The 116,689-nt window shown below is 42.6% G+C and overlaps 3 protein-coding genes across 5 annotated transcripts; 2 read left to right on the top strand and 1 right to left on the bottom strand.

The window, feature by feature from the left end:
• Positions 1 to 14,752: 14,752 nt before the first annotated feature.
• On the top strand, positions 14,753 to 35,814 carry PANX3 (pannexin 3). The gene is made up of 5 exons (XM_060787759.2): positions 14,753 to 15,163; positions 24,117 to 24,259; positions 27,612 to 27,826; positions 33,373 to 34,025; positions 35,556 to 35,814. Exons 1-5 carry the CDS (start codon positions 14,983 to 14,985, stop codon positions 35,588 to 35,590), a joined length of 1,227 nt encoding a protein of 408 aa, XP_060643742.2. The 5' UTR covers positions 14,753 to 14,982; the 3' UTR covers positions 35,591 to 35,814.
• A 3,510-nt stretch (positions 35,815 to 39,324) lies between these two features.
• Positions 39,325 to 80,370, bottom strand: SIAE (sialic acid acetylesterase). Of its 2 annotated transcripts, none has more exons than XM_060787565.2 (10): positions 80,131 to 80,370; positions 76,392 to 76,553; positions 71,429 to 71,601; positions 67,329 to 67,467; positions 60,916 to 60,949; positions 51,727 to 51,836; positions 49,312 to 49,445; positions 48,825 to 48,979; positions 47,382 to 47,577; positions 39,325 to 45,141 (listed from the first exon to the last, which is right to left on the bottom strand). In XM_060787565.2, the coding sequence occupies exons 1-10, from the start codon at positions 80,183 to 80,185 to the stop codon at positions 44,905 to 44,907; spliced, it is 1,395 nt and encodes a 464-aa protein (XP_060643548.2). In that variant the 5' UTR covers positions 80,186 to 80,370; the 3' UTR covers positions 39,325 to 44,904. The 2 variants fall into 2 exon arrangements, with proteins under 2 accessions (XP_060643548.2, XP_060643547.2); XM_060787564.2 differs by lacking the exon at positions 60,916 to 60,949 and adding an exon at positions 61,629 to 61,812 and having other exon boundaries at positions 39,326 to 45,141.
• A 3,740-nt stretch (positions 80,371 to 84,110) lies between these two features.
• Positions 84,111 to 99,468, top strand: SPA17 (sperm autoantigenic protein 17). Of its 2 annotated transcripts, none has more exons than XM_060787223.2 (5): positions 84,111 to 84,237; positions 85,949 to 86,128; positions 91,326 to 91,396; positions 94,681 to 94,746; positions 99,020 to 99,468. In XM_060787223.2, exons 2-5 carry the CDS (start codon positions 85,975 to 85,977, stop codon positions 99,284 to 99,286), a joined length of 558 nt encoding a protein of 185 aa, XP_060643206.2. In that variant the 5' UTR covers positions 84,111 to 84,237; positions 85,949 to 85,974; the 3' UTR covers positions 99,287 to 99,468. The 2 variants fall into 2 exon arrangements, with proteins under 2 accessions (XP_060643206.2, XP_060643205.2); XM_060787222.2 differs by having other exon boundaries at positions 84,113 to 84,237; positions 85,944 to 86,128.
• Positions 99,469 to 116,689: the final 17,221 nt, after the last annotated feature.

Here is a 116,689-nt window from a genome sequence, read left to right as displayed (position 1 = left end):
TATATGGTTGGGGGTCACCACAACATGAGGAACTGTATTAAGGGGTTACAACTTTAGGAACATTGGGAAACACTGCCTTAAAGGCACCAAGATGTCTTTTTGTAAATTAAGCAGAGTCAGACCCAGATAATGGAGCACTACCAAGAAATGCCAAGCTATAGGAAGACAATGACGAACCCTTTTCTTTAGTATTTCTTTCCTGATTCATGGGGTCATAGAATCAAAGAGTTGGAAGAGACCTCATGGGCCATCCAGTCCAACCCCCTGCCAAGAAGCAGGAATATGCATTCAAAGCACCCCTGACAGATGGCCATCCGGCCTCTGTTTAAAAGCTTCACTTTTAAAAGGGTCACTTTAAGTCAGGAGTCAACTTGAAGGTGTTGGCATCTACACACCTAAACATAGCCAATATCACGATGCAAATCATGGACACTGATGGTTATAATGGGATGTGAGACACACGTGAGGCCATTGCATAGATTGAATACATATAATACAAATGGGATGTTTGCCTTCAATGAACCTGGTGTTTGGGCCTCATGGGATTGTATGCTTTGCCATTTGAAATCCTCAGATTATTCCCTACGAGGGACCATTGTGGGTTAAATAGAATAGTAATAATTCTTCCTGTTCTATGGCACCCTTTTTCCTGGTATAAACACCTCCGAAAATGGGCTTTGCCTTAGAATCCCAGTCTGTCTCTTGAGATCAAGCCCTAAAGAGGTTTCTAACCTGTCCTTGAAGGAGTTCTACTTTCTAATACTATTAATATTTTATTCTGTGTTAATGGTTTCATATTTTGAGATTTTCTATTGGATTTCATTCAATTTCCACTGAGAGGGAGGCCTCCTCAGTGGGCTGGATAAATGCCCGTGGCGGGCCACATGTGACCCGTGGGCTGTAGTTTGAGGACCCCTGTTTTATGGGTCAAGATCTGGGGCCTGAGGCCCGGGAGTTGGGGTCAGGTCCAGGTTTGGGGCCAGGGCCAGTTAGGGATTAGGGTTAAAGACACTGAAGGGAGAATATTGAAAGCTGTCTGTGGTGCAGCTGGCTGGGAGTCAGCTGCATTAAGATCACTACTGATCAAAAGGTCATGAATTCGAAGCCAGCCCGGGTCAAAGTGAGCTTCTGACCAATTTGTGTAGCTTGCTGTCGACCTTTGCAGCCCAAAAGACGGTTGCATTTGTCGAGTAGTAAATTAAGGTACCGCTTATGCGAGTGGTGCAGTGGGTTAAAGCACTGAGCTGCTGAGCTTGTTGATCGAAAGGTCGCAGGTTCGATTCCGGGGAGCGGCGTGAGCTTCTGCTGTCAGCCCTAGCTTCTGCCAACCTAGCAGTTCGAAAACATGCAAATGTGAGTAGATCAATAGGTACCGCTCCGGCGGGAAGGTAACGGCGCTCCATGCAGTCATGCCGGCCACATGACCTTGGAGGTGTCTACAGACAACGCTGACTCTTCGGCTTAGAAATGGAGATGAGCACCACACCCCAGAGTCAGACATGACTGGACTTCATGCCAGGGGACTACCTTTACCTTAGGAGCCCCCGGTGGTGCAGTGGGTTAAAGCCCTGTGCCAGCAGGACTGAAGACCAACAGGTCGCAGGTTCAAATCCCGGGAGAGGCGGATGAGCTCCCTCTGTCGGCTCCAGCTCCTCATGCGGTTCAATACCATATCTTGATTTGCTGTGTCTACGTGGAATGAAAGGAATGGAAAGAAAAAGTTGTGTTTTTTTTTACAGAAAACATATTTTATTGTAATGCTAGTGGATTGACTAAATTTTTGGTTTGTCCGTTTTCTGCATAAACAGATCTGACTGTTTAGTGACTCTTGAGTATGCAATGTATAAGTACCCATGAAAGAGGCAATTGTTTTCTAAATACAAACCGCACACTTGCAAAGATTACCCTGGTGTGGACAGGTTTTGTGGGGGAGGTATAGTTTTTTTTTTGTTTTCTTTTTGGTTGACCGTTTAAGGCTATTTGACCTAAGAAGAAATGAGCAGTGCTTACTAGAAAATAAAACCGATAATCTGGAAAGATAGTTACAAATCAAGTAAAAATATAAATTTGTTTTAGTACAAGGATATAAGCATATTAATGCTATTAGAATAAAAATATAATTAAGAAATAATATGAGCCAAAGCCACTAAGAATTAATTTTTTTGAAAAGACTAATCATTTTAATTCATTAAATATTGTTGTATTCATTGCAGTTGATACACAAATATATATACACATATACACACACAAAACACATATACATAGACTGGGCCACAGCAATGCGTGGCAGGGGATGGCTAGTCACTCATTAAACACTGAAAAACAGCAAAAGAGACTTTAGAAGCCAAGAAAAAATAAAAAATACATTACAATGCGTGCACAAAACCACATATATACACATATATATACACACAAAACACATATACACAGACTGGGCCACAGCAACGCGTGGCAGGGGACGGCTAGTCTATATAAATAAAAATGTAATGTTTGTTTGTGGGATTAACAGAACTCAAAAACCACTGGACGAATTGCCACCAAATTTGGACACAAAACACCTATCAGACCAACGAGTGACCATCACTCAAAAACACAGGGGAAGAGATTTAAAAAGCCAAAAAATAAAATAAATACATTACAATGCATACGCAAAACCACATCTATACGCATACATATATGCACAAAATACATTTACCCAGACTGGGCCACAGCAATGTGTGGCAGGGAACAGCTAGTACTACATAAATGCCTTACTGTACCAGATGTTTTAGCAACTGTTTATTTTTTGAGCTATTTATGCTGTTTTAGCCTTGCTTCTGGTTTTTATTTTGTTTTTATTATCACTATTCATTTGGCTTTTTTTATTGCTGCTTTTAAAATTTGTATGTCATCCAAAGAACTCTGGTTACTGGGCTTTTAAAAAGTTATTTTAAAATTGATTCATTTCTTTTAAAATAAATAGCAGGCAAACTAGAACAGATCAGCCGTTCAGTAGGTACAGAATACTTGGAATGTGTTTTGGATAGAAAATCCAAGAGGTGTGCTTTTAATACTTGAACAGGAGATCAACAGCAACTACCAGGTTGTATTTCAAAGGAATGAATTGGCAAAAACACCCCTGAGTAATTTAAATTTATTGTCTCACCATCAGTTGATAGATGACTTGATTGCACATAAGCAGTTGGACCATGAAGTTAGATTAATTCGTTTAAGGATATATTGTAAGGTTTTGGGGCATCCATAGTTTTTTAGTACGGACACTTAACTTACTTACTTAGGCGATCCCTCGTTGGACGAGTAAGATGGTCTTCTATTATTCCATTATGCGTTTCCTTGTGGGTTCGTAGGTGGCTGTGGAGCCCTATTCTTGACCCGCATCTTCTCCCACAGTGAGGGCATTGGTTTCCAGGTGGAAGGCGGTCCCAGTCGGGGTTGGCTTGACGCACCTTCCTCCTGGCACATTTCTCTCTTTCACCCTCCACTTGTGCCTCCTCGAATTCTGCAGCACTGCTGGTCACAGCTGACCTCCAGCTGGAGCGGTCAAGGGCCAGGGCTTCCCAGTTCTCAGTGTCTATGCCAGATTTTAAGGTTGGCTTTGTGGCCATCTTTAAATCTCTTTTCCTGTCCACCAACGTTCCGTTTTCCGTTCTTAAGTTCAGAGTAGAGCAACTGCTTTGGGAGGCGGTGGTCAGGCATCCGGACAACGTGGCTGGTCCAGCGGAGTTGATGGCAGAGGACCATCGCTTCAATGCCGGTGGTCTTTGCTTCTTCCAGCACGCTGACGTTTGTCCGCTTGTCTTCCCAAGAGATTTGCAGGATTTTCCGGAGGCAGCGCTGATGGAATCATTCCAGGAGTTGCATGTGATGTCTGTAGACAGTCCATGTTTCACAGGCATATAGCAGGGTTGGGAGGACAATAGCTTTATAGACAAGCACCTTGGTACCCCTACGGATGTCCCGGTCCTCAAACACTCTCTGCTTCATTTGGGAAAATGCTGCACTCGCAGAGCTCGGGCGGTGTTTCGGTGTCGATGTTGACTATGGTGGAGAGGTGGCTGCCTGGAGAGGGCAAGAGCCGACACTTAACAAAACCTGAAAGTACACATAGCATAAATACCTTAAAGCAGAGTTTCTAAATCTGGGGGTCGAAACCCCTGGGCAGGGGTCGGCAAAGACCATCAGAAAACATATATTTCTGGTGACCTTAGGAACCCCTTTGGCAAAGAAGACTTAAGATCTCTCTGCCTGTCCTTCTCTTTCTTTTTGGAAACAGACAGCTAATCCTCCCACCAAAAGCTCTTCTCCGCTGTAATTGGGTGGCCTCTCAGCCAAGAGGAAAACTGTTTCTGAGAACTCCCAAGTGGAGAGGGGAGAGCAGGTGTGCTCAGCACATGGCGCGCATGCGCGGGTGAGGTAGAGCATGCAAGGCTAGAGGGAGGTTCGTGCCAGCAAGTCCCTTCAAGGAATGGGGGTTCTGTGTGGGAAGTTCGGCCCAATTCTATTTTTGGTGGGGTTCAAGGGGTTCTTTGATTATAGGTGAACTATAAATCCTAGCAACTACAACTCCCAAATTTCAAGGTCTGATTTCCCCAAACTCCACCAGTGTTCACATTTGGTCATATTGAGGGTTCATGCCAAGTTTGGTCCAGACCCATCGTTGTTTGAGTCCACAGTGCTCTCTGGATGTACTTACTTACTTACTTTGCTTATATACCACTGTATCTCAAGCCCGAAGGCGACTCACAGCGGTTCACAAACAGTAAAAACAGTAGAAACAGCAGTGGTTCCATACAACATATAACAATTGACTTAACACATTATCCATAAATTACCAATAAGCAATTACAATGCACAATTATTACAAAAAACAACCGTACCCAATCTTCTCATCATCCAAGCGTAGTCCAGGTTCGTCGTCCATTGTTCCGTTCCTATGTTCCATTACCAGATTGCACTAAATTACTCAAACGCCTGCACAAACATCCACGTCTTTACCTTTTTGCGGAATACCATTAGAGATGGTGCTAGTCTAATGTCCGTAGGAAGGGCGTTCCACAGCCGAGGAGCCACCACCGAGAAGGCCCTATCTCTCGTCCCCGCCAGCCGAGCTTGAGAAGCAGGCGGGATCGAGAGCAGGGTCTCCCCGGAAGATCTCAAAGTCCTGGTGGGTTCATAGGCAGAGATGCGGTCAGATAGGTAGCTTGGGCCGGAACCGTTTAGGGCTTTAAAGGCCAACGCCAGCACTTTGAATTCAGCCCGGTAGCAGATCGGTAGCTAGTGGAGTTGGTGCAACAGGGGGGTTGTATGCTCCCTGTGCTCCGCTCCTGTTAAAATCATGGCTGCCGAGCGTTGGACTAGTTGGAGGTTCCGAGCTGTCTTCAGAGGCAACCCCACGTAGAGAGCGTTGCAGTAGTCTAAACGGGATGTAACCAGAGCGTGGACTACCGTGGCCAAGTCAGACTTCCCAAGGTATGGGCGCAGCTGGCGCACAAGCTTTAGCTGTGCAAATGCTCCCCTGGTCACCGCCGAAACCTGGGGTTCCAGGCTCAGCAATGAGTCCAGGGTCACACCCAAGCTGCGAACCTGCGTCTTCAGGGGGAGTGCGGCCCCATCCAACACAGGCTGTAACCCTATGCCCTGTTCGGCCTTGCGACTGACCAGGAGTACCTCTGTCTTGTCTGGATTCAATTTCAATTTGTTCGCCCTCATCCAGACCGTCACAGCGGCCAAGCACCAGTTCAGGACCTGGACAGCCTCCTTAGTAGCAGGTTGTAGGTGAACTACAACTCCAAAACTCCCACCAAACCCTTCCAGTATTTTCTGTTGGTCATGGGAGTTTTGTGTGCCAAGTTTGGTTCAATTCCATTATTGGTGGAGTTCAGAATACTCTGATTGTAGGAGAACTATAAATCCCAACAACTACAACTCCCAAATGAAAAAATCCCCACAAGTATTCAAATTTGGGCATGTCAGTATTTGTGATCCAGTGAATGAAAATACATCCTGCATATCATATATTTACATTACAATTCATAACAGTAGCAAAATTACAGTTATGAAGTGGCAATGAAAATAATTATATGGTTGGGGGTCACCACAACATGAGGAACTGTATTAAGGGGTTACAACTTTAGGAACATTGGGAAACACTGCCTTAAAGGCACCAAGATGTCTTTTTGTAAATTAAGCAGAGTCAGACCCAGATAATGGAGCACTACCAAGAAATGCCAAGCTATAGGAAGACAATGACGAACCCTTTTCTTTAGTATTTCTTTCCTGATTCATGGGGTCATAGAATCAAAGAGTTGGAAGAGACCTCATGGGCCATCCAGTCCAACCCCCTGCCAAGAAGCAGGAATATGCATTCAAAGCACCCCTGACAGATGGCCATCCGGCCTCTGTTTAAAAGCTTCACTTTTAAAAGGGTCACTTTAAGTCAGGAGTCAACTTGAAGGTGTTGGCATCTACACACCTAAACATAGCCAATATCACGATGCAAATCATGGACACTGATGGTTATAATGGGATGTGAGACACACGTGAGGCCATTGCATAGATTGAATACATATAATACAAATGGGATGTTTGCCTTCAATGAACCTGGTGTTTGGGCCTCATGGGATTGTATGCTTTGCCATTTGAAATCCTCAGATTATTCCCTACGAGGGACCATTGTGGGTTAAATAGAATAGTAATAATTCTTCCTGTTCTATGGCACCCTTTTTCCTGGTATAAACACCTCCGAAAATGGGCTTTGCCTTAGAATCCCAGTCTGTCTCTTGAGATCAAGCCCTAAAGAGGTTTCTAACCTGTCCTTGAAGGAGTTCTACTTTCTAATACTATTAATATTTTATTCTGTGTTAATGGTTTCATATTTTGAGATTTTCTATTGGATTTCATTCAATTTCCACTGAGAGGGAGGCCTCCTCGGTGGGCTGGATAAATGCCCGTGGCGGGCCACATGTGACCCGTGGGCTGTAGTTTGAGGACCCCTGTTTTATGGGTCAAGATCTGGGGCCTGAGGCCCGGGAGTTGGGGTCAGGTCCAGGTTTGGGGCCAGGGCCAGTTAGGGATTAGGGTTAAAGACACTGAAGGGAGAATATTGAAAGCTGTCTGTGGTGCAGCTGGCTGGGAGTCAGCTGCATTAAGATCACTACTGATCAAAAGGTCATGAATTCGAAGCCAGCCCGGGTCAAAGTGAGCTTCTGACCAATTTGTGTAGCTTGCTGTCGACCTTTGCAGCCCAAAAGACGGTTGCATTTGTCGAGTAGTAAATTAAGGTACCGCTTATGCGAATGGTGCAGTGGGTTAAAGCACTGAGCTGCTGAGCTTGTTGATCGAAAGGTCGCAGGTTCGATTCCGGGGAGCGGCGTGAGCTTCTGCTGTCAGCCCTAGCTTCTGCCAACCTAGCAGTTCGAAAACATGCAAATGTGAGTAGATCAATAGGTACCGCTCCGGCGGGAAGGTAACGGCGCTCCATGCAGTCATGCCGGCCACATGACCTTGGAGGTGTCTACAGACAACGCTGACTCTTCGGCTTAGAAATGGAGATGAGCACCACACCCCAGAGTCAGACATGACTGGACTTCATGCCAGGGGACTACCTTTACCTTAGGAGCCCCCGGTGGTGCAGTGGGTTAAAGCCCTGTGCCAGCAGGACTGAAGACCAACAGGTCGCAGGTTCAAATCCCGGGAGAGGCGGATGAGCTCCCTCTGTCGGCTCCAGCTCCTCATGCGGTTCAATACCATATCTTGATTTGCTGTGTCTACGTGGAATGAAAGGAATGGAAAGAAAAAGTTGTGTTTTTTTTTACAGAAAACATATTTTATTGTAATGCTAGTGGATTGACTAAATTTTTGGTTTGTCCGTTTTCTGCATAAACAGATCTGACTGTTTAGTGACTCTTGAGTATGCAATGTATAAGTACCCATGAAAGAGGCAATTGTTTTCTAAATACAAACCGCACACTTGCAAAGATTACCCTGGTGTGGACAGGTTTTGTGGGGGAGGTATAGTTTTTTTTTTGTTTTCTTTTTGGTTGACCGTTTAAGGCTATTTGACCTAAGAAGAAATGAGCAGTGCTTACTAGAAAATAAAACCGATAATCTGGAAAGATAGTTACAAATCAAGTAAAAATATAAATTTGTTTTAGTACAAGGATATAAGCATATTAATGCTATTAGAATAAAAATATAATTAAGAAATAATATGAGCCAAAGCCACTAAGAATTAATTTTTTTGAAAAGACTAATCATTTTAATTCATTAAATATTGTTGTATTCATTGCAGTTGATACACAAATATATATACACATATACACACACAAAACACATATACATAGACTGGGCCACAGCAATGCGTGGCAGGGGATGGCTAGTCACTCATTAAACACTGAAAAACAGCAAAAGAGACTTTAGAAGCCAAGAAAAAATAAAAAATACATTACAATGCGTGCACAAAACCACATATATACACATATATATACACACAAAACACATATACACAGACTGGGCCACAGCAACGCGTGGCAGGGGACGGCTAGTCTATATAAATAAAAATGTAATGTTTGTTTGTGGGATTAACAGAACTCAAAAACCACTGGACGAATTGCCACCAAATTTGGACACAAAACACCTATCAGACCAACGAGTGACCATCACTCAAAAACACAGGGGAAGAGATTTAAAAAGCCAAAAAATAAAATAAATACATTACAATGCATACGCAAAACCACATCTATACGCATACATATATGCACAAAATACATTTACCCAGACTGGGCCACAGCAATGTGTGGCAGGGAACAGCTAGTACTACATAAATGCCTTACTGTACCAGATGTTTTAGCAACTGTTTATTTTTTGAGCTATTTATGCTGTTTTAGCCTTGCTTCTGGTTTTTATTTTGTTTTTATTATCACTATTCATTTGGCTTTTTTTATTGCTGCTTTTAAAATTTGTATGTCATCCAAAGAACTCTGGTTACTGGGCTTTTAAAAAGTTATTTTAAAATTGATTCATTTCTTTTAAAATAAATAGCAGGCAAACTAGAACAGATCAGCCGTTCAGTAGGTACAGAATACTTGGAATGTGTTTTGGATAGAAAATCCAAGAGGTGTGCTTTTAATACTTGAACAGGAGATCAACAGCAACTACCAGGTTGTATTTCAAAGGAATGAATTGGCAAAAACACCCCTGAGTAATTTAAATTTATTGTCTCACCATCAGTTGATAGATGACTTGATTGCACATAAGCAGTTGGACCATGAAGTTAGATTAATTCGTTTAAGGATATATTGTAAGGTTTTGGGGCATCCATAGTTTTTTAGTACGGACACTTAACTTACTTACTTAGGCGATCCCTCGTTGGACGAGTAAGATGGTCTTCTATTATTCCATTATGCGTTTCCTTGTGGGTTCGTAGGTGGCTGTGGAGCCCTATTCTTGACCCGCATCTTCTCCCACAGTGAGGGCATTGGTTTCCAGGTGGAAGGCGGTCCCGGTCGGGGTTGGCTTGACGCACCTTCCTCCTGGCACATTTCTCTCTTTCACCCTCCACTTGTGCCTCCTCGAATTCTGCAGCACTGCTGGTCACAGCTGACCTCCAGCTGGAGCGGTCAAGGGCCAGGGCTTCCCAGTTCTCAGTGTCTATGCCAGATTTTAAGGTTGGCTTTGTGGCCATCTTTAAATCTCTTTTCCTGTCCACCAACGTTCCGTTTTCCGTTCTTAAGTTCAGAGTAGAGCAACTGCTTTGGGAGGCGGTGGTCAGGCATCCGGACAACGTGGCTGGTCCAGCGGAGTTGATGGCAGAGGACCATCGCTTCAATGTTGGTGGTCTTTGCTTCTTCCAGCACGCTGACGTTTGTCCGCTTGTCTTCCCAAGAGATTTGCAGGATTTTCCGGAGGCAGCGCTGATGGAATCATTCCAGGAGTTGCATGTGATGTCTGTAGACAGTCCATGTTTCACAGGCATATAGCAGGGTTGGGAGGACAATAGCTTTATAGACAAGCACCTTGGTACCCCTACGGATGTCCCGGTCCTCAAACACTCTCTGCTTCATTTGGGAAAATGCTGCACTCGCAGAGCTCGGGCGGTGTTTCGGTGTCGATGTTGACTATGGTGGAGAGGTGGCTGCCTGGAGAGGGCAAGAGCCGACACTTAACAAAACCTGAAAGTACACATAGCATAAATACCTTAAAGCAGAGTTTCTAAATCTGGGGGTCGAAACCCCTGGGCAGGGGTCGGCAAAGACCATCAGAAAACATATATTTCTGGTGACCTTAGGAACCCCTTTGGCAAAGAAGACTTAAGATCTCTCTGCCTGTCCTTCTCTTTCTTTTTGGAAACAGACAGCTAATCCTCCCACCAAAAGCTCTTCTCCGCTGTAATTGGGTGGCCTCTCAGCCAAGAGGAAAACTGTTTCTGAGAACTCCCAAGTGGAGAGGGGAGAGCAGGTGTGCTCAGCACATGGCGCGCATGCGCGGGTGAGGTAGAGCATGCAAGGCTAGAGGGAGGTTCGTGCCAGCAAGTCCCTTCAAGGAATGGGGGTTCTGTGTGGGAAGTTCGGCCCAATTCTATTTTTGGTGGGGTTCAAGGGGTTCTTTGATTATAGGTGAACTATAAATCCTAGCAACTACAACTCCCAAATTTCAAGGTCTGATTTCCCCAAACTCCACCAGTGTTCACATTTGGTCATATTGAGGGTTCATGCCAAGTTTGGTCCAGACCCATCGTTGTTTGAGTCCACAGTGCTCTCTGGATGTACTTACTTACTTACTTTGCTTATATACCACTGTATCTCAAGCCCGAAGGCGACTCACAGCGGTTCACAAACAGTAAAAACAGTAGAAACAGCAGTGGTTCCATACAACATATAACAATTGACTTAACACATTATCCATAAATTACCAATAAGCAATTACAATGCACAATTATTACAAAAAACAACCGTACCCAATCTTCTCATCATCCAAGCGTAGTCCAGGTTCGTCGTCCATTGTTCCGTTCCTATGTTCCATTACCAGATTGCACTAAATTACTCAAACGCCTGCACAAACATCCACGTCTTTACCTTTTTGCGGAATACCATTAGAGATGGTGCTAGTCTAATGTCCGTAGGAAGGGCGTTCCACAGCCGAGGAGCCACCACCGAGAAGGCCCTATCTCTCGTCCCCGCCAGCCGAGCTTGAGAAGCAGGCGGGATCGAGAGCAGGGTCTCCCCGGAAGATCTCAAAGTCCTGGTGGGTTCATAGGCAGAGATGCGGTCAGATAGGTAGCTTGGGCCGGAACCGTTTAGGGCTTTAAAGGCCAACGCCAGCACTTTGAATTCAGCCCGGTAGCAGATCGGTAGCTAGTGGAGTTGGTGCAACAGGGGGGTTGTATGCTCCCTGTGCTCCGCTCCTGTTAAAATCATGGCTGCCGAGCGTTGGACTAGTTGGAGGTTCCGAGCTGTCTTCAGAGGCAACCCCACGTAGAGAGCGTTGCAGTAGTCTAAACGGGATGTAACCAGAGCGTGGACTACCGTGGCCAAGTCAGACTTCCCAAGGTATGGGCGCAGCTGGCGCACAAGCTTTAGCTGTGCAAATGCTCCCCTGGTCACCGCCGAAACCTGGGGTTCCAGGCTCAGCAATGAGTCCAGGGTCACACCCAAGCTGCGAACCTGCGTCTTCAGGGGGAGTGCGGCCCCATCCAACACAGGCTGTAACCCTATGCCCTGTTCGGCCTTGCGACTGACCAGGAGTACCTCTGTCTTGTCTGGATTCAATTTCAATTTGTTCGCCCTCATCCAGACCGTCACAGCGGCCAAGCACCAGTTCAGGACCTGGACAGCCTCCTTAGTAGCAGGTTGTAGGTGAACTACAACTCCAAAACTCCCACCAAACCCTTCCAGTATTTTCTGTTGGTCATGGGAGTTTTGTGTGCCAAGTTTGGTTCAATTCCATTATTGGTGGAGTTCAGAATACTCTGATTGTAGGAGAACTATAAATCCCAACAACTACAACTCCCAAATGAAAAAATCCCCACAAGTATTCAAATTTGGGCATGTCAGTATTTGTGATCCAGTGAATGAAAATACATCCTGCATATCATATATTTACATTACAATTCATAACAGTAGCAAAATTACAGTTATGAAGTGGCAATGAAAATAATTATATGGTTGGGGGTCACCACAACATGAGGAACTGTATTAAGGGGTTACAACTTTAGGAACATTGGGAAACACTGCCTTAAAGGCACCAAGATGTCTTTTTGTAAATTAAGCAGAGTCAGACCCAGATAATGGAGCACTACCAAGAAATGCCAAGCTATAGGAAGACAATGACGAACCCTTTTCTTTAGTATTTCTTTCCTGATTCATGGGGTCATAGAATCAAAGAGTTGGAAGAGACCTCATGGGCCATCCAGTCCAACCCCCTGCCAAGAAGCAGGAATATGCATTCAAAGCACCCCTGACAGATGGCCATCCGGCCTCTGTTTAAAAGCTTCACTTTTAAAAGGGTCACTTTAAGTCAGGAGTCAACTTGAAGGTGTTGGCATCTACACACCTAAACATAGCCAATATCACGATGCAAATCATGGACACTGATGGTTATAATGGGATGTGAGACACACGTGAGGCCATTGCATAGATTGAATACATATAATACAAATGGGATGTTTGCCTTCAATGAACCTGGTGTTTGGGCCTCATGGGATTGTATGCTTTGCCATTTGAAATCCTCAGATTATTCCCTACGAGGGACCATTGTGGGTTAAATAGAATAGTAATAATTCTTCCTGTTCTATGGCACCCTTTTTCCTGGTATAAACACCTCCGAAAATGGGCTTTGCCTTAGAATCCCAGTCTGTCTCTTGAGATCAAGCCCTAAAGAGGTTTCTAACCTGTCCTTGAAGGAGTTCTACTTTCTAATACTATTAATATTTTATTCTGTGTTAATGGTTTCATATTTTGAGATTTTCTATTGGATTTCATTCAATTTCCACTGAGAGGGAGGCCTCCTCGGTGGGCTGGATAAATGCCCGTGGCGGGCCACATGTGACCCGTGGGCTGTAGTTTGAGGACCCCTGTTTTATGGGTCAAGATCTGGGGCCTGAGGCCCGGGAGTTGGGGTCAGGTCCAGGTTTGGGGCCAGGGCCAGTTAGGGATTAGGGTTAAAGACACTGAAGGGAGAATATTGAAAGCTGTCTGTGGTGCAGCTGGCTGGGAGTCAGCTGCATTAAGATCACTACTGATCAAAAGGTCATGAATTCGAAGCCAGCCCGGGTCAAAGTGAGCTTCTGACCAATTTGTGTAGCTTGCTGTCGACCTTTGCAGCCCAAAAGACGGTTGCATTTGTCGAGTAGTAAATTAAGGTACCGCTTATGCGAGTGGTGCAGTGGGTTAAAGCACTGAGCTGCTGAGCTTGTTGATCGAAAGGTCGCAGGTTCGATTCCGGGGAGCGGCGTGAGCTTCTGCTGTCAGCCCTAGCTTCTGCCAACCTAGCAGTTCGAAAACATGCAAATGTGAGTAGATCAATAGGTACCGCTCCGGCGGGAAGGTAACGGCGCTCCATGCAGTCATGCCGGCCACATGACCTTGGAGGTGTCTACAGACAACGCTGACTCTTCGGCTTAGAAATGGAGATGAGCACCACACCCCAGAGTCAGACATGACTGGACTTCATGCCAGGGGACTACCTTTACCTTAGGAGCCCCCGGTGGTGCAGTGGGTTAAAGCCCTGTGCCAGCAGGACTGAAGACCGACAGGTCGCAGGTTCAAATCCCGGGAGAGGCGGATGAGCTCCCTCTGTCGGCTCCAGCTCCTCATGCGGGGACATGAGAGAAGCCTCCCACAAATATCAAATCATCCAGGCGTCCCCTGGGCAACGTCCTTGCAGACGGCCAATTCTCTCACAACAGGAGCGGTTGCTCCTGACACAACAAAAAAAACCCAAAAAAACCTTTACCTTTATGCGAGGAGGCTAATTTACGATACCTTAAAAAATCTCCAGCAAGCGTGCAAAGAATGAGGAAGTGCTTCATCAGTGTCACAAATAGACGGTGAAGGGACAGCTCCCCTGGTGGCCAGAATACCCTCATGAAAAAGCTGGAATGTTAAATAGCCTCTGTGTGTCTATATATGTTGTGTGTCTATGGCATTGAATGCTTGCCATGTATATGTACATTGTAATCCGCCCTGCAGGGTGAGAAAGGCGGAATATAAATACTGTAAATAAATAAATATTTGACTTAAATCAGATTGTGATGGAGTCTCCTCTGGAGGTTCTCAAACAAAGACTAAACAGACATCTGTCAGGGGTGATTCAATGTATGGCAGGGGTGATTCAATATACTTGTATATTGTTGCATGGCAGGGGTTATTCAATATACTTGTGGACTTCTGACGTTTGCCAAGCACTAAACATCAAATCTGGGAAAGGTTCTGTTCATTTTGCCCCGTATTGTGGTCATATACCACAGGGCTCAAAATATCTTCCGAATGCAGGTGTTCAGAGCTTCCCACCACCCAGACTTCTCTGAAAATCAAAGCGTGGCCCAAACTTGCCATCTATCCATCCCCCAAACCCATTCTTGGATGTTCTCAAACGTGAAACCAAACCCACAATCCTGCCAAGGCCTGCTGAAAATAACTTCTGTTTATGAAAGGGGAAGGAAAAACCACAAAGACCCAGCCTTATGGAAAACTGCGGGACGTGGTGTCCCCAGCAATCAAAGGATGTTGCTCTTCATTTTGCGCTATTTCTGGGACGGGCTAGTGTATAGGCAAGCCCTGTAATTTTGTTTAGCAGGCAGCCAAGGCTCTTATTGACAACTGCCCAGGACTTAATTTTCTACACATAACACATTTCCATTCAACAGGCACAAAAGGGAAAGCGGTAAAGGGCTTGAGATGCCATTCGAGAGCTGCCCAGAGCAGTAGCAACAGCAGCTGCCTTGACCTTTCCTGTGTTGTGCACGGCTCCCCATCCGAAATAATCATGTCGATCGCCCACACAGCTGGCCAGTATATGCTCTCAGATGCTCTGCTTCCAGATCCAAACGGCTCCAGGGCTAAAGGGCTTCGCCTGGAATTACCTTGCGACCGCATGGTGAAGTTTGTGACGGTGGGATTGCCTCTCGTGTTGATGTCCTTGGCGTTTGCTCGGGAGTTTTCTGCAGGTAGGTTTTAAATGTGTCCGAGGTGCTTCAAAACTGCTGTTTTTGTATTATTTGTTGTGGGCAATTTTTTATCCGTAAAATAGATCCAGATTAAGTTACCGTATACAAGCCGAGTTTTTCAGTCCTTTTTATAGGCTTATACTCAAGTCAAGGTTTTTTATTTTATTTTACTATGTTGTTATTATTATTTTTACTACAATTATTTTACTCTATTATTATTATTATTATTATTATTATTATTATTATTATTTGCAACACAACAAGGTGAGTCCACAGCAAACAAGATCACTCTGCTGGCTGTTGTATTGGATCACACGTCAGACACTTCCCAATTGTCTAGGACTGTGTGATGTATCGGCAAATAATGCGTGCAGATCCCAGTAAGGTGGCCTTTTGCAGCTGGCAGATGGTAATTTTATCAGTGCTAATTGTGTCTAAGTGCAGGCCAAGGTCTTTAGGCACTGCACCCAGTGTGCCATGGAGTCCCCAGTGGCGCAGTGGGTTAAACCCCTGTGCCGGCAGGACTGAAGACCGACAGGTCGCAGGTTCGAATCCGGGGAGAGGCGGATGAGTTCCCTCTATCAGCTCCAGCTCCTCATGCGGGGACATGAAAGAAGCCTCCCACAAGGATGATAAAAACATCAAAATCATCCAGGTGTCCCCTGGGCAACATCCTTGCAGACGGCCAATTCTCTCACACCAGGAGTCACTCCTGACACGACCAAAAAAAAACCCAGTGTGCCAATCACCACTGGGACCACCTTTACTGATTTGTGCCAGAGTCGTCGTCGTCGTCTTCTTCTTCTTCTTCTTCTTCTTCTTCTTCTTCTTCTTATTATTATTATTATTATTATTATTATTATTATTATCTTACTCTATTTATTATTATTACATTTATTATTTTATGCTATTATTGTTATTGTATTACTCTATTATTATGTTATTATTACATTTCCATTATTTTACTCTCTTAATTGTTAAGCACATTTACATCGAAGAAGTTTAGAATAATAGTTAAATCTGAGCTGGACAGTCTTATCTTAAATTACAATTTTATGTAATTATTCAAATACATTTAGCCTACTGATGCCTTGATTAATGTAATTTTATTGGTATCTATTTTTATTTTGAAATTTACCAGTAGCTGCTGCATTTCCCACATTCAGTTTATACTCGAGTCAATATGTTGTCCCAGTTTTTTTGTAGTAAAATTAGGTGCCTCGGCTTATACAGTGTTCCCTCACTTATCGCGGGGGTTACGTTCCAGGACCACCCACGATACGTGGAAAACCGCGATGTAGGGACGCTATCTCTCTCTCTCTCTATATATATATATGAAATGCCTTGCCTGACTTTCATGGTTTTCATTCTTGGATTTTATGTTTCTATATTTTTATTTATTTATTTATTTACGACATGTATACGCCGCTCTTCTCACCCCGAAGGGGACTCAGAGTGGCTTACAAGCTATATATACATACAATATATTATTAGCATAGTACAATATCAGTATCATATATTGTACTATACCATTATATTATAATAGTAATATTAAATGTAATATAAAATATATAATAATAATATTATATTATTATTAGTAGTATTATATTGTATTACATTATAATATTATAAATATTATATGTATATACAATATATTATATTATATTATTAGTATGTGATGTATCGGCAAATAATGCATGCAGATCCCAGTAGGGTGGCCTTTTGCAGCTGACAGATGGTAATTTTGTCAATATTCATGCCTTGGGTTCATGTTTCCTGGTTTCTTGCATTTCATTTGAGAAATTTTGGCTTTGTTTTTATGGACTCTGCTAAACTATTACCCTGGACTACTTTGTTCCTGCTTATCTTCCTACCTAATTGGATTTCAAACCTTCCGTTCCTGGGCAAGGTGATTGAACGGAGAGTGGCGGGGCAGCTACAGCAATTCTTAGATGAGACTGCAGGTTTGGACCCCTTCCAATCAGGCTTTCATTCAGGTCATGGGACAGAGACTGTCTTGGTAGCTATTACTGATTAAATTCGTCGTCAGTTAGACCGAGGCGGATCAGCGCTATTGGTACTCTTGGACCTCACAGCTGCATTCGACACTGTGGACCATGACTTGCTGATTCATCAATTGGCTCTGTCTGGTGTACGAGGTTTAGCCCTCAAATGGTTCAATTCATTCCTCCGGGACCGGAGACAGAGGGTGGAGTGGTCAGGCCAAAGCTCTGAGAGCTCCTGCCTTTGCTGTGGAGTTCCTGAGGGTGCTCTCCTCTCGCCCCTGTTATTTAACATCTACGTCCGACCACTTGCTGGCCTGGTGCGGAGCTTTGGCATAGAGTGCTACCAGTATGCAGATGATACCCAGCTACTCTTGCGTCTCGAACCTGGGACAACCGTGATTCCTGAGAACTTTAAGCTGTGTTTGGAAGCAGTGATGAGTTGGCTACGAGCAAGCAGACTAAAAGTCAATCCTGCAAAAACAGATACTCTGGCCCGGCCAGCAGCCAGAATTAACCCAGTCTCTGCCTGATTTCGATGGGGAAGCTCTGGTTCCGTCTGCCACTGTTAAAAGCCTTGGGCTTGTGTTGGATTCATCGCTGACGATGGAGGCCCAGATCACTGCCATAAGTAAGCAGGCCTTTTTTCATCTTCGCCAGGCAAGGAAATTGGCATCCTACCTTTCGGTAGAAGCATTGGCAACGGTAATCCACGCAACAGTCACCACAAGGTTGGACTATTGCAATGCCTTATATGCTGGCCTTCCGAAGTCAACAACCCAGAACATTCGGATGGTCCAAAATGCGGCAGCCAGGCTGCTAGCGGGATCATCTATAAGATCCCATATTACACTGATTCTGCAACAACTGCATTGGCTACCAATAGAACATCGGATCTCTTACAAGATACTGATCCTGACATTTAGAGCTCAAAATGGCCAAGGACCTTTATATCTTAGGGACCGCCTCATTCCTTTTCCCCATCAGTGGTCACCTCGATCCACCCAGGAAAATCTCCTATACATACCGGGTCCTAGGGAGACACATTTGGAAGCTACAAGGCGTAGAGCTTTTTCGATCTATGCTCCAATTCTGTGGAACTCATTGCCTCCATATATTAGAGCAATGTCGGAGTTGCCACCTTTTGTAAAGGCACTCAAGACTTGGCTGTTTGGTTGTGCATTTAAGTAATCGGATCAAATTTTGCCACAGTCACTGCTGAATGTTTTTATGTTGAATGTTTTTATATTGAATGTTTTATATTGTGTATAAGCTATTTTAAATTGTAAGTCGCTCGGAGCACTTTGGTGGAGAGCGACTAATTAAGAAATAAAGTGATGATTATGATGATTTACCTATTTCTTTAAACTGCTTTTTTACCATACTGTTTTTTAATTATCTTCAATAAAAGGATTGTTTTCCATCCAACAGTGTGGTGTTTAAAGTCCGAGAGTATTTCTTGTCCTGGAATGTAACAGGCTATGCAACAACCTACATGTAACTTTGCAGAAGCCTGGTAGTAATTTAGCTGAGGTTGCATAGTTGGTTGCTATTCTCAGCTTGGCTCAGGATTTCTTTTTTCTTTTTTGGATAGGGAATGCCTATGTGAGGTTGGACAGACCTAGGGGGAATAAATAAAAATATCTTCCCTCTAGCCTATCCTGACTCATACAGAACCATTTGTGGGGTTTGAACATACCATCAAGATAGATGATTAGTAGTCCATTTATTTAGACAGCATTCACAGTATATAAACAGTATTTTAAAAGCAAACTGTGGAATGTTTCCTTGCTGGTATGCAAAGTATTTATAAATGAGACTTGTGTGTCCAAACAGACACCCCACTCCTGGCTTTTGGATACTCATTTGAGGCAAAAGTACACAAGCCATTTAATCAATGAATGGTGCAGTTTCCAACTCTATTTTTAATGCCTTTTGGAAACTATTACAAACCATTTTTTCATCTTTAAAGAAATATCTTTTGCGATCCTAGATTAGTTGTGCTTTTACCCAGACGTTATGTAACTTGATAAGAGTTCTAGGGATTTTCCTTTTTTGAAAAACATGAAAAATTTCTGGGTTCTCCCGGGCAACTCTAGGGTAGGTTTCCACCAGACATTGACCATAAAGTTGAATTAGAGGAGCAAATGATTCATAGGGATTTTTTTTTTTGTCGTGTCAGGAGCAACTTGAGAAATTGCAAGTCGCTTCTGGTATGAGAGAATTGGCCGTCTGCAAGGACGTTGCCCAGGGGACGCCCGGATGATTTGATGTTTTTATCATCCTTGTGGGAGGCTTCTCTCATGTCCCCGCATGAGGAGCTGGAGCTGGTAGAGGGAGCTCATCTGCCTCTCCCCGGATTTGAACCTGCAACCTGTCCTGCCAGCACAGGGGTTTAACCCACTGCGCTACCGGGGGCTCCATAGAGATAATCCAATTAGTGAATAAATTTAGGTGGTGACCAGGGGAGCATTGCACAGTTAAAGTTTGTGCGCCAGCTTCGCCCATACCTTTGGAAGTCTGATTTGGACACAATAGTCCATGCTCTGGTTACATCCCGTATAGACTACTGCAACACACTCTACGTGGAGTTTCCTTTGAAGACTGTCCAGAAGCTTCAAATGGTCCAACGAATGGCAGCCAGATTGCTAACAGGAGCAGCGCTCAGGGAGCATACAACTCCTCTGTTACGCCAGCTTCACTGGTTACCAGTTTGCTACTGGGCACAATTCAAAGTGCTGGCTTTAGCCTATAAAGCCCGACTTACCTATCGGAATGCATCTCCCTTTATGAACCTTGAGATCATCTGAGGGGGCCCTGCTCTCGTTATTTATTTATTTATTATTTATTTCAGTTACTTTTATTCCGCCCTTCTCAACCCCCAAGGGGGGACACAGGGCGGCTTACAAAAAAGGCACAATTCGATGCCTACATAGAGTACATATACATAGAAAAACAATCAACATTTATCACAATTAAACAGTCCATATATAACACAATCATTAAAATCATTAAAACGAATTATAAGCTCAGCATGCGTCTTCAGCGTTCCATAATTCCATTCCATTTGTCAATTCCAGTCTATCGCCACGTCCTTTTTCATCTGCCAGGTTGTCCAAATGCCTGATCCCACATCCCCACATCCATGTTTTCAATTTTTTCCTGAAGGAAAGGAGGGGTGACGCTGATCTAATTTCCCCCGGGAACGAGTTCCACAGGTGGGGGGCCACCACCGAGAAGGCCCTGCTCCTCATCCCCGCCAATCTCACTTGTGATAGAGGCGGGGTCGAGAGCAGGGCCTCCCCAGAAGATCTTAGATTCTGAGGTGGGACGTAGCAGGAGATCTGTTCGGACAGATACACTGGGCCGGAACCATATAGGGTTTTGTAGGTCAACACCAGCACTTTGAATTGTGCAGCCTTCCTCACAGGTACGTTTGGCAGAGATGAGAGACAGGGCCTTCTCGGTGGTGGCCTCTCGGCTGTGGAACGCCCACCCTATAGATATTAGATCGGCCACCTCACTTTTAATATTCCAGAAAAAAGTCAGGATATGCTTTTTAAAACAAGCATTTGCAAATGCAGAGTAATTGACACAAGACAATGGAACGACTAGACAAGGAGACCGGACAACGTTTTTAATAAGGAGACACTATGGATTTATATTTTATTGATTCTGTTTAGTTTTTATTATATGTAATGTTTTCATTGTATTTATGATATTGTATTATGATACCCTGTAAATTTTACGCCTTGAATTTTACGCCTTGAGTCACCTGCGGGCTGAGAAAGGTGGTATACAAATAAAGTAAATAAAGAAATAAAATAATCACATCCTCAAAAGTGAAACCTGCTTATGTGGAAGACAGACTGTAATCTGCTGCTTTCGGTGTAGTGGAGGACATTACCTGATTGCCACTATTGGGAGTAGATTTCAACCAAAGCTTAGAAAAGTTCAGTGTTTCAACTACTTATCCCAATATTCCCTACGCAGCATTGCTTGGTTTCAGATACCATCCAGGAAGTTTCTATATGTAGAAGGAAGAAGCGGGTATTTTCTTGTCTTTTGTGTCAGGTGGGAAAACATCTTCTGGTTCCTTTACTGCAGCATTTCTCAACCTGGGGTCAGGACCCCGGGGGGGGGGGGGTTGTGAGGGATTTCAGAGGGGTCACCAAAGACCATGAGAAAGCACATATATTTCTGATTGTTTTAGAAACCCCTTTGGCAGAGAAGGCTGAAGATCTCTCCACCTGTGCTTTTCCTTTTTGGACAAATGGCGGAAGCTTCCTCCAAAAGCCCTCCTCCATTGTGACTGGCTGGCCTCTCCGCTAAGGGGAGGGCTGCTTCTGAGACTCTAAGCGAGGAGGGGAGAGCAGGTGTGTTCAGCACATGGCAGCGTGGTGCGCATGCACAGTCGAGGGAGAGCGTGTGAGGCTGGAGGGAGGCTCACAACAGCAAGTCCCTTCAAGGCATGGGGGTTCTGTGTGGGAAGTTTGGCCCAATTCTGTCGTTTGTGATGTTTACAATGCTCTTTGATTGTTTATTTATTTATGTATTCATTTATGACATTTATATATACCCTTCTCACCCCGAAGGGAACTCAGATCGGCTTACAAGATATAGATACATACAATATATATTATTAGCATAGTACAATAGCAGTATTAAATATCACTATATTGTACTTTTTCATTATATTGTAATATTATTAGTATTATTACATGTAATATAAATATATAATTATAATATCATATTATTATAATATTGCATTAAAAGGTAAAGGTTTATTTATCATGTCAGGGGCAACCAGACAATTTACATTTCTAACAGAACAAAACAAACAAACAGACAGAAAATAAAGTTTGCAAGCTTGGTAGTTGATTACATGTCCTTTGGTAAAGGTTGTCCCCTGACATTAAGTCCAGTCATGCCTGACTGGGGTATGGTGCTCGTCTCCATTTCTAAGCCGAAGAGCCGGTGTTGTCCATAGACACCTCCAAGATCATGTGGCCGGCATGACTGCATGGAGTGCTGTTACCTTCCCGCCGGAGCGGTACCTACTGATCTACACACATTTGCATGTTTTCGAACTGTCAGGTTGGCAGAAGCTAGGACTGACAGCGGAAGCTCACGCCGCCCCCCAGAATCAAACCTGCGACCTTTAGGTCAACAAGCTCAGCAGCTCAGCACTTTAACCCACTGCGCTACATTATAATATTATAAATATTATATGTATATACAATATAGTATAGTATAGTATAGTATTATTAGCATAGTACAGAAGACAAGGTGGAACTACCCCTGGCCCTCTCTCTCTTCATCTGAACTATAAATCCCATCGATTACAACTCCCAAATATTAAGGTCTGTTTTCCCCAAACTCCACCAGTGTTCACATTTGGGCATATTGAGTATTCGTGCCAAGGTTGGTCCAGATCTATCATTAAGTCCACAGTGTTTTCTGGATATAGGTGAACTGGAAATCCAAAATTCAAGGTCAATGCCCACCAAACCCTTCCAGTATTTTCTGTTGGTCATGGGAGTTCCGGGTGCCAAGTTTGGTTCAATTCCATTGTTGGTGGAGTTCAGAATGCTCTTTGATTGTAGATTAACTATAAATCCCAACAACTACAATCCCAACCCAACCAGTATTCAAATTTGGGCGTATCGGGTATTTGTGCCAAATTTGGTCCAGTGAATGAAAATACATCCTGCATATCAGATATTTACATTACAATTTATAACAGTAGCAAAATTATTGTTATGAAGTAGCAATGGAAATAATGTTATGGTTGGGGGTCACCACAACACGAGGAACTGTATTAAGGAGTCGTGGCGTTAGGAAGGTTTGAGAAACACTACTGTCTTTTGAAAAGAGCTAATACTGTATTTTCCAACTGAATTAACTAATTCATTCAATGGGTTTGATTTAGCTGGGACTAACAACTGGATTTACATTTCTGCTGAAGCTCTGCACATGAATGGTTACCGTGTCTGGTGGCAAATGAGAGAGTGAGGGAACCTGATAATATACAAGTACTTTGAAGTTAGTTCTTGAGAGCAGGGTGCAACGCCTATCAAAATGGCTCTGCTCGTTGTGCAAAACTATCAATTAGTCCAGTGTTTCTCAACCTTTCTGATGCTGCGACCCCTTAATACAGTTCCTCATGTTGTAGTGACCCCCAACCATAACATTATTTCTGGTGCTACTTCATTAATGTAATTTCACTAATGTTATGAATCATAATGTAAATATCTGATATGCTGATATATTTTCATTCACTGGATGAAATCTTGCAGAAATACCCAATATGCCCAAGTTTCAATACTGGTGGGATTTAGGAGATTGATTTTATCATTTGGGAGTTGTAGTTGCTGGGATTTATAGTTAACCTACAATCAAAGAGCATTCTGAACTCCACCAACAATGGAATTGAACCAAATTTGGCACACAGAACTCCCATGACTAACAGAAAACACTGGAAGGATTTGGTGGGCATTGACCTTGAGTTTGGGAGTTGTAGTTCACCTACATCCAGAGAGCACTGTGGACTCAAACAATGATGGATTGGCACGAATACTCAATGTGCCCAAATGTGAACACTGGTAGAGTTTGGGGAAAATAGACTTTGATATTTGGGAGTTGTAGTTGCTGGGATTTATAGTTCACCTACAATCAAAGAGCATTCTGAACCCCACCAATGATAGAACTGGGCCAAACTTCCCACACAGAACCTACATGACCAACAAAAAAAATACTGTGTTGTCTGATGGTCTATGGCGACCCATCTGACACCCCTCGCGACCCCGCTGGGGGTCCCGACCCACAGGTTGAGAAACACTGAATTAGTCCATGCTGCAGAGCTGTGGCACTGAAGTACTACAGTCAATGGAACAGGCCGTACATGTTGGTACTTGAGGCCAGTGTTTCTTCCTTGTTCTCCTTCCCAGGCACTCAGATCAGCTGCTTCTCTCCTAGCAACTTTACAGGAAAGCAGGCTGCCTATGTGGATACCATGTGCTGGGATTCCTTACTTCACTATGATGCGGACCTAGTGGAAGATTTGAGACCCAAGCCCCTCTGGGTTCTGAAGGTACAGTATGTTTCAAAAGAAGGATGTGCACTTGGAGGATCATCATACTTGGATATGTGCACTTTAAACATAAGTCTGATGCCTTTTTGGCAAGTGCCCCAACATTTACTAAAACAGACATGGGTTGGAAAGATTAGAAAATAAGGATTATAAACATTTGTACAAATGAGGAGACATGGGGTGGTCTTACACAAAGCCCATGAGTCATAGAATCATAGAGTTGGAAGAGACCTCATGGGCCATCCAGTCCAACCCCCTGCCAAGAAGCAGGAAAATCACATTCAAAGCACCCCTGACAGATGACCATCCAGCATCTGTTTAAAAGCCTCCAAAGAAGTTGCCTCCACCACTGCTGAATGGCTCTCGCAGTCAGGAAGTTCTTCCTCATGTTCAGATGGAATCTCCTTTCTTGTAGTTTGAAGCCATTGTTCCACGTCCTAGTCTCCAGGGCAGCAGAAAACAAGCTTGCTCCCTCCTCCCTATGACTTCCCCTCACATAATTATATATGGCTCTCATAATGTCTCCTCTCAGCCTTCTCAGTCGTAAGGCCGAACAGGGCATAGGGTTACAGCCTGTGTTGGATGGGGTTACACTCCCCCTGAAGACGCAGGTTCGCAGTCTGGGTGTGATCCTGGACTCATGGCTGAGCCTGGAACCCCAGGTCTCGGCAGTGACCAGGGGAGCATTCGCACAATTAAAGCTTGTGCGCCAGCTGTGCCCGTACATTGGGAAGTCTGACTTGGCCACGGTAGTCCACGCTCTCGTTACATCCCGTATAGACTACTGCAACGCTCTCTACATGGGGTTGCCTCTGAAGACTGTTTGGAAGCTTCAACTGGTCCAAGATTGCTAACAGGAGCAGCTCTCAGGGAGCATACAACCCCCCCTGTTGCGCCAGCTCCACTGGCTGCCAGTTTGCTACTGGGTACAATTCAAAGTGCTGGTTTTAACCTTTAAAGCCCTAAACGGTTCTGGCCCAACTTACCTGTCCGAACGTATCTCCCTTTACGAACCATCTCCTTGAGATCATCCGGAGAGTCTCTGCTCTCGGTCCCGCCTTCGTCACAGGTACACTTGGCAGGGGCGAGAGACAGGGCCTTCTCACCAGTGCCCCCCCCCTCCCCGGCTATGGAACGCCCCCCTTAGAGAGATTAGATCTGCTCCTTCCCTCTTTAACGTTTCGGAAGCAAGTCAAAACATAGCTGTTTGAGCAAGCGTTCGCAAACACAGAGTAGCGGATATGGATAAATGATATAGGAAATTGACGATTGACGATGGAATCGGACAATGCTTGAAAATAAGGAGACGCCAATGATGTTGTTTTTTATTGCTGTTGTGGTTTATGTAATTGTAATGTTTTTAAATTGTATTGTGATACTGTGTATACTGTTTTGTTGGAAACCGCCTTGAGTCGCCGATAGGCTGAGAAAGGCGGTATACAAATACAGCAAATAAATAAATAAGTAATAAATTCTCTTCTTCAGGCTAAATATGCTCAACTCTTTAACCCACTCCTCATAGGGCTTGTTGTCTAGACACTTGATCATTTTAGTCACTCTCCTCTGGACACATTCCAGCTTGTCAACATCTCCTTTCAATTGCAGTGCCCAGAATTGGACACAGTATTCCAGATGTGGTCTCACTAAGGCAGAATAGAGGGGTAGCATGACTTCCCTGGATCTAGGCACTAGACTCCTATAGCAAAGGAATACTCCCAAGCAAAGCAATGGCCAATGTGGTCCCAATCTTCAAGAAGGGAAAAAAGGACGACCCAAACAACTACCGTCCGGTCAGCCTCACGTCGATACCGGGCAAGATTCTGGAAAAGATTGTTAAGGAAGCGGTCTGTAAACACTTAGAAACAAATGCAGTCATCGCTAATAGTCAACATGGATTTATCAAAAACAAGTCGTGCCAGACTAATCTGATCTCTTTCTTCGATAGAGCTACAAGCTGGGTAGATGCGGGGAATGCCGTGGATGTAGCGTACCTGGATTTCAGTAAGGCCTTCGACAAGGTCCCCCATGACCTTCTGGCAAGGAAACTAGTCCAATGTGGGCTAGGCAAAACTACGGTGAGGTGGATCTGTAATTGGTTAAGTGGACGAACACAGAGAGTGCTCACTAATGCTTCCTCTTCATCTTGGAAAGAAGTGACAAGTGGAGTGCCGCAGGGTTCCGTCCTGGGCCCGGTCCTGTTCAACATCTTTATTAATGACTTAGATGAAGGGCTAGAAGGCATGATCATCAAGTTTGCAGACGACACCAAATTGGGAGGGATAGCCAATAGTCCAGAGGACAGGTGCAGAATTCAAAACGATCTTGACAGATTAGAGAGATGGGCCAAAACTAACAAAATGAAGTTCAACAGTGACAAATGCAAGATACTCCACTTTGGCAGAAAAAATGAAATGCAAAGATACAGAATGGGGGACAATGCCTGGCTCGAGAGCAGTACGTGTGAAAAAGATCTTGGAGTCCTCGTGGACAACAAGTTAAACATGAGCCAACAATGTGATGTGGCGGCAAAAAAAGCCAATGGGATTTTGGCCTGCATCAATAGGAGCATAGTGTCTAGATCTAAGGAAGTAATGCTACCCCTCTATTCTGCTTTGGTTAGACCACATCTGGAATATTGTGTCCAATTCTGGGCACCACAATTCAAGAGAGATATTGACAAGCTGGAATGTGTCCGGAGGAGGGCGACTAAAATGATCAAGGGTCTGGAGAACAAGCCCTATGAGGAGCGGCTTAGGGAACTGGGCATGTTTAGCCTGAAGAAGAGAGGAGATATGATAGCCATGTATAAATATGTGAGAGGAAGCCACAGGGAGGAGGGAGCAAGCTTGTTTTCTGCTTCCTTGGAGACTAGGACGCGGAACAATGGCTTCAAACTACAAGAGAGGAGATTCCATCTGAACATGAGGAAGAACTTCCTGACTGTGAGAGCCGTTCAGCAGTGGAACTCTCTGCCCCGGAGTGTGGTGGAGGCTCCTTCTTTGGAGGCTTTTAAGCAGAGGCTGGATGGCCATTTGTCAGGGGTGATTTGAATGCAATATTCCTGCTTCTTGGCAGGGGGTTGGACTGGATGGCCCATGAGGTCTCTTCCAACTCTTTGATTCTATGATTCTTTGATTCTATGAAAGCAATGCATTGCCTTGTATATTCACTGACCACAACAAGTGGGTATTCATCCAACGACATTTCTTTATAAGGTTCGGTCTCTCTGTTGATTCTCCCCTCCTACTTTAAGGGCCACAAGCCAAACATGTTAGGACTAAGTTTTGTCTTCTTATTCCGTGATCATAATTGCCTCCACTGTCTGTATTTTGTGTTTTTTCTCTCTCAACAGATATTCCCATATTCTTTACTAGTGATTGCAGTTGCCATGTATATACCTTATCTGATCTGGAGATATGCTGCTGCCCCATCCCTGAACTGTGATTTGTTCTTCATCATTGATGAGCTGGATAAATCGTATAACCGTTCCATCCGGCTGGTGCAGCACATGGTGAAACTCCAGGACTCTGGGACTGACCCAGAAGAACTCTGGGAGGAGTATGACAAGTAAGCTCAAACTGGATGTGGGGCTGCATAATTCTGTGGAAGAGCAAATACTGAAGGTTTTGTTTAATAATAATAATAATAATAATAATAATAATAATAATAATTCCAGCATATAGATCTCATTTGCTGTGACATACTGTGCTTTTGTGTCAGTAAAATAATAATAATAATAATAATAATAATAATAATAATAATAATGTATTTATTTATTGTGTCATCAGCAACCATACCATTGTATTACATTTCTAAAAGAACAAAACAAACAAAGAGATAAAAAAACACAAATTTTGCAAACTTGGTAGTTGATTAAATGTCCTTTGACCAGTATCTGGCCACTTGGAGTGCTTCTGATGTTGCCGCAAGAAGGTCCTCCATTGTGCAAGTAGCAGGGCTCAGGTTGCATTGCAGCAGGTGGTCAGTGGTTTGCTCTTCTCCGCATTTGCATGTTGTGGGCTCAACTTTGTAGCCCCAATTCTTGAGGTTGGCTCTGCATCTTGTGGTGCCAGAGCGCAGTCTGTTCAGCGCCTTCCAAGTCGCCCAGTCTTCTGTGTGCCCAGGGGGGAGTCTCTCATCTGGTATCACCCACGGATTGAGGTGCTGGGTTTGAGCCTGCCACTTTTGGACTCTCGCTTGCTGAGGTGTTCCAACGAATCATGAAAACTACTTCATGATTTCAGTCGTTGACGTGCTGGCTGATACCCAAACAAGGGATGAGCTGGAGATGTCACTGCCTTGGTCCTTTCACTATTGGCTGGTACTTCCCGGCGGATGTCAGGTGGTGCAATATCGGCTAAGCAGTGTAATTTCTCCAGTGGTGTAGGGCACAGACATCTTGTGATAATTCGGCATGTCTCATTAAGAGCCACATCCACTGTTTTAGCGTGGTGAGATGTGTTCCACACTGGGAATGTGTACTCAGCAGCAGAGTAGCATAGCGCAAGGGCAGATGTCTTCATTGTGTCTGGTTGTGATCCCCAGGTTGTGCCAGTCAGCTTTCATATGATATTGTTTCTAGCACCCACTTTTTGCTTGATGTTCAGGCAGTGCTTCTTGTAGGTCAGAGCACGTTCCAGAGTGACTCCCAGGTATTTGGGTGCGCTGCAATGCTCCTGTGGTATTCCTTCTATAATAATAATAATAATAATAATAATAATAATAATAATAATAACAATCTGTCAACTGCAAAAGGCGACCTTACTTGGATCTGTGCGCATCATTCGAAAATACATCACACAGTCCTAGACGCTTGGAAAGTGTCCAACTTGTGATTTTTTTGATATAAAATCCATCATATACATCTCGTTTGCTGTGACAAACTGTGCTTTTGTATCAGAATAATAATAATAATAATAATAATAATAATGATTTAACGATCTAGTAAAGCTAGTAAATGTGGTCCCAGTGGTGATCGGCACACTGGGTGCAGTGCCTAAAGACCTTGGCCTGCACTTAAACACAATTGGTGCTGACAAAATTACCATCTGCCAGCTGCAAAAGGCCACCTTACTGGGATCTGCACTCATTAATCGCTGATACACCAAACAGTCCTAGACACTTGGGAAGTGTGCGATGTGTGATCCAATTCAACAGCCCGCAGAGTGTCTGCTGTGGACTCAACTTGTTTTGTTTCTAATAATAATAATAATAATAATAATAATAATAATAATAATAATAATAAAACAGCCAGCAGAGTGATCATGTATACTGTGGACTCACCTTGTTGTGTTTCAAAGAATAATAATAATAATAATAATAATAATAATAATAATAACAAAACTTTATTTATATTCCGCTCTATCTCCCCATAGGGACTTAGGGCGGTTTACAAGAAATTGGCAAACATTCGATGCCATAAGGTGCTGGACGAAGAACAAAATACGCAAAACCACCCAAGCCCCACAAACCAAATCGACACCCACATTAAAATAATAGAGACATTACGAAAATTGGAGGGTAACAACAAAATTACAAATTCACACCCAACTTAAGGAAAACAAACAAAGAACAAAACAAGACAAAAAAAAAAGTATGAAATTACGAGTTTAAAAGCCAGCAGAGCCAAAGTGACAGACCATTTCCATTCCAGGATGACCGTAGATGATATTCTCCACCTCATATTCTCTATACATTTGGGCACATAAGAAGATTTTTAGTTTATTCTTAAAGGAGGGTAGGGAGGGGCCATTTTGATATATTTAGGGAGGGAGTTCCAGAAGCGGGGAGCGACCACATAGAAAGCCCCCCCCCTCTCGTTCCCACCAGCCGTGCTTGAGACATGTGGGACTGAGAGTGGGGCCTCATCCACTGATCGGCTAAATACAAAGTGGAGGAGGTCCTGCTCTCAATCTCACCCTCATCTCAGGTGTAGCTGGTGGGGACGAGAGACGGGGCCTTCTCCGTGATCACTCCCCACCTCTGGAATGCCTTCCCCAAAGAAGTAAAAATGGCTCCCTCTTTCCTCTCCTTTAAAAGACTTCTAAAAAATATCTTTGCAACCTAGCATATGGAGAGGAGAAGGAGTAGAACATCTCAATATGTAAACCCGTCGGATACTGGAAATCCACCTTGGCGCTGTTGATGTCTGTACATAATTTTTTTACATAACATCTTCATCATCTTTTTATACTTTATACTTTTAAGGCACTTTAATTATTGATATCATGTGATGATGTAACTGTGGGTGATGCGGCTTATTTGTTTTAATTATTTATTTGTGTGTTAATTATTATATGTTCACAGTGATGTTTATTTTATATACTGCTTTATTATGTATTTGGTTGGTTTGCTTGTTACGGCATTGAATGTTTGCCACTTTTTTGTCTGGAAACTGCCCAGGGGAGATAGAGCAGGTTACAAATAAATTATTATTATTATTGTTATTATTATTATTATTTTATTGACACAAAAACACAGTATGTCATAGCAAACGGGATCTATATGCTGGATTTCGTATCACAAAATCACAAGTCGAACACTTCCCTGTGTGATTATGATGATGATGATGATGATGATGATGATGATTATTATTATTATTATTACTGAAAGACACATTACAACGCGTGCACATAACGACATTGTTCCCCTGACATTAAGTCCAGTTGTATTCGGCTCTGGGGGTTGGAGCTCATCTCAATTTCTAAGCCGAAGAGCCAGTGTTGTCCATAGACATCTCCATGGCTGGCGTGACTGCATGGAGCACCGTTTTATTTGTTATTTATTTATTTAGGGCTTTTATATCCCGTCCTTTCTCAACCTTCGCAGAGGGACTCAGGACGGCTAACAAAGTGGCACCCCATGGTGTCCACATCAAAACATGAATATGCAATTAACAGCAATATAATAATAACAACAATATAAAACAGTATAAAAACAATCATTTAATTAGTCACCGGTCACCAGTTTAAATCATCATCCAAGGGGCAGTCCATCAGTTCTATATAAGTCAACACGTCAATAAGTCAGCCTATTCTCCAAAGGCCTGATCCCATAGCCTGGATTTTACTTGTTTTCAGAAGGTCAAGAGCAGTGGTTCTCAATGTGGGAGTCGGGACCCCTGGGAGGGTCGCAAGGGGGTGCCAAAGACCAACAGAAAACACAATATTTTCTGTTGGTCATGAGGATTCTGTGTGGGAAGTTTGGCTCAATTCTATCACTGGTGGAGTTCAGAATGCTGTTTGATTGTAGGTGAACAATAAATCCCAGCAACTACAGCTCTCAAATGTCAAAGTCTGTTTTCCCCCAAACTCCAACAGTGTTCACATTTGGACATACTGAGTATTCATGCCAAGTTTGGTCCAGATCCATCATTGTTTGAGTCCACAGTGCTCTCTGGATGTAGGTGAACTACAACTCCCCAACTCAAGGTCAATGCCACCAAACCCTTCCAGTATTTTCTGTTGGTCATGGGAATTCTATGTGTCAAGTTTGGTTCAATTCCATCATTGGTAGAGTTTAGACTGCTCTTTGCTTGTAGGTGAACTATAAATCCCAGCAACTACAACTCCAAAATGACAAAATCAATCCCCCCTCCTATGCCACCAGTATTCAAATGTGGGCGTATCGGGTATTTGTGCCAAATTTGGTCCAGTGAATAAAGATAAATCCTGCATATCAGATATTTACATTGCGATTCATAACAGTAGCAAAATTTCAGTTATAAGTTAGCAGCGAAAATAATGTTATGGTTGGGGGTCACCACAACAGGAGAACCTGTACTAAGGCGTCTTGACATTGGAAAGGTTGAGAATTACTGGTCAAGAGGGATGCAGCAGATCCCACCGGAGAGCTACTTATTGATCTACTCACACTCATATGTGCATGTTTTCAAATTGCTAGGGGTTGACAGCAGGAGCTCATGCTGCTTCCCGGATTTGAATCTGTGACCTTTCGGTTAGCAAGTTTAGCAGCTCAGCGGTTTAACCCACTGTGCCACCGGGGGCTCCGGCATAACCACATGTGTATTTATGCATATCCACATAAATACATATATACACAAATATATACACACACATATACACATATATACACACAAAACATTTATTTATTTACTTTACTTGTATACCGCAGTTTCTCAGCCTAACCGGGGACTCAACGCGGTTTACAACAAGGGTAAAATCAGTCACAATATACAATTTAAAACACAAAAGCACAATATACAGTATTACACAACAATAACAACACAATGCTTCTCATCACTAGAGTCATGATCCCAATTCGTCGTCCATATTTCCATTCCTGTAATCGTCACATTCATTGCACTGATTAACCAAATGCCTGTTCGAACATCCAAGTTTTTAATCTTCTTCGGAACACCATTAGCGAGGGGGCTGATCTTACCTCCATGGGAAGGGTGTTCCACAGCCGAGGGGCCACCACAGAAAAGGCCCTGTCTCTCGTCCCCACCAGCCGCACCTGTGAAGCAGGCGGGATAGAGAGCAGGGCCTCCCCAGAAGATCTCAGGGTCCTAGCGGGCTGATAGGCAGAGATACGTTCAGATAGGTAACTTGGGCCAGAACCGTTTAGGGCTTTAAAGACCAACACCAGCACTTTGAATTGAGCCTGGTAGCAGATCGGCAGCCAGTGGAGCTGGCGCAGCAGAGGAGTGGTATGCTCCCTGCGCTCCGCTCCTGTTAGTATCATGGCTGCCGAACGTTGGACTAGTTGGAGCTTCCAAGCTATCTTCAAAGGCAACCCCACGTAGAGAGCGTTGCAGTAGTCTAAACGGGATGTAACCAGAGCGTGGACTACCGTGGCCAAGTCAGACTTCCCAAGGTACGGGAATATATATATACACAGACTGGGCCACAGCAACACGTGGCAGGGGATGATTAGTTAAATATAAAGAAGGCTTAGAGTTAGAATTCAATAACATCTAGAGAGCCATGTAATTTCCATCCTAACCATCCCAGGACACTGGGCTCTCCTCCAGTGAAGATGAGTTTAGCACTGGCGGTGAATAGTTGGATATGTCTAGTATTGGAAGCGGTCTTGTAGAAAGGTCAGAGTTCTATAATAACAGTTCTTATTTGTGTGTCTTTGTTATAAAGAGCTCGCCGGGAACGGTACTTCGAATTCCCTCTACTGGAGAGGTACTTGACTTGCAAGCAGCGCTCTCACTACCTCGTGGGCATCTACGTTTTGAGGAACCTTGTTCTCCTCTCCCTCATGGTCGCCACTTGTATCTACCTCGGTTACTGCCACGTGAGTGTCTTCTTCCAAGATGAATTTGGTTGTGCAATCAAGGCAGGACTCCTACGGAACGAACCGCATCTCCCAGATTCAGTTCCCTGCAAGCTCCTATTTTTCTCAGTCTTCCAAATGACCAGCATCTGCCTTGGGACCATGTATGTCCTCCTGGGCCCTGTTGTCATCTACCATTTGCTCCACCTCTTCCACTGGGATAAGCGACTTTTGTCCATCTATGAAATGCTCCCAGCTTTTGACCTCCTCAGTAGGAAGATGCTGACTTGCCCTATGAATGACCTGAATATCATCTTGTTGTTCCTGAGAGCCAACATCTCGGAAATCAAGTCCTTCAGCCGGCTGAGTGTCCTGTGCACACTGAGGGACGTTACAGCAGACAAGGAAAACATTGACACCGTGGTGGATTTCATGACCCTCCTGGCTGGATTGGAGATGTCCAAGCCAAAGCCTTTTGGCACAGAGGGAAATTCATTGCATCCCAACAGTGAGATTATCGGTAGGTGGTGTTAACAGAAAACGTTATTTGATAGTTACATTTGACCACAACTTTTGTCCAATAAGCTTTTAATTTTGGGAGGTTCAGGTTCTCCCCAATCCCATTTCAACACTCGAACCACAATGACTCAGAAATCAAAGTTTTCTATTTTTTTCTGGATTGTGGTTGCTGCTTGTATCATATTCCAGACACTTATGCTATAAAATGTGTTAGTTTAAGATGATATGAAGAGTTACTTGATGTAGGAACAAATCTGGTCTTTTATTTCCACTTTATTTATTTACTATTTATTTATTATTTTTTAATTTACAATATTTATATACCGCCCGTCTCAGCCCGCAGGCGACTCAGGGTGGTTTACAGTCAACATCAAAGTATAAGAATATAATAAAAACAATTAACATAATAATGTTCTGTCGCCACTGGGTCCGAACAAAATGTCTTTATTCTACAGGACGCACACTTTAAACCCAGTGGGAAGCCGGGGTGCCCGAAGAGAGATTGTTAGAGACTTCCAGAAGTAATGGGCTTTAGAGTCTTTAAAAGTACGGGACTACGGGACAAACTGATTTGCGACCTATAGGCTGGCTTCCTTGTGTGACTGCCTGAAAAATGGCCCTTTCCCTCCAAAAAACCCGGAGAGGGGTGGGACCAGGGATTCTAACTATTATTGACAGGTGGCTTGCCCTATGAATGTAGCCAAGCATGGGATTGCACACAACATTTAAACACAGCAAATAAATCTGGAGCTCCTGGAACAGCCGTTCCAGAACAAATAATATAAACATAAAAATGTACCCCTTCTCTGTAAAAAAGGAACATCACGGAGGAAAATGTTTTAAAAACAAGAGGTGACACGTAGAGGTCATACAAAGTTCAAGCTTACATAGGAAGTTGGGTTGTGGTTAAGCGCAAAGTCTGCGGGTGCAAGAAGGTACTTTCCATCAAAAGGTCAAGGGAGGGGGGCTGGAAAGAGAGTACTTTCCATGACCAAAAAACCCTTGAATTACTTGAGTATAAAGGTCAGCAAAAACAGGGGAGGGCACGGCAGTCTTTGGAAGCACTTACAAAAGTGCTGTCTGTTTGCCTCATGCTGATCAGCTTGAATAAATTGTGCCTTACCTGAACCTATTGGACTGTGGATTTCTTCGAAACCCATGATCCCTTACAGAACCACCACATCAGCCTGGGACTGGCTTTGGTTCTCTCCCATATAGAAGAGAGGTAGGGTGGGAGGTAGGCCGTGTACAGTTGGGGAAGGTAGTATAAATAAGACGTCTGTTTTGAGAGGGAAATTGAAACTGCAGTTAACAGATTGTGGGCACAGTGCTTGGCCACTAGGGGGTGAATGGGAGTTGGGGCTGATATATACAGGAGGTATACTGAGCAGGGAAACTTTAGAACTGTCTTTTTAGGATTTTGAAAAGAAGGAAGAAACCACTTTTCTCCAGTGTTTTATTGTTGTGAGTTTGATTTTTTAACTCAAAGATTTTCCAAAGTCTGACAAGTATTTTCCTTTCCTGTTTTTAGAAATGAAACCAGCTGTGGAATCAAAAGAAGACTGATCATGGACAATTTGATGGAATGGCAAACAGCAGAGGAAACATAGTTAGTGAATGGTGTTAAAACCTTGGAAAGTCACCAATAAAACCGTCATTTGTTGTTGTTTCCAGTCGTTGAAGTGCATTGAGTCCTCATGGTCTTTCTAGATTGTATCATGTGGCACAATGTGCACACGTTATCCTAAAATTAGTATGTCCCAAGTTCATTAGATTTACAGTGCATAATGAATGTGATTAAGTTGTGATGCCTTTAAGTTTTGATCAGATGGTTATACAATATAATGTACAATAATATGTACAATAGCTTATACAATATATTATAATTAGCATAGCACAATATTAGTATTATATATTAATATATTGTACTATACCAGTATACTGCAATATTAATAATATTACCTGTAATATAAAAATATAATTATTGTATTATTATATTGTACTATTAGTAGTATTATATTGTATTACAACATTATGATCAATATTATATGTACATATAATATATTATAATTAGCATAGCGGTATTCCCTGTAGTCACCTATGGATGTGAGAGCTGGACCTTAGGGAAGGCTGAGTGAAGGAAGATCGATGCTTTTGAGCTGTGGTGCTGGAGGAAAGTGCTGAGAGTGCCTTGGACTGCGAGAAGATCCAACCAGTCCATCCTCCAGGAAATAAAGCCCGACTGCTCATTGGAGGGAAAGATACTAGAGACAAAGTTGAAGTACTTTGGCTACATCATGAGGAGACAGCAAAGCCTAGAGAAGACAATTATGCTGGGGAAAGTGGAAGGCAAAAGGAAGAGGGGCCGACCAAGGGCAAGGTGGATGGATGGCATCCTTGAAGTGACTGGACTGACCTTGAAGGAGCTGGGGGTGGTGACGGCCGACAGGGAGCTCTGGCGTGGGCTGGTCCATGAGGTCACAAAGAGTCGGAGATGACTGAACGAATGAACAACAACAATTAGCATAGCACAATATTATTATTTATATTGTACTATGCCACTATACTGCAATATTATTAGTAATATTACAGGTGATAAAAATATAATTATTTATTATTATATTGTATTATTATTAGTATTATATTGTATTACAATATTATTATCAGTATTATATGTATATACAATATATTATAATCGGCATAGCACAATATTGGTATTATATATTAATATATTGTATTATACCAAGATCAAAGCCTTCCAAGTGAAGCAGCTTCGCACCTTCCTGCGCCTTTCCAGAACAACGCTGGCGGCAGCAGTAAGGGCTGAGCTAGGAATACTCCCAGTAAAAGCTCAAATCTTAACGAGACAGTTTAATTACTGGTCAAAAGTAAACTCTATGGATCCCAGTAGACTTCCTCGCCTATGTCTAGAGGATCAAGTCCAGCATGACCAGAAGTCATTGTGGATGGCCACTCTGAATAATGAGCTGGCTGGATTCGGTCTGCCTTTGCAATTTCTGGGTGTTTTGGGTCCAGGGGCAGGGCAAGTGCTCAAGCGGCGCATTAGGGATGTCTATGCACAGCTGGACCTAGAGAGCATAGGTAGGTCTTTAGCCACAAGGTTTTTAGCTTCCCACAAAAGGAATACTCATTTAGAGCACTACCTAACTATTCCACTTCCTCTACCCTTAAGAAGAATATATACTAGGGCTAGGTTTGAACAACTCGGTATTATGGAGCAAACCGGACGCTACTGTAACATCCCAAGAAGTGAGAGATTCTGCGTCTGGGGAGAACAAACAGTGGAAGACATTGAACATTTCTTAATTGACTGTCCAGCATATACTGAACTGCGAGACAGATATTTACATCCAATATTATCCAACTGGAGGTCCCCCAACAGAAATGATATTCTGACATCCCTCTTGCAAGGGCAGGAAAGATCCAGCATCATCAGAGTAAGCCTTTTTACTCTGAACGCTATTAAGAAAAAAGCAGATTTCCTGAAAGAAGAACCAGGAAAATAAGATTCTGACTATAAAGAGAAGGTCGGCTGCTGTCCTCACCTTGTTGCCTTGTTTTTTACTCGTGTTCTATTTTGAAATGGTCATATGACTGGTCAAATAAATACATATTATTATTATGTATTATACCACTATACTGCAATGTTATTGGTAATATTACATGTAATATAAATATATAATACTAATATTGTGCTATGCTAATTATAATATTTTATTATTTATTTATTTATTTAGAGCTTTTATATACCAGTCTTCTCAACCTCCAGAGAGGGACTCAGCCCAGTTTAAAACAAGATTCATAACACCTCAAATGTACCTTTTGAATATGCCCGAGGAAGAATTAGAAAGAAAATTTAGAAAAAATTTGTTTTACACAACAGTGGCAGCTAGAATAGTATATGCTAGATATTGGAAAACCCCAGAGATACCTCCTTTAGAAGAATGGGAAAAAATATATTATAGATAATGGACAAAATAACTGTATTATTAAGAGGAGAAATATTAGACAACTTCTTTAATGAATGGCAACCAATGATTCAACACCTTAATGTAAAGTTAAATTAAAAATGTATATAGAGGATCCTATAAGACTGTAGACAAGGAAGAAGTGGATGCAAAGTAAGAATCTATGATATCTTTTTATGTAATATTTAGATAGTAGACTGTGACCCCTTAATAGAAATATACTATGAGATAAAGGATTATAGAACATTAATAGATAGAATGTCGTGACCCACAGAACACAGAATGTCTTAAACAGCAGTTGAGGTGCAAAATAGTAGTATTTTAATGCAAAACAAACTAAATGAGGCACTTTAAAAGTCAGTGCAAACAGTTCAAAGGATGTTTTCAAACAGGAACACAAAATGCTAGATAAGCAGGCTTGAATTGCAGCCAAGAAATAACAAGAGATACGATGAACTAGGAGCAGAATACAAAACAAAACAGTCTTTAAGGGTTGCAAGGCATGGAGCAAAATCCGGTAGGCAAACTCGTAGTCAGTCAGTTCCAAGGGTCAAGAAGCCAGATGTACACTCACGAGCGAAGGTTCCAAGGTCCGGAGCACGGCAGGGAAAACAGGATACTGGGAATCCAAAACAAGATTAGGCAGAGAACAACACGAAACAACACTTTGTCGTCTGCAAAGGAATAGGTCCCAGAGTGCTCATTTTATTCACTACCAGAAGAATGAGATTCATTGCTTGCATCTGATTCTGCTCCCGCAGCTGAAGCATCTACACCACGCCAAGCCTGCCACCTTTGCTCTAGTGCCTGATCCTGCCAATCAGTACTCTCATTCCCATTATCCCTAAAACCTTCAAAATCATCACTTGATGTTGCTTGATTGCAAATGTCTCTAATGTTCTGAACCAGAGTCCAGTCTACAGCCTCCTCCAACTCATCCTCACTATCACTGGAGTTATCTGCTGTGTCTCTAAGCCTCTTAGACATAGTGTCACTCTCACTGCCAGAATCACTAGCCACTCTCTTCACTCCCCTGTAATCTGCTTCCATAGCCTCCTCTGGCCTGAATCCTGCAAAGTCTTCTTCATCACTGGGAGCCAGAAAGATGTCACGAATGCGTTTTAGCTGGTGCTGATTCTCCTCTGTTTCTGCATCACTCCATCTTCTTCTCCTACTACTAGTAGTAGGTATGGTGTCAGAATGCTGACTCACAACATAGAAAGTATTGCACTGTATGCAACAAACACTTGCAAATGTATGTTTACTTAAATAATATCTTTTTTTTAAAAAACAAGATTCATAAACAGTAGTTTAAAAAACATCATACCCTATAACATAATATCTTGTACTATACCACTATATTGCAATATTATAAGTAATATGTTTGTGACATAGTCCGGTTTCAGATGGTTTTGAAGTGAGACCTTTGCTGCAAGCATCAGCAAACACTCCATAAGGATTCATTTGAATGTTAGTCGACAGTCAGCTCTTATTTAATATAATTATCTATAAATGGTTTTAAATTATTTACCATACAACTGTTTCCAGGTACCGACAACTCATTGTATTCCTTTGTTTTAAAATCAACATTTATTTCTCATTCGTACCAGTAAACAAAGAAAATGGCTTTCAGGAAGAATGCAAACATGGAACCATGTAAATTGCAGACACAATCATTGAACATGATATGAAGAACAGCAGGCTACAAAGCACTTAAAACAGCAAATCATATACTAAATGCTAATTAAAATTCAAAACCTTCAAGCACGATTTAAAATTGGAGATCTCTACCAACAGAGCTTTCTTTAGTGGGGTTTTCTCATTTTTTTGTGCTGCTACCAAAAAAGGACAAGTTTATTGCACTACGATAGGTTGCCAGAAGGCTCTCTGAAGCCAGGCCAAGTCCAATAGGTTGCCTAATAAAACTTAGTCTAAAATCCGTTCCTGCTTTATATGCAACACCAACATGATTGAAATTGAAACAAGGAAGTAACCAAGGAGAGCTGGTGTGCTGCAGTGCTTTGTGTATTAGACTAGGACTCTGAAAATGAGTTTTCAAATCCAAGCTTGGCCATTGGGTTACTTTGGGCAAATCATACTCTTTCAGCCTGAAAATATGGCAAATCCCCTTATGAAAAATCTTGCCAGGAAAACTCTGATAGATTCGACTCATGGTTGTACATGATTTAAATGCACATGACTGAAACAGGTTTAGGCTAACGATCTTGGGAACAGAAAGGAAACCAAAATATATGTTATTCTTAGGGTCCAATGACTTTTCCTTCCTGAAAATCTGGCTCAGCAAGAAAACTCTCTTGTAGATTCACGCAAACCCCATGACCCTCTGGACAGCAGAAAGCTGTTCCTACGTTTCTACTCTGGTTAGCACAATAGGAGCAGTTCTTTTTTTTTTTTTTTACATAATTTTTATTGAGGTTTCATGTATATACAGAGGGTTATGTCAAAAGTAGGGGTGGGGGTGGGACGGGTTCAGAGGGAAAAGGTAGTGAGGAGGAAAAGACAAAAGGGGGGGGAGGGAATAGTGAGGGAAATGGGGCAGGGGGTGACGCGACTTCCCAAGAATCTTCCAGACATCTTCATCTCGTATCTTTCTGTTATCTTGCCAGTCGTGCTTCTTTTAGGGTTCGTATTTTATATGCTTGACAGATCTATTTGCCATGGGATCCCCCTTGTTTTAATAAAGTCTTTGAGTCCTATCCAGTTTGTCCTTTTGCTTGTGTCTTTCAATCTTTGTGAGAGGCAGTCCATTTGGGTAATGTCTAGCACCTTTAGAATCCAGTCTTCTAAGGTTGGAATTTCTTGCGATTTCCAGACTCTTGCGAGTACTAATCTTGCGGCAGTCCCCAGGAGGAAGAGTACCTTATCCTGATTTTTGTCAATTTTTATGTTTGTAATTCCCAATAAGTATGTTTCAGGCACCTGCGGAAAATTAGTTTTCAAGATTTTTTGAGAAGCTTGGTGTATTTCCTTCCAGAACTTTTTTATCTTTTTACATGCCCACCACTGATGAAAGTAGGTTCCAATTTCCTTTTCACACTTCCAACACTTATTTGTTATATTTTTATTGAATTTAGCCAATTTTTCTGGTGTATAGTGCCACCTATAAAACATCTTATACCAGTTCTCGCGCAGATCGCTGGCTTCAACATATTTTATTTTGTGATTCCAAATTTCCTCCCATTCACTTGTTAGTATAGTGTGACCCACATCTCTTGCCCATTTTATCTGGCAATTTTTAACTTGCTCCTCCTCTGTGTCCCAGGCCAATAGTTGTTGGTAAATTATCTTAATTAGTTTTTTCCGTTTATTTAGTACCTTCTCCCATACTCCCTGTGTCTGATTGAATCCTATTTTTGCATCTTCTTTATAGTCTTGGTATATTTGGTAGTAATTTAACCATGATATATTTTTATTCACCCTTTGGATTTCTTCTAGTGGTTTTAATATTAGGTTGCCCTCCGGGTTTTTTGTCAGTAACTGTTGATATGTCATCCAGTTCTCCACCCCTAGCTCCCTTTTGTGTTTGGCCTCGACCGGCGATAGCCATAGTGGTGTTCCATTGCAAAGTCTGGGTTTGTATTTTTCCCATGTTTTCAACAGTGCCGCTCTAATGTAGTGGTCACTGAAGCCTTTTTCCACTCGTCTCTTATTTTGCCACAAATATCCGTGCCAGCCGGCCCTGATATCGTGACCTTCTAGTGCCAGTAGCGGGGTATCTTCAAGCGTGGCCCATTCTTTTATAGCAACTAAATTACATGCTTCGTAATAGGTTTTAAAATTTGGGAGGCCCAGTCCCCCTCTTTTCCTTTCGTCTGTTAGTATCTTCATACTGATTCTTGCCTTTTTATTTTTCCAGATAAATTTAGAGAGATCTGAGTTCCATTTCTTGAATAGGAAGTCACTTCTAATTACTGGGAGGGTTTGGAACAGGAACAGTATTTGAGGGAGTATTATCATTTTTGTTAGCGCAATGCGTCCTAATAGGGATATATTTTTGTATTTCCAATTATCCATGTCTTTTTTTATTTTTTTCCACAGTAATTCGTAGTTGTTTTTTATAAGGGATACGTTACTCTTCGTAATATAAACCCCTAGGTATTTTATTTTATTTTCTATTTTAATCCCCGCGATTTCTTGTAGTGTAGTTTTGGCCTTTTGATCCATATTTTTGACTAAAAATTTTGTTTTTTGTCTGTTTAGTTTGAAACCAGCCAGAGTTCCAAAGTCTTCTATCTTTTGTAGCCAATTCTTAATGTTGCTTATTGGGTCCTCTATAATGCATACTACGTCATCTGCATATGCTCTCAATTTAAAATGATGTTTGTATATTTTCATGCCTTTCAAGTTTGGGTCTCTGTTGATGTTTCTAATCAGCACATCCATGATTAAAATAAAGAGGAGGGGGGATAAAGGACATCCCTGCCTGGTGCCTTGTGTAATATTTATCGGCTTTTTTATTTCTTGGTTGTTTATTATAAGAGTTGCTTCTTGGTGCAGTTCTAAGCACAAAAGGATGGCTGGACGTTACCTCTCAAGCAGGAGTTGCAGTGGCACAATGGGTTAAACCCTTGTGCCGGCTAAACTGCTGACCTGAAGGTCGGCGGTTCGAATCTGCAAGACGGGGTGAGCTCCCATCTGTCAGTCCCAGCTTCCCATGCACAGACATGAGAGAAGCCTTCCAGAGGATGGTAACACATCCGGGCATCCCCTGGGCAACGTCTCTGTTTGATTTTATTGTTGGTGGTGTTCAGAATGCTCTTTGGTTGTAGGTGAACTATAAATCCCAGCAACTGCAACTTCAAAAATGACAAAATCAACCCCCACCCCACCCCAACCCCACCAGTTATTTGCCAAATTTGGTCAAGTGAATGAAAATACATCCTGCATATCAGATATTTACATTTTGATTCATAACAGTAGCAAAATTACAGCTGTGAAGTAGCAATGAAAATAATTTTATGGTTGGGAGGGTCACCACAACAGGAGGAACTATATTAAGGGGTTGCGGCATTAGGAAGGTTGAGAATCACTGATCTAGTCCAACCCCCATCACAAAGGAATTGATAGCAAAAGGACCCTTGAAACCTGGCCATTCAACCTGTGTTTAAGAACCTCCTAAGAAGGAATTCACATCCTCTGAGACAGTACGTTCTACTCTTACCAACAAGAAGTTGATATTAAACACAATGTTCATGTGGAATCTCTTTTGTTGCTGTGTAAATCACCTCTCAATCTTCTCTTATTGAAGCTAAACATACTCAGCCCCCAAGTCATTCCTCATAGAGCTTCGTTTCCAGACCTTTGACCATCTTTGGTGCCTCCTCTGGAAACATTTCAGTTTGTCAATATCCTTGAACAGTGGTGCCCAGAACTGGACACAGTATTCCAGATGAGATTTGACCACAGCAAATTGTAGGATTGTTTGCCTTGCTTCAGAAAGAAAAAAGACAGTTCTCCAGAGTAGACAATGGGAAAACAGATGGCTAGATCACTGGAATATCCTGAGATGAAGAACCTATCAAACTACTGTCTAACTACATCTGTGGTTACGAAGTTATGGCCAAAGATATTCTTAATAATCTTATATTAATTTCCACTCAGTTGGCTGACAGTTATGGGAGTCAAATCCCTGCTTAGTCAAGGAACAGGGTACATACCAGTAAAATCACAACAGTAATCTTAAACCAGATACAGATATCTGCCCTTGTGCTGTGCTACTCTGCTGCTGAGTATGCATGCCCAGTGTGGAACACATCTCACCACACTAAAACAGTGGATGTGGCTCTTAATGAGACATGCCGCATTATCACAGGGTGTCTGCACCCTACACCACTGGAGAAATTACACTGCTTAGCCGGTATTGCACCACCTGACATCCGCCGGGAAGTAACAGCCAATAGTGAAAGGACCAAGGCAGAGACATCTCCAGCTCATCCCCTGTTTGGGTATCAGCCAGCACGTCAACGACTTAAATCTAGACATAGTTTTCTAAGATCTACAGAGACACTCGCTAGAACACCTCAGCAAGCGAGAGTCCAAAAGTGGCAGGCTCAAACCCAGCACCTCAACCAATGGCTGATACCAAATGAGAGACTCCCCCTGGGCACACAGAAGACTGGGCGACTTGGAAGGCACTGAACAGACTGCGCTCTGGCACCACGAGATGCAGAGCCAACCTTCAGAAATGGAGCTACAAAGTGGAATCCTCGACATGCGAGTGTGGAGAAGAGCAAACCACTGACCACCTGCTGCAATGCAACCTGAGCCCAGCCACATGCACAAGGGAGGACCTTCTTGCAGCAACACCAGAAGCACTCCAAGTGGCCAGATACTGGTCAAAGGACATTTAACCAACTATCAAACTCACAAGTTTTGTATTTTCTCTGTTTGTTTGCTTTGTTCTGTTAGAAATGTAATATAATGGTCTGGTAGCTCTGACACGACAAATAAATAAATAAATCTTAAACACATTTACTTGGCATTAAGTCCTATGGAAACCTGTGGACCATACCTCTGAGTAAATACACATATAGTCTGCAATGCAACTATACTTCCCTTGCAAAAGTAAGTAGTTATAGTTTGCTAAGTAGCTTGGTTGATTCTCAGTGTAGCTGCTAAAAATCTTCGTTACATTATCACAAAAGTTCAGAGCAAGTGCAAAGTGCAAGAAACTGCCTGAAAAATCGACTGATTCAATTTTTCCCTTTTCTGGTGCACAGCCAGTCTTCCCAATCTGAGGATTTTTGGCTCTGCAGTTACCGACCTGAGAAGTTTACTATATCCATTACAAAAATAATCTCCGACCTCTGTCTCTGTTCGGCCTTCCTTGGCACTCTCTGATCCAAGAGACCTCCTGGGATTTTGCCCTCTTTACCATACAATCCAGGCAGGGTTATTTTTGGCAAACGTAATAAATGGAGGGGCAGGCAAGTTCTGCAGGTTGTACAAGGGGCACAGCATGTATTCGCAAGGCCACTCCATCCATGCATAGCGCAGGCCAAGCACAGTTCGGGGGCAAGCTATATTGAGCAGAAACACTGAGAAGTACAAGGATGCCTTGATCGACACTGGGGTCCACTTGCACACGGGCTGTTCTGAGCAACACACCTGCCAAAGAGAGAAAAGTTAACATTTACTCCAACTCAGAGTCCTGGAAAGTAACATAAGGTAAAGGGAAATGTTTCCCCTGACATTAAGTCTAGTCATGAACTTGTTGACCGAAAGGTCGCAGGTTTGAAACCGGGGAGCAGCGTGAGCTATCACTGTCAGCCCCAGCTTCTACCAACCTAGCAGTTCAAAAACATGCCAAGAGCTGAACTTGCTGATGGAAAGGTTGGTGGTTGGAATCTAGGGAGTGGGATGAGCTCCCGCCATTAGCCCTAGCTCCGACCAAACTAGCAGTTCAAAAACATGCCAATGTGAGTAGATCAGTGGGTACCGCTCCAGCAGGAAGGTAATAGTGCTAGCCATGCTGGCTATTTGGTACCGCTCCAGCAGGAAGGTAATGGTGCTAGCCATGCTGGCTATTTGGTACCGCTCCAGCAGGAAGGTAATGGTGCTAGCCATGCTGGCTATTTGGCTTAGAAATGGTGATCCAATCAGTAACGATTGGACTATTTATTATTTATTTATTTATTTATTTATTTTATTTCGAGTACTTTTACCCCACCCTTCTCAACCCCCGAAGGAGGACTCAGGGCGGCTTACAGAAAAGGCATGATTCGATGCCTGTACAAAATTACACACAATATACAAATGCATAATTAAAACAGTTATCACAATTAAAACAATCAAACAACCAGTACATAACACATCATATAAACATCGTATAAAACATCATATATACTATTCTCGTGCTCAGCATTTTGTTTTCCAGAGTTCCGTAGGTCTAATCCATTAATCATTCCTAGTCATCGTCAAAAGTTCTTTCTTTATCTGCCCGCTTGTCCAAATGCCTGGTCCCAGATCCACGTTTTTAGTTTTTTCCTAAAGGATAGGAGCGTTGTTGCAGATCTTATTTATTTATTTATTTATTTATTTATTTATTTATGACATTTATATGCCATCCTTCTCACCCCAAAGGGGACTCAGAGTTGCTTACAAGATAGGTGTGTGTGTGTAGGTGTGTGTGTGTGTGTGTGTGTATGTATATATGTATATATGTATATATGTATATATGTATATATGTGTGTGTGTGTGTATATACACATACACACATACATATACATATATACATACATACAAACAATATATTATATTATTAGCATAGTACACATAGTACCCTAAAAGAATCCCATACCTTGTGTGACTCTGGAGCACAACAAACAACTCTGCATCTGTATGCTTGTCCATTGTGCCCTGCCTCATGTACAGAGGAGGAATTGTTGGAGGTCACAGACAATGCCGTTGCTGTTGCCCGTTTTTGGTCAAAAGATATTTAGCCACCTGCACGCCTTCTATTTTATCAGTTTTATACTAATTTATGCAATGCTTTTGATACGAAATAAATAGCATAGTACAATATCAGTATTATATATTACTATATTGTACTATACCATTATATTGTAATATTATTAGTAATATTACATGTAATATAAAATATATAATTATAATTTATTATTAGTAGTATTATATTGTATTACATTATAATATTATAAATATTCTATGTATATACAATGTAATGTAATATTTAATGTACAAGGTGGAACTGTCTCCTGCCCCCCCCCCCCCCCCCCGCTCTCACTCTGGCCTAGAGCAGCAGTTGGTACTGGGGGGAGGGGTCCCCAACTGATGACTTAATGTCAGGGGAAAATCTTTACCTTTACCATGTCCGACTCTGGGGGAGGGGAGGGTGCTCATCTCCATTCTAAGCCAAAGAGCCGGCGTTGTCTGTAGACACCTCCAAGCTCATGTGCCCATCGTGACTGCATGGCACACTGTTACTTTCCTATCGAAGCGGTACCTATTGATCTACTCACATTTGCATGTTTTTGAACTGCTAGGTTGGCTAGAGCTAGTGCTAACAGCGAGAGCTCATCCTACTCCCTGGATTCCAACCACCAACCTTTCGATCAGCAAGTTCAGTGGTTTAACCCACTGCACTACCAGGGAACATATTGATAGAGAACTCATGGCCCACCAACTAGATAAGATTCGACTGGAAGGGGCCCCATCAAGTCCAACCCTGCATCAAGTCAATGCAGGATCTCCAGCAAGAGCATCTCCAGCAGGTTGTCCAGCCCCTTCTTCATAGGGAACAAACAAAATGGCATTGCTTGACTTTTTTTTACTAACAGAGCTCATGCCCTTTTCAGGCAAAGGCATATCTCAACCATTGCCAAACCTACCTCAAATATCTCCTCACTCAACTGGCGAAGCTCAATGGGCTCATTGTAGGTGACTTTGAGGAGTCCAAGGTGTGCATCCACCTGCACCGTCTGAGGGTAAGGCCCTTGGAAAACCAGGCGTTTCTTATCATAAGCAACTGCCAGTGCACCAAGGAATAATCGATAGGCCACAGTCTGCTTATCTCTGGGGTGGATGCTGGGAAACAGAAGGGGAGGATTATCACTGGGCAATATGTAGACCACATATCTGGGGTTTTTTTCATAGGTATTTGGTGTAAAACAAGGAAATGATTGCAATTTCATCTTAAGAACAGGCAAGCATCCCAAGCTCTGAGGATCACCTGGGAAGGAATCCCATTGGAGCATTGCAGCGCACCCAAATACCTGGGAGTTACTCTGGACCGTGCTCTGACCTACAAGAAGCGCTACCTGAATATTATGCAAAAAGTGGGCGCTAGAAACAATATCATACGAAAGCTGACTGGCACAACCTGGGGATCACAACCAGACACAGTGAAGACATCTGCCCTTGCGCTATGCTACTCTGCTGCTGAGTACGCATGCCCAGTGTGGAACACATCTCATCACACTAAAACAGTGGATGTGGCTCTTAATGAGACATGCCAGATTATCATGGGGTGTCTGCACCCTACACCACTGGAGAAATTACACTGCTTAGCCGGTATTGCACCACCTGACATCCGCCGGGAAGTAGCAACCAATAGTGAAAGGACCAAGGCAGAGACATCTCCGGTCCACCCCCTGTTTGGGTATCAGCCAGCACATGCCGCATTATCACGGGATGTCTGCGCCCTACACCACTGGAGAAATTACACTGTTTAGCCAGTATTGCACTACCTGACATCCGCCGGGAAGTAGCAGCCAATAGTGAAAGGACCAAGGCAGAGACATCTCCAGCTCATCCCCTCTTTGGGTATCAGCCAGCATGTCAATGACTTCAATCTAGAAATAGTTTTCTAAGATCTACAGAGACACTCGCTGGAACACCTCAGCAAGCGAGAGTCCAAAAGTGGCAGGCTCAAACCAAGAACCTCAACCAATGGCTGATACAAAATGAGAGACTCCCCCCTGGGCACACAGAAAACTGGGAGACTTGGAAGGCGCTGAACAGACTGCGCTCTGGCACCACGAGATGTAGAGCCAACCTTAATAAATGGGGCTACAAAGTGGGATCCACGACATGCGAGTGTGGAGAAGAGCAAACCACAGACTACCTACTGCAATGCAACATGAGCCCTGCCACATGCACAATGGAGGACCTTCTTGCAACAACACCAGAAGCACTCCAAGTGGCAAGATACTGGTCAAAGTACATTTAATAGAATACCAAGTCTGCAAATCTTGTGGTTTGTTTGTCTGTTTTTTTAATCTGTTTTGGTTCACTCCTGACACGATAAATAAATAAATTGCAATTCTCCCTACCTGCCGTAGGGAGAATGATCATCACCAAGATCTATGGTCACCGCCATAAAAGTATTGGGCATTTTCTTATTAGGAGCATAGCCAAAGTCTGCAGTTTGATGCCACCGGATACGTGGGAAGTTGTCATCTGGTGCTACGCGGCGATCTGTGCATAACTGTAACACAAGATGGGGAACGCCAGTTGTAGATTTCGGATCAGGTAGACAAGCTCTATTGTGCCGTTCTTCTTGCTTGAATTGATCTCATAGGCCCCCATCTACATTGACCATTTAATGCAGTTTCAAACCGGTATTGACGAATGCGATGGACAGTGATAGGGATTCTTCTGACACACAAAGTATTTCTTATCTTTGCAGGGATTAAATATATTAATTTTTTCCATTTGTTGCAGAATCCACTTGCCTGGTTGTCTTTTCCCAATCGTCCCGTTATTAACAGGGTCCACTAACCCATCTAACACTCATTCCTTTGTGTGATAATCACTTACCTGGACAAAACCAAAGGGAAAATACAGCTGAGTTTGTCTTTGGGAACCTTCGTGGAAGGCTTTCCGCCAGTCTTCAATGAGGGCAGGGAATGTGCAGTTGTACAGATCTGTGTTCATTATTGTGTTAGCTTCACCTGGTATAGGCACAAAGAGACGAAAAACAGTAAAAATTATATAAATATTGGTATCTATGTGCCCCTGGTGGCTCAGTGGGTTAAAGCACTGAGCTGCTGAGCTTGTTGATCGAAAGGTCGCAGGTTCAATTCTGGGGAGCGGCGTGAGCTTCCGCTGTCAGCCCTAGCTTCTGCCAACCTAGCAGTTCGAAAACATGCAAATGTGAGTAGATCAATAGGTACCGCTCTGGCAGGAAGGTAACGGCGCTCCATGCAGTCATGCCAGCCACATGACCTTGGAGGTGTCTATGGACAACGCCGGCTCTTCGGCTTAGAAATGGAGATGAGCACCACACCCCAGAGTCAGACATGACTGGACTTAATGTCAGGGGACAACCTTTACCTTTACCTATGTGCTCATTGTGGGGTTTACTCACAGCTTGAAAAAGTTACTTTTTGGATGGCAGCTCCCAGCATTTATTTCTTTATCTATATAAATAAAAATGTAATGTTCGTTTGTGGGATTAACAAAACTAAAAAACCACTGGATGAACTGAAACCAAATTTGGACGCAAGACACCTCTCAGGCCAATGAGTGACTTTCACACATAAAAACACTGAAAAACACAGCAGAAGGGACTTAAAAAGCAAAAAAAAAAAAAACCCAACAAAAATACATTACAACCACATGCAAAACCACACACACACACACACACATATATATAGACAAACACACATATATACACACATATATGCATACACACACACACACACAAAACACATACACAGGAATAAGAGAAGGAGGGAAGGAGAGAAGGAAGGAAGGAAAGAAGGGTAGAGAAGGAGGGAAAGAAGGAGGGAAGGAAAGAAGGAAGAAAAAAAGGATAGAGAAGGAAGGAAGGAGAGAAGAAGGGAGGGAAAGAAGGAAGGAGAGAAGGAGGGAAGGAGAGAAGGAAGGAAAGGAAGAAGGGTAGAGAAGGAAGGAAGGAGAGAAGGAGGGAGAGAAAGAGGGAAAGAAGAAGGAAAAGAAGGAGGGAAGGAGAGAAAGAAGGAAAGAAAGAAGGGTAGAGGAGGAAGGAAGGAGAGGAGAGAATGAAATAAAAAAGTGAAAGAGGGAAGGAAGGAGAGAAGGAATGAAAGAGAGAAAGAGAAAGGGAAGGAAGGGAAGACACAAGGAAGGATGGAACAAAAGAGCAAAGGAAGCGACAAAAGAAACAGGTAGAGAATGAAGAAAGAACGGAAAGAAAAAGAGGGAAGGAAGGAAGGAAGGAAGGAGAGAAAGAAAGAAGGCGAAAAAGAAGGAGGGAAGGTTGGCCACAGCAACGTGTGGTGGGTTCAGCTAGTTTACCATATTTAAATACCGCCTTTCTTAGCCCGATGGCGATTCAAGGCTGTTTACAATCAGCAATCAATGCCCCAAGCAACATAAAATATAATTAAGAACATTAACATATAATATAAGCCATATAAAAACAGCAGAAACAATAAAAACACAAGTCCTCAGCATCTCATTACTAAAATCATTTTCCCGTCACATCGTCCAATTGTTCCAGGGATCTAAATTAGCCTGTTACACTGCATATGCAAATGCTTGCTGAAAGAGCCAGGTTTTAACTCTTTTTCAAAATGTTAGGAGGGAGGGGGCTGTTCTGATATCCCTAGGGAGGGCATTCCCTAGCCGAGGGGCCACGGCTGAGAAGGCCCTGTCTCTCGTTCCCACCAATCGCTGCGAAGGAGGCGGGACCGAGAGTAGGGCCTCCCCAGATGATCTTAAGCTCCTAGCTGGTTCATAGGGAGAGATACGTTTGGACAGGTAAGCTGGGCTGGAGCCGTTTAGGGCTTTAAGGGCTAAAGCCAGCACTTTGAATTGTGCCTGGTAGCAAACTGGCAGACAGTGGAGTTGGCACAGCAGAGGAGTTGTATGCTTCCTGAGCGCTGCTCCTGTTAGTAATCTAGCTGCTGCCCATTGGACCATTTGAAGCCTCTGAACAGTCTTCAAAGGCAGCCCCACGTAGAGTGCATTGCAGTAGTCTATACGGGATGTAACCAGAACGTGGGCTACCGTGGCTAAGTCAGACTTCCCAAGGTATGGGTGCAGTTGGTGCACAAATTTTGGTTGTGCTAATGCTCCCCTGGTCATAGCCGAAACCTGGGCTTCCAGGCTCAGCGATGAGTCCAGGATCACACCCAAGCTGCGAACCTGCGTCTTCAGGGTTTATGTTGGCTGGTGGATTCGGGGAGTTCTATTCCTAAGAAGTTGCATTCCAAACAAGTAATGTTGCCAAGTTCTGAATGAACTTACCTTGATACCAAATAACCCCTTTGAGGGTCAAGTTGACAAAAGGATGGATCATGGCATTCCAGAGCACAGAAGGACTTTTGGGGCCACCAATAGGATCCAAGGAAAGATTTCTGCAACATAGCACACGAGACACTTATGTCTGGCATGAATGAAAATCAATACATTTATAAGTTAAGTCAGGAATTTTCTAACAAAAAGGAGTTAATTAATTCATTATATATTTTTTGAACAAAAAAAAAACAACCTGAATATTTCTCCAGAAAAAAGTGGCTAATGAAACGATTAATTCAATTAGTTCTACGGCAAAAGAGTGAAGAAATTTTACATCAACCAGGGGATCATCACACACCACTGTTATACCACAATTGCACTGCGTTAGTATCATCATCATACAACAATGCTGCTCTCCCAATGCTATACTTTGGAAACTGATGCTTGATTAGCATACAATGGCCTGACTGTGCCTGGGGCAAACTTTGGTTGAGAGGTAATTAGATGTCCTTGTTTGTTTCCTCTTTGTTGTTGTGCTGTTGCAATTTTAGAGTTTTTTAATACTGGTAGCCAGATTTGCTCATTTTCATGGTTTCCTCCTTTCTGTTGAAATTGTCCACATGCTTGTAGATTTCAATGGCTTCTCTGTGTAGTCTGACATGGTGGTTGTGAGAGTGGTCCAGCATTTCTGTGTTCTCAAATAATATGCTGTGTCCAAGTTGGCTCATCAGGTGCTCTGCTATGGCTGACTTCTCTGGTTGGAGTAGTCTGCAGTGCCTTTTATGTTCCTTGATTCATGTTCGGGCATTGCTGCGTTTGGTGGTCCCTATGTAGACTTGTCCACGGCTGCATGGTATACGGTAGACTCCTGCAGAAGTGAGAGGATCCCTCTTGTCCTTTGCTGAACGTAGCATTTCTTGGATTTTCTTGGTGGGTCTGTAGATAGTTTGTATGTTGTGTTTCCTCATCAGCTTCCCTATGCAGTCAGTGGTTCCCTTGATGTATGGCAAGAACACTTTTCCTCTGGGTGGATCTTCATCTTTATTCTCGTGGCTTGTTCTTGGTCTTGCAGCTCTTCTGATCTCTGAGTTGGAGTATCCATTGGCCTGTAGAGCCCAGTTGAGATGGTTCAGTTCATCTTTTTTTTGTTTTGTTAAAACTGTTTATTTTAATTATGGTACAAAACAGAAAAGCAAATCATGGCAGATATAATCAGGTACCAATATTTTTTACGTGTACATGCCTATCTACCTTATTCAATTAATCAGTTAATTTTGACATTAAATACAAATTATTATCATTTACATATCTTAATACACATAGACTTGTTATTTCTACCTGTTTTCCACTGCTTACAGTCAGAGCTTTGTATTATTTTTTTTCATAACATTCAGGAAATCAGCACATGGCATTTTACACACATACCACAGACCTTACACTCATCCCAAAACCCCTATCCTAAACAAAATAAACCCTCATCCCCACACCCATGCACCGTTCACCATGGCTTCCCACACCGAAACACTATGAAGCCTTTAAGCCTATTTATTAGGCCTGGGTAACAACGGAAAAAATTGTTTCTAAAATCGATTCGTTTTTTGGGGGTTTTTGCGTTTCGATATTTAAAAGAATTCCGATTTTTTTTTAAAAAAAAAGTTCGATATTTACGAAATTTCGTAAATGGTAAAAAAATTACAAAACAATAACGAAACAATAACGAATCGATTCGTAATGGCGGATGCGACCGCGCAATATGCTAAAAAACCTCCAAATGGGACAGGGGGAACTTCTGAAGCTTCCCTCTCCCTCTGTTGTTGACTGTTGGTGTGATATTATAATTTTTTTTCACTAATTAAACAAAAAACAACTATAAAACTTGCTCCAAACATGCGGAAATAATAACGAAACGACCTCAAACCAATAACGAAACGAATACATAACAAAATACGAAGCATTTACGAAACGAATTGAAAAATTCGTTTCGTTTTTAAGCTGCTCCAGAATGGTTCGTTATCGCTTCGTTAACAAAAAAAATAACGAATTTTTAACGAATTACGAATTAACGAAACGAAACCGCCCAGCCCTACTATTTATCTATCCTTATTCATGGTTGTAGAGAAATGTTTATTATAGAGTGTTTATTAAACTGTATTTATGTATTACATTTATTGCCATGGCCTAGCTGTGAGGGATAGGTTGCCATGGTGACAAGACAAAGCCTCAGAGGAGGTGGGCGGAGCTTAAGGAGGAAAAGGTTTGAAAGTGGCAGTTAAGCTCCAGTCCGGTGGAAGAGACCCGGGGAAGAGGATAGCCAGTTAGGGCTCTGTTGTGAAGCTGTGAGAATTCAGTAGTTCCTAGAATTTGTGAATATTTCTTCAGCAAGAGAGCTGAAGGTGTTACCTTGTTAGATTGCTTAGGTTAAAGGAATCTAACAGAGGGGGTTTTCAGGATTGCCAGTAAGGAAAGACTGGTGATCAGTGGTTTGTTCCGAGTATAGGGCAAACAGTGTGGACATTCACAATAGGGAACTCTGAAGTAGTATAAGCACTTCACTAAGAAGAAGTTTGTAGAATTGTATCATCAGAAGCATGTATCTCAAACCAGCCATTTTGTAACATCAAGCCTTGTGCCAAGTTCAAATTCTCAAAACTGCAACAATTACGTTCTGTTAACAATAAAACTTGTTCTCTTTATATTTCAAACCTGCCTCCTCGATTGCTGTCATGCTTGGTGCATTCCACACTACCAAAGTCACCTCACAACACAACTAAAGATAAACAGAGACCTAAACCAGCGTCTCTAAACATATTGGTGGCAGCTTAATTGATATCTAAAAGAAGGTTCCTCACAGAATATTAGTGGCTATAAAGAAGATTAATACTTCCTCACATAATTTTGTTGACAAGCGGTGGGATTAGTGCTTCTTTACATAATTTGGTGGCATCTAGTGAGATTAGGGCTGCTTCTTTACATTTTTTGGTGGCAGACGACGGGATTCGTGTAACAACTAATCGAGTGCCTTAAGTTTAATTTTAAAATAAGTTGTGAGGTAAAAGTTGCTGAAAAATGGCTACCAGGCGACAGAGAAAGCTGGCTGAAGAAAGAGAGGGAGACCAAGGAGAAAGTTCGAGCTCTGGGTCAGAGACAGAGTTAGTGCCTATGTCAGAAATGGCTTATAAATACAAACTGGAGATGGAGGAAAAACGATTAGAGATGAGACGATTGGAGATGGAGGAAAAACAATTGGAGATGGAGAGAGAGGCTAAACAAAGAGAGTTTGAAGAAAGACAAAGAGTGAGAGAATTTGAACGGGAGTTAGAATTGAAGAGAATGGAGTTTGAGCTAGAGAAACAAAGATTGGCTTTGTCTCAAACATCCAGTGATGTTCAGGAAGGGAGATCTGGAGGGGATACCCCAGATTTGATGAAGAAATTCCCAAAATATACCAAGGAGGATTGTCCAGAGAAATTCCTAATATCTTTTGAAAGATGTTGTCGTGATTTTGGAGTGGCCAAGGAAAAATGGATGACATACCTTAGGCCACAGATAAGTGGGAAACTTTTGCAGATTTATGGACAGTTGCCTGAAGAATCTTATAGAGACTATGATCTGTTTAAGAAACAGATTCAACAAGAGTTTAGATTGACTCCGGAATATTATAGATTTAAGTTCAGATCCTTAAAGAAAGATAAAACTCAAAGTTTTGCTCAGGTGGCCTCTAGATTGTCTCAACTGTTCGATAGTTGGATAAAGACGTCTGAGGTAGAAGATTATCAACAGCTGAGGGAACTTTTGAAATTGGAACAATTTTTCCAATTAGTTCCTTATGAAATTCGTTGGGTGATTCAAGATCGCAAGCCATCCACGATTGTAGAGGCAGCGGGTATGGCAGATCAAATAACAACCTTGAAAGAAGGATTTAAAAGAGAAGATCTGCCAGGGGACAAAAGAACAAACAGGCAGCCATTTTATTCACAACAAAAGCGCCCACAGCAAGAAAAGGGTGCTGACATAGAAGACACCCCCTATAGGAGGCAGAGTGTAATAAGACCAACTGCTCCTGAGGTAAAACGACGGTGCTTTCAATGTGGAGAATGGAATCATTTAAAATATCAATGTCCCTTGTTAAGGAAAGAGAAAACAACCCTCTTTGTGAATAAAATGAAAGAAACACCAAGGGCAGAAGCAGATACTGTTTCAAAGGAGAGTTCAAGCTCAGAGCCTCAAGAGAAACAATGTCTGTTTATCCTGTCAGGCAGCCCATCTAAGGACTACTTAGAAACCATTTCTATTGATCACAAAGACAGGAAAGGACTCAGAGATACAGGTTCCGAAGTATGCATCGCGCACCCTAAAATAATACCTCAGAAATTTCAACAGCCAACCTCTGAAATAAAATTAAAAGGTTTAGGTCCCGCGATCCCGACACCCGTGGTGACCTTGCCAATAGAATATAAAGGATGGAAGGGTATGTGGGATTTTGCAGTCAGTCCTGACATACCATATCAATGTTTAATTGGAAATGATTTGGCTGAGGAGATTAAATTCTGTAAGATGGCGTGTGGGGAGAAAGAATGTAACAATGAAAGCCCTGAACAGAAAGCCCTGTGTTTTGCCATACAACAAGATGGGGACGAGAGTCCAGAAACCAGCGCTACAGTGGCTGAGCTTGTTAAGAAGACGGGAGGAGTTGAGGAGATTCGGCAGGAACAGAGAGCCGATGGATCTCTGAAGCCTCTATTTGCTTTAGCTCAAAACCCCACAGTATTGCCAGAAGAACAGCCCTCCGAGTTTATACTGAAGAATGGTGTCCTATATAGGGAATCCAAAAGTGTAAACTCGACAGAAAGATCAGTGACATGTAGTCAAATTGTAGTGCCTCAAGGTTTTAGAGAACAGCTGATGAGGGTGGCACACGAAAACCCTCAAGGTGGACATTTGGGCATAAGAAAAACCACGAAAAGGATCACTAAAAACTTTTATTGGCCTGGCATGTTCCAGAGGATCAAAGAGTTTTGCCAATCCTGTGACATCTGCCAGAGATTGAGCACTGGAAGGGATAAAGTTAAAGCTCCATTGATCCCTATGCCAATAATTGGGGAACCATTTTACAGAGTAGGCATTGACATTGTAGGTCCTCTCTGTAAACCAAGCAGACGTGGTTACCATTACATTTTAACCATGATTGACTACGCCACAAGATATCCAGAGGCTGTAGCTCTGACTAACATCGAAACAACTACAATTGCAAATGCCCTGCTGTCCATTTGGGGAAGAACTGGATATCCCAGAGAACTGGTCTCGGACTTGGGAACCCAGTTTACTTCCAAGCTTCTGTCGAAGTTGCTGGAGTTATGTGGAATTAGACACCTGACTTCCACAGCATATCATCCGCAGACAAATGGACTGGTTGAGAATATGAACAAGACTTTAGTCAAAATGATAAAGTCTTACAGTCAGGAAAGGCCTTATGACTGGGACGTCAAGTTACAACAACTGCTGTTCGCCTACAGGACCGTCCCTCATGACAGCACCGGCTACAGTCCATTTGAATTGCTGTATGGAAGGAAAGCTCGTGGTCCGTTAGATCTGTTGAGAGAATATTGGGAAGAAAGTCCGGCGAAGGATCCTGTTCCAGTGACGGAGTATTTAAGAGATCTTCAAGCAACAATGCAGCTGGCTAGAGACGTTGCTCAAGAACATTTGCTTGCGGCTCAGCAGAAACAGAAAGACTATTATGACTCTACTGCTAAGCCAAAGGTCTTCGACATCGGAGATGAAGTTTTATTTTTATCTCCCAACAAGGCCAACAAGCTTCAATTGGATTGGTCTGGACCATGGAAGGTCATCAGAAGACACAACCACATAAACTATGATATTTTTGATGAACAATCCAATGTAGAGAGAAGAGTCCATGTAAATATGTTGAAGCCTTATGTTGTAAGATCTGCAAATGTATGTTTTGTTGTTTCAGAAGAGGAATCCGGTCCCTTTTCTTTTTGGGAGGGTGATCGTGAACAGTTCAGGAATGTAGATCGGGTAGATATGAATGTAGAATTGTCCCTACCTCAGAAAAGAGAGGTTGTAGAGGTTTTAAATAAATATAGGGACATATTTTCGGACTTGCCAGGAAAGGTCCAAGGAGTCCAGCATCGAATAAACACCGGTGATGCTACTCCTATTGTATCTCCACCCTACAGGGTTACGGGGAGAATTAATGAATGTATTGAAAAAGAAATTAGGGAAATGTTGGACCTAGGGATTATTGCTCCATCGGTTAGCTCTTGGGCTTCACCTATAGTTTTAGTGCAGAAGCCTGACAAAACAATTAGGTTTTGTGTAGACTATAGGAGGTTAAATAAAGTGACCCAGACGGACACCTATCCTATGCCACGTTTAGACGATCTACTGGAAAGGATGGGGAAGGCCAACTTTATTAGTAGCATTGATTTGACCAAGGGGTTTTGGCAAGTGCCCATGGCACCACAAGACCGTCACAAGACCGCTTTCCGGACCCAAAATCGATTATTTGAATTTTATGTCCTTCCTTTTGGCCTAAAAAATAGCCCGGCCACATTTCAAAGATTAGTGGACAGTGTTTTGAGTGGACTGGGGTCTTTCTGTGTAGCCTATATTGATGATATAGGGATTTTTAGTAATTCATGGAGAGATCACCTTAATCATTTAGATCTGGTGCTAAACAGGTTGAGGGAAGCAGGGTTAACCGTTAAAGCTTCCAAGTGTAGGATAGGATATAAGGTTACCAAATATTTAGGACATTTAGTGGGAGGAGGTCATATTCGACCTGATCCTACTAAAGTGGCAGTTATACACCAGTGGCCAGTGCCCAAAACGAAAAAACAGGTTAGGGCATTCCTTGGATTGGCGGGTTACTATCGAAAATTTATCCCATCCTTTAGTAATCTGGCAGCCCCTCTTTCGGATCTTACAAAAAAGAAGAACCCGAACCAGGTAATTTGGACTCCAAATTGTCAGACTGCCATGGATCAATTGAAGAAATCCATTACTTCAGATTCTGTCCTAATGGCACCAGATTTTGACAAGCCCTTTATTTTGACGTGTGATGCTTCAGATACTGGGCTTGGAGCTGTCCTAAGCCAATTGGATGTAGAAGGAGAAGACAGACCCCTATTGTTCTTAAGTAAAAAATGGCATTCTAATGAGTATAGTATGTCAACAATTGAGAAAGAATGCTATGCCATTATCTGGTCAGTCAAGAAACTGAAACCGTATTTGTGGGGTAGGAAATTTACTTTGCAAACAGACCATGCTCCCTTACGATGGCTAGATAATGTAAAAGGTACCAATAACAAACTGTTAAGATGGAGTTTGGGTTTACAAGATTTCATATTTGACATAAAACATGTTTCAGGTAAACAAAATGTAGTTGCGGACGCCTTATCAAGGATTCCATAGGTTAAAGGTTTGTATATATGTATAGTTGAAATGTACCTAACTATGATGCGTTTCCCTTTCAGAATTGATATATGTATATTTATTGTTAAATGTTATGTAGGATTATTTTTGCTATTCTAGGATTAAGAAATGTGCAAAAATATTTTTCTGGGGGGGAAGGTGTAGAGAAATGTTTATTATAGAGTGTTTATTAAACTGTATTTATGTATTACATTTATTGCCATGGCCTAGCTGTGAGGGATAGGTTGCCATGGTGACAAGACAAAGCCTCAGAGGAGGTGGGCGGAGCTTAAGGAGGAAAAGGTTTGAAAGTGGCAGTTAAGCTCCAGTCCGGTGGAAGAGACCCGGGGAAGAGGATAGCCAGTTAGGGCTCTGTTGTGAAGCTGTGAGAATTCAGTAGTTCCTAGAATTTGTGAATATTTCTTCAGCAAGAGAGCTGAAGGTGTTACCTTGTTAGATTGCTTAGGTTAAAGGAATCTAACAGAGGGGGTTTTCAGGATTGCCAGTAAGGAAAGACTGGTGATCAGTGGTTTGTTCCGAGTATAGGGCAAACAGTGTGGACATTCACAATAGGGAACTCTGAAGTAGTATAAGCACTTCACTAAGAAGAAGTTTGTAGAATTGTATCATCAGAAGCATGTATCTCAAACCAGCCATTTTGTAACATCAAGCCTTGTGCCAAGTTCAAATTCTCAAAACTGCAACAATTACGTTCTGTTAACAATAAAACTTGTTCTCTTTATATTTCAAACCTGCCTCCTCGATTGCTGTCATGCTTGGTGCATTCCACACTACCAAAGTCACCTCACAACACAACTAAAGATAAACAGAGACCTAAACCAGCGTCTCTAAACATATTGGTGGCAGCTTAATTGATATCTAAAAGAAGGTTCCTCACAGAATATTAGTGGCTATAAAGAAGATTAATACTTCCTCACATAATTTTGTTGACAAGCGGTGGGATTAGTGCTTCTTTACATAATTTGGTGGCATCTAGTGAGATTAGGGCTGCTTCTTTAAACCTAAATTCCTAATGGAGCTCCTCTATATTACTGACTCTCTATTCAGGTATGCCATGGCCAACTTCCATTTTTCTAAAAAGTCCTCATTACTCTTATTCCTCCTGTTATAAGTTAGTCTGGCCATTAGCATATATTCTCGCATTCTTTCTCTCCAATCCTTTTTGGTTAGACCTTTTTCCCCTTTCCAATCTTTGGTTCAGTTCATCTTGAAGGAGGTGGGTTCCATACTTTGCACTTTAACAACACAACTGTTCAATGCTAAGGCTTCCTGCCAAAATGAAACTGTAAAGGAAAGTCTACTGAACAAGCCAGTACCTGCCGCATACCAGTACTGCCATCTGTTGAGGTGCTACAAAGGTGGAGGCATTACTTTTCATTCAACACTCATACAATGCTAAATGTGCATAGAAGCAATGCCCATTGTGTGCCTTACTGGTACTTTAGGGTGCAATGGTCCCATAAGTAAGCCCCAAATGCCAATCAAGTTGCAACTGTGAAGATGCCACTTTAAAACCCTGAATTACAAGGAATATCTGGGAACTCATTGTAAAGACTAATACATACACTTTGATGTTATTTCAATTGGGAGGATAAGTTCTCAGCTGGAGGAGGTGAACATAAAGTGGGTTTCAGAAGCAGCTAAATAAGAAAGTACTTAGGAGGGAAAACCTACAAACTTTTTCTAGATCACCAAATGGAGACAACAACACATCAGAAAAAGGAACTTTCTCCCTCTTACCTGCAAATGTAGACTTTAAAGCATCTAATGAAAGCTAAGGAAGAAAGTGCAAAATCAGAGTTATGGCTGAATGCAAAGGAGAAATGACATATATATATATATATATATATATATATATATATATATATATATATTGGATAATGAAATACGTGGAATTGTTAAAGGCTTGGAAGAGCAGTTATGAAAGAACTGGACAAAGCTCTCCATTTTATTTGTTGCTATTGTGTGCTGTTATGTTCCCCACTTCTAGACTAGGACGCGGAACAATGGCTTCAAACTACAAGAGAGGAGATTCCATCTGAACATGAGGAAGAACTTCCTGACTGTGCGAACCGTTCAGCAGTGGAACTCTCTGCCTCGGAGTGTGGTGGTGGCTCCTTCTTTGGAAGCTTTTAAACAGAGGCTGGATGGCCATCTGTCAGGGGTGATTTGAATACAATATTCCTGCTTCTTGGCAGGGGGTTGGACTGGATGGCCCATGAGGTCTCTTCCAACTCTTTGATTCTATGATTCTATTGCAAACACATGCAGCAACCTGTGTTGCAACCACATGACGGAAAAGAAGGGTAAAGCAACAGCGAAAGCAGAATGATGTGAGGATGGAAAGCATCCAGTCTGTTGAGGAAACATGTGTCCAATGCAGGGGAGTGAAGGATGCCATTGCCTATTATTATTATTATTATTATTATTATTATTATTATTATTAGTCTTACCTTTTGGTGTCTACTGAGAGTCCACATGCATGCAGTGCTCTATTGGAAGACCAGGCTTCAATTGGGGTCCCTCCCCAAGTGGAGTCTATCAATCCTATAGGATGCTGGAGCTCGCTATACAAATGACGGCCAAAAAGCCAGCACACGGCAGAGAAGTAGCGGAAGTCTCCATGGCCAAGGTTTCCTGTTAAATTGGGAATTTTTTAAATATAAAGTAAGAACATTTATAAGGCTGAGACATAGAGCAATCTAAGCACAGTGAGATAAAATTTTCTACTTCTGATTAATTTTCAACTGTTCTACAGATATCTAGAACAGAATCATAGGATCATAGTGTTAGAAGAGACCTCATGGGCCATCCAGTCCAACCCCCTGCCAAGAAGCAGGAATATTGCATTCAAAGCACCCCTGACAGATGTCCATCCAGCCTCTGTTTAAAAGCTTCCAAAGAAGGAGCCTCCACCACACTCCAGGGCAGAGAGTTCCACTGCTGAACAGCTCTCACAGTCAGGAAGTTCTTCCTCATGTTCAGATGGAATCTCCTCTCTTGTAGTTTGAAACCATTGCTCCATGTCCTAGTCTCCAGGGTGGCAGAAAAAAAGCTTGCTCCCTCCTCCTTGTGACTTCCTCTCATGTATTTATACATGGCTATCATATCTCCTCTCTGCCTTCTCTTCTTCAGGCTAAACATGCCCAGCTCTCTAAGCCGCTCCTCATAGGGCTTGTTCTCCAGACCCTTGATCATTTTAATTGCCCTCCTCTGGACACATTCCAGCTTGTCAATATCTCTCTTGAATTGTGGTGCCCAGAATTGGACACAATATTCCAGGTGTGGTCTAACCAAGGCAGAATAGAACATGGGGAGCATGACTTCCTTAGATCTAGACACTATGCTCCTATTGATGCAGGCCAAAATCCCATTGGCTTTTTAAGCTGCTGCATCACATTGTTGGCTCATGTTTAACTTGTTGTCCATGAGGATTCCAAGATCTTTTTCACATGTACTGCTCTCAAGCTATGCGCCCCCCATTCTGTATCTTTGCATTTCATTTTTTTTGCCTAAGTGGAGTATCTTGCATTTGTCACTGTTGAACTTCTTTCTGTTAGTTTTGGCCCATCTCTCTAATCTGTCAAGATCGTTTTGAATCCTACTCCTGTCCTCTGGAGTACTGGCAATCCCTCTCAATTTGGTGTTGGCTGCAAACTTGATGATCATGCCTTCTAGCCCTTCATCTAAGTCATTAATAAAGATGTTGAACAGGACCGGGCCCAGGACAGAACCCTGCGGCACTCCACTTGTCACTTCTTTCCAGGATGAAGAGGAAGCATTGGGGAGAATCACCGTCTGGGTTCGTCCATTTAACCAATTTCAGATCCACCTCACCGTAGTTTTGCCTAGCCCACATTGGACTAGTTTCCTTGCCAGAAGGTCATGGGAGACCTTGTCGAAGGCCTTACTGAAATCCAGGTACGCCAGAGTATTGCTATATGTCGGTAACATATGTCAGAAATATTAAAAATTAACTAGGTATTTTTAATTACAAAAATGTGTGTCAAGCACTGAAATGGTTATATGTATGCAATGACTCAGCAAAAACTACAGTTCTATATATTCAAGTGTGCCTGTAGCTTAGTAGGCCTCTGTGTTAGTTTGCCTCAGTGGGAGAAAAGTGTTGGAGTTCAGCCTGCGATTGTGTTTCAGGATCAGAGTGCTTCGGATGTGGGAAGTGATGCTAATGAATTTCAAGATGGCAATGGTTTGGTCAATGATACTGATGCAGAGAAGGACCAGGAGACCCCTGTGCAAAGTTTAGTTTCCCATGAGAATGTCTCTGAAGGGTGTGGGGATGATGGTGTACTCCCTGAAATGTTACTGGAGAGTTCCCAGGATTTGGGGCTTGAAAACAACTGGGCACCTGGCCCAGCTGCAAAACTTAATGAGCAAATAGATAGGAGGCAGGAGATTAGTCAAAACAGGCAGACCGAACAGTGGCTTCGGCGGTCTGCCAGAATCCAACAGAAAAAGATGGAGCCCCCGGTGGCGCAGTGGGTTAAAACCCAGTGCCGACAGGACTGAAGACCAACAGGTCGCAGGTTCGAATCCGGGAAGAGGCGGATGAGCTCCCTCTATCAGCTCCAGCTCCTCATGCAGGGACATGAGAGAAGCCTCCCACAAGGATGATAAAACATCAAATCATCTGGGCATCCCCTGGGCAATGTCCTTGCAGACGGCCAATTATCTCACACAGGAGCAGTCGCTCCTGACACGACCAAAAAAACCCCCCCAAAAACCAAGGAATCTCAATTAAAGTGAAACCAATTTCTGAGTGCTTGGGATAGCTTAGCAAGGGGATAAAAGTTTCAAGTATGGGAAATATAGTCAGATGAACCATTGTTTGGAATCAAGTGTAGTTCTCATCCTTGTTTTATGGAAGCCTTGCTTGGAAGATTCTTGTCTAAGTATTTCTTGTTTCATGGTTTGGATTCTTCGGTTGTATGAATGCATATCCATTCCTTGGATTAATGTTTCCTGGTTTTATGAATTATATTAGAGAAGGGTGGACTTTGTTTTTATGGACTTTGTTGAACTTTACTCTGGACTATTTTTTCTCCACTTATCTTCTTACCTAATTGGAATTTCCTATTTCTTTTGAGTGCTTTTTACTTGCTGCTTTTTAATTATCTTCAATAAAACGATTGGGTTGTTGTAGGTTTTTCCAGGCTATATGGCCATGTTCTGGAGGCAATTTTTCTCCTGACGTTTCGCCTGCATCTATGGCAAGCATCCTCAGAGGTAGTGAGGTCTGTTGGAAGTAGGAAAAATGGGTTTATATATCTGTGGAATGACCAGGGTGAGACAAAGGACTTTTGTCTGCTGGAGCTAATGTGAATGTTTCAGCTGATCACCTTGATTAGCATTCAATGGCTTGGAAGTGCCCGGGGAGAATCCTTTGTTGAGAGTGATTTTATGTGCTTGTTTGTTTCCCTCTGTTGTTTTGCTGTTGTGATTTTTGAGTCCAGGGAATGACCCTGGTCATTCCACAGATATATAAACCCATTTTTCCTACTTCCAACAGACCTCACTACCTCTGAGGATGCTTGCCATAGATGCAGGCAAAACGTCAGGAGAAAAATTGCCTCCAGAACATGGCCATATAGCCCGGAAAAACCTACAACAACCCAGTGATTCCGGCCATGAAAGCCTTCGACAATACAATAAAAGGATTGTTTTCCGATCAACGGTGTGGTGTTTACAGTAGGAGGGCTTTTCCTGTTCTGGAGTTCAATAAAAGGTCTCAGACTGTGAGAGAAGGCCTCAAAGTGTGAGGTAGGCCTTAGTCTGTGAGAGAAGCCTCTGTGTGAGGTAGGCCTTAGTCTGTGAGAAGGCCTGGTGTGAGAAGCTTTGGTGTAAGAAGACCCCAGTGTGTGAAGGCTGTTGTGTAAAGCTACTGTGTAAGTTTAGTGTGAGAGGAGGCTCTGTGAGAGTGAAGCTGTTTGTCTGCATAAGAGGCCCAGCGTTGAAGCAAAGAAGGAAGTATGAAGAACTTTATTTGTATTATAGAAACCTTGTTCTTGTAAACAGTGCAACCATATCATTTTACTACAAAGAAAAGCCTCCTATGGAAGAGATAACATTGGTCTGGGTGTTTTTTGTTCTTTCTATCACTTTTGGCTATTGAGGCATCAGTGGGTTAGTTTATATAAATAAAGATGTAATGTTTGTTTGTGGGATTAACATAATTCAAAAACCACTGGACAAATTGACACCAAATTTGGACACAATATACCTATCAGGCCAATGAATGACTATCTATCTATATATATATGCTCTGTGCATAATGAGTACCTTAAAAACAAAAGAACCAATAAACGAAATCACACCAATTTTGGCAACAAAACGTCTCACAACACAAGGAGTGACCATCACCCAAAAAATTATGATTTTGTCATTTGGGAGTTGTAGTTGCTGAGATGTATAGTTCACCTACAATCAAAGAGCATTCTGAACTCCATCAACGATAGAATTGAACCAAACTTGGCACACAGAACTCCCATGACCAACAGAAAATACATCAAGGGTTTTGGTAGGCATTGACCTTGAGTTTGGGAGTTATAGTTCACCTATATCCAGAGAGCACTGTGGACTCAAACAATGATGAATCTGGACCAAACTTGGCACAAATATTCCATGTGCCCAAATATGAACACAGATGGAGTTTGGGGGAACTAGACTTTGACATTTGGGAGTTGTAGTCACTGAGATTCACAGTTCACCTACAATCAAAGAGCGTTCTGAACCCCACGAATGACAGAATCGGGGCAAACTTCCCACACTGAACCCCCATAACCAACAGAAAATACTTAAGGCCATCCAATCCAACTCCCTTCATCAGGGCAAGAAAACGTAATCAAAGTCCTCCTGACAAAGAGCCATCCAGCGATAGATATAGATAGATAGATAGATAGATAGATAGATAGATAGATAGATAGAGATAGATAGATATGATTCACACACACAGAGATATAGTATCATAGATTTGAAAGGGATCCTTAAAGAAGGGCAATGATATGTTGCATGTTCCAGGGTGGGCAAACCAGACACTCTCCACATCAACACTGACTAAGAAACAGCAAGAAATACTGTTTACCCACAAGCATAAAGGAATTACATATATTAGAAACCAACACTTCCTTATGACTTTATTTTCCAGATCAACAGACTGGGCCACAGCAATGCGTGGCAGGAGACAGCTAGTAACTCATAAAAACACTGAAAAACACAGCAGAAGAGCCTTAAAATGCCAAAAAATGCCATATACACAGTATATACACACATATACCCATACAAAGCACATATACACAGACTGGACCACAGCAACGTGTGGCAGGGGACGGCTGGTCCCTGAATTGTTCATTTGTAGGATTAACATAACTATATAATATCCCAGAATACTTGTAGGTATCAGAACAAACACAAAACAATCTATGTGTAATATCGAAGTGTAATATCGAAAGAGCATATAGTGTGCAATTTACCAAAATCCCCAGTATATAATTTTTCTCACTGAATGTATCCCTGAAGCCTATATACAGTGGAACCCTTACTCAGACCTAGAACTATTAAGTTTGAGAGCGGTTACTCCTTTTGATTTTGCTTTGTGCCACTGAATTGAGCTATGCACTGGGGATTTTGGTAAATTGCATACTATATGCTCTCTTGATATTACACTTTGATATTACACATAGATTGTTTTAGGATTAACATAACCCAAAAACCACTGGATAAATTGACACCAAATTTGTGTACAATACACGTATCAGGCCAACAAGTGATCATCACTCATAAAAACGCTGAAAAACACAGCAGAAAAAACCAAAGAAAGCCAAAAAACAAAAAAATACATTACAATGCATGTGCAAAACCACACACACATATATGCACGCAAATAGACATATACACAAATATATATACACACAAAACACATATACACAGACTGGGCCACAGCAATGCATGGCAGGGGACGGCTAGTCAACAGATAAAATACTAACATTTCCCCAGTCCTATCCCGACTTTTTAGAAAACCAACATTTTGAATCCTTTACCCCCAAAAACCAAACCAAGGTGCCAATTTTTGAGATATATATTGAAACATCTTTGCAGATAGTGTATTAGATATGCTTCATGACAAACTCTCTTACCGGCTGTTGGGACAGACCATGGCAAGTCGATAGCTCCCAGTTCCTCGAGTTCTGCATCAGATTCGACAAGAGCGGCTGAAAAAACCCGAACGAGGGAATAGTTTTTGGCCTCCGCAAGTTCCTGTCTGGCATTGAATATCTAGGAAACGGGACAAGATGCCACTCAGATCAAAACTAGACTAAACTGGGGTTCACTTCAATGAGAGTTTAGTTCACAAATGCACAAAATAGTAATTGTGGTTTGAAACAAATCCTAGTTTCTTAAAACCAGTAATGAAATAACACATATCTTTAGGATGCATTTTACCTGCCAATTCCTAGTTTATATATAACAAGCAGCAATTTGTAAGAGGTTTACTAAAACAAGATTGCTTTCTATTTGAGGATTGGAAAGCTTTTCCTTCTAAACAGATTGAATGAGATGAAAAGTCTTGATTTTGGGATGTTGTTTTTTTTTTAATGAAATGTGTGCACCATGTAATTTATGAATCTGGACGTTAGTTTCTATAGGGAAATATATGGCTAGGTTAAGTAAAATAAATTGTTGAGATTAATTTCACAATTCAGCAGCAGATCAGTTGCACAACTTCAGCGCTTTCCAGTAGCTTCTTCCTGCACAGTATTCTCAGTCAACTGCTCCCACAGACTGCAGTCACTCTGGAACTCTTTTACAGACACTTGAGCACATGCCCGGCCATTGTCAGTTTTACTATTGTTTTCCCCTCCAATCTAGATGACACTACAAACTTACTACAACACACAGTTATATCTTGTTTTAGCAGACAGGTTCTTTTAATCAATTACATAGAGCCTTCGACGAACAGTATCGCAGCACAAGGAGAGAGTATACACTCTACATGACTTCCTTATATACAATTCTATACAATTACACATAGCAATATCTGATGGGTTCCCAACTCATTAACTTAACTCAGACTCAGGATTACATCATTCACAATCACCTGGACCAGGCCAGAACACATTCCCCAAATGATTCCCTATATACAGTTAATGCATGACTCAGTATTTCTAATAGAAGCCTATTAGCAGTGCATGACTCAGCTATATTACATTACAATACATTGTAAAACCTGACATAAATGCTTTCACTTGGTATTCAGATAGAATACAAACTTGTCAATAACTAAAGGTAAAGGTTTCCCCTTGACATTAAGTCTAGTCATGTCCAACTCTGGGGGCTGGCGCTTATCTCCATTTCTAGGCTGACGAACCGGCATTGTCATTAGACACCTCCAAGGTCATGTGGCCAGCATGACAGCATGGAGCGCCATTACCTTCCCACCAAAGCAGTACCTATTGATATACTCACATTTGCATGTTTTCCAACTACTAGATTAGCAGAAGCTGGGGCTAACAGTGAGAGCTCACCCCACTTCCTGGATTCGCACCACCAAGCTTTGAGTCAGCAAGTTCAGCAGCTTAGCTGTTTAGCCTGTTGTGCCACGAGGGGGTCAATAGCTACTTCTTCATTATTGATGTCTTAACACATACCTGTTGATAGACTATACAAGCTAGCTGGCATTCCCCCCTCCCCCTGATGTGCAATGGGAAATTGCTGCTAATTGCAAAATAAATAAGGTTGAACACTACGAAAGCCAACCACTACATGGATATTAGCCTCCTCCCAGTAGACTTAAATCAAGAAAAAGCTTCATGAGAACCACCACTCCTCTAAATGTTCCACCAGCAACAGCAAGACTATCTATCTGGGCAGCTAAATCAAGAAATCCCAAATGGATGTCACTCCACCACCCCCTCATGAGGCTCTTCTTCCAGGGGCAAACCAAGAATGGGCAACTTGGAAGTCCCTGAATAGACTCAGAAATGGTGTTGGCAGATCAAAAGACAACCTGGCAAAATGGCACTTAGAAGAACCCGCCACCTTGTGCGACTGTGGAGCAGAACAAACAACTCGGTATCTGTATGCTTGTCCACAATGCCCTGCCTCATGCACAGAGGAAGAATTGTTTAAAGCTACAGAACAGGGGTCCACAAACTTCTTAAACTGAGGGCCAGGTCACAGTCCCTCAAACTGGTAGAGGGAAACACTGCATATATCTTATTATATCTTATTTGTAGTGCAAAAAACACTTTAAAACAATACAATAATTAAAATGAAGAACAATTTTAACAAATATAAACGTATTAGTATTTCAATGGTAAGTGTGGGCCTGCTTTGCCTGATGAGATAGGGTTGTTGTAGTTGTTGTGTGCTTTCAAGTCGTTTCAGACTTAGGTTGACCCTGAGCGAGGGCCAGGTAAATCACCTTGGAGGGCTGTATCCGGCCCACGGGCCTTAGTTTGAGGACCCCTGCTATAGACAATGTGCTTGCTGTTGCCTGTTTTTGGTCCAAAATTATTTAGGTCCCATTATTTTATCATATAATCATACAGTTTGAAGAGACCTCATGGGCCATCCAGTCTAACCCCCTGCCAAGAAGCAAGAAAATTGCATTCAAAGCACCCCCGACAGATGGCCAACCAGCCACTGTTATAAACCTCCGAAGAAGGAGCCTCTATCAAACTCTGGGACAGAGAGTTCCACTGCCAAACAGCTCTCACAATGAGAAAGTTCAGATGGAATCTCCTTTCTTGTACTTTGAAACCGTTGTTCCGCATCCTAGTCTCCTATCAAGCAAAAAGTGGGTGCTAGAAACAATATCATACAAAAGCTGACTGGCACAACCTGGGGATCACAACCGGATACAGTGAGGACATCTGCCCTTGCGCTATGCTACTCTGCTGCTGAGTACGCATGCCCAGTGTGGAACACTTCTCACCACACTAAAACAGTGGATGTGGCTCTTAATGAGACATGCCGCATTATCACGGGGTGTCTGCGCCCTACACCACTGGAGAAATTACACTGCTTAGCCGGTATTGCACCACCTGACATCCTCCGGGAAGTTGCAGCCAATAGTGAAAGGACCAAGGCAGAGACATCTCCAGCTCATCCCTTGTTTGGGTATCAGCCAGAACGTCAACGACTTAAATCAAGAAATAGTTTTCTTAGATCTACAGAAACACTCGATGGAACACCTCAGCAAGCGAGAGTTCAAAAGTGGCAGGCTCAAACCCAGCACCTCAATCCGTGGGTGATACCAGATGAGAGACTCCCCCCTGGGCACACAGAAGACTGGGCGACTTGGAAGGTGCTGAACAGACTGCGCTCTGGCACCACGAGATGCAAAGCCAATCCTAAGAAATGTGGCTACAAAGTGGAATCCTCGACATGCGAGTGTGGAGAAGAGCAAACCACTGACCACCTGCTGCAATGCAACCTGAACCCTGCCACATGCACAATGGAGGACCTTCTTGCGGCAACACCAGAGGCACTCCAAGTGGCCAGATACTGGTCAAAGGACATTTAATCAGCTACCAAGTTTGCAAAATTTGTGGGTTTTTTAAATCTGTTTGTTTGTTTTGTTCTGTTAGAAATGTAATACAATGTTCTGGTTGCGGATTACACGATAAATAAATCCTAGTCTCCAGGGTGGCAGAAAACAAGCTTGCTCACTCCTCCTATAACTCCCCCTCACATATTTATACACGTCCCTCATGCCTCCTCTCAGCCTTCTCTTCTGAAGGCTAAACATGCCCAGCTGTCTAAGCCGCTCCTCATAGGGCTTGTTCTCCAGACCCTTGATCATTTTAGTCGCCCTCCTCTGGACACATTCCAGCTTGTCAACATCTCCCTTCAATTGTGATGCCCAGAATAGGACACAGTATTCCAGATGTGGTCTAACCAAGGCATAACAGAAGGGTAGCATGACTTCCCTGGCTCTAGACACTAGATTCCTATTGATCCAGGCCAAAATCCCATTGGCTTTTTTTGCCGCTACATCACATTCTTGACTCATGTTTAACTTGTTGTCCATGAGGACTCCAAGATCTTACTGTTACGATCTTACGTACTGTTTTATACTAATTTATGCAATGCTTTTGTCATGAAATAAATAGATTGATTCTGCAGTCCTAAATTCCACCTATACTTTACTGATGTGCTAAAACCTGGTGATGTTCCCTATTCTCAACTGAAGCACAGCATCTTCTTTGTACGCTGTATATGACTCACCCACCTGGGAAACAGTCATCTCCATGTTACTTTGTCCACTGCAGAGCCAGACATCTCCAAAATAGACATCGTTCAGCGTCACATTTGATACCTCCTGTTTGTAGGACTGGTTGGCCTCTATCTTGTAAGGACCGCCACTGGCCATGGGACTCAGGATAACTTTCCACTTGAAGTCAGCTGAGAAGCATTGAAAAGAAAAACTGTAAGATCTCAAGTTTTGCTATCAACTTGAAAGCAAGTTAAAGTGATAAGTCAGATCAAGGTCAAGCCAGGTTTTCTTTACTAAAGAATACTGGCCGTTATAAATATCCTGAAATGAACATATTTTGTAAACAGTTCAGATTGTCAGGAAATGCCATGAAGATGCATAACTCTACCAGGCGGTCATGGCTCAGTGACCAAGAAAGTACAGGGTTAGTCAAAATGCATAGGCCAATAAGCCATTGTATATTCTTTCATGCATCCGCCTGATCTCACATATGGTCAAGGTTGGAGCATAGCCAGCTAGGATAATGCTAATGCTAATGCTAATAATAATAACAATAATAATAATAACAACAACTATACAAATAAAAATGTAATGTTGTCTTGTGGGATCAACATAACTCAAAAACCACCGGGTGAATTGACACCAAATTTGGACACAATACACCTATCAGGCCAATGAGTGACCATCACTCATAAAACATTGCAAAATACAGCAGAAGAGACTTAAAAAGCCAAAAAACTCATCCGCAACACATGCACAAAAACACACACATATATACATATACACAAATATATACACACACAAAACATACAGAGAAAGGGGGAAGGAAGGAAGGAAGGAAGGAAGGAAGGAAGGAAGGAAGGAAGGAAGGAAAGAGAGTAGGAGGGAGAGAAAAGTAAAGGACGGAAGGAAAGAAGGAAATAAAAAAGTGACAGAGGGAAAGAAGGCGAGAAGAAATAAAAGAGAAAGAGGGAGGGAAGGAAGGAAGGAAAGAGACAAGGAAGGATGGAACCAAAGATCAAAGGAAGCGAGAAAAGAAACATGTAGAGAAGGAAAAAGAAGGGGGGGGGGGGGAAGAGGGAAGGAAGGAGAGAAAGAGGGAGGGAAGGTTGGCCACAGCAATGCATGGCAGGTACAGCTAGTTATTAATAATAACACTGTTCAACGGAGAAAAAGTTTCGGGCCTGAAAATAGTTGTTCTTTTGTGATTTTGGGGTGCTGAAAACGAAAATGACATTTAAAAATGTATATTGGCTCTAGTTTTTATGATATAAGCAATCACGTGATCATGTATGGTTGAAAAAATGCATGTTGCGACTTACACTATGGAAGATTCTAGAATATTCTAGAAAGTTTGATGACGCAGTATTAGTGCCGTGTGCAAAAGCCAGAAAGCCCTATATAAGGCCAGACTTTTGGACGGTGAGGGTCAGTCAGTTGAAGACTGAGACAGTATCGTTAAACATCGTTTTACATTGTTCTTTTTACTGTAGTTATGCATCGCATGTGTGTAAATAAAGCACTATGGAAAAAAGATATCAAGGCAAATGGACTCCGTCAATGCTGTCAGACTCCTGCTGGAGCATTGTAAGAGACAATCCTTTCCTTGAATACAAAAGAAAAGTCAAAGAGAAGCAAACAGGATATAAACTAAAGTCACGATTAAAGCGACATTTCAACTTTCAGACTTTTCAACTGCATTAGGCCTACTAATATAGTTTCTTGCTGCACAAACATAAACAATAGACTAATTAAATAAATATTTCTCATGTATAAACTATTGGCAATATAATTTGACTAAAATTTAGTAAATATTCACGGTTTATATACATGCAGTAAGGTTAGGCGCATTATCATAACATTAACGAATTACCTATTGTGGAGAAAATTGAAATAGCTGTTGCATAAAAACCAGAGCCAATTAACACATTGAATTATTATATTTGAATTCAGCATGTTAAATTTATTAAGAAACGGCACATTTCGTTTCAGAAACTGAGAAAAACTGAAAATTTGTAGAACAGTGTAATTTTTATTTCTCTCCAAGAGCTGTAAGCAGGTAACTTCTCAGATAGCCTAGCCCTTTAAGACCCCTGACATCTTCAAATAGGGCTGGACAGGAACCTGCTTGGAATTCTAGGGAACACTCACCAGCCAGTTTCCACAATAATGGAGGGAGGGACTAAATGAAAAGCTACCCCACTTAGAATGGGATAAAGATCCTTTCCCCATTAGAATGTAAACAATTCCAGCATGTTACCTGGAGTTCACACAAAGTTGAATGCATCCAGAAGCCATATTTTAATATGTGTATTTTCTAGCAATATGTTTTAATATATGTATTTGATTTATATGTTTTATATTGATGTATGTATGTATGTATTTACTATATTTGTATACCACCCTTTTCAGCCCTCAGGCGACTCAGGGCGGTTTACAGAGGCAACAATTCAATGCCCAACAATGCCATAAAACATTTAAAAACATTAATAAATAATATAAAAACCATAACAATTAAAAACTTTATCCAATCTCATTGTCCAGCCATTCCATATTCCTATTTGATTTAAACATATCAATCAAATGCATACATTAAAACACACTGCTATAAAAATATTGTTGTATTTTGACTCTAGGAGTCCCCAGTGGCACAATGGGTTAAACCCTTGTGCAGCAGCACTGCTGACCGAAAGGTTGGCAGTTTGAATCCAGCGAATGGGGTGAGCTCCCACCTGTCAGCTCCAGCTTCTCATGTGGGAACAAGGAAGGCTCCAGTCCTTCCTTGAGGGACGGTCCCAGAAGGTGTTACTGGGTGACACCTGTTAGGCCCCACAGCCATTGTCGTGTGGAGTCCCACAGGGTTCAATTCTGTCCCCAATGTTGTTTAACATCTACATGAAGCCGCTGGGAGAGATCATTTGGAGTTTTGGACTGAGGTGGTATCTCTACGCAGATGATGTCCAGATCTGTCACTCCTTCTCACCTGTCACCAAGGAGGCTGTCCAGACCTTGATTCGGTGTTTAGCTGCTGTGTCGGACTGGATAAGAGCTAACAAATTGAAACTCAATCCAGACAAGACAGAGGTCCTACTGGTCAGTCGTAAGGCCGAACAGGGCATAGGGTTACAGCCTGTGCTGGACGGGGTTCCACTCCCCCTGAAGACGCAGGTTCGCAGCTTGGGAGTGATCCTGGACTCATCGCTGAGCCTGGAACCCCAGGTCTCGGCGGTGGCCGGGAGAGCTTTTGCACAATTAAAACTTGTGCACCAGTTGCGCCCGTGCCTTGGGAAGTCTGATCTGGCCACAGTGGTCCACGCTCTTGTTACATCCCGAATAGACTACTGCAACACACTCTACGTGAGGTTGCCCTTGAAGACTGTTCGGAAACTTCAACTGGTCCAGTGAGCGGCAGCCAGACTACTCACTGGAGCGTCATACAGGGAGCACACCACCCCCCTGCTGTGTCAGCTCCACTGGCTGCCGGTTCAGTTCCGAGCACAATTCAAGGTGCTGGTTTTGACCTAAAAAACCCTTTACGGTTCTGATCCAGTGTATCTGTCCGAATGTATCTCCCTCTACATCCCACCCCGGAGTCTGAGATCATCTGGGGAGGCCCTGCTCTCGACCCCACCGCTATCACAAGTGAAGTTGGTGGGGACGAGGAGCAGGGCCTTCTCGGTGGTGGCCCTCACCTGTGGAACTCACTCCTGGGAGAAATTAGGGCATCAACATCCCTCCTCTCCTTCAGGAGGAAAGTAAAGACGTGGTTGTGGGATCAGGCCTTTGGGCGATCTGACAACTAGATAAGGACAATCAAACGACTAGGACTGACAGGACTGACAATGTGGAATTGGAATTTGGACTATGAGATTGCGAAAGCTGACCGTCTATGAGGAGTAATTGGGACTGTATTGTTTTATTGGTTTTATTGGTTTTAGGGTTGTAATGCAGGAATTGTTGTTTAACTGTTCAACTGTTTAACTGTTTAATTGATATTATTTTGTTTTACTACTGTTATGTGATGCTGGCATCGAATTGTGCCTTTGTAAGCCGCCCCGAGTCCCCTTCGGGGTGAGAAGGGCGGGGTAGAAGAAACCGAAATAAATAAATAAATAAATAAATAAATAAATAAATGAGAAAAGCCTCCCACAGGATGGTAAAACATCTAGGTGTCCCCTGGGCAACATCCTTGCAGACGGCCAATTCTCTCACACCAGAAGCAACTTGCAGTTTCTCAAGCCATTCCTGACATGAAAAAAAATTGAGTTGTGAGGAGAGGCAGGTAACAAAATAATAACTATTACACTATGTAACAAAAATTTGAAAAATATCTGTTCCTGGTCTGAAAGTGTTATTTCAAACCAGGAACAGTAACTTTTTGTTTCTGTGGCTGCCTCAAACTTACGTTGAATTGGTTGAGATCCGATGAGATAGTCATAAAAAACTAGAGCAAACCATTATGCACTATATCTGAGAAAAACAAAGTTTTTTTGCAGTTTAATAAACTTTTCCCATGTTTTTATGATGGAACCAATTAGGAAATAACATTCATAATCCAGGAACAAAAATCATGTTACATAGTAGTAGTAATATTTGTTACTTATTACTATTATGCTTCCTTTTTTTCTTAGTTCTTTGCACTCTGCTGGTTGATAATTAAGCAATTGGTCTTAACTTTGGTCCTTGATTGTTTTGGACCTTGGCTCCAAGAACTAAACAATGGCTAGTGATCAGAGATTCTGGAACAAGAGTTACTGAACTAATAATGTTATCAGTCTCTAAAGCAGGCATGGGCAAACTTCGGCCCTCCCGGTGTTTTGGACTTCAACTCCCACAATTCCTAACAGCCGGTAGGCTGTTAGGAATTGTGGGAGTTGAAGTCCAAAACACCGGGAGGGCCGAAGTTTGCCCATGCCTGCTTTAGAGAAATGTGCAATTGAAAGGGTGGAAAACAGAGTCATATCTTTTCTTTGATTACCGCGCACTTCTGCAATTTCTTTCATCGTAAAGTTCTGCTCCTGGGAAACAGTCACGGTAATGTCGGCCCCGGGAGTCCCATAGCCCCAGACGATTGCACAGCTGGGTTCCTTCTGCAGCACCATGTGATCCCCATAATAGTTTGCAAAGCGAAGCTGGGTACCTGGAAGGCATGAAAAGGTACAAAAGTCCCTATTAAGTCACATTTCTTCAAAATCCAATTTTCACAGGGACAGAAAGTGAGGTGAAATCTTCTGAACAGGGGCACAGACAGCAAAGGAAACCTCACAGGGTGTTAACCGTTCCTCACAGGGTGTTAACCGTTCCCTAGGTGTGAATGTTTCAACTGACCACCTTGATTAGCATTTGATGGCCTGGCAGTGCCTGAGGCAATCTTTTCTTGAGAGGTGATTAGATGTCCCAGATCGTTTACTCTCTGTTGTTTTGCTGTTGTAATTTTAGAGTTTTTTTTAATACTGGTATCCAAATGTTGTTCATTTTCATGGTTTCCTCCTTTCTGTTGAAATTGTCCACATGCTTGTGGATTTCAATGACTTCTCTGTGTAGTCTGACATGGTGGTTGTGAGAGTGGTCCAGCATTTCTGTGTTCTCAAATAATATGCTGTGTCCAGGTTGGTTCATCAGGTGCTCTGCTATGGCTGATTTCTCTGGTTGAAGTAGTCTGCAGTGCTTTTCATGTTCCTTGATTCGTGTTTGGGCAATGCTGCGTTTGGTGGTCCCTATGTAGACTTGTCCACAGCTGCTTGGTACACGGTAGACTCTTGCAGAGGTGAGAGGATCCCTCTTGTCCTTTGCTGAACGTAGCATTTGTTGGATTTTCTTGGTGGGTCTGTAGATAGTTTGTATGTTGTGTTTCCTCATCAGTTTCCCCATGCGGTCAGTGGTTCCCTTGATGTATGGCAAGAACACTTTTCCTCTGGGTGGATCTGGCTACCAGTATTAAAAAAAATACAACAGCAAAACAGTAGAGAGGAAAGAATCTAATCACCTCACAACAAAAGATTGCCCCAGGCACTGCCAGGCCATCAAATGCTAATCAAGGTGGTCAGTTGAAACATTCACGCCTAGCTCCAACAGATAAGAGTTCTTTGTCCCACCCTGGTCATTCCACAGATATATAAACCCATTTTCCTAGTTCCAACAGACCTCACTGCCTCTGAGGATGCTTGCCATAGCTGCAGGCGAAACGTCAGGAGAGAATGTCTCTAGAACATGGCCATATAGCTGGAAAAAACCTGCAACAACCCAGTGATTCCAGCCATGAAAGTCTTCGACAATACATTATAATTATATTTTATAATAATATAGATAGACTAGCCATCCCCTGCCATGCGTTGCTGTGGCCCAGTCTGGTGATCTGGAAAATTAATGAGAAAGTGTTGGTTTCTAATATGCGTAATTTCTTGATGCTTGTGGGTAAACAGTATTTCTTGTTCTTTCTTTGTCAGTGTTGATGTGGAGAGTGTCTGGTTTGCCCACCCTGGAACATGCAACATATCATTATCCTTCTTTAAGGGTCCCTTTCAAGTCTATGATACTATATCTGTGTGTGTGTGGATCATATATATCTATTTATATCTATATAGCTGGATGGCTCTTTGTCAGGAGGGGCTTTGATTACATTTTCTTGCCCTGGTGAAGGGAGTTGGACTGAATAGCCTTAAGTATTTTCTGTTGGTCGTGGGGGTTCTATGTGGGAAGTTTGCCCCAATTCTGTCGTTTGTGGGGTTCAAATGCTCTTTGATTATAGGTGAACTATAAATCCCAGTAACTACAACTCCCAAATGTCAAGGTCTATTTTCCCCAAACTCCATCTGTGTTTATATTTGGGCATATGGAATATTCGTGCCAAGTTTGGTCCAGATCCATCATTGTTTGAGTCCACAGTGCTCTCTGGATGTAGGTGAACTACAACTCCAAAACCCAAGGTCAATGCCTACCAAACCCTTCTAGTATTTTCTGTTGGTTGTGGGAGTCCTGTGTGCCAAGTTTGGTCCAATTCCATCGTTGGAGGAGTTCAGAATGCTCTTTGATTGTAGATGAACAATAAATCCCAGAAACTACAACTCCCAAATGACAAAATCATAATTTTTGAGTGATGGTCACCCTTGTGTAGTGAGATGTTTTGTTGCCAAATTTGGTGTGATTTCGTTCATCGATTCTTTTGTTTTTAAGGTACTCATTATGCATAGAGCATTTATATATAGATAGAAGATGGCTAGTATTACACTTAAAATGTACCTGCTCCAAATTACATACAAATTCAGCTGGAAAAACCTACAGAACTGATCTTGTTCATATCTTGGGGACGGCCTGTATAATGCAAAATATCATCAGACACATTGTCCTATATGCTCATGTATAAGTCTAGAGACATTTGAGTCAACTCAAAAATCTGGGTCGATTTCTCCAGGGGTCAATGTGAGCATTGCACCTTGCCTCTTACATAAAATAATGCAGCCTGGCAGCATTTTAACAGCCATGGCTCAAGGTTATGAAATCCTGGGAGTTGTAGTTTGGTGAGGCACTAGCCAACACCTTGCAAAAATGACAGCTTTAAGGATTTCATTGCCTGGAGCCAGAGGTGGCTCATCCATTACGCGAAGTAAGCGGTCGCAGAACACTTTTTTTTGCCAGGGGTGCAGAGGTGCCTCTGTAAATGCCCCTCGACCGCCACTTGAGGAGCGCCCCCTCAGCTCACAACAGCCCTAGCAGTCCGGGGGGAGCCTTGGCTTTCTTGCCTCACTGCCGGGCGATCCTCTTCCCAAAGAGGCCGGGCCCTTGAGCCTCGCCTAGCCCCTCTCGTTCCTGCTCCACCCGGCCACTGGGTGCGCGAGCAGAGCCGGTGCTCAATTGTTCTCCACGTTCGATCCCTTCCCCATGACCGGCTCCCTTTCCTGATCCCCCAGCGCTCCACCCACCTCCTCTCCTCTCCCCAATCCGTGGGTGGGCCAAGAAGCGGAGCCGCCGCGCCTGGCCCGCTTTGGGTCCGGAGGCGTGTCTGAAGACCCCAATGTGCGCACCAAAAGTTGCCTCTTCTCCTGATTTTCTCTTCAGCCATTGGGACCAAGAGAGAGAGAGAGAGAGAGAGAGAGCTCCTCCGGCTGGAGGTATCTCCCACCTCCGCTCCCTCCTTTGTTTTTGCGCCTACCTTCAGGAAAGGTGGGCATCTCCACCTCTCTCTCTCTCTCTCGGTCCCAATGGCTGAGGAGAAAGTCAGGAGAAGAGGTGACTTTTGGTGCACACGCCGGGGTCTTCAGGCACGCCTCCGGACCCAAAGCAGGCCAGGCAAGGGAGCAAGTGCGGCAAGTGTAGTTACTGGGATGTATAGTTCACCTAAAATCAAAGAGCATTCTGAACTCCACCAATGAAGGAATTGAACCAAATATGGCACACAGAACTCCCACAACGAACAGAATATATATATCAATGATTGGTTGGGGGGGGGGGGGGGTGCGCCAAAATACTGTTCGCTTACCATTGAAAATTACCTAGGGCCACCTCTGCCTGGAGCCATGGCAGCTTCCAATGGTCTCCAATGGCATTCACTCAATCAGTGGCACCCAAAGCTTGGTCTTCTAGATTTTGAAGACTTCAACTCCCAGAAGCCCCAGCCGGTTTGGTGAGCTACCGGGGATTCTGGGAGATGGAGTCCAACCTTCCTAGCATTGGGCTCTATGGGGGCGCCGGCCGCACATGCGCAGTCGCTCTGGCCTTACCTGCGCTCCAAGCGAAGAGCAGAACGGGGGCGAGGAAGAGCCGCGGGGACGCCATGGACCTCTCGAGCCAGCCAACGCTTGCTTCCAAGAGCCTGGGGCGCTCCTCCGAGGGCTGACGCGCGGCTGGGAGGGAGGAGTCGCCTTGTGTGACCTCACACTGGGCCAGAGCAAGCCCGGAGGGAAGGAAGCAGGCAGAAGGGCACGCTCCGGGCAAGGTCTGCTCTTTGGACTTCAGCTCCCAGGAGCCCTTTTCATTGGCCACAGCAGCGGAGGCTTCTGGGAAATGAAGTCCAGGGCGAGAGACTGGCAATCACTGCCTACAGCAGGTATGGGCAAACTGCAGCCCTCCCTCCAGGTGTTTTGGATTCCAACTCCCATCATTCCTAACATTCCTCAGCCGCTTAAGCGGCTGAGGGGGAAAAGGAAGGGGCCTGAGACTGTTAGGAATGATGGGAGTTGGAATCCAAAACATCTAGAGCCCCCAAGTTTACTCTTGCCTGCTCCAGAGCATGGATCCTCTTTGAATCCAGTTTCTGCCTCCTGCAGAATTCTGGGGTTTGTAGTTTAGGGCAGTTTAAAGGCACCTCACTAAACTACAAGCCCCAGAATTCTGCAAGAGGCCACAACTGGATCCATGCTCTAGTGATGAAGTCCAATTGTCTCACCCAATTTAAGTTAGTTTGTGGCAGGCGCAAAAACAAAGTGTCTGGAGCATAACAAATACTTTCAGAGTAAATACTGCACAATGAAACAAGAAATAACACTTTCAAATCTGGAATAGGGTGGGGGGGGGATCAATTTTTGTTACATAGTGATTATCTACTTTGAACTGGAGTCTATTTATTTATTTACTAGCCGTCCCTTGCCACACGTTGCTGTGGCCCAATCTGTGTATATGTGTTTTGTGCGTGGATATATGTGTTTCCATATGTGGTGGTCGTGTACCAAGGCCAAGATATATTACAGAAAAACACAGAAGACACTACAGGAAATACTAAATATTAGGCTTGGGCAATCCATGGTTCTAAATGGTTCTAAAGTACTTACAAAACTAAAGTTCTGGTGGCGAAAATTTCAGAACTCTAACAAAACTCTCAAAATTTCATAATGAATGGCAGTTCCTAATTGGTTCTGTTATTAAAATCACCAATAATGAAATAATAATTAAATTTTGAAAGTTTTGTTAGAGTTCTGAAATTTTCACCACCAGAACTTTAGTTTTGTAAGTACTTTAGAACCATTTAGAACCATGGATTGCCCAAGCCTACTAAATATAAGAATTCCATTTGAACCAGAAATATTCCTATTAGGAATAACAGACCAAGAAATAGAGAAGAATACAGATAAAATCCTCTTTCTGTTAAATACAGCAACGAGAATTTGTTATGCGAAACTATGGAAAAAAGAAGACATACCAGAAATTAGCGACTGGATAGAAAAAGTGATAGATATCAAAAACATGGACAGGTTAACATATTTAATAACAAAAAATAAAGGGACCCCAATAAAAGAGACCGACTGGACAAAGGTAACAAACTACCTAAAACAGAGAAATGGATACACAATAACATGAAGGGAAGAGAAAACAAGACTGAAGAATGAGAAGAAAGAAAGAAGAGGAAAAACCACCAGAAAGATACTCAGGAAGTCAACAAAGGAGCCATAACAATCTGCTCCTATTTTTAGCTCTATTTTTTTCTTTTTTGCTTTTCTTCTTGTATCTGCCTATTTGCCTTTTCCCTATTTTTTCTTTTCTTATTTGTTTTTGCACTATTCTTTGCACTATTTTTTCTCTGCACAAAATGGAAAAAAATCTGTTTTTCAATAAAGATGATTATTAAAAAAAGATATATGTGTTTATGTGTGTGTATTTGTGTATATATGTGTGTTTCTATGTATATATGTGGGGTTATATGTGTGTATATATATGTATGTGAATTTTATATATATGTGTGTGAATTTTAGTGGACATGCATATTGTGTATATTTTTGTGTAGGCATGTGTATTCATGTGTATATGTATGTGCATGTGTATGATATATGTATGCATATATTTGTGTGTATATGTGTGCACACATGTGTATATGTATGTGCATGTGTATATGTATGTGCATGTGTATATGTATATATGTATGTGTGCCCAGCGAAATCTTCTGCGTTTTAATGTCTGATTTTATATTGTTGTGTTGCTTATTACATTGTTTTGCATTTCGTGTATTTTATTTTTTGGTTTTATTATGTTCTTGTGTTATTTTGTTGTGTATTGTAGTGATGGACGTGGCCTCATGCAAATCTCCCTTGGGGGAGATGGAGCGGGGTATTAATTAATTATTATTATTATTATTATTTTATTATTATTATTATTATTATTATTATTATTATTATTATATGTATGTGTGTATATGTGTATATGTGTATATTTGTGTTTGTGCATATATATATACGTGTGTGTATGAATGTGTGCATGTGTATATGTATATGAGTGTATGTGTATATGTATATATGGTGTATTTTTTGGGTTTTTAAGTCTGTCCCGCTGGAGTTTTTGTGTGTGTGTATTTAGGGGGGATGGACACTCGTTGGTCTGTTAGGTGTCTTGTGTCCAAATTTCGTGTCAATTCGTCCAGTATTTTTTTAGTTATGTTAATCCCACAAACGAACGTTACATTTTTATTTATATAGATTATTTATTTCCAATATTTCTATCCTGTTCCTTCTCGACCCCCAAAGGGGGACTCAGGATGGCTTACATTTTGGCAGCAATTCGATGCCACTACATATAACACAGCAATATAATAACAATTAAAACAATATGTTTTGGCCTTCAACTCCCAAAAATCCTAAGGGCTGGTAAATTGGCTGGGATTTCTGGGAGTTGTAAGCTAAAACACCTGGGAACCCACAGGTTGAGAACCACTACCTGAACCTGAAGCATATATAATATTATAGATTAATATCACCATAGATAATTATAGAATCCTAGAGTTGGAAGAGACCTCATGGGCCATCCAATCCAACCCCATTCTGCCAAGAAGCAGGAATATTGCATTCAAAGCACCCCCGACAGATGACCATCCAGTCTCTGTTTAAAAGCCTACAAAGAACTAGCGCCCACCACACTCTGGGGCAGAGAGTTCCACTGCTGAACGGCTCTCACAGTCAGGAAGTTCAGATGGAATCTCCTTTCTTGTTGTTTGAAGCCATTGTTCCGCATCCTGTCTCGAGGTTGGCAGAAAACAAGCTTGCTCCTTCCTCCCTATAACTTCCCCTCACATATTTATACATGTCCCTCATGTCTCTTCTCAGCCTTCTCTTCTTTAGGCTAAACATGCCCAGTTCTTTAAGCTGCTCCTCATGGGGCTTGTTCTCCAGACCCTTGAGCATTTTACCCTCATCTGGACACATTCCATTATAGATTAATATCATCATAGATCATTATATCCGGTTCAAAGCAGATATTGTGGTATTTATATTATATTATATTTATTTTATTTATATTTATATATATTTAATATATTTATATTTATTTATATTAGCAATATAATACTAATAATATCATCATAGATAATTATAGAATCAAAGAGTTGGAAGAGACCTCATGGGCCATCCAGTCCAACCCCATTCTGCCAAGAAGCAAGAATATTGAATTCAAAGCACCCCTGACAGATGGCCATCCAGCCTCTGTTTAAAAGCTTCCAAAGAAGGAGCCTCTGCCACACAATATTATCATAGATGCGCCCCACTGGACTGGCTTAGTCTGTCAGTTTGTGCTTAGCACTGTGCAACGCCATAAAAAGCCAGCGATGACGTCATACGCCGGGTCTGACGTCACTGCTGGCCTTCTATGACGTCGTCTTTTCCTCCCTCCCACCCTCAGAGTCCCCGAAGGCCAAGGATTCAAGGCGGGCGGGGACAAAAAGCTAAGCGGCTTCCTGATTGGGCGGGCGTCATTGAATGGCGGGGGCTTCGGCCAATAGGTTGGCGAGGGGAAAGGCTTTAATTGGGAACGAAGAGTTTTGTCCCTTTCCCGTCGCCGTCGGCGTTGCCTAGACAACCGACAACAAAGGCCGGGCTCCCTCCCCGTCCCTTCCATTCCACGCTGAAGAGGTAAAGCGAGGCCGGGGTGATGCTTGTCGCCGGCGGGCCGGGTTGGGAAACCAAGGGTTGGTTCAGCATCCCTTTCCCACTGGAAGAGCTCAAGCCTGGCCTGCGCTCTGGTCGGGCATGGGCGCGTCCACACCGTGGAATTAACGCAGTTTGGTGCCACTTTGCAGAGAAGGCCTTGCTAAACTGAAGCTAGTCCCCTCTCAGCACTGAGCCATAACAGATCCAAGGCCCCTTCCACACAGCTATATACAATCCCACATTGTCTGCTTTGAACTGGGTTATATGGCAGTGTGGACTCAGATAACCCAGTTCAAAGCAGATATTGTGGGATTTATATTATATTATATTTTATTTATATTATATATAATATTTATATTTATTTATATTAGCAAAATAATACTAATAATAATAATATAATATATTTATATTACATGTAATATTACTTACTTACTTACTTACTTACTTAGGCGATCCCTCGTTGGACGAGTAAGATGGTCTTCCATGATGGGATTCCTTGTGGATTCGTAGGTGGCTGTGGAGCCCTATTCTTGTTCCGCATCTTCTCCCACAGTGAGGGCATCGGTTTCCAGGTGGAAGGCGGTCCTGGTCAGAGTTGGCTTGACGCGCCTTCCTCCTGGCACATTTCTCTCTTTCATCCTCCACTCGTGCCTCCTCGAATTCTGTAGCACTGCTGGTCACAGCTGACCTCCAGCTGGAGTGCTCAAGGGCCAGGGCTTCCCAGTTCTCAGTGTCTATGCCAGAGATTTTAAAGTTGGCTTTGAGACCATCTTTAAATCTCTTTTCCTGCCCACCAACATTCAGTTTTCCGTTCCTAAGTTCAGAGTAGAGCAACTGCTTTGGGAGACAGTGGTCAGGCATCCAGACAACGTGGCCGGTCCAGTGGAGTTGATGGCGGAGGACCATCGCTTCAATGCTGGTGGTCTTTGCTTCTTCCAGCACGCTGACGTTTGTCCGCTTGTCTTCCCAAGATATTTGCAGGATTTTCCGGAGGCATTGCTGATGGAATCGTTCCAGGAGTTGTATGTGACGTCTGTAGACAGTCCACGTTTCGCAGGCATAGAGCAGGGTTGGGAGTACAATAGCTTTATAGACAAGCACCTTGGTATCCCTACGGATGTCCCGGTCCTCAAACACTCTCTGCTTCATTCGGGAAAATGCTGCACTCGCAGAGCTCAGGCGGTGTTGTATTTCGGTGTCGATGTTGACTTTGGTGGAGAGGTGGCTGCCAAGGTGGCAGAAATGGTCAACATTTTCTAATGTTACACCATTAAGTTGTATCTCTGGCATTGGGGAGGGGTTGGCTGGTGACTGCTGGAACAGCACTTTGGTTTTCTCGATGTTCAGTGACAGGCCAAGCTTTGTGTAGGCTTCTGTGAAGGTGTTTAGAGTGGCTTGTAGATCTTCTTCTGAATGCACACAGACGACATTGTCATCAGCATACTGGAGTTCTATAACAGATGTTGTTGTAACCTTGGTTTTGGCTTTCAGTCAGTTTTCAGTTAAGGTCAGTAGTCACAGCCTAGTCTTGGCTCCAGGGGTACAGTTACCCAAGCACATATATTATATCAAGATTCTATGTCTTGATAATGGCGGAAAATAAATAAATAAAGAGATAAAGTGGTAAATAAATAACTAATACTCCCAATTTTCAAATTATGTCTCTTCCATTGGTCTTATAAATGAAGTGCAGGTGAGACGGAAACCTCCTGAGCGGCAATGGCGATTCCATTCTCCAATACCACGCAACGCATTCCTCCAGGGTTTGCGAATCTGCTCGAAGGCCTGGCCAGGGAAGTCTTGAGGAGCCAACCTGAAGATATACCAAGCTTTGCAGCCAAGTACTTTGAAACTCTTCTCATCGAAAGAGAAAGTGAGCCTCAACTGAGTTAGCTTCTCAAGCATTTCATGAAATTAATATATGTGAATCTTCAGCCAGACCTAAGAAAGACTCCTACAGTCTATATCTATGTACATTTACTCAGAAGTATGTCACTAGGATAGGCATGGGCAAACTTTAGCCCTGCAGGTATTTTGGACTATTGGTTGTTAAGAATTGTGGGAGTTGGAGTCAAAAACACCCGGAGGGCCAAAGTTTGCCCATGCCTGTACTGGGGCTTAGTCTGCCATGTAAAGTGTGCAAAAGACTGTGGTCTGAAAGGCACTTGATTATCCCAGCTATACAGTAAAAGACACAGTCTGCTGCCTGCTATAAAATCTGGTATCTTTAAAAGTCCCATTCTCATTTTGTTTACAAAAGTTTGGGACTCTCATAATTGTGGAGACTAGCCAAACAACATCAACTGGTGAGCAGTCAGTATTTGAAGATGATATAATTTGACCTGATGTCAATCATGGGATAATACTGGGTCAGTTTAATCTTATCATTTTTATTAGAAGTAAATCCCTTTGGAATGTATAGGCTTTCCTTCCAGGTACATAGCATCTTTTTATCTGTTTAGAGATTCAAGGACCACATTGCCTTAAACACAAGGACCATATTGCCTTAAACACACTTAGCCAGCATGTCAACGACTTAGGATGAGGTACCAAATATTCTTCTCATCACTTCTCATTGTATTGTCATAATAATACTGTTGCATAAGTCCGCACCTGTATGCTTGTCCACTATGCCCTGCCTCATGTACAGAGGAAGAATTGTCGGAGGCTACAGACAATGCCATTGCTGTTGCCTGTTTTTGGTCAAAAGATACTTAGCCGCCTGCGCTCCTATTTTATCAGTTTTATACTAATTTATGCAGTGCTTTTGGTACGAAATAAAATAAATGAATATTTATTTATTCATTTATCATGTAAGGAACAAGCCAAACAATTGTACTGCATTTTTAAACAAACAAACAAAGAAAGTTTGCAAGCTTGGTAGTTGATTAAATGCCCTTTGACCAGTAGCTGGCCACTTGGAGTGCCTCTGGTCTATAAGAAGGTCCTCCATTGTGCATGTGGCAGAACTCAGGTTGCATTGCAGCAGGTGGTCTGTGGTTTGCTCTTCTCCACACTCGCATGTGGTGGATTCCACTTTGTAGCCCCATTTCTTAAGGTCAGCTCTGCATCTCGTGGTGCTAGAGCGCAGTCTGTTCAGCGCCTACCAAGTCGCCCAGTTTTCTCTGTGCTCAGGGGGGAGTCTCTCATTTGGTATCAGCCATTGATTGAGGTTCTGGGTTTGAGCCTGCCATTTTTGGACTCTCGCTTGCTGAGGTGTTCCAGTGAGTGTCTCTGTAGAACTTAGAAAACTATTTCTTGATTTAAGTCGTTGATGTGCTGGCTGATACGCAAACAGGGGATGAGCTGGAGATGTCACTGCTTTGGTCCTTTCTGAATAAATAAATAAGCCAGGATGAGAATTGGTGACTGGCACAAGTCAACTAAGATAGTTTCATAGGTGAGAGGACAATTGAGCTCAGGTCCCCCAAGTCTTAGGCAAACAATCTACTGTATATACTCGAGTATAAGTCTAGTTTTTCAGCTCTTTTTTTTAGACTGAAAAAGCTCCCCTCAGCTTATACTTGAGCCAAGGTTATTTATTATTTTACTCTGTTATTAGTATTTTTATTATATTTATGTTATTACTCTATTATTATTTTATTACATTTATTATTTACTCTATTATTATTTTTATTACATTTATTATTTACTCTATTATTGTTGATATTATTACATTTACATTATTTTACCCTATTATTTTCATTACATTTATTATTTTACTCTGATTACATTTATTATTTTACTCTATTATTGTTATTAAATTTATTATTTTGCTCTCTTTATTATTATTGGAAAGATACGTAAGCACATGTACATTGAAGGAGGCTAGAATAATGGTTTCATCCGAGCTGGACAGTCTTCCATTACAGTTTTATGTAAATACTAGCTGTACCCACCACGCGTTGCTGTGGCCAACCTTCCCTCCCTCTTTCTCTCCTCCCTTCCCTCTTTCCTCCCTTTCCTCTTTTTCTTTCCCTATCTCTCATCTTTCTTCCATCTCTACCTGTTTCTTTTCTCCCTTTCTTTGCTCTTTGGTTACATCCATCCTTCCTTCCTTCCTTCCCTCCCTCCCTCCCTATCTTTCATTCCTTCTCTCCTTCCTTCTCTCTCTTTTTCCTTTCACTTTTTATTTCCTTCTCTTTTTCCTTGCTTCTCTATCTATCTATCTTTCTTTCTTTCCTTCTTTCCCTCCCTCCTTCTCTCCCTCCTTCCTTCCTTCTTTCCCTCCTACTCTCGTTACTTCTTGACTGTCCCTTGCATTTAATATTGTATTTATATCTTACATAGAAAGACAGGAAGGAAGGAGGGACAGGAAGGAAGGGAGGAAAAAGGAAGGGAGGGAGGGAAAGAAGGGAAGGAAGGAAAAGAAAGAAGGAGGGACAGGAAGGGAGGGAGGGAGGAAGGAGAAGGAAAGAAGGAGAAGGAAGGAAGGAGGAAGGAAGGAGGGAGGAAGGAAGGAGGGAAAGAAAGGAGGGCAGGAAGGAAATGAAGGGGAAGGAAATGAAGAAAGGGAAAGAAGGTGGAAAGGGAGGGAGGGAGGAAGGAAAAGAAGGAAAGGAAAAAAGGGAGGAGGGACAGGAAGGAAGGGAAGGAGGGAAAGAAGGAAAGGAAGGAGAAGGAAAGAAGAAAAGGAAAGAAAGGAAAGGGAGGGAAGAAGGGTAGGTAGAGAAGGAAGGTCCTTCATTCAAGCACCGTGGACCTTCCTCGCCTTTTCGTCCTCCTAAAATTAGGTGCCTCGGCTTATGTTCAGGTCGGCTTATACTCGAGTATATATGGTAATTATTACATCATTTTGGCTTTACTCAAACAGAAGTTATTTTCTTAATAGGCAGCTCAACATGGCTTCGCTGTTTTTTAGGTGGTTTGAAATGTATAGTAGAGGCTCCTAGAGAATGGTAGTATGCAATATGCAAATTATTGGGAAATGCAAGAGAGCATTTCTCTGTATAACATACAGTATAAACATTTTTTTCCCATTTTCCCAACTGAGTCAATCAGCTCTGCCTGCTGTAGGTGGAAATCTACTTCTTTTTGCTGGGAGTAAAATTGCTTCTGCCCCTCCTTGGTTTAACAGACCTTCAGATTTATTTTGGTTTTTGTTATGTGAAGATGTTGCTAAGCAGATTGACATCGAAGCGAATGATTTTAATTGCATAGGGCACAGTAGCAGCTCTTACATAACAGAGTTCTATGAATTCGGCACCAAAATAAATTCTTCTTGCCCTGAAATCCAAATTTTGAAGCCTGAGCATATATTATGCCATTTAAGAACAGTGTGCAGATTTTTTAAAAAAGCAGGGCAGGAATATTTCCAGTGCTAGGACGAATTGTTCCCCTGCATGTGTGCACACACATATACATAATTTTAAAAAGAGGCCAGCAAGTACTAGTGGGGCATAAGTCTGTGTGGAATAGAAAAAAAAAAGGTTTTTGTAGGCTATTGTAACATTTTAAGAACAGGAAACAGGTAAAGACGTGATCTTAAATGGGATTCCGTCTTCTCTTGACTTTTTTCACTACAGCAGTTAATCATTTTAAAGGCAGAACTGCTGACCGTGGTTCAAATCCAAGGAGAGCAGGTTGAGCTCCCTCTGTCAGCTCCAGCTCCCCGTGTGGGGGCATGAGAGAAGACCCCTACAAGGATGGTAAAACAGCAAACATCCAGGCGTCCCCCGAGGAACGTCCTTGCAGATGGCCAATTATCTCACACCAAAAGCGACTTGTAGTTTCTCAGGTTGCTCCTGGCACGAAAAAAATAAAAAAAATAAAATCATATTGCATCTTTATTAGGTTCTTGTAGTTTTTTCGGGCTATATGGCCATGTTCTAGAGGCATTTCTCTCCTCCAAGGAGAAATGCCTCTAAAACATGGCCATATAGCCTGAAAAAACCTACAAGAACCTAGTGATTCCAGCCATGAAAGCCTTCGACAATACATCTTTATTATCCTTTTGTTTTGGTGAAGAATTTTACTGAATTAGGATATCTCACAAACTTGGAGTCTGCCCATCCCTGCCTTTTGTTTCTTCTGCTAATTCCTTTGTAACTATGATGTTATTGTTTACTAGCCGTCCCCTGCCACGCGTTGCTGTGGCCCACATGGAGGTCCTGTGTGGGAGGTTTGGCCCAATTCTATCATTGGTGGGGTTCAGAATGTTATGTGATTGTAGGTGAACTATAAATCCCAGCAACTACAACTCCCAAATGTCAAGATTCTATTTTCCCCAAACTCCACCAGTGTTCACATTTGGGCATATTGAGTATTCGTGTAGTGTTTGATCCAGATTCATCATTGTTTGCGTCCACAGTGATCTCGGGATATAGGTGAACTACAACTCCAAAACCAAAGGGCACTGCCCACCAAACCCTTCCAGTATTTTCTGTTGTTCATGGGAGAACTGTGTGCCAAGTTTGGTTCCATACCATGGTTGGTGGGGTTCAGAATGCTCTTTGATTGTAGGTGAACTATAAATCCCAGCAACTACAACTCCCAAATGACAAAATTAATTTTTTTGAGTGAAGGACATGCATTGGGTTGTTAGGTGTCTTGTGTCCAAATTTGGTCTCATTTTGTCCAGTGGTTTTTGAGTTCTGTTAATTCCACAAACAAACATTACATTTTTATTTATATAGATTGTTTGCGTTTTCGGTTTGTGTTTTTGGTTTTTCTTTATTGTAATTGTCATTTGGGCTTGGCCTCATGTACGCCGCTCTGAGTCCCCATCGGGGAGATGGTGGCAGGGTATAAATAAAGATGATGATGATGATGATGATGATGATTATTATTATTATTATTGAAATGAGTATGTGATTTTTAATATGTCCTGGCTATTTAATGCCACAGAGAGTCTTGCCTTTGCTTCCTCCTTTCACTTGTAGGCTATTACTTGGGTTTGTTATCCTGCACAGGAAATGGAGGGCCCATGGCCCTTAAAGCTGGACTTTCACTGAGAAATGTTAGTTCCCTAAGTGTATTTTGTTGCAACTACCACTTTAAATAAACACATATTGATCAGGAAACTGGTTTTATTTTTATGTGTAGTTATTTTTTAAACATATTTTTTCCAGAAACTGGATATGACCCAAGTGAATGGGGAGCAAAGCTAGATGACAGATACTACAACAATCACGCTTTTAATGTAAGTATTACTCAGCTGGGGGCATTTACTTCCCTTTATTCTGCAGACTTGACAAACTGAACATGACATAGGACAGCAATGATCTTGAAAAAAGGTTTCTGGTAGCAATGAGAAAAATATCTGAGTGCATAGGGATTGTCATAGGATTGAGAATGTCCGTCTTCTCACTATAAGTTATTTTATTGTCGCTATACGGTCACTAGCAGCTTTGAATGGGAGGCAGATATAAATTGGAAAGGAAATAAGGTCTGCATGGAAAACAATTTCAGTGGCAACAATGCTGTGTTAGGAGAAGCAATAGTCAGGAGTGTAGCACTGAGAATCTTCCCTGTCATTTCTAATTACTGTATATACTCGAGTATAAGCCTAGTTTTTCGGTCCCTTTTTAGGCTGAAAAAGCTCCCCTTGGCTTATACTCGAGTCAAGGTTATTTATTATTTTACTCTGTTATTAGTATTATATTTATTTCATGTATTATTTTACTCTATTATTATTACATTTACAGTATGTTAGCCTATTATCATCATTATTATTTTACACTATTTATGATTATTATTGCATTTATTATTTTACTCTTATTATTACATTTATTATTTTACTCTATTATTTATTATTTATTTACAGCATTTATATTCCACCTTCTCACCCCGCAGGGGACTTAGGGCGGATTACAATGTACACATATATGGCAAACATTCAATGCCAATTAGACATACAACATATATAGACATACACAGAGGCTATTTAACTTTATCTGGCCACCAGGAGAGCTGTCGCTTTCATCGTCCATCTGCGATGCTGATGAAGTACTTCCGCATTCCCCGCATGCTTTGCTTGAGTGCTTTTTGCTGGAGTCATTTTATGGCCCCATAAATTAATTAAATTAGCCTCCCCACACATAGGTGGTACCTAATTTTCCTATTTGACAGATGCAACTGTCTTTCGGGTTGCAAAGGTCGACAACAAGCTACACAATTGGTCGGACACTCACTCCGACCCGGGCTGGCTTCGAATTCATGACCTTTTGGTCAGAGTGATCTTAATGCAGCTGACACTCAGCCAGCTGCACCACAATCCCGGTGCGATGGTCTAATATTACTGTTATTATTGCATTTCCATTATTTTACTTTACTATTATTGTTATTATTATTATTACATTTATTATATTACTCTCTTTATTATTGTTGGAAAGATACACAAGTATATTTACATTGAAGAAGGTTAGAATAATGATTTAACCAGAGTTGGGCAGTCTTATCTCAAATTACAATTTTATGTAAATATTCAAAAACATTTCACCTCCTGGTGCCTCAATTAATGTAATTTTATTGGTATCTATTTTTATTTTGAAATGTACTAGTAGTGGCTGCATTTCCCACCCTTGGCTTATACTCGAGTCAATATGTTTTTCCAGTTTTTTGTCATAAAATTAGGTGCCTCGGCTTATAGTCGGGTTGTCTTATACTCGAGTATATACGGTATATCACTCGTGTGGATTCTTCTGGCACTTTCCTTCTTTGTCAGATTATTTTTTGAAAATTCATTCAGGTGGAATTCAGCACGGGATATCATGTAGCTAGACTTAGTATCTCATCAGACGGCTGCTAGGCTCTGTTTCCATGTACTGTGGAAATGGAGCCCCACAGGAGTCCCACGGAGGACATCACATCATGCATGCACTTCCAGTGGGACTTTGTGGGGCTTCGTTTCTACAGTGGATGGAAGTGAAGCCTATCAGCCAATTCTGAAGTTGAGTATTACCAGAATGCAAGGCTTTAACAGGTAGGGAAAGGTAGGGAAATGTGCGGTAAACACATAGGATGGCTGGCTATCTCAGTAGACAGGGGAAGATGGGAGGGAACTGGGTAAGATGGTTCGTTCGGCTTTCCCTGTTCCCCCCGCTCCATCTGATGAAGTCCTTGGCCTCCTGTGCCCAATGAGTTCTTCTAAGGATGACTTTACATGCAAACTTAGTTCAGACGCTCCACCAAACAACTGTGGTTCTTAAATTTCCCAGGCAAGCTGTGATTTAGTGTTGTTTTTATTGTGTTGCCACTCCACACTTCTTTGTCTATGATACAATTCCTTCCTGAGGTGAAGTAACAGTTTATAAATACCGTCAATCACTTCCAACCATTGGTGGCTTTTGAACCTGATTGGTCAATGTGGGGCTTTGATTCATTGGGTAATCAGATTAAGGTTTTTCCTGACATTAGGTCTAGTTTTGTCTTACTCTGGGGGGTGGTGCTCACCTCCATTTCTAAGCTGAAGAGCTGGTGCTGTCCATAGACACCTCCAAGGTCTCCTGTGCTATTCTAATAATATAATATAATATATTGTATATAATATGATATATTATATCAGATTATATTATATTGTATATACATATAATATTTATAATATTATAATGTACTGCAATATGATAATAATATGATATTATAATTATATATTTACATTACTTGTAATATTACTAATAATATTACGATATAGTGTTATGGTGCAATATAGCAATGTTTAAGGCTGATATTGTCTTATGCTAATAATATAATATATTGTATGTAATATATACCTTGTTAGCTGCGCTGAGTCCCCTTCGGTGTGAGAAGGGTGACATATAAATGTCGTAAATAAATAAATAAATAAATATGTCCGGCATAACTACATGGAGAGCCGTTACCTTCCCACCGAAGTGGTACCTATTGATCTAATGACATTAGCATGTTTTCGAACTGCTAGGTTGGCAGAAGCTGGGGCTAAAAGCGGGAGCTCACCCTATTCCCCAGGTTCTAACTGCCAACCTTTCGGTCACCTAGTTCAGCATGTCAGCTGCACCACCATTGGGCCCTCAATCAGCTTAGATGTCTCCTATCAAATTAAATTTAGAGTTCCTGCTTTCTTTTTCAGGATGTACCATTTCAGTTTTAAGCTGAAAAATAATTGAAGCTACTTCATGAGTAATATGTGAGGCTCTTTTAAGAGACTGCTGTAACACCGTGAGGGTGACAAAGAGAAAAGCAAATTATGTGTTTGCTTTGCAGTGGTCAAAGCTATCAAAATGTGAGGATTTCCACCATTCCTATCTATATTATCTTGTGCTGATAGATTATAAATTTTACAATTCAACAACATATGGAGCACTACTTTTACCACATATTTGTGACTTCTGTTTAACGTTTCTCTGACTTTCACAGTGAATATCTTGATTGGAAAAAGATTTTAAATAAAGTATCATTTGTATTCCCTGCATCTAGTGTTCTTATAGCAGATGGCCTTTGTCTTTGCAGGAACTTGCACCACCAGGTGGTGGTGATAAACAGGAGGATCAAGAGGAAAAGACTGCGGCAGAGTCCGTAAGGAATCTTTCCAGATATATTTTTTCCTGACTGTGTCCTTGTTGGTTCTGATGGACATCTCAGCAGCATGATATTTCTGCAGAATGGGACTTGGGGCCATTATTGTGCAGTAGTTCCAGCCTTTTGGGAAATGTGGTGCTGGGAGATTCCTGGTCAATGTCCTGGCCATTGATCTGTGAGGTCCCTCAGAGTTCTATTTCATTCTCCGCACTGCTTAACATCTACACAAAACCACTGGGAGAGGTCACCTGGAGTTTGGGAGTGCAGTGTCACCATACATTGCATCCCATTGGTATTAATTTTAAGTGCTAAATTCAGAAATTCTTAGCAGGCAAAAATGTCCTTGTGAAAGATGATAGAGAGCTGTCCAAGTGACATTCACAAGATCCAGTATTAAAAATAGCCCCACTGGTTTCTTGTAGGAAATATGTATTTTTAAATGTGACAAAACAAGATGCAGCTTGTTTTTCCACCCACCCTGGATAGCATAAGCCAAACTCATTTACAAACTCATTTTCATCAAGGGCCACATTAGCCTTATGGTGGCCTTCAAAGGGCTTCTGAATACATGGACAGAGAATCCATAAATACAATGCATTAACTATTATTTTTTTTATATAGTGGTCGTTTAGTTTTTACCCAGTTTTCATCCCAATTTTTTAAACAATAGTTTTTTTATTATTATACCTTTAAAACATAGAATCAAAGAGTTGGAAGAGACCTCATGGACCATCCAGTCCAACCCCATTCTGCCAAGAAGCAGGAATATTGCATTCAAATCCCCCCTGACAGATGGCCATCCAGCCTCTGTTTAAAATCTTCCAAAGAAGGAGCCTCCACCACACTCCGGGGCAGAGAGTTCCACTGCTGAACGGCTCTCACAGTCAGGAAGTTCTTCCTCATGTTCAAATGGAATCTCCTCTCTTGTAGTTTGAAGCCATTGTTCCGTGTCCTAGTCTCCAGGGAAGCAGAAAACAAGCTTGCTCCCTCCTCCCTGTGGCTTCCTCTCACATATTTATACATGGCTATCATATCTCCTCTCAGCCTTCTCTTCTTCAGGCTAAACATGCCCAGCTCCTTAAGCCGCTCCTCATAGAGCTTGTTCTCCAGACCCTTGATCATTTTAGTCGCCCGCCTCTGGACACATTCCTACTTGTCAATATCTTTCTTCAATCGTGGTGTCCAGAATTGGACACAATATTCCAGGTGTGGTCTAACCAAAGCGGAATATTGTTGACACCCAAAAAGCAGATAAAAATGAAAGGGGTGGGGGTTTTGGAGCTCTGGTTAGTAGATTAGAGTTATATAAATATCTGCTGTTTTACTGAAGAAGAGGAAGGGGTTAGGGCAAATGAAAGAAATATGTGTGTGTGTGTACATATATGTTTGTTATAGTTGTTACATCAGGAATGGACAAACTTTCTAACTTGGGGGCCGCATGGTGGGCCAAAGTGGGGTGGGTGGGCCGGGAGGAAGGGGGTTCTCTCCAAGTCTCCTCCATGCCGTTTCCTCCCCTTCCTCTTCTCTTTCGGAGGCAAAAAGTGAAGAAAAGACAGGAAACGTTTTGGTCCCAAAAGGGTTGGCCTTGGTCAGGATGAAATGGTGGACAGGAGAGAAAAAGTTTATCCATTTGACTCCGTATTGCCCACTCCTGATATAGAATCCTAGAGTTGGAAGAGACCCCCAAGGGCCATCCAGTCCAACCCCCTGCCATGCAAGAAGGCACAATTAAAGCACTCCTGATAGACAGCCTCTGCAGAAAAGCCTCCAGAGAAGGAGACTCCACCACACTCCCAGGCAGCTCATGCCACTCTCTGACAGCTCTTACTCTCAGGAAGTTCTTCCTAATCTTTTCAGTTGAATCTCTTTCCCTGCCATTTGAAACCATTGCTTCCTTGTGCCCTGGTGTAGAGAAGAGCAGAAAGTCAACCCCCCCCCCCCCCCAAATGGGATACCCTATCTTCAAACATAGTTCTCACATTCCCTTTTTACCTTTTCTTCTCCCAGCTAAATATCCCCCAGGAGGAAAGGAGGAAGGAAAAAGAGAAGGAAGGAAAGACAAAAGGAAGGAAGGAAGGAAGGAAGGAAGGAAGGAAGGAAGGAAGGAAGGAAGGAAGAGAAGGATGGAAGCAAGGATGGAAGGGAATGGAGGGAGAAAAGAGAGAAGGAAGGAAAGACAAAAGGAAGGAAGGAAGGAAGGAAGGAAGGAAGGAAAGAAGGAAGGAAGGAAGGAAGGAGAAAGAGAGAGAGAGGGGGGGAGGAGGGAGGACAGATGGAAGGAAGGAAGAATGAAAGGGTGGAAAGGAAGGAGAGAGGGAGGGTGAAATAAGGAGTTAAGGAAGGGTAGAAGGAAAGAGAGAAGGAAAGAAGGATAGACTGTTGAGAGGAGGGCCTGAGAAAAGAGCCCAAGGGGCCACAACCGGCTCCCCAGGCCTTGGTTTGCCCATACCTGTGTTACATCCATGTCTTCCACAGAAGTATTATTATACAGGGTGAGGCAGCATAACTTCCTTTTTTAAAATGCGCACCATTCAGTCAGTTGAAGACGTAGCGGAACGCTAGTGGTCTCGTTCGAGAGGCGGGAGTATAAAGTTTTGTCCTGACACAGTTCAGTTGCCATCATGCGTTGGAACAGTGAGGAGCATGCTTTTACCGTTGAGACCTACTTTTCGAGCGGATTTGGAGTGGCCGGCCCGCTCTCCAGATTTGGCTCCTTGTGATTTTTTTCTGTGGGTTTTTTTTTTTGAAATCCCATGTTTATGGGAACCATCCAAGGACCCTACAAGATTTGAAGACCAACATCCAGGAAGAAATTGCCAACATAACGCCTGCTATGCTGGCAAGAGTCATGACAAACGCCAGAAATCGTTTTCCTCAGTGTATGGAGAATGGGGGGCGTCACCTACCTAATTTGATCTTCAAAACTACGTAAAACAAAACTTTAGGTGTGCGCCTACATTATATAAAAAAATTCTGATTCATACAATGGGTTTTATTAAGTTTTGAAAAAAGGAAGTTATGCTGCCTCACCCTGTACAAATCACCTAAAATTTTCAAAGTTCCAAATGTCTTCTGTAGCAAAGCTGATACATTCTTTTTGCCATCTGATGTCAAAACTTGTTGCTATCCCATCACCATGCAGCCTGGGGATAATAGGAATTGCAACCCAACAAGGCCTGAGGCTCTCAAGGAAAGACACCATATCCACAAGCCTTGTGTCTAAGTCCAGACCCCACTATCCCAACTAAACAGAACAAACGACGGCCTTCTAGATCAGTGTTTCTCAACCTGGGGGTCGGGACCCCTGAGGGGGTTGCGAGGGGGTGTCAGAGGGGTCGCCAAAGACCATAAGAAAACACAGTATTTTCTGATGGTCATGTGAATTCCATGTGGGAAGTTTGAGCCAATTCTATGGTTGGTGGAGTTCAGAATGTTCTTTGATTGTAATGAACTATAAATCTCAGCAACTACAACTCCCAAATGTCAAGATCTATTTTCCCCAGACTCCACCAGTGTTCACATTTGGGCATATTGAGTATTCGTGCCAAGTTTGGTCCAGATCCACCATTGCATGAGTCCACAGTGCTCTCTGGATATAGGTGAACTACAACTCCCAAACTCAAGGTCAATGCCCATCAAACCCTTCCAGTGTTTTCCATTGGTCATTGGAGCCAAGTTTGGATCAAATCCATCGCTGGTGGAGTTCAGAATTTTCTTTGATTATAAGTGAACTATAAATCCCAGCAACCACAACTCCCAAATTACAAAATCAATCCTCCCCCAACCCCACTAGCATTCACATTTGGGTGCATTGGGTATTTGTGCCCAGTTTGGTCCAGTGAATGAAAATGCATCCTGCATATCAGATATTTACATTATGATTTATAACAGTAGGAAAATGACTGTTATGAAGTAGCAACAAAAACAATATTATGGTTGGGGGTCACCACAACATGAGGGACTGTATTAAGGGGTCACAGCATTAGGAAGGTTGAGAACCACTGTTCTAGATGTTGCTGTATAATTCCTAGTTATAATGTCTATGGATGAGGAATACAGGAGTTGTAATCCAGCATCTGAACAGCCACATAAAATGACATGTTGGGCCAAATTTGGACCACAGCCTTGAGTTTGACATGTGTTATAAGCCAATTTCCAAAAGCCTTTGAGTAATGAAAATGTAAGTGTCCTTACTAAACATACACTTCAATACCATTAGCTGATGAAATGCAAAGCTTTGAATGTGCAACTTTGTTTTTTAATTGCACAGGAGGCGGGAACTAAGGCAAGCAGAATTAGTTTAACAGAAGAACAAGCTGCTGTCAAAATCCAGGCGACTTACAGAGGCTTCAAAACTCGGAAAGATGCAAAAATCCCAAAAGAAGATTTGAAAGAAGGAGTGGTAGAAGAACAGGAAGAAGGAAAAGAAGAAGGAAAAGACGAAGCAAAGGAGGAAGGAATGGAAACTGGGCAAGAAGCTGGAAAGGAAACTGGGGAGGAGAAAGAGGCCAGCGAACCTGATAATAAAGTGCAATAGTAATCAGATACAGCAATCCTGCCACCAGTCAAGTTTTAGAATTGGCTGAAGGCAAAAGCCTCATTGGTCTGCTTTAGAAGCGTGTGCTAAGTTTATGATATAAACCACAGACTTAAAGAATGCGTCATATCATTCTTGGTGTTCACCGGCAGATCAATAAACTGAATTGGATTAACATACAATTTTGGGTGACTAACTATACTGGAATTCATACATTTCCATCATTTTAAGTACAGTAGAATCTCACTTATCCAATATTCACTCATCTGACTTTCTGTATGATCCAACTCAGTCTGCCTCCCGCCCGGATTCACAACTGTTTATTTCTTTCAAATATTTATACCCCGCTCAGGGCGGCTTCCATAATAAAACCAGTAATTGCATACAATTAAAACATTAAATCCATTCAATTAAAATATGCTTAAATATAACAGCAATATGGCCTTATCTAGCTGAGATTCTGAGATCGGGGACTCCGTCAAGCTTGTCCATAGTCCATTGCCATAGTAATTTGTCCTCATTGCCATTATCCTTATCTTCATAGTCACCCGAAGCCTGGTCCCACATCCAAGTTTTCAGCTTTTTTCTGAAGGAAAGGAGGGATGAAGATGACCTAACTTCCCTGGGGAGCGAATTCCACAGGCGGGGGGCCACCACTGAGAAGGTCCTGCCCCTCAACCCCGCCAGGCATGTTTGCGACAGAGGCGGGGCCAAGAGCAGGGCCTCCCCAAAAGATCTTAGATTTCGAGGTGGAACGTAGAGGGAGATACATTCGGACAGATACACCATGTTACTGTGTATTGAATTACTTTTTCTGTCAATTTGTTGTAAAACATGTTTTGGTGCTTAATTTGTGAAATCATAGTAATTTGACATTAAATAGGCTTTTCCTTAATCCCTCCTCATTATCCAAACATTTTCACTTATACAACGTTCTACCGGTCCATTTATGTTGGATAAGTGAGACTCTACTGCAGGGGTCCCCAAACTATGGCCCGCGGGCCAGACCCGCCCCCCCCCCGAGGGCATTTATCCGGCCCGCGGGGTGTGGAGAAGCGGCAGGCAACGCAGCCCCAAAGCCACGTCGCCTGCCGCCTCCCCCGCCTTCTCCCGGCCTCAGGAATTCTGCTGCTGTCTTCTGGGATATTGGCTATCCCTCCCAATTTGGTGTTGTCTGCAAACTTGATAATCCTGCTTTCTAACTCTTCATCAAAGTCATTAATAAAGATGTTGAACAGAACTAGGCCCAGGACAGAAACCTGCTAATGGCACTCCACTTGTCACTTCTTTCCACAATGAAGAGGAAGCATTGGTGAGCATCCTCTGGGTGCGGTCACTTAACCAATGATAGATCCACCTAACCATTGTTTTTCCTAGCCTACATTTGACTAGTTTGTTTGCTAGAAGCTTGTGAGAGATCTTGTCGAAGGCCTTATGAAGTTCAGATTTGCATAAGAGTTTCCAAAATTTCACAACCAGCATGAACAGTGGCCAGGCTGGCATGGGGAAATGGTCCAGCGCCCTCTTTCTTGGTTTTTGTGCAAAGGAGGGAGCATGGAAATTAGGCAGGGAAGACCCTCATGTCATTTATCAAAGAACAAAAACTCTTGCTTTGTGCCCTCCCATCTTCCTCCCAAGGTACTGATCAGATTCAGGAATAGAGAAGCTTTTTCCTCTGAAAGTTTTGGATTCCTGGAAAAGGTCGGTCAAGAGTTGCAGTCAATGATGGGTGGAACCACAGCCAAAGTTGGTTAAGATCCACAGGATTGCATCGTTTTCCCTCTGCAACAACACAGTTCCCCTCAGTTTTTCTTCTTGTTATCACATCTCCCTCCTACAGTGTAGGTTTTGATTTCATGCTTTCAGAATGCTTTACTTTTGCCGTATAATTGTGTAAACCTTACACCCACTGATTATATTGTTGTGTATATAATTTTGTTGTCGTTGGTTTTATGTATCTCATTCTGTACTAAAGCCCTTTCATGCTTTTGTGTGAGGAATATCCTTCTAGATACAACTGTGATATTAGCTGTTGATAAAACTGCAACCAGCAGATGGTGCTTGTCATTGAGTTTAGTCTCCGCAAGCAGGAAGAAAGCACTTCGTTACCTCCAATATGGTATCCTGCCTTTCTCTAAGCTCCACATGGAACCTGAACAGATTGTGTAAGTTTAATTATAATAGCAATGCATCTGGTTGCATTAATGGTCTCAAACACCATTCGAAAGCATTCAGACTTGTTATTAATCCCCAAAAGTAGCATACAAGAGCTACAATTTTCTAGACCAAATTGTTTCTGGTGTTGTGTTACAATTCTTCAAGAGAAGAATAGAACTAAGCTTTCATCATGGGACGCACTCTGCAGAAAAGGAGAATTAGGGCAATTTACAGATAGGGCAATCCACAGATGTACAGATTTGCACAGAGTCTTGGCATCCGTTGGGGGCATTTCGGGAGGAAATTATCTCAGTGGAACTCATCACACTGGAGAATGAATCCACTTAAAATCGGAAAAGGAGACAATCCACCCAGGACAATATGTATGCTACATACCACCCAAGACAATACGTATCTTGTATACATAAGAGTCACCTTCGGGTTGAAAGAGGCGGTATATAAATATGGTAAATACATACATGCATGCATACATACATACATATTGGTAGATTGTCTCCATTTATAAGGTAATTTCCCCCTGAAATGCCCCCAAAGGATGTCAAGACTCTATGCAGATCTGCACATCTGTGAATGTCCCATTACATCAGTATTTCTCAACCTGTACCCCGGGGGGGGGGGGGGGGGGGTTGCACAGGGGCAGGCATATAGCCGGGGCGGGGGGGGGGGGCTTGAGGGGCTTCAGCCCCCCTCCCCCGAAATTCTCATGGTGGTCCGCGAGAAGGCCTTACTGGTACATTATTTAAACTGTTATGTTTATTCATATCATGATCTGATCACCATGCTCAATATACCCCACATGCATGGGGGGGGGGGGGGTATTGGGGTAATGATACAAAAGGTTTGCTAGGGTAGACCCTCTTTCACTCAGACTCAGACCCCCTCCGAATCAAACTCAGCCCCTCCCGAATCAAAATCCTGGCTACGGGCCTGCACTGGGGTGTCAGAGGAGTTGCCAAAACCATCGGAAAACACAGCATTTTCTGTTGGTCATGGGGGTTCTGTGTGGGAAGGTAAAGGTAAAGGTAGCCTCTGTTGGCGTGGAGCCCCTACACCCGGTACCAATTGCTTCTGCCTTCCGCGAGAGACCCTTACCAAGCAGAGCTTTGTAGACTTCCAGGGAAAATGGAGTTCAGGTTTCAGTGATGGTTGACTGAAGTCACTCAGGGAAGGAGCTGTACGGCTGTATGATCCTCGGCCAAGCTGTGGGCTGCATAACCCCGGCCAAGCTGTAGGCTGTATATCTCCCCGGCCAAGCCGTAGAAAACTAACCTTTCTACAGGAGCTCTTGGTATTATGTCCTGCATGGAAAGCTGCTCTGTGTGGACTGAACTCAAAAAGGCTCCTAATTCCCTCCAAAAACCCAAAGGGGGCGGGACAAGGGAACCTAACTATAATTGACAGGTGGCTTGCCCTATGATTGCAGCCAAAGAAGCCACCTATCTGCAGAGTCCCTGAAACTTAGGACTATAACAAACATTAAATACAAAGCAAACAAAATTGCACAGGCATATTGAGTATCCGTGCCAAATTTGGTCCAGATCCATCTTTGTTTGAATCCACAGTGCTCTCTGGATGTAGGTGAACTACAACTCCAAAACTCAAGGTCAACACCCACCAAAACCTTCCAGTATTTTCTGTTGGTCATGAGAGTTCTGTTTGCCAAGTTTGGTTCAATTCAATTGTTGGTGGATTTCAGAATGCTCTTTGATTTTGGGTTAACTATAAATCCCAGGAACTACCACTCCCAAATGACTAAATCAATCCTCCCTCAACCCCACCAGTATTCAAATTTGGGCATATCGGGTATTTGTGCCAAATTTGGGGCAGTGAATGAAAACACATCCTGTATATCGGATATTGATATTACAATTCATAACAGTAACAAAATGACAATTATGAAATAGCAACCAACATAATGTTATGGTTGGGGGTCACCACAACATGAAGGACTGTATTAAGGGGTCACGGCATTAGGAAGGTTGAGAAGCACTGCTATAGATGATTATAGCTATGACATTGAGCACTTGAGATGGGAAGCGTTGTTAATGGCTTCTCTGGTGTCAATGGAGTGTGTATTCTAGCCATATTTTTAAAAAACCTAGAAATGTTGCCTTTTTGTAATTTGCTTACGATTCTAGTCTTGTTCCTTAAACTTTCATGGTTGGGGCAGACTAGCAATCCAAAGCAGTACTAAAGATCCTCTTTGCATGAATGCTCTTCTTCCAAATACAATGTGAAATACACTTCATCTGCTCTTGTTGCCCTTTCTAGTCTTTGTGCTATCTTTCAATGGAGAAGCAAAAAGCCCTTGATACACTGTGAGCCCATTATTTTCACTTTCAAGTTTCCAACTTGTATAAGAAGGCTTACAGACATCCACAAATTCTTCATTCAGTCATTTGCAAATTGCAGGTTGTTACAGAATGCTTGTGAGCTGCACAAAATAACCTAAAGGTCCTGCTGCCAGACAAAAGCTATCTGCCAATGGAGGATATAGCCTAATACAAGGTTTAAATGAAAAGTAATGCCTCCACCTTCGTAACTCCTCAACAAATGGCAATACTGGTATGCTGCAGGTACTGGCTTGTTCAGTAGACTCTCCTCTACAGTTCCATTTTGATGGGAAGCCTTAACATTGAACGGTTGTGTTGTTAAAGTGTGAAGTATAGAACCCTGAGCAGACGGTTGGTCAACGCGACTTAAGCGAATTTTCAGAAACCTTGCTGTTGGAGTTATTCTATTCCTCTCTTAAATGAGACCTCCAGCACTACATCTTCTGTGTATCGTCGAAGGCTTTCATGGCCAGAATCACTGGGTTGTGAGTTTTTCAGGCTGTATGTCCACGCTCCTGAAGCATTCTCTCCTGACATTCCACCTGCATCTTTTGCAGACATCCTCAGTTGTCTGACTTCACAACCACTGAGGATTCCTGCCATAGATGCAGGCAAAACATCAGGAACATGTCCGTAAAAAAACCCAAAAAACTCATGACAATCCACTACATCTTCTTTTTGCTAATAAGGGTTGACATTCATAATTGCAGTTACAAATACATAACATAGAGTCACACATTGTAAATGACTCATATACATGATGTCTACATATTCAATACTGTAGGGAACGTGTAGAAATCATAAAAAGTCTCCTAATCTAGACCTACTGGATAGCAGCCACTCGAAGAGATAGGGGTCTGTATTTCTGTGTCAGTTTCTACCTGGTGTAAGAGAGAACTACGAGGATTGAATGAAAAGTAATGCCTCCATCTTCATAACTCCTCAACAGATGGCAGTACTGGTATACGGCAGGTACTGGCTTGTTCAGTAGACTCTCCTCTACAGTTCCATTTTGGCGGGAAGCCTTAGCATTGAACGGTTGTGTTTTTAAAGTGCATAGTATAGAACCCTGCACAGACAGTCGGTCAATGCGACTTAAGCAACGTGCAGTCATTGAATTCTTGACAGCAGAAGGTTTCACCCCAAAGGTGATTCATCAGAGAATGCAAGCCGTTTATAGTGATTGTCTTGATGTGAGTACTATGTGTCGTTGGGCAAGTAAGTTTAAAGATGCTGAAGTGGGAACATCTGACTTGCGTGACAAACAAAGAGTTGGACGTCCTATGACATCAACCACTGAGTTTCACATGCAAAAGGTTGACAGATTGACTGCGGTGAAGACAACAAGAACAGTGACTCACAAAGAAACACAGGTTGATGTGTCATAGATAAGCTTATCTAAGGGGTTTGGAGTTCTGACTGACTACCACCTTTGGGTGTTCTTTAGCTCTGGCAATGGTTAGTCCTCATGGCCTGGAACACCAGGCATGTTACATTGAGAATCACATATTCCCCTTGATTCATTTATTGTGTACCACTTTTCAGCCCAATCATACTTTTCAGGTTGAGTAAATAGAAAAATGTTTTGTTGCTTAGAAGCTCAGATGAAGCCGATATCACACCCTTCTGAATCTTGCCAATGAAATCCTTATGCTAGGACAGCATTGCTCAACCTGGGGGACCTCTGGGTAGATTATGGGGGGAGGGGGTTGTCGAAGGGGTCGCCAAAGACCATCCGAAAACACAGTACTTTCTGTTGGTCATGGGGGTTCTGTGTGGAAAGTTTGGCCCAATTCTATCATGGGTGGGGTTCATAATGCTCTTTGATTGTAGGTGAACTACAAATCCCAGCAACTACAAATGCCAAGGTATGTTTTCCCCAAACTCCACCAGTGTTCACATTTGGGCATATTGCATATTCGTGCCACGTTTGGTCCAGATCCATCATTGTTTGAGTCCACAGTTCTCTATGGGTGTAGGTGAACTACAACTCCCAAACTCAAGATCAGTGCTTGCCAAATCATTCCGGTATTTTCTGATGGCCATGGGAGTTCTGTGTGCCAAGTTTTCTTCAGTTCCATCATTGTTGGAGTTCAGAATGCTCTTTGATTGTAGGTGAACTATAAATCCCAGCAACTACAACTCCCAAAAGACAAAATCCACCCCCCCCCCCAACCCTACCAATATTCAAATTTGGGGGTATCAGGTATTTATCCCAAATTTGGTCCAGTGAATGAAAATACAACCTGCATATCAGATATTTACATTACAACTCATGACAATAGCAAAATTACAGTTGTGAAGTAGCAACGAACATAATTTTATGGTTGGTGGTCACCACAACATTGGGAACTGTATTAAGGGGTCACAGCATTAGGAAGGTTGAGAAACACTGTTCTAAGGAGACACCATAAATGATCAGGTTTGAAGCTATCTACAGAAACCTACTGTGTCAGCAACCCAAGATAGGGCAAACAACCATTCATAGTACTGTTTTAAGGATCACCCAGCCTGAGTTGTGCCCAAGAGTCTTCTTTCTGACCTCCTCCACTGTACCTTTTTTCGTCCTTATTTTCCCACATACTGTATAATGTTCATGATGCTTGTGATAATAGCAGATGCCACATGCCTCCCTAGCAAAGAGAGCTGTGACCGCCTCTTGGGATGTGGTAAAACTAAAATTAGAAGTATTATCTGGGGAGAGAGGCACATGTAGATCACTTTCCTCTCTCCTTAAGATACATCGCAGCAGGACAAGGGCCCTTTGAGGCCAGCGCATGAATGTTCTTACCCATAGAAGACGAAGAAAGGGAACAAGAAAGGTATGAATCAGAAATCTCAGCTGATCGTGTGTAATAATTGCAGAGACCTTGGGGATATATCTCATTATTGGTGGCAATTTATTAAGTTTTCATTAAACAAACGCCTTGATGAGCTAATATTCCACCCCGAGAGCACACGAAGGAGGCAAAGAGCTCTTTTGTTCTTCTGTCATTGTTTAAGATATAGCTGTTAAGAGAGGATGGAAAGGGAAGTCTTGCTCAAAGAAAAACTGACACCCCCTTGGCTCAGTTTTGGCAGGTTGTGTCCCAACGTAACTAAGGCAGACACAGAAGAAGCTGAAAACAACATTTGGCAGACTTCATATGGTTAGGGAAAGCTTGTTACTTCAAACTGGAAGGACATGTCACTCTTACAATTGAAAATGTTTATGCGTTTTTGTAATAACTGCTCATTTCTAGTCTGGGTCTCACATATCTTGAGCTGAAGTAACTGTTGGTGAAGTCAAGCATGTCCCCGTGCCCCCCCCCCCCATAAGGGATGGTAACTTTTGTTGGGTCTCGGAGTCGGCCCGCCCGATGAAAGGATTTCGCTTGGCATCTTTGATCACATCACACTGGGGTGCAAAGAACCCTAGGAAAGTCTCTTCCCCCCCGAAACTGTTTTCATTCAAGATTCTACCTAGCAAACATCCACCCCAGTCTCTTCATTGTGTCATATCTGATGGCGACAGGAAAGCCTGGATAAAGCAATCAACAGACTCATCAAAAGACAATAGTCTGGGCATCCTTTGCAGGCTGGATTTCTTGGACTCAGGACTCCCAAGGCATGAAATCAATTAATCCACTCACAAACCCATTGTTTCTTCTTCGTCCCGCCTCCCTTCTCCTGATTCGCCAGAGCGCAGAGGTGGTAGGAGCTCTCCGATTGGCTCCTGCATAGCGGAGGAGCTCTGTGATTGGTTCTGGTGCAGGGCGGGCGGCCGGGCCTCCTCCCAGCTGTTATCGCGTCAGCCAATCCCCTGCGAGCTGGGCGGAGGGCGGGAATTTTGAAACTTCTGAGCCTGTTTTTCCTATAAAAATGTCTCTGATCTCTGTAACCACATGCTTTGTAGGCGAATAATTGCTACATTGCGGGGTACAAATAAAGTTTAATAATAATAATAATAATAACCCCACAAACGACAGAATTGGGGCAAATTTCCCACACAGAATTCCACATGACCAACAGAAAATACTTAAGGCCATCCAGTCCAACTCTCTTCACCCGGGCAAGAAAACGTCATCAAAGCCCTCCTGACAAAAAGCCATCTAGTCATAAATATAGATAGATATATATGATTTACACACACAGAGAGATATAGTATCATAGATTTGAAAGGGACCCCTAAAGAAGGACAATAATATGTTCCATATTCCAGAGTAGGCAAACCAGACAATCTACACATCAACACTGACAAAGAAACAACAAGAAATTACATATATTAGAAACCCACACTTTCACATTACTTTATTTTCCAGATCACCAGACTGGTAAACAGCAACGTATGGCAGGGGATAGCTAGTAAATAAATAAATTATCCATTCGATGCAGGAAGGCATCCAGCTGAATCTATTCGTTAGGTGATAAGAATTGTGCATATCATGCAACCTGCTGTTTTCATTTGTGGTTGAGAATGATATATCTGCAATAGTGAAGTCAATATGGACTTTAGGAGGGTCTCCCCAGTAAGAGAGACCCCTAGGACCGCACCAAAGAGGGCCCATGACCTTGGCGAACCGTCAGAGAAGCCTGATTCCAGCAATTTTATTAATATTAATAATTGAAATGAGACTCCTGCCAAGGCGAAGAAGAGGCATCGAGGTTTAATGAGCGATTCAGCTGAAGCGGATGCAATTGCAGTGACCATTCACATGCAAGCATACCAGTACATTGATCAGAGGCATATTTATAGCAAAATACAGGTTTGAAAGTTTCAAAACTCCCCTCGCTTCGGCTCCTTAGCAAATCAGGGAGAGGGAGGTGGGACGGAAGAGGGACGATGTGTCCAGAGAGGATTATGACATTCCACTGTCCTGGATTTCCTGTGCCCGAGGGATCAGCCAGCCAAGGAAACTAGTTTTTTTTGTTCTTGTGATAGATCAGTGATTAGGGATAATCATTTGATTCAGGTTTTCCCCTTCCAGGATCAGATAAGGTAAAAGGTGAGGCTGAGAAGGATGTTTGTTGTGAAGGATAACTTGGCAGAGGAAATCACAGTCTGATGACCCCCTCCTAAAGTCAAAAAGTAACTCCAGGTCCCATTGTTCAGATATGAGTTCCAAGTAAATAGGTGTTTTTGTGATTCCTGATTGCCTTTTCAGCCCAGCGGGCCGCTTCCTGATCAGCCTCCCAAAGGGCAAAAGAGTTCATGGCTGGGTCAGACTTGTGAAGGAAATACATAGAAGGAAAGTATATAGAAACTGTAGGAAATTCATACCAATCACCCCTTCTCCATCCCACCCTCCAGAGAATCATAGAATCATAGAATCAAAGAGTTGGAAGAGACCTCATGGGCCATCCAGTCCAACCCCCTGCCAAGAAGCAGGAATATTGCATTCAAATCACCCCTGACAGATGGCCATCCAGCCTCTGCTTAAAAGCTTCCAAAGAAGGAGCCTCCACCACACTCCGGGGCAGAGAGTTCCACTGCTGAACGGCTCTCACAGTCAGGAAGTTCTTCCTCATGTTCAGATGGAATCTCCTCTCTTGTAGTTTGAAGCCATTGTTCCTCGTCCTAGTCTCCAAGGAAGCAGAAAACAAGCTTGCTCCCTCCTCCCTGTGGCTTCCTCTCACATATTTATACATGGCTATCATATCTCCTCTCAGCCTTCTCTTCTTCAGGCTAAACATGCCCAGTTCCCTAAGCCGCTCCTCATAGGGCTTGTTCTCCAGACCCTTGATCATTTTAGTCGCCCTCCTCTGGACACATTCCAGCTTGTCAATATCTCTCTTGAATTGTGGTGCCCAGAATTGGACACAATATTCCAGATGTGGTCTAACCAAAGCAGAATAGAGGGGTAGCATTACTTCCTTATATCTAGACACTATGCTCCTATTGATGCAGGCCAAAATCCCATTGGCTTTTTTTGCCATATTTAATAAAGAAATTATTTTCAAGCAAATTGAGTCCATAGTTCATTTTGAGGGAAGTTCATGAGCGGGAAAGATGTCCTTGTGAGTCCAAAACATTAGGCAGAGCTGCCACGCTGGGATCGAAGCTGGTCCTTGGGAAACTACAACTCTCATGAAGGGCAGAAGTCCCAAGAGCCAGCCATTCCCCAAAAGCCTCGTGGGGTCCTTGTTGTTGTCAGTGCCTTGGCAATGTGACCAAGACTTAACCCCTATTGTGTAGTCTGGTGCCCTTGCCCTTTGCAGAACTATAAGTCACTATCCCTTATTGGGGGGGGGGCAGGCTGCTCGGCTTCAATAGCAGTATGCAAGTAGATTTCAGCACTCAGTCTGGTTGGCCTTTGCATATAGAATAGGAGGCATTTTTGAAGCCGAGCAGCCCCCCCCCCCCCCCCAAATAACGGATAGTGACTTATAGTTCTGCAAAGGGCATGGGCACCAGACAAAATTTCTGGATTTGTTTTTCCCTTTAAAATGAAGCCAGGTCTAACTAATAGTTTAGCAACCAAATTGCAAGGGAATCTTTGGTTTTATTAGCAGGATTTTGTTTGCTTTGGGAAATTGCACTTGGGAATGGTATGCATGAATGTGACCAAAAGTAACCAAAAGAGTTTATCAAAAAGGAGGCAGGCTGATACAGCTTTTGTTATTAAAGTTCAACTAACAGACGTGGGAACAGGAGGCAAAAGCCTATACTGGTAGGAGGTTGGCACAAAGGGATGTTTAGCAGGTGGAGATCACAGTCTACGTATTGCATCAGATACTCTTCTCTAGTTCAAGGCATCTCCCCTTAGGCTGCATATAAAACAGGGCACAGATAACATATAAATGAAAGGAATAGGAATGGTGTGGCTCCCAGGATTTCACATCACTGGCTCTAGAGCTGCTGGAAGTTACAATCCCACAACACCTGGAGGAATGCCCACTCCCATCCCATATAGGAGCATTTCTCAACCTGGGGGTCGGGACACCTGGAGGGGTTGTGAGGGGGTGTCAGAAGGGTTGCCAGAGATCATCAGAAAACTCAAAGCTCTTGCAGCCAAAAAAACTTTCAAAACACCACAGGCTCACCAGATCTTTAGAACATGGCCATATAGCCCGAAAAAACCTACAACAACCCAGTGATTCCGACCATGAAAGCCTTCGACAATACATTAAACTCAATATTTTCTGTCGGTCATGGTGGTTCTGTGTGGGATGTTTGGACCATAATTCTATCATTGTGATGTGGCGGCAAAAAAAGCCAATGGGATTTTGGCCTGCATCAATAGGAGCATAGTGTCTAGATCTAAGGAAGTAATGCTACCCCTCTATTCTGCTTTGGTTAGACCACATCTGGAATATTGTGTCCAATTCTGGGCACCACAGTTCAAGAGAGATATTGACAAGCTGGAATGTGTCCAGAGAAGGGCGACTAAAATGATCAAGGGTCTGGAGAACAAGGCCTATGAGGAGCGGCTTAGGGAACTGGGCATGTTTAGCCTGAAGAAGAGAAGGCTGAGAGGAGATATGATAGCCATGTATAAATATGTGAGAGGAAGCCACAGGGAGGAGGGAGCAAGCTTGTTTTCTGCTTCCTTGGAGACTAGGACGCGGAACAATGGCTTCAAACTACAAGAGAGGAGATTCCATCTGAACACGAGGAAGAACTTCCTGACTGTGAGAGCCGTTCAGCAGTGGAACTCTCTGCCCCGGAGTGTGGTGGAGGCTCCTTCTTTGGAAGCTTTTAAGCAGAGGCTGGATGGCCATTTGTCAGGGGTGATTTGAATGCAATATTCCTGCTTCTTGGCAGGGGGTTGGACTGGATGGCCCATGAGGTCTCTTCCAACTCTTTGATTCTATGATTCTATGATTTATGGGGTTCAGAATGCTCTTTGATTGTAGGTAAACTATACATCCCAGCAACTACAACTTCCAAATGTCAAGGTCTATTTCCTCCAAATTCCACCGGTGTTCATATTTGGGCATATTGAGTATTCATGCCAAGTTTATTTATTTATTATTATTTATTTATTTTGTACATTTCTACCCTGCCCTTCTCCCCATAAGGGGACTCAGTTTGTTCCAGATCCATAATTGTTTGAGTCCACAGTGCTCTCTGAATGTAGGTGAACTACAACTCCAAAACTCAAGGTCAATGCCCACCAAACCCTTCCAGTATTTTCTGTTGGTTGTTGGAGTACTGTGTGTGAAGACTGGTTCAGTTCCATCATTAGTGGAGTTCAGAATGTTCTTTGACTGTAGATTAACTATAAATCCCAACAACTATAACTCACAAGTGACAAAATCAATCCCCCCCTCCCCCGCCCACAAATACCCATTACGTCCTCCACCAGTTTTAAAATCTGGGCATATCGGGTATTTCTACCAAATTTGGTCCAGTGAAAGAACATTCATCCTTCATATCAGATATTTACATGACAATTCATAACAGTAGCAAAATGACAGTTATGAAGTAGCAACAAAAATAATTTTATGGTTGGGGGTCCCCACAATATGAGGAACTGTAATAAGGGGTCACAGCATTAGGAACATATCAGTTTATTGACCTCAGAGCATCTCCTAAGAGGTTCAAAAATAAATCAATGAAGCGTGGTACCTTCAGTCAACTCCGAAGCCCGGAGCGGCACTTAAAGATTTATTGCTATTTGTAAAAACTACAAAACTATATACAGGAGTTACCAAAGACATATCTTTCCTCTTAGTCGTACATCGGTGGAAGAAAACATGTGCTGTTACCATATCTCTGGAATGTATGACGCAATAGGAACTGTCCAAAATTGCACTCTAGGCCAGTGTTTCTCAACCTTCCCAATGTCGTGACCCCTTAATACAGTTCCTCATGTCGTGGTGATCCCCAACCATAACATTATTTTCTTTGCAGAGACCAATATGACTCTTTAAAGAGTTTGTTACCCTGGCGAGACAGAGAGAAGCACCCAATCCCAGATTTTTACCAATAAAAGGTCTCACCAAGTGGAAGGAAGTGCCACTGAGGTTTATTAGCGATTCAGCTGAAAAGGATGCAGAGCGGCAATCATTCGCCAAGCAGAGCATGTCGTTACAGAAAACAGAGGCATTTTTATAGGAAATACAGAGTTGTGAGTTTCAAAATTCCCGCTCCACACCCTCCGCCTGGCTCGATGGTGATTGGCTGGCCTGATAACAGCTGGGAGGAGGCTTGGCCGCCCTCCCTGTGCCAGAGGCAATCACAGAGCTCCTCCTCTGCACTGGAGCCTATCAGAAAGCTCCTACAGCCTCGGTGCTCTGGCGAATCAGGAGGAAGGGAGGCAGGACGAAAGGAAACAATGTTTTCTTGAGTGGATTATAGAATTCCAATGTCCTGGGGCTTCTTGAGTCAGGGATTGGCCTTCTAAAGAAACTAACTTTATTGTCTTTAGATGGGACTGCGATAAGTAATGATTACTTAATCCGAGTTTTCCTGTCGCAATCAGATATGACACAAAGAAGAGGCTGGGGTGGATGTCCATTGTGGAGAGGTTTGAACGAAAAATGGCTTGGAGGAAAAGAGGACTTTTCTAAGGTCATATTCCTCCCATTGTTATATGATTAAAAAGTCTGCCAAACAGAAATCCTCCGAAGACAAAAGGATTTCCTTTACTATTGTCCATGCAAAGAATGTCCAAAGATAAGGGTCTCTTCATGATCGCTGATTGCTTTACCAGAGGCAGGGCAGCTTCCTTGTAGATTTCCCCCAAGGAGAGGGGAAGGGGGCAAAAGGGTCAGGGCAAGGTCAAATACATGAAGAGAAATATAGAAATACAGGAGAAAATACGAAAATATAGAAATCATAATACAGAGAGTAAACCCAACTACCTTCCCCCAGTGTTCATAGTTCATATTATTCATAGGAAGGTCCATAAAGGGAAATATATCCATGAGGAGGAAAGAGAGTCCCTTGTTTGTGAGATGGGGGATCATCAGGAGCCCAGGTGTGCCTCAGATGGGAAAATTCAAATATTTTTGTGGCATGATTTTCAGTAAGAAAATTGGTTACTTTCTGCTGTAAACATATGAAAATAGAGCATAAAGCCTTGATTAAATGATACACACCAAACTGACCAAGGCTTAACTCTTATTATCCAGCCTGGCGTCCTTGCTCTTAGCAAAACTATAAGTAACTATCTCTTATTGGGGGGGGGGGGGGGGGGTCATGTTCGACTTCAAGGTGATCATGGGGAAAGCAAACCCATCCACTAGAAAGAGCAATACAGGTGTTTCAGACAGCATATGCTAGGAGACAACAGCCCAGTGTTGGAGAATGAAGAGAAACAGATGGCTTGCCCTGCATCCCTTGAACTGCTCTTCTATCTTCTTGCATGCTAGAATGGAAGAAAGATTTAGTTGCCTGGTACCATCTTCATGCCAGGTAGAAGCCTTCCTGTGGAGCGACAGCCCCTTCTCAGATGTAAGCAAATGTGCTGAGATTAGTCGGAGATGAAACTTAAAATGAAAAGCTCGCCATCTTACTGGTGATAACATAATTTAGAGCTTCCCTGCTATAATTTACAACAAGTCATGTGCACTCACTCGTATGCTCTGACATATATTCAAAAGGAGATGAAATGTGTTAAGGGCATATGCTTTATTTGGGATTAGTTTGTAAGTAAAGGTGGGGGGAAATCCTGTGGTTCTCTGGTAAGCAAGAAAACGGGAACAAATTTAAGAACAGATTTGGGATTTGGATTCGGGGCTCAATGGGGAGCTCTGTTGTGCCTCCTCTCACTACAAAACGACAATAAGTGGCTCTGTGGGAAATCACTTAATCGCAGCGAAGAACACAGCAGGAAGAAAGAGGCTAGCTTTGGAACTAGCAGAGCATTTCCATGGTGGAACACGCTGATATTTGACTTTCTTTCCCTAGTAATGTAAAGCAATTTCAAAACCCCAGAAAGGGCCATGCATATCTTGCCAAATCAGTTTAGTTGATGGGAGTCCCAGATGGTATAATGGGTTAAACCCTTGTGCCGACCCAAAAGGTCAGCGGTTCGAATCCAGGGAGCGGGGTGAGCTCCCATCTGTCTGCTCCAGCTTCCCATGTGGGGACATGAGAAAAGCCTCCAACAGGATGGTAAAACATCTGGGCATGCCCAGGGCAGCATCCTTGAAGATGGCAAATTCTCTCACGTTTCCAACTTTTCCAGCCTACGCCAGAGCTCCCTGTCGGCCATCACCGCTCCCAACTCCTTCAAGGTCAAGCCAGTCACTTCAAGGATGCCATCCATCCATCTTGCCCTTGGTCAGCCTCTCTTCCGTTTTCCTTCCATATTCCCCACCATCATTTTCTCTAAGCTTTCTTTTCTTCTCATGATGTGGCCAAAGTACTTCATCTTGGCCTTTACTATTCTTCCCTCTAATGAGCAGTCAGGCTTTATTTCTTGAAGTATGGACTAGTTGGATCTTCTCGTGGTCCAAGGCACTCTCAGCACTTTCCTCCAACACCACAGTTCAAAAGCATCTCTCTTCCTTCGCTCAGCCTTCCCTAAGGTCCAGCTCTCACATCCGTAGGTGACTACAGGGAATACCATTGCTTTGACTATACAGATCTTCGTTGCCAGTCTGATGTGTCTACTCTTCACTATTTTATCAAGATTGGTCATTGCTCTCCTCCCAAGAAGTAAGCATCTCCTGATTTCCTGGCTGCAGTCTGCGTCTCCAGTAATCTTTGCACCTAGAAATACAAAGTCTGTCACGGCCTCCACATTTTCTCCCTCTATTTCCCAGTTGTCAATCATTCTTGTTGCCATAATCTTGGTTTTTTTTTTAGTTTAGCTACAACCCAGCTTTTGTGCTTTCTTCTTTCACCTTGATTAGAAGGCTCCTCAGCTCCTCCTCGCTTTCAGCCATCAAAGTGGTATCATCTGCATAACTAAGGTTGTTAATGTTTCTTCCAGCAATTTTCACCCCAGCCTTGCATTCGTCAAGCCCTGCACATTGCATGATGTGTTCTGCATACAAGTTGAATAGGTTGGGTGAGCGTATACAACCCTGCCGTATGCCTTTCCCAATCTTGAACCAGTCTGTTGTTCCATGGTCAGTTCTGACTGTTGCTACTTGGTCCTTATACAGATTCCTCAGGAGAGAGACAAGGTGATTTGGTATCCCCATACCACCAAGAACTTGCCACAATTTATTATGATCCACACAGTCAAAGGCTTTAGAATAGTCAATAAAACAGAAATAGATGTTTTCCTGAACCTCCCTGCCTTTATATATATAACTAGTTGTACCCGCCACACGTTGCTGTGACCAAACATCCCTCCCCCTTTCTTTCTTCCTTCCTTCCCTCTTTCCTTCTTTTCCTCTATTTCTTTCCCTTCCTATTTCTCTTCTTTCTTCCATCTCTACCTGTTTCTTTTCCCCCTTCTTTGCTCTTTGGTTGCATCCTTCCTTCTCTCCTCCCTCCCTTCTCTCCTTCTTTCCTTCCCTGTCTTTCGTTCCATCTCCTTCTTTCCCTCTCCTTTTCCTTTCACTTTTGTATTTCCTTCTCTCCTTCCTTGCTTCTCTATCCTTCTTTCTTTTTTTCCTTTCTTCTTTCCCTCCCTCCTTGTCTGCTTCCTTCCTTCCTTCCCCCTTTCCCTCTTTCATTCTTTCCCTCGTTACTTCTTGACTGTCCCTTCCATTTAATTTGTATTATATAGTAATATTATATATATGCTCTTTATGCTCTGCTGGCGAATGATTGCAGCTCTGCATCCTTTTCATCTGGATCGCTAAATAAACCTCGATGGTTTTTCTTCAACCTTGGTGAGATTTATTTGGGAAAAATCAGGGAAAATTCTGGGCCTTTCTCCTCTTTCGCTTGCCAAGGGTTTCGGACTCTCTTTGGTGAGTCTAAGGGCTCCTCTCTCCTGGGCAGGAGTCTCCAAATTCTAGCTCGATATCACTTCTTTAGGGGTCCCTTTCAAATCGATGATAC

This window comes from Anolis sagrei, chromosome 7 (genome assembly GCF_037176765.1).
Source record: "Anolis sagrei isolate rAnoSag1 chromosome 7, rAnoSag1.mat, whole genome shotgun sequence".
In the NCBI taxonomy this organism is placed as follows: Eukaryota; Metazoa; Chordata; class Lepidosauria; order Squamata; family Dactyloidae; genus Anolis; species Anolis sagrei.
The sequence above is the reverse complement of the archived record's forward strand: the minus strand, read 5'-3'. Positions and strand labels throughout refer to the sequence as shown.

Excerpts from the sequence above, each read along its gene's own strand:
- PANX3 (XM_060787759.2), top strand. The coding sequence starts at position 14,983 with ATGTCGATCGCCCACACAGCTGGCCAGTATATGCTCTCAGATGCTCTG. Across the intron at positions 27,827-33,372 it reads CTCTGGGAGGAGTATGACAA|AGCTCGCCGGGAACGGTACT; the intron begins GTAAGCTCAAAC and ends TTTGTTATAAAG. Across the intron at positions 34,026-35,555 it reads TCCCAACAGTGAGATTATCG|AAATGAAACCAGCTGTGGAA; the intron begins GTAGGTGGTGTT and ends TCCTGTTTTTAG.
- SIAE (XM_060787564.2), bottom strand. The coding sequence starts at position 80,185 with ATGGCGTCCCCGCGGCTCTTCCTCGCCCCCGTTCTGCTCTTCGCTTGG. Across the intron at positions 67,468-71,428 it reads TGGAGATGACTGTTTCCCAG|ATATTCAATGCCAGACAGGA; the intron begins GTGGGTGAGTCA and ends CCCGTTTCCTAG. Across the intron at positions 51,837-61,628 it reads CTCTCAGTAGACACCAAAAG|AAATCTTTCCTTGGATCCTA; the intron begins GTAAGACTAATA and ends GCTATGTTGCAG.
- SPA17 (XM_060787223.2), top strand. The coding sequence starts at position 85,975 with ATGGCGATTCCATTCTCCAATACCACGCAACGCATTCCTCCAGGGTTT. Across the intron at positions 86,129-91,325 it reads TCTTCTCATCGAAAGAGAAA|AAACTGGATATGACCCAAGT; the intron begins GTGAGCCTCAAC and ends TATTTTTTCCAG. Across the intron at positions 91,397-94,680 it reads ACAACAATCACGCTTTTAAT|GAACTTGCACCACCAGGTGG; the intron begins GTAAGTATTACT and ends TTGTCTTTGCAG.